Consider the following 139,211-nt stretch of genomic DNA (forward strand, 5'->3'; position numbering starts at 1 on the left):
CTTTACCTGGTTGAGTTCTGCCTTTACCTGGTCGAGTTCTGTCTTTACCTGGTTAAGTTCTGCCTTCATCTGGTTGGGTTCTACCTTTACCTGGTCGGGTTCTGCCTTTACCTGGCTGAGTTCTGCCTTTACCTGGTCCAGTTCTGCCTTTACCTGGTCCAGTTCTGCCTTTCCCTGGTTAAGTTTTACCTTTACCTGGCTAAGTTTTACCTTTACCTGACTGAGTTCTGCCTTTACCTGGCTGAGTTCTGCCTTTACCTGGTTAAGTTCTGCCTTCACCTGGTTAAGTTTTACCTTTACCTGGTTAAGTTCTGCCTTTACCTGGCTGAGTTTTGTCTTTACCTGGTTAAGTTTTACCTTTATCTGGTTAAGTTCTGCCTTTACCTGGCTGAGTTTTGTCTTTACCTGGTTGGTTTCTGCCTTTACCTGGTTAAATTCTCCCTTTACCTGGTCGAGTCCTGCCCCTCCCCTCACCTGTGCCTTCACCTGAGCAGGGATAACCACGCCCCCAATATGCAAATAAGGGCAAGCCACGCCCCCAATATGCAAATTTGGGCAGACCACACCTTCAATATGCAAATATGGACAAGCCACGGCCCTGAACAGTGTTAACCACCTCAATATGCAAATATGGGCAAGACACGCCCTCAATATGCAAATACGGGAAAGACACGCCCTCAATATGCAAATACAGACAACCCATATTTAACATTGATAACCCAATGTAAATATGTAAACAATATGCAAATATGGGCGAGCCACGCCCTCAATATGCAAATACGGACAACCCATATTTAACATTGATATCCCAATGTAAATATGTAAATATGTAACCAATATGCAAATATGGGCAAGCCACGCCCCTGAACATTGTTAACCACGTCCCCAATATGCAAATATGGGCAAGACACGCCCACAATATGCAAATACAGACAACCCATATTTAACATTGATAACCCAATGTAAATATGTAAATATGTAAATAACCAATATGCAAATATGGGCAAGCCACGCCCCTGAACATTGCTAACCACGTCCCCAATATGCAAATATCGGCAAGCCACGCCCTCAATATGCAAATATGGATAACCCATTGTTAACATGGATAACCACGCCCTGAATATTCAAATAAGGGCAAGCCACGCCCCTTGAAATTAAATTGGCAAAGCTAAACCACATAAAAATTTAAATAGTATCAAATCAGGCCCATTATGCTAATTAACTGTTACAATCACAGCCCAAGTGGGCAAAGCACACCCCCATAAGCTATTTATGCTAATTAACCATGGTCATTATGCTAATTACCCATTACAATCACACCTCAAGTTTGGAAACCATGCCCCATTTGCTATTTATGCTAATTAACCATGATCATTATGCTAATTAACCATTACAATCGCACCCCAATTGTGCAACCCACGCCCCGTTTACTATTTATGCTAATGAACCACGCCCATTATGCTAATTAACTATTACAATCACACCCCAACTGTGCAACCCATGCCCTATTTGCTATTTATGCTAATTAACCACGCCCATTATGCTAATTAACTATTACAATCACACCCCAATTGTTCAACCCATGCCCCGTTTACTATTTACGCTAATTACCCATGCCAATTATGCTAATTAACCATGACAATCACACCCCAACTGTGCAACCTATGCCCTAATTACTATTTATGCTAATTAACCATGCCCATTATGCTAATTAACATTACAATCACACCCCAACTGTGCAACCTATGCCCTAATTACTATTTTTGCTAATTAACCACGACAATTATGCGAATTAACATTACAATCACACCCCAAGTGTGCAACCCACGCTCCCATAAGCTATTTACGCTAATTAACCACGCCAATTATGCTAATTACTCATTACAATCACACCCCAAGTGTGCAACCCACGCTCCCAAAAGCTATTTGTTAATTAACCACGCCCATTATGCTAATTAACCATTACCATCCACACCCTTGGCAGTTCATTATGACAAGCCACACCCACCCTTAATTTATGCTAATACATGCACATTATGCAAATCAACCCTCCCACCCACGCCCCACCCTGCTCCTTTTAACCTCATTTACATCAGCGCTTAACGAGCTCATTAGGGCGTTAATTAGACATGCTAATGACCTTTAGGTGAAGCCACGCCCCCTCCCCGCCCCAGCCAATCAGAATCGTTCCCCAAAATCCCTTTATTGAAGGGGGCGGGGCTAAAAGCGGGGGGCGGGGCCAAGGGTGGGGGAGGGGCCGAAATACAAAAATTGGGGGAGGGGCCAAAGGGGGGGTGGGGGAAGGGCTCAATATGGCCGCTCGCGTCGGTCCTGCCGGTGGTCGCCCCTGCAACGGGATTGGACGGCGTCAGCGACCCTCATTTGCATGAATTAATTATTCATCAGCATTCATTAACACCCAGATGCCGAAAATCCGCCTTTAAAACCCCAAAATTCTCCCGGGTTTTGCCCCAAAATCTCAGGTTTTTCCCCCAAAATCGTCGTTTTTCTGTCCCAAATTCTCGTTTTTTCATCCAACCCCCTCCAAAATTTTCCAAAATCCTAATTTTTCAGCCCAAAATCCATGGGATTCTCCAAGTTTTCATTTTTCCCCCAGACTCCCCAAATTTTCCCAAAATCCCCGTTTTCCCCCCCAACCTCCCCAAATTTATAACCCCTTTTTCTTCCCAAAATCCCATTTTTCTGCTGAACCACTGTATTTCCCAAAATCCCATTTCCCCCTCAAATCCCCATTTTCCCTGAACCCATTTTCCAGAAATCCCCCCCAATTTTCCAAAATCCCCTTTCCCCCCAATTTTCCCAAAATCCCCATATTTCCCCCAAAATCCTCATTTTCTCTCCAAAAATCCCATTTCTAACACATTTCCAAAATCCCATTTTCCCCCAACCCCCCAATTTTCCCAAAATCCCCTTTTCACCCAAGATGCCTCAAATCCCTATTTCCCCAATTTCCAAAATCCTTTCTCCCAAAATCCCATTTATTCCCAAAATTTCCCCAAAATCCCCCTTTTTCCCCCAATGTTTCCAAATCCCCCTTTTTCTCCCAAAACCCCCATTTATTTCCCAATTTCCCCAAAATCCCCTTTTCCCCCCAATTTTCCCCAAATCCCCTTTTCTCCCCAAAAATCCCATTTATTTCCCACAATTTCCCCAAAATCCCCATTTCCCCCCATTTTCCCAAAATCCCCATTTCCCCCCCAATTTTCCCAAAATCCCCCTTTTTCCCCCAGATCCCCCTTTTTCCCCCCAATTTCCCCAAAATCCCCTTTTTCCCAATTTTCCCAAAATCCCCTTTTTCCCCCCAATTTCCCCAAAACCCCCATTTATTTCCCAATTTCCCCAAAATCCCCTTTTTCCCCCAATTTTCCCAAAATCCTCATTTTTCTCCCCAAAACCCCCATTTATTTCCCACAATTTCCCCAAAATCCCCTTTTTCCCCAATTTCCCCAAAATCCCCATTTTCCCCCCAAAAACCCCGTTTATTTCCCTCAATTTTCCCAAAATCCTCATTTTTCCCCCCAAAACCCCCTTTTTCCCAATTTTCCCAAAATCCCCATTCCCCCCCAATTTCCCCAAAATCCCCTTTTTCCCCCCAATTTCCCCAAAATCCCCATTTATTCCCCAATTTCCCCAAATCCCCTTTTCCCCAATTTTCCCAAAATCCCCATTTATTTCCCACAATTTCCCCAAATCCCCTTTTTCCCCCCAATTTTCCCAAAATCCCCCTTTTTCCCAAAATTTCCCCAAAATCCCCTTTTCCCCCAATTTCCCGAAATCCCCCTTTTTCCCAATTTTCCCAAAATCCCCATTTTCCCCCAAAACCCCCATTTATTTCCCCCAATTTTTGCCAAAATCCCCTTTTTCCCAATTTTCCCAAAACCCCCTTTTTCCCAATTTCCCCAAAACCCCCATTTATTCCCCAATTTTCCCAAAATCCCCTTTTTCCCAATTTCCCCAAAACCCCCATTTATTCCCCAATTTTCCCAAAATCCCCTTTTTCCCAATTTCCCCAAAACCCCCCTTTATTTCCCAATTTTCCCAAAATCCCCTTTTCCCCAATTTCCCCAAACCCCCATTTATTTCCCAATTTTCCCAAAATCCCCTTTTCCCAAAATCCCCCTTTTTCCCCCCAAAATCCCCTTTTTCCCCAATTTTCCCAAAATCCCCGTTTTTCCCCCCAAACGCCGCCGTTCCCCACCTGCTGTCCATCTTGCCGGGCCCGAAGCCGCCGCGCTCGCCGCCGCGCCCGCCGCGGAACCCGCCGCGCTCGCCGCGCCCGCCGCGGAACCCGCCGCGCTCGAAGCCGCCGCGCCCGCCCCGCCGCTCCTCGAACCCGCCTGGGAACACGCGTGAACACACGTGAACACGCGTGTCAGTGTGTAAATGTGTGTGAATGCGTCAACAGGTGTGTAAAGGTGTGGTACAGGTGTGTACAGGTGTGCCCAACCCGCCGCGCTCGAAGCCGCCGCGCCCGCCCCGCCGCTCCTCGAACCCGCCTGGGAACACGCGTGAACACGCGTGAACACGTGTGTCAGTGTGTGAATGTGTCAATAGGGGTGTAAAGGTGGGAACAGGTGTGTAAAGGTGTGATACAGGTGTGCCCAACCCGCCGCGCCCGCCCCGCCGCTCCTCGAACCCGCCTGTGCACACGCGTGAACACACGTGAACACGCGTGTCAGTGTGGGAATGTGTCAATAGGGGTGTAAAGGTGGGAACAGGTGTGTAAAGGTGTGGTACAGGTGTGTACAGGTGTGCCCAACCCGCCGCGCTCGAAGCCGCCGCGCCCGCCCCGCCGCTCCTCGAACCCACCTGCCAACACGCGTGAACACGTGTGCAAATGTGCGTGAATGTGTCAACAGGTGTGTAAATGTGTGGTACAGGTGTGTAAAGGTGTGGTACAGGTGTGTACAGGTGTGCCCAACCCGCCACGCTCGAAGCCGCCGCGCCCGCCCCGCCGCTCCTCGAACCCGCCTGCCGACACGCGTGTAACATGTATATAACGTGTGTGAATGTGTGATACAGGTGTGTACAGGTGTGATAGAGGTGTGTACAGGTGTGCCCAACCCGCCGCGCTCGAAGCCGCCGCGCCCGCCCCGCCGCTCCTCGAACCCGCCTGCCGACACGCGTGTAACATGTATGTAACGTGTGTCAGTGTGTAAATGTGTCAACAGGTGTGTAAAGGTGTGATACAGGTGTGTACAGGTGTGCCTAACCCACCGCGCTCGAAGCCGCCGCGCCCAGTCCGCCGCTCCTCGAACCCGCCTGCCGACACGCGTGAACACACGTGAACACGCGTGTCAGTGTGTGAATGTGTCAATAGGGGTGTAAAGGTGGGAACAGGTGTGTAAAGGTGTGGTACAGGTGTGTACAGGTGTGCCCAACCCGCCCTGGTCAGAGCTGCCACGGCCGCCCCGCCGCTCCTTGAACCCGCCTGCGGACACGCGTGTAACATGTATGTAATGTGTGTCAGTGTGTAAATGTGTGTGAATGTGTCAACAGGTGTGTAAAGGTGTGGTACAGGTGTGTACAGGTGTGCCCAACCCGCCGCGCTCGAAGCCGCTGCGCCCGCCCCGCCGCTCCTCGAACCCGCCTGTGAACACGCGTGAACACGCGTGTCAATGTGTGTGAATGTGTCAACAGGTGTGTAAATGTGTCAACAGGTGTGTAAAGGTGTGATACAGGTGTGTAAATGTGTCCCAGGTGTATTTTCGGTGTGCCCAGGTACCCTTAAAACCCCCAAAATCCCCGTTTTTCACCCCATTTCCACCGGATTTTTTTGCCCCGCCCCTCCCAGGTGCCCCCAGCTGTGCCCAGGTGTGTTTTACCCCTCCAAAATCCCCAAAATCCCCATTTTTCACCCCATTTCCACCGGGTTTTTTTTGCCCCGCCCCTCCCAGCTGTGCCCAGGTGCACTCAGGTGTGCCCAGGGCTGCCAGGTGAGTGTCCAGGTGTGTTTTACCCCCCAGGTGCCCCAAAATCCCCATTTTTCACCCCATTTCCCCCGGTTTTTTTTCGCCCCGCCCCTCCCAGGTGTGCCCAGCTGTGCCCAGGTGTGTTTTACCACCCAAAATCCCCATTTTTCACCCCATTTCCCCCGGGTTTTTTTTGCCCCTCCCCTCCCAGCTGTGCCCAACTGTACCCAGGTGTGTTTTTACCCCCCAAAATCCCCATTTTTCACCCAAATTCCACCGGGTTTTTTTTGTTTATCCCCTCCCAGCTGTGCCCAGCTGTGCCCAGGTGAGTGCCCAGGTGTGTTTTACCCCCCAAAATCCCCATTTTCCACCCCATTTCCACCGGGTTTTTTTTGTCTGTCCCCTCCCAGCTGTGCCCAGGTGAGTGCCCAGGTGAGTACCCAGGTGTGCCCAGGGGTGCCAGGTGAATGCCCAGGTGTGTTTTACCCCCCAAAATCCCCATTTTTCACCCAAATTCCACCGGGTTTTTTTTGTCCCTCCCCTCCCAGCTGTGCCCAGGTGAGTACCCAGGTGTTCCCAGGTGTGCCCAGGTGAGTGCCCAGCTGTGCCCAGGTGTGTTTTACCCCCCAAAATCCCCATTTTTCACCCCATTTCCACCGGGTTTTTTTTGCCCCTCCCCTCCCAGCTGTGCCCAGCTGTGCCCAGGTGAGTGCCCAGGTGCCCCCAGGTGTGTTTTTACCCCCCAGGTGCCCCAAAATCCCCATTTTTCACCCCATTTCCCCCGGGTTTTTTTTGTTTCTCCCCTCCCAGCTGTGCCCAGGTGAGTGCCCAGGTGTGCCCAGGTGTGCCCAGGTGTGTTTTACCCCCCAAAATCCCCATTTTTCACCCCATTTCCCCCGGGTTTTTTTTGTTTATCCCCTCCCAGCTGTGCCCAGGTGTGCCCAGCTGTGCCCAGGTGTGTTTTACCCCCCAAAATCCCCATTTTTCACCCAAATTCCACCGGGTTTTTTTTGTTTATCCCCTCCCAGCTGTGCCCAGGTGAGTGCCCAGCTGTGCCCAGGTGAGTGCCCAGGTGTGCCCAGCTGTGCCCCCTCTCACCCATGTGGTTGCCGCCGGATCCGCCGCGGTTGCCGCCGCCGCCTCCGGGGAATTTCCCGGCGCCGCCCCCGCCCAGGTGCGGCCCCCCGGGCCCCCCCTCGGGCTTGGGCGCCTTGCACTGGTTGCACTCGTTCCGCCACGAGAAGTTCATGTTCTCGCACGCCCTGTGACGTCAGCGGTGACGTCATCGTGACGTCATCGCGTCATTGATGACGTCACACACAGACATGAACGTTGTCCCATCCCAGTTTGTCCCAGTTCCTCCCAGTTTGCCCCAGTTTCCTGTCCCAGTTCCGCCACGAGAAGTTAATGTTCTCGCACGCCCTGTGACGTCATCCGTGATGTCATCATGACATCATCACATCAGTGATGACGTCACACACAGACACAAACGTTGTCCCATCCCAGTTCCCTGTCCCAGTTTGTCCCAGTTCCCCGTCCCAGTTTGTCCCAGTTCCGCCATGTGAAGTTCATGTTCTCGCACGCCCTGTGACATCATCCGTGATGTCATCGTGACGTCATCGTGTCAGGGATGACGTCACACACAGACATGAACGTTGTCCCATCCCAGTGTGTCCCATTTCCCTGTCCCAGTTTGTCCCAGTTCCCCGTCCCAGTTCATCCCAGTTTCCTGTCCCAGTTCCGCCACGAGAAGTTCATGTTCTCGCACGCCCTGTGAAGTCATCCGTGACGTCATCGTGACGTCATCGCGTCAGTGATGACGTCACACACAGACATGAACATTGTCCCATCCCAGTTTGTCCCAGTTCCTCCCAGTTTGTCCCAGTTTCCCGTCCCACTTTCCTGTCCCAGTTCCGCCACGAGAAGTTCATGTTCTCGCACGCCCTGTGACGTCATCAGTGATGTCATCGCGTCAGTGATGACGTCACACACAGACACAAACGTTGTCCCGTCCCAGTTCCTCCCAGTTTGTCCCACTTCCCTGTCCCAGTTTGTCCCAGTTCCGCCACAAGAAGTTCATGTTCTCGCACGCCCTGTGACGTCATTGGTGACGTCATCGGTGACGTCATCGCGTCAGTGGTGATGTCACACACAGAGACAAACAAGATCCCGTCCCAGTTCCCCCCAGTTTTATCCCAGTTCCCCATCCCAGTTCATCCCAAACCCTTTCCCCATGTTCTCGCACCCCCTGTGACGTCATCCGTGACGTCATCGTGACGTCATCGCGTCAGTGATGATGTCACACAGAGACACGAACAATGTCCCATCCCAGTTCCTCCCAGTTTGTCCCAGTTCCCCGTCCCAGTTCATCCCAGTTTCCTGTCCCAATTCCGCCACGAGAAGTTCATGTTCTCGCACGCCCTGTGACGTCATCATGATGTCATCCATGACATCATCGCGTCATTGATGACGTCACATACAGACACAAATGTTGTCCCATCCCAGTTTGTCCCAGTCCGTCCCAGTTTGTCTTAGTTTCCTGTCCCAGTTCCGCCACGAGAAGTTCATGTTCTCGCACGCCCTGTGACGTCATCCGTGATGTCATCATGACATCATCGTGTCAGTGATGACATCACACACACACATGAACATTGTCCCGTCCCAGTTCCTCCCAGTTTGTCCCAGTTCCCCGTCCCAGTTCATCCCAGTTTCCTGTCCCAGTTCCGCCACGAGAAGTTCATGTTCTCGCACGCCCTGTGACGTCATCCGTGACGTCATCGTGATGTCATCGCGTCAGCGGTGACGTCACACACAGACACGAACAAGATCCCATCCCAGTTCATCCCAGTTCCCCCTCCCAGTTCATCCCAAACCCTTTCCCCATGTTCTTGCACCCCCTGTGATGTCATCAGTGATGTCATCATGACATCATCGCATCAGTGATGACGTCACACACAGACACAAACGTTGTCCCGTCCCAGTTCCTCCCAGTTTGTCCCAGTTCCCTGTCCCAGTTTGTCCGAAACCCTTTCCCCATGTTCTCGCATGCCCCGTGACGTCATCAGTGATGTCATCGGTGATGTCATCACCTCAGTGATGATGTCACACAGAGACACGAACAAGATCCTGTCCCAGTCCATCCCAGTTTGTCACAGTCCCTCCCAGTTCCCCCTAGTTCCCTCCCAGTTTCCCCCAGTTCCCTCCCAGTATAAACCAGTATAACCCAGTCCAAACCAGTATAACCCAGTAAAACCAAGTACAACTAGATTCTCCCAGTATAACCCAGTCCAAACCAGTATAACCCAGTCCATTCCCAGTATAACCCAGTCCAAACCAGTCCCTTCCAGTCCGAACCAATATAAACCAGTATAAACCGGTTCCCTCCCAGTCCATTCCCAGTCCCTCCCAGTATATCCCAGTCCATTCCCAGTTCCCTCCCAGTCCCTCCCAGTCCCTCCCAGTTCCATCCCAGTCCATCCCAGTCCCTCCCAGTTCCATCCCAGTCCCTCCCAGTTCCCTCCCAGTCCATTCCCAGTCCCTCCCAGTATAACCCAGTTCCCTCCCAGTCCATTCCCAGTCCCTCCCAGTATATCCCAGTCCCTCCCAGTATATCCCAGTCCATTCCCAGTCCCTCCCAGTATATCCCAGTATAAACCAGTATATCCCAGTCGACTCCCAGTCCCTCCCAGTATATCCCAGTCCATTCCCAGTCCATTCTCAGTCCCTCCCAGTACAAACCAGTATAACTCAGTCCCTCCCAGTCCATTCCCAGTCCCTCCCAGTTTATCCCAGTTCTTCCCAGTCCCTCCCAGTCCATTCCCAGTCCCTCCCAGTGTATCCCAGTCCCTCCCAGTCCATTCCCAGTCCCCCCCAGTCGCTCCCAGTATAACCAGTATAACCAGTACGGCACTCACGGGTTGGGGCACTTCCAGTCCCCCGCTCTCTGCTGCGCCCCTCCCCCGCCCGTGAAGGCGCCGCGGCCGCCGGAGCCGGAGCCGAACCCGCCGCGGCCCAGCGGGCCTGGAAACGGGGCGAAAAGCGGCGGTTTTGGGAAAAACGGGGAAAAACGGGGAAACGGGGCGAAAAGCGGCGGTTTTGGGAAAAACGGGGGAAACGGGGAAACGGGGGGAAAAACGGGGATTTTAGGAAAAACGGGGAAAATGGGGAAACGGGGGAAACGGGGCGAGAAACGGGGGTTTTGGGAAAAACGGGGAAAACAGGGGAAATGGGGGGAAAAACAGGGAAAACGGGGAAAATGGGGGAAAAACGGGGGGAAAAATGGGGAAAACGGGGCGAGAAACGGCGGTTTTGGGAAAAACGGGGAAAATGGGGGAAAAACGGGGCGAAAAACGTGGATTTTGGGAAAAACGGGGAAATGGGAGAAAACGGGGCGAGAAACGGCCATTTTGGGAAAAACGGGGAAAATGGGGAAACGGGGGCGAAAAACGGGGATTTTGGGAAAAACGGGGAAAATGGGGAAACGGGGCGAGAAACGGGGCGAAAAACAGGGATTTTGGGAAAAACGGGGAAAACAGGGGAAACGGGGGGAAAAACGGGGGTTTTGGGAAAAACAGGGAAAATGGGGAAACGGGGAGAAAAACGGGGATTTTGGGAAAAACGGGGAAATGGGGGAAACGGGGCGAGAAACGGCCATTTTGGGAAAAACGGGGAAAATGGGGGGAAAAACGGGGAAAACGGGGCAAGAAACGGCGGTTTTGGGAAAAACGGGGAAATGGGGGAAAATGGGGGAAATGGGGGAAAAATGGGGGGAAACGGGGGGAAAAACGGGGATTTTGGGAAAAACGGGGAAAATGGGGGAAAATGGGGGAAATGGGGCGAAAAACGGCGATTTTGAGAAAAACGGGGAAAACGGGGAAACGGGGCGAGAAACGGGGGTTTTGGGAAAAATGGGGAAAACGGAGGGAAACGGGGCGAGAAACGGGGATTTTGGGAAAAACGGGGAAAAATGGGGAAATGGGGGGAAAACGGGGGAAAAACGGGGGAAAAACAAGGGAAAAACAGGGGGAGAAACGGGGATTTTGGGAAAAACAGGGAAAATGGGGGAAAAACGGGGGGAAATGGGGAAAAATGGGGGGAAACGGGGGAAAAAACGGGGATTTTGGGAAAAACGGGGAAATGGGGGAAAAACGGGGGAAAATGGGGGAAAAACGGGGGAAAAATGGGGATTTTGGGAAAAACGGGGAAAATGGGGGAAAAACGGGGAAAATGGGGAAAAATGGGGAAAAACGGGGGAAAAACGGGGGAAAACGGGGGGAAATGGGGGGAAAAACGGCGATTTTGGGAAAAACGGGGGAAAATGGGGAAAAACGGGGAAAACGGGGGGGAACGGGGCGAGAAACGAGGATTTTGGGAAAAATGGGAGAAAACAGCGATTTGGGGGAAAAATGGGGGAAAAAATGGGGAAAAACGGGGGAAACGGGGCGAGAAACAAGGATTTTGGGAAAAACGGGGGAAAATGGGGATTTGGGGGGAAAACAGGGCAAGAAACAGCGGTTTTGGGGAAAACGGGGGGGAAACAGGGAAAAATGGAGGAAAAATGGGGATTTTGGGGAAAATGGGGAAAAATGGGGGAAAATGGGGATTTTGGGATGGAAAATGGAAGTTTTGGGAAAAGATGAGATGGAAAAAGAGGACTCTGGGGTGAAAAAATGACAGTTTGGGACGGCAAACTTTCAGTGAGGAAAAAAAGGAATTTTGGGATGGGAAATGGGGGTTTTGGGATGGAAAATGGGATTTTGGGATGGAAAATGGGATTTTGGGATGGAAAATGGGGATTCTGGGATGGAAAATGGGATTTTGGGATGGAAAATGGGGGTTTTGGGATGGAAAATGAGGGTTTTTAGGATGGAAAATGGGATTTTGGGAAAGAGGAATTTTTGGGGTGAAAAAAGGAGATTTCGGAACGGCAAAATGGGGTTTTCAGTGGGGAAAAAAGAAATTTTGGGATGGAAAATGGGATTTTGGGATGAAAAATGGGATTTTGGGATGGAAAATGGGGATTTGGGATGGAAAATGGGATTTTGGGAAGAAAAATGGGGGTTTTGGGATGGAAAATGGGGGTTTTGGGATGGAAAAAGGGATTTTGGGATGGAAAATGGGATTTTGGGATGGAAAATGGGGATTTTGGGATGGAAAATGGGGATTTTGGGATGGAAATTTGGATTTTGGGATGGAAAATGAGGGTTTTGGGATGGAAAAATGGGGATTTTGGGAAAGAGGAATTTTTGGGGTGAAAAAGGGCGATTTTGGGGGCGCTCACCTCCCCGGCCGCGGCCCCGGCCGCCGCCTCGGCTGAAGTCGGCGCGGCGCGTGGCGAACGACACCTTGATGGGATTCCCCGAAAATTCCTTCCCTGGAAAAGTGGGAAAAGTGAGAATTTTGGGGGGAAAAACGGGAATTTTGGGAAAACAAAAAAAAGGGAAAAAAATTTGGGGAAAAAAGGAGGAAATTTGGGGAAAAAAAGGAGAAAATTTGGTGGGGAAAGGAGGAAAATTGGGGAATAAATTTGGAGTTTTGGGGAAAGGAGGGATTTTTTTTGGAATTTCAAGAATTTTGGGAATTTCAGGGATTTTGGGACCGGGAATTTCAAGAATTTGAGATTTTTAGGAATTTAGGTTTTTTGACATCAGGAATTTGGAGAATTTTGAGGTTTTTCGAATCAGGAATTTGGGGAATTTTGGGATCAGGAATTGCAGGAATTTGAGGATCAGGAAATTTGGGAAATTGGGATTTTTGGGATCAGGAATTTGGGAATTTCGGGAATGCTGAATTTGGGATTTTCAGGGAATTTCAGGATTTTGGGGTCGGGAATTTCCTGAATTTAGGATTTTTGGGATCAGGATTTTTGGGAATTTTAGGAATTTGGGGTTTTATGGGACCAAAAATTCTGCAACTTTGGGATTTTTGGGATCGGGAATTTCACGAATTTGAGGTTTTTGAGATCAAGAATTTGGAGAATTTTGGGGTTTTTGGGATCAGGAATTCGGGAATTTTAAGATTTTTGGGATCAGGAATTTCACGAATTTGAGGTTTTTGACATCAAGAACTCGGGAATTTTGGGATTGGAATTTTTGGGAATTTGGGATTTTCGGGATCAGGAATTTCGGGAATTTTGGGAATTCCGACCGTCGAACCAGTCGATGGCGGCCTTGGCCGAGTCATCAAAGCACACGGGGAGGGCTGGGAAATGGGGAATTTTGGGGGAATTTTGGGATTTTTGGGAATTTGGGATTTTGGGGATCAGGAATTTCGGGAATTTCGGGAATTTTGGGAATTCCGACCGTCGAACCAGTCGATGGCGGCCTTGGCCGAGGGCGGGTCGTCGAAGGACACGGGGAGGGCTGGGAAATGGGGAATTTTGGGGGAATTTTGGGATTTTTGGGAATTTGGGATTTTGGGGATCAGGAATTTTGGGAATTTCGGGAATTTTGGGAATTCCGACCGTCGAACCAGTCGATGGCGGCCTTGGCTGAGGGCGGGTCGTCGAAGGACACGGGGAGGGCTGGGAAATGGGGAATTTTGGGAATTTTGGGGTCGGGATTTTTGGGAATTTGGGATTTTCGGGATCAGGAATTTCGGGAATTTTGGGAATTCCGACCGTCGAACCAGTTGATGGCGGCCTTGGCCGAGTCATCAAAGGACACGGGGAGGGCTGGGAAATGGGGAATTTTGGGATTTTTGGGGTCGGGATTTTAGGGAATTTGGGATTTTTGGGATCAGGAATTTCGGGAATTTCGGGAATTTTGGGAATTCCGACCGTCGAACCAGTCGATGGCGGCCTTGGCCGAGGGCGGGTCGTCGAAGGACACGGGGAGGGCTGGGAAATGGGGAATTTTGGGGGAATTTCGGGATTTTTGGGAATTTGGGATTTTCGGGATCAGGAATTTCGGGAATTTTGGGAATTTTGGGAATTCCGACCGTCGAACCAGTCGATGGCGGCCTTGGCCGAGGGCGGGTCGTCGAAGGACACGGTGGCCTCGCCCTTGAGCTTCCCGGTCTCGCGGTCAGTGTAGAGATTGATCATGGGCTGGCCGGTCTTCTTGTTGGTCTGGGGATGGGAGTGACCATGAGTGACCACTGAGTGACCAATGAGTGACCACTGAGTGACCACGAGTGACCACTGAGTGACCACTGAGTGACCCTGAGTGACCCTGAGTGACCAATGAGTGACCACAGTGACCACTGAGTGACCACTGAGTGACCACTGAGTGACCCTGAGTGACCAATGAGTGACCAATGAGTGACCATGAGTGACCACTGAGTGACCACTGAGTGACCACTGAGTGACCACTGAGTGACCCTGAGTGACCAATGAGTGACCCTGAGTGACCAATGAGTGACCAATGAGTGACCATGAGTGACCATGAGTGACCAATGAGTGACCAATGAGTGACCACGAGTGACCACGAGTGACCACTGAGTGACCACTGAGTGACCCTGAGTGACCCTGAGTGACCAATGAGTGACCACAGTGACCACTGAGTGACCACTGAGTGACCACTGAGTGACCCTGAGTGACCAATGAGTGACCCTGAGTGACCCTGAGTGACCAATGAGTGACCACAGTGACCACTGAGTGACCACTGAGTGACCACTGAGTGACCCTGAGTGACCAATGAGTGACCCTGAGTGACCCTGAGTGACCAGAGTGATCAATGAGTGACCCTGAGTGACCAATGAGTGACCAATGAGTGATCAATGAGTGACCCTGAGTGACCCTGAGTGACCAATGAGTGACCAATGAGTGACCCTGAGTGACCAATGAGTGACCAATGAGTGACCAATGAGTGACCATGAGTGACCAATGAGTGACCAATGAGTGACCATGAGTGACCAATGAGTGACCAATGAGTGACCAATGAGTGACCATGAGTGACCAATGAGTGACCAATGAGTGACCATGAGTGACCAATGAGTGACCAATGACTGACCCTGAGTGACCAATGAGTGACCAATGAGTGACCAATGAGTGACCAATGAGTGACCAATGAGTGACCCTGAGTGACCAATGAGTGATCAATGAGTGACCCTGAGTGACCCTGAGTGACCAATGAGTGACCAATGAGTGACCCTGAGTGACCAATGAGTGATCAATGAGTGACCCTGAGTGACCAATGAGTGACCAATGAGTGATCAATGAGTGACCCTGAGTGACCAATGAGTGACCAATGAGTGATCAATGAGTGACCCTGAGTGACCCTGAGTGACCAATGAGTGATCAATGAGTGACCCTGAGTGACCAATGAGTGACCAATGAGTGACCAATGAGTGACCAATGAGTGACCCTGAGTGACCAATGAGTGACCATGAGTGACCAATGAGTGACCAATGAGTGACCCTGAGTGACCAATGAGTGACCAATGAGTGACCAATGAGTGACCAATGAGTGACCAATGAGTGACCCTGAGTGACCAATGAGTGATCAATGAGTGACCCTGAGTGACCAGAGTGATCAATGAGTGACCATGAGTGACCAACGAGTGACCCTGAGTGACCAATGAGTGACCCCTGGTATTTTGGGAATTTTTTGGGTAGATTTTGGGTATATTTGGGTTTATTTTGGCCATATTTTGGGTGTATTTTGAGTATATTTTGGGTATATTTTGGGCATATTTTGGGTGTAATTTGGGCATTTTTATGGCCATATTTTGGGTGTTTTTTGGGTGTATTTTGGGTATATTTTGGGTATATTTTGTGTATATTTTGTACATATTTTGTGTATATTTTGCGTATATTTTGGGTATATTTTGTACATATTTTGTGTATATTTTGGGTATATTTTGTACATATTTTGTACATATTTTGGGTATATTTTGTACATATTTTGGGTATATTTTGTGTATATTTTGTACATATTTTGTACATATTTTGTGTATATTTTGGGTATATTTTGTACATATTTTGTGTATATTTTGTACATATTTTGTGTATATTTTGGGTATATTTTGTACATATTTTGGGCATATTTTGGGTATATTTTGTACATATTTTGGGTATATTTTGGGTATATTTTGTACATATTTTGTGTATATTTTGTACATATTTTGGGCATATTTTGGGTATATTTTGTACATATTTTGGGTATATTTTGGGTATATTTTGTACATATTTTGGGTATATTTTGGGTATATTTTGTACATATTTTGTGTATATTTTGGGTATATTTTGTAAACATTTTGTACATATTTTGGGTATATTTTGTACATATTTTGTACATATTTTGTACATATTTTGGGTATATTTTGGGTATATTTTGTGTATATTTTGTACATATTTTGGGTATATTTTGGGTATATTATGTACATATTTTGGGTATATTTTGGGCATTTTTTGGGTGTGTTTTGTGTATATTTTGGGTATATTTTGTACATATTTTGGGCATATTTTGGGTATATTTTGTACATATTTTGGGTATATTTTGGGTATATTTTGTACACATTTCGTACATATTTTGTGTATATTTTGTACATATTTTGTGTATATTTTGTACATATTTTGGGCATATTTTGTGTATATTTTGGGTATATTTCGTACATATTTTGGGTGTATTTTGGGCATTTTTTTGGGTGTGTTTTGGGTATATTTTATACGTATTTTGTACATATTTTGTGTATATTTTGTACATATTTTGTACAAATTTTGGTATATTTTGTGTATATTATGTACATATTTTGGGCATTTTTTGGGTATATTTTGGGTATATTTTGTACATATTTTTGGTGTGTTTTGGGCATTTTTTGGGTGTGTTTTGGGTATATTTTATACATATTTTGTACATATTTTGGGTATATTTTGGGTATATTTTATACATATTTTGTACATATTTTGGGTATATTTTGGGCATTTTTTGGGTATATTTTGTACATATTTTATACATATTTTGTACATATTTTGGGTATATTTTGGGTGTATTTTGGGCATTTTTTGGGTGTGTTTTGGGTATATTTTATACATATTTTGTACATATTTTTGGTGTGTTTTGGGCATTTTTTGGGTGTGTTTTGGGCACATTTTGGGCATTTTTGGGGGTGCCCACCTTGATAATCCCGATCTGTTTGAAGTAATCGGCCACCGACTCGATGGTGACGTTCTCGCCCAGCCCCTGCACGAAGATGGTGTTGTTGTCCGAGTTGTCCTGCTCCCCTGGGGGCAATTAACGCTAATTAACACTAATTATCACTGATTAATATAAATTAGTATTCATTACTGACACTACATGCTAATTAGTGCTCATTAGCACAACCCCAGGGCTCAAAACTGGCCCCTCCCTCACTCTGTGTTGTTGTCCGAGTTGTCCTGCTCCCCTGGGGGCAATTAACGCTAATTAACACTAATTATCACTAATTAATATAAATTAGTATTCATTACTGACACTACATGCTAATTAGTGCTCATTAGCACAACCCCAGGGCTCAAAACCGGCCCCTCCCTCACTCTGTGTTGTTGTCCGAGTTGTCCTGCTCCCCTGGGGGCAATTAACGCTAATTAACACTAATTAATGTGAATTAGTATTCATTACTGACACTACATGCTAATTAGTGCTCATTAGCACAACCCCAGGGCTCAAAACCGGCCCCTCCCTCACTCAGTGTTGTTGTCCGAGTTGTCCTGCTCCCCTGGGGGCAATTAACGCTAATTAACACTAATTATCGCTAATTAATATAAATTAGTATTCATTACTGACACTACATGCTAATTAGTGCTCATTAGCACAACCCCAGGGCTCAAAACCGGCCCCTCCCTCACTCAGTGTTGTTGTCCGAGTTGTCCTGCTCCCCTGGGGGCAATTAACGCTAATTAACACTAATTATCACTGATTAATGTGAATTAGCATTCATAAGTGACACTAAATGCTAATTAGTGCTCATTAACCCCACCCCAAACATCAAATTACCCCTCCCCCTCACTCAGATGTTGTTGTCCGAGGTGTCCTGCTTCCCTGGGGGCAATTAACGCTAATTAACACTAATTAATATTAATTAACAACAGTTAGTATTCATTACTGACACTAAACATGCTAATTAACCCTCATTAACCCCACCCCAAGCCTCACAAATAGTCCCTCCCCCTCATTTACATAGTGTTGTTGTCCCCCTCCCCTGGGGGTAATTAACGCTAATTAACACTAATTATTGTCATTAAGTATTCATAACTCACACTAAATGCTAATTAAACCTCATTAGCCCCACCCCAGCAATCAGAAATGCCCCCTCCCCCTCACTAGGGTCATTAGTTGTCATGTTCACTGACAGATAATTAACTAATTAGCACTAATTAATGGCAAATACCATTCATTAGCGATAATTATTGCTAATTAACCACACCCCAGCACATGCAAATGGCCCCAAATCCCCTCCCCCACACCAAGGCCGCGCTGTTCGTGCTTTGAGCTAATTAATCAGTGTTAATTAGCACAATTTCATGGTAATTACTAATGAACGCTAATTAAAATCTGGCCCCAAAACCCCTGGCTCAAGCTAGGATCTGCTCACCTGGAATTAATTAATTGATCAGTGTTAATTTATGGTAATGAACATCACTATCCTCTTAGTAGTTTATTGCTGATAATTGCTAATTAAAGCTAATTAACATCACTTCATTCCTGATAAATATTGATTAATTAACCTCATCATGTTTTATCACTTGATTCCTAGTAATTACCAATTCATACTAATTAAGGCTAATCAAACTCATTATGCTCTATCACTTTATTCCTGATAACTACTAATTAACACTAATTAATGATAATTAACCTCATTATTGCTTTATCCCGGATAATTATTAATTACCCATTAACCCAATCATTAACCCCCAATTAACCCATTAATTACCCCCTAATTAACCAATTAATTGCCCTGCTAATTAGCCCCACCCCAATCACCCATTAATTAATCACCTAATTAACAAACCCATTAATTACCTGGGTCATGCCTCGGCCCCTGGTCCCGGGGTCCTTTTGGGGCCACACATGGAAGGAAAAAATTTGAATATGCAAATCAGGAGAGCGGTGATTGGCCATTCCAAGCCCCGCCCCCTCCCTCATTGGCTCCGCCCCCTTTCCCATCCCAGCCGCCATTTTAGGGGCAAAAATCCCAATTTTGGCACCAAAATTCTCTTTTTTTTTCCCGTTTTTTCAGGTTTTTTTTCCTTTTTTCCTCTTTTTCTTCATTTTTCTCCATTTTTCCACTTTTTTCCTCTTTTCCCCCTGATTTTTTTCCCGTTTTTCTCCATTTTTACCTCATTTTTCCTTAATTTTTGCTGATTTTTTCCTCCATTTTTTCAACCTTTTCCCTTTTTTTTCTTTATTTTTTGCTCCGATTTCCACTGGATTTTTCCTCATTTTTCTCTTTTATTTTTCTCCATTTTCCCTTTATTTTTTCCCTCATTTTTTTCTCCATTTTTCCTTATTATCCCTCATTTTTTTCCGTATTTTCCACTCCATTTTTTACCATTTCCCCCCCAATTTTACCTCATTTTTCTCCAAATTTTTCGCACCATTTTCCATATTTTTTCACTCATTTTCTACATTTTTTTCCTCCTCTTTAATTCATTTTCCCCTTATTTTTCACTCAATTTTCCCTTTTTTTCCCCCTAATTTTTCTGTATTTATCTGTAATATTTTTCCTTTTTTCTTCATTTTCCCCTATTTTTATTCAATTTTTTCATATTTTCCCTTAATTTTTTTCTCACTTTTCACTGTTTCAATTTTTTTTCCATTTTCCCCTGATTTTTTCCGTATTTTCCACCTCATTTCCAACTCAATTTTCCAAATTATTTTCTCATTTTTCGATATATTTTTCCCTTTTTTCCTATTTTTCTGTATTTTTCTCATCATTTTTTCTGTATTTCTCTCATTTTTTTTCTATTTTTTCTGCATTTTCCCCTCATTTTTCTTCCATTTTTCCTTCATTTCTTCTCCTTTTTTCCCTTATTTTTTCTATTTTTTTCCACATTATTTTCAATTTTTGTTATTTTTCCCCTCATTTTTTTTTTCACATTTTCCCCTCATTTTTTCCATTTTTTCCCATTTTCTCTTATTTTTTTCCATTTTTGTTTTCATATTTTTCCCTCATTTTTACCATTTTTTTTACATTTTCCACTCAATTTTTCCCATTTTTTTTTCTTATTTTTTCAATTATTTTTCATATTTTCCCCTTATTTTTTCCTTTTTTTTTCATATTTTCCCCTTCATTTTTTCCCATTTTTTCATATTTTCCCCTCATTTTTTCCTTTTTTCATATTTCCCCCTCATTTTTCCATTTTTTCCCATATTTTTTTTCTCATTTTTTCAATTATTTTTCATATTTTCCCCTCATTTTTTCATTATTTTTCATATTTTCCCCTCATTTTTTCCATATTTTCCCCCTCATTTTTCCTTTTTTTTTTTCATATTTTTTTCCATTTTATTCCTCATTTTCCACTCAATTTTTTCCATTTTCCCCCTCATTTTTTTTCCATTTTTCCACCCAAACCTCCCCAAAATTTCATTTTTTTTTCCATTTTTCCTTTCGGTTTTGGGTCCACTGCAGCTCCGACCTCACCCCAATTTTTGGGGCAAATTTTCCATTTTTCCACCAAAAAAAAAAAACCACCAAAACCCTCATGGTCACCGGCGCTTCCACCAAAATCCTCATTTTTGGGGTTTTTCCCCCAAAATACCAAAACTTGGAATTTTTCACCACACATGCAACCATTTCACCAAAAATCACCTTTTTTTCCCCCAATCCCCTCTTCAAAAATCACCATTTTTTTCCACCTGAATTTTGAACCAAAAAACACCTTTTTTATTCCATTTTTTTGCAGTTTTTTTCCACCTAAAATTTCATTTTTTTTTCTCTTTTTTGAGGGGATTTTTCCCCCAAATTTCTCCCGCCCGGGAAAAATGGGGGGAAAAAAAAAAATCAAAATTATACATTTTTTTTTTTTGTTTTTTTTTGGGGTGAAAACCTCGAATTTTGGGACTTACCACCAAATTTATTGAAGCCACCACGCTCACCACCGCTGAGGAGATAAATTAGAAGAAAATCAGGAATTTTGGCAGCCCTGCCGCAAAGCCGGGAACGAGGAAATCCAAAATTTGGGGCGGAAAATCCAATTTTTGGGGCTTTTTTTTTTTTTTTTTTTTGGATGATTTTTGGATGAATTTTTAAGGATTTTTTTGGGCAATTTTTTGCAATTTTTTGCAATTTTTTGGTATTTTTGTGATGATTTTTTTGGGATTTTTTATGAATTTTTGGGGCTTTTTTGGATGATTTTTCAGATTTTTTTTTTTGTCAATTTTTTGGGATTTTTGTGATAATTTTTTACTGCTTTTTCTGATTTTTGTGATGATTTTTCGGGATGTTTTTCTCAATTTTCTGGGATTTTTTGGACAAATTTTTGCTGTTTTCTTGGGATTTTTGTGATGATTTTTTTCGGGATGTTTTTGTCAATTTTTTGGGATTTTTGTGAAAAAATTTTACTTTTTGGGATTTTAGTGATGATTTTTTGGGATTTTTTTCTCAATTTTTTGGGATTTTTGTGATGATTTTTTACAAATTTTTTTGGGACTTTTTGGGAAATTTTTTTGGTCAATTTTTGGGGATTTTTGTGATGATTTTGCAGGATTTTTGCAATGATTTTTTGGGATTTCTTTGATGATTTTAAAGTATTTTTTGGGGCATTTCTGACCATTTTTAAAGATTTTTGGGACAATTTTTTGTGATTTTTTTACAATTTTTTGGACAATTTTTTTGAATTTCATTGAAGATTTTTGGGATTTTTTAGGATTTTTCTCAATTATTTTTGTTGAGTTTTTTTAAGAGTTTCTGGGATTTTTGTGATGATTTTTTGGTCATTTTTTGACGATTTCTTGAGATTTTAAAGCAATTTTTAGGACAATTTTTTGTGTTTTTTTTTAAAGGAATTTTGGGGATTTTTGGACAATTTTTTTACAATTTTTTGACGATATTTTGGGGTTTTTTTGGGTAATTTTTAAGATATTTTTTCGATATCTTAAGCATTTTTGGGGGGATTTTTTTGACAATTTTTTTGGACACGTTGTTTTATTTTTTGATGATTTTTTGGAGTTTTCTGAGAATTTTTTGGTGCTTTTTTTTTGTCGATTTTTTTTGGAGAATTTTTGGGGCTTTTTTGACAATTTTTTTGTGGTTTTTAAAATTTTTTTGTCAATATTTCAGGATTGTTTTAAAATCATTTTTTGATGATATTTTGGGATTTTTCTGGACACTTTTTTTTTAATTTTTGGGCTTTTTTGGCCGATTTTTTGTCAATTTTTTGGACATTTTATTTTTGACGACATTTTTAGAGATTTTTGAATTTTTTTTTTGTCTTCTTTTTTACAAATTTATGGGCTTTTTTCACAAATTTTTTGTGGTTTTTTGGACAACTTTTTGACACTTTATTTATTTTTTTTGTCAGTATTCCAGGATTATTTTTATCATTTTCTGCTGATATTTTGGGAGTTTTTTGGACACTTTTTTGGGCTTTTTTTGCCGATTTTTGGTCAATTTTTTGGGCTTTTTTGGGCCTTTTTCCCTCGCCGCCGTCGCTTTTTCCTCCCGGCTGCCGCAGCGTTGGGATCGAGCCCAAAATTGAATAAAAATCCCATTTTTTTCCCTTTTTTTCCCCTTTCCTGGATCTCCCCCTTTTCTCCCCGAGCGCCTCAAAAATCCAATTTTTTTTTCTTTTTTTTTCCTTTTTTTTTTTTTTGCCCTTTTCTGCCTTTTTTGAACCCAAAACAGCGGCGGATTTTGAATTTTCGCTGCTTTTTTTTCACACCTGCAGCACACAAAAGGCAGAGGTTGGTCAGACAGGAACAACAAAAATCCCCAAAATTCCCCCCAAAATACTCACCTGGAATGGCCCAAAATTCCCATTTTTCCACCCAAAATCCAGCGGCAGAAACGCCCCCGGGACAATTTTTATTTCAATTATTCAACCTTTTCTTTTTACCTTTTTTTTTTTTGTTTTTAAACCCATTTTTTCTCTTTTTAAATCTTATTTTTACCTCTTTTTTTTGCCCATTTTTGGCAATTTTTAACCTTTTTTTTTTTTTACTTTTTTTGAACCTTTCCCATTTTTCACCGTTTTCACGTTTGCCACGTTTTTCCTTTATAAACCAATTTTTCACCAATTTCTAAATTTTTCAATTCTTTTTCCCTTTTTTTACCATTTTTCCTCATTTTCTCCCTGAATTTTCCCTTTTTTCCACCATTTTTCTTTTCCTTTTTGACCAAACCTTAATTTTTTACATTTTTTACTATATTTAACCACTTAAAATCCTTTTTTTAAACCTTTTTCTCCTCTTTTTTTTCCACTTTTGTTATTTTTAACCACTCCAAACCAATTTTTTACCATTATTTCCTTTTTTCCTCATATTTTATATTTTTTGCTATTTTTAACCACTTCAACTTTTTACCATTTTCTCCTTTTTCCCCCAATTTTTTTTGCTATTTTTAACCACTCCAAACCAATTTTTTTACCATTTTCCACCATTTTCCTCCCATTTTTTACACTTTTCAATTATATTTGCTATTTTTTACCATTTCCCTAATTTTTTTTTACCATTTCTCCCTTTTTCTTTTGCTTTTTTAAATAATTTTTAAACCATTTTCCCATTTTTTCTATTTTTCCTTTTTTTTTCAATTTCCAACAGTTTTTTTATAAATTTCCAACCATTTTTTGCTCCTTTTTAACCATTTTTTGTATTTTCCCCCTTTTTCTTTCACTTTTTTATCATTTTTAAACCATTTTTTCCTTTTTTCTCAATTTCCAACCTTTGTTTTTCAATTTCCAACCATTTTTTTCTCCTTTTTAACCATTTTTTCTGCTTTTTGACTCTTTTTTAAAAAAATTTTCCACCTTTTTTCACCATTTCCAAGCACCGGGACACCAAAATTTCCTTTCCAGTGGATTTACCCTCAAAATCCACTTTTTTTTCACCATTTTTTACCATTTTTGACCCATTTTTCTCTGCAGTGACCTCAAAACGCACCTTTTTTACTTTTCCATTTTTTACCTTTTTTTCCCCCAATATTTTTTCCCTAAATTCCACCATTCTCCTCTAAATTTTTCCATATTTTTCCCCCCTAAATTCCACCTTTTTTATCACCTTTATCCCCTCAAAATTCCATTTTTTTTTCCATTGGAATTTTTTCCATCTTTTCCCCTTGAAAAATTTTTATTTTTCATTTTTCCATCATCTTAATCCCAAAATTCACCTTTTTTAATCATTTTTTCCTTCTCAATCCACCTTTTCCCCACAAAATTCCTCCCAAAATTCCTTTTTTTTTTTTTTAAACCATTTTTAAGTTGTTTTTCCTTAAAAATTCAATTTTTTCTCTCATTATTTTGCCCAAAATCCACTTTTTTTCTCCATATTTTCCCCCTGCCGGGACCAGAGGCTGCAGGTGACCTTGGGAACATTTTCCACCTTTTTTTAATAAACCCATTTTTTTTTCCATTTTTTTTACCTTTTTTTACCTCTTTTTCACCCAAAATTTCATTTTTTCCAACCAAACCCCATTTTTTCCCCATTTTCCTTTCCCAAAATCTCGTTTTTTGACCGTTCCCCCATTTTTCCCCCCAAACCTCCACTTTTCTCATTTTCCTACAATTTTCTCCTTTTTTCTCCCATTTTTTTCTCATTTTCCCCCATTTTCTCCCAAATTTTCCCCATTTCCCTTCTTTTTCCTACTATTTTCCCCAATTTAACCCAAATTTTTCCCCATTTCCCTACGATTTAACCCAAATTTTTCTTTCTTTTCTCCCCATTTTATTTTTTTCCCAATTCCTTCTCATTTTTTCTGATTTTTCCCAAGTTTTTCCCTATTTTCTTTCATTCTTTCCCCGTTTCTCCTCATTTTTCCCATTTTTCCCCATTTCCCCCTGCACTCAGCCCATGGCACTGCTGCGGTTGCCATTTCCCCATTTTTTCCCATTTTTTTCCCAATTTCTTTGATTTTTTTCCCATTTTTCCCCCCTTTTCTCTCATTTTTCCCACCTTTTCTCTCATTCTTTCCCCATTTTCTCTCATTTTCTCTCATTCTTTCCCCATTTTCTCCCATTTTTTCCCGTTTTCCCCGTTTCTCACCCCTATTTTCCCCCTCACTCACCCCATGGCGCCGCTGCGGGTGCCGAAGCCGCCATTTCCCCATTTTGTTCCCATTTTTCCCCCATTTTCTCTCATTCTTTCCCCATTTTCTCTCATTTTTCCCCCATTTTTCCCCCACTTTCTCTCATTTTCTCCCCATTTTCTCCCCATTTTCTCTCATTTTTCCCCATTTTCTCTCATTTTTCCCCATTTTTCCCCATTTTCTCTCATTTTTTCCCCATTTTCTCTCATTTTCTCCCCATTTTTCCCCATTTTCTCTCATTTCTCCCCATTTTTTCCCATTTTCCCCGTTTCTCACCCCGTTTTCCCCCTCACTCACTCCATGGCGCCGCCGCGGGTGCCGAAGGCGCCGGTTGCCATTTCCCCATTTTTCCCCATTTTTTCCCCATTTTCTCTCATTTTTCCCCCATTTTTTCCCCATTTTCTCCCCATTTTTTCCCCATTTTCTCTCATTCTTTCCCCATTTTGTTCCCATTTTTCCCCCACTTTTCCCCATTTTCTCCCCATTTTTTCCCAATTTCCCCATTTTTCACCCCATTTTCGCCCTCACTCACCCCATGGCGCCGCCGCGGGTGCCGAAGGCGCCGGTTGCCATTTCTCCATTTTTCCCCCATTTTGTTCCCATTTTTCCCCATTTTCTCTCATTCTTTCCCCATTTTCTCTCATTTTTTCCCCATTTTCTCCCCATTTTCTCTCATTTCTCCCATTTTTTCCCGTTTTCCCCATTTCTCACCCCGTTTTCCCCCTCACTCACCCCATGGCGCCGCCACGGGTGCCGAAGGCGCCATTTCCCCATTTTTCCCCCATTTTGTTCCCATTTTCTCTCATTCTTTCCCCATTTTCTCTCATTTTCTCCCCATTTTCTTTCATTTTCTCCCCATTTTTCCCCATTTTTTCCCCATTTTTTCCCAATTTTCCCATTTTTCACCCCATTTTCCCCCTCACTCACCCCATGGCACCGCCGCAGTTGCCGAAGGTGCCGGTTGCCATTTCTCCATTTTTCCCCCATTTTGTTCCCATTTTTCCCCCATTTTTCCCCATTTTCTCTCATTCTTTCCCCATTTTCCCCCATTTTCTCTCATTTTTCCCCCATTTTCTCTCATTCTTTCCCCATTTTCTCTCATTTTCTCTCATTTTTTCCCCATTTTCTCTCATTTTTCCCCATTTTTTCCCATTTTCCCAATTTTTCACCCCGTTTTCCCCCTCACTCACCCCATGGCGCCGCCGCAGTTGCTGAAGGCGCCGGTTGCTATTTCTCCATTTTTCCCCCATTTTGTTCCCATTTTTCCCCATTTTCTCTCATTCTTTCCCCATTTTCTCTCATTTTTCCCCATTTTGTTCCCATTTTCTCCCATTTTTCCCCCATTTCTCCCCATTTTTTCCCGTTTTCCCCGTTTCTCACCCCATTTTCCCCCTCACTCACCCCATGGCGCCGCCGCGGGCGCCGAAGGCGCCGGTTGCCATTTCCCCATTTTGTTCCCATTTTTCCGCCATTTTGTTCCCAATTTTCCCCCATTTTCTCTCATTCTTTCCCCATTTTCTCTCATTTTTCCCCATTTTGTTCCCATTTTTCCCCCATTTTTCCCCCATTTCTCCCCATTTTTTCCCATTTTCCCCATTTTTCACCCCGTTTTCCCCCTCACTCACCCCATGGCGCCGCCGCGGGTGCCGAAGGCGCCGGTTGCCATTTCCCCATTTTTCCGCCATTTTCTCTCATTTTCCCCCATTTTTCCCCATTTTCTCTCATTTTCTCCCCATTTTTTCCCATTTTCTCTCATTTTTCCCCATTTTGTTCCCATTTTTCCCCCATTTTTCCCCCATTTCTCCCCATTTTTTCCCAATTTCCCCGTTTCTCACCCCGTTTTCCCCCTCACTCACCCCATGGCGCCGCCGCGGGCACCGGTTGCCATTTCCCCATTTTGTTCCCATTTTTCCGCCATTTTCTCTCATTCTTTCCCCATTTTCCCCCATTTTCTCTCATTTTTCCCCATTTTTTCCCCATTTCTCCCCATTTTTTCCCGTTTTCCCCATTTTTCACCCCGTTTTCCCCCTCACTCACCCCATGGCGCCGCCGCGGGCGCCGAAGGCGCCGGTTGCCATTTCCCCATTTTCTCCCCATTTTTCCCCATTTTCTCCCCATTTTCCCCCATTTTCTCTCATTCTTTCCCCATTTTCTCTCATTTTCCCCCATTTTTTCCCGTTTTCCCCGTTTCTCACCCCGTTTTCCCCCTCACTCACCCCATGGCGCCGCCGCGGGTGCCGAAGGCGCCGGTTGCCATTTCCCCATTTTCTCTCATTCTTTCCCCATTTTCTCTCATTCTTTCCCCATTTTCCCCCATTTTCTCTCATTCTTTCCCCATTTTCTCTCATTTTTTCCCAATTTCCCCGTTTCTCACCCCATTTTCCCCCTCACTCACCCCATGGTGCCGCCGCGGGTGCCGCGGGTGCCGCGGGCGCCGCGCTCGAAGCCGCCGCGGGTGCCGAAGGCGCCGCGCCCGCGGCTGCGCTCGGTCGGCGCCGCGGCTCCGTAGCCGCCGCCGGGCTCCTGGTACCCGCCCGAGCTCAGCGAGCCGCCCTCCTGCCCGTAGCTGTTGGCTGGAAAAACGGGAAAAACATCGGGATTATGGGAATTCCGGGAAAAATCGGGGGAAATTTGGGGAAAATCCACAAAAAATTGGGTGAAAATATGGGAAAAATCAGCTGTTTCAGACCCAAATCTGAGGGATTTTGCCCCAGTTCTGCCCACAATCCACCCTCCTGCCCATAGCTGTTGCTGGAAAAACGGGAAAAAATATCGGGATCGCCGGAATTCCAGGAAAAATCGGGGGGAATTTGGGAAAAATCCGCAAAAAATTGGGGAAAATATGGGAAAAATCGGGGGTTTTAGACCCAAATCTGAGGGATTTTGCCCAAATTCTACCCCAAATCTGCCCTTCCTGCAGCTGTTGGCTGGAAAAACGGGAAAAAACATCGGGATTACCAAAATTCCCAAATTTTGGGAAATTTTGGGGAAAATCGCAAAAAATTGGGGAAAATATGGAAAAAATTGGGGGTTTTAGAGCCAAATATGAGGGATTTTGCCCCAATTTTGCCCCAAATCCCCCATCCTGCCCGTAGCTGTTGGCTGGAAAAACGGGAAAAAACATCTGGATTATTGGAATTCCGGGAAAAATCGGGGGAAATTTGGGAAAAATCCACAAAAAATTGGGGAAAATATGGGAAAAATCGGGGGTTTTAGACCCAAATCTGAGGGATTTTGCCCAAATTCTACCCCAAATCTGCCCTTCTTCCCGTAGCTGTTGGCTGGAAAAACAGGAAAAACATCGGGATCACCGAAATTCCCAAATTTTGGGGAAATTTGGGGAAAATCCGTAAAAAATTGGGGGAAAATATGGGAAAAATCGGGGGTTTTAGACCCAAGTCTGAGGGATTTTGCCCCAAATTCCAGGGAAATCTGTCTCAGTTACACCCCAAGTCCACCCTCCTGCCCGTAGCTGTTGGCTGGAAAAACGGGAAAAACATCGGGATCGCCGGAATTCCGGGATTTTGGGAAAAATCGCAAAAAAATTGGGGAAAATATGGGGAAAATCGGGGGTTTTAGACCCAAATCTGAGGGATTTTGCCCAAATTCTACCCCAAATCTGCCCTTCCTGCAGCTGTTGGCTGGAAAAAACGGGAAAAACATTGGGATCACCAGAATTTTGGGAAATTTTGGGAAAAATCCACAAAAAATTGGGTGAAAATACGGCAAAAATCGGGGGTTTCAGACCCAAATCTGAGGGATTTTGCCCCAGTTCTGCCCCAAATCTGCCCTTCTTCCTGTAGCTGGTGCCTTGAAAAACGGGAAAAACATCGGGATCACCAAAATTCCAGAATTTTGGGGAATTTTGGGAAAAATACGCAAAAAATTGGGGGAAAATACAGGAAAAATCAGGAGTTTCAGATCCAAATTTGAGGGATTTTGCCCCAAATTCCAGGGAAATCTGTCTCAATTCCACCCCAAATCCCCCATCCTGCCCATAGGTGTTGGCTGGAAAATCGGGAAAAACGTCGGGATCGCCAAAATTCTGTAATTCTGGGGAATTTTGGGAAAAATACGCAAAAAATTGGGGGAAAATATGGGAAAAATCGGGGGTTTCAGACCCAAATCTGAGGGATTTTGCCCCAGTTCCACCCCAAATCCTTTATAGCTGTTGGGTGGAAAAATGGGAAAAACATCGGGATCGCCGGAATTCCCAAATTTTGGGGAATTTTGGGAAAAATCACAGAAAAAATATGGAAAAATCCGGCGAAATTTGAGAGAAATCGGCACAAAATTGAGGAAAAATCGGGGGAAAATCCAGGAGTTTCAGACCCAAATCTTTGGGATCTTATCCCAAATTCCAGATTCTGACCCAAATTCCACGGATTTTGCCCCAAATTCCAGGGATTCAGCCCAAAAATTCCATGGATTCCACCCTAAATTCCAGGGATTTTTGCACCAAATACCACAAATTCTGTTCCAAATTCCAGAAGATTTTGTAAGAAATTCCACAAATTTTGCCCAAAACCCGCGTATTTTACCCCAAAATTCCCAAATTTTTGGGAATCTTTTTGGGAATGTGCCTCAGATCCCTGGGTATAATTTGGAACCAGTTGTAGGACGATTGTTCCCATCCAAAATCCCAAAATTCCACCCCAAATCCCTCCCATTTCAGCCGAAAATCAGCTGATTTTGCTCCGGTTTTTGCTGGTTTTGCTCCCGATTTTGCCCAAAATCCGCGTATTTCAACCCAAAATTCCTAAATTTTTTTGGGAATGTGTCTCAGATCCCCAGATATAATTTGGGAAAAATCAAGGAGCAGTTTTTTACTATCCCAAATCCCAAAAATTGACCCCAAATTCCCATATTTCAACTGATTTTTTCACCGTTTTCGCTCCGGATTTTGCCCAAAATCCTCATATTTCGCCCCAAAATTCCCGATTTTTTTGGGAATTCCACTAAAATCCCTGGATATAACTTAGTGTGGAATGCAGAAAACCTGATCCCACGTGAACCCTCAGAATTCCACCCCAAACGCCGAAAATCTCAGCCAAAAATCAGCCGATTTCGCTCCGGATTTCGCCGTTTCCGCTCCCGATTTTTCCCAAAATCCGCGTATTTCGCCCCAAAATTCCCGATTTTTTTGGGAATGCGACTCACAGGAGGCGGCTCCGTAGTGTCCCTGCTGGCCGTAGCCGCCGCTCGGGGGGTTTGGGAACCTGATCCCACCCCAAATCCTCCCAAATCCCCCCAAACTTCAGCCCATTTTGCCCAAAATCTGCGGATTTCACCCCAAAATTCCCGATTTTTTGGGGAATTTTTTGGGAATTTCATTAAAATCCGTAAATATAATTTGGAACCAGTTGGAGAAAAACCAATTCCCACCCCAAAATCCCTCCTATCTCAGCCCAAAATCAGCCGATTTCGCTCCGGATTTCACCGTTTTCGCTCCCGATTTTTCCCAAAATCCGCGTATTTCGCCCCAAAATTCGCAATTTTTTTGGGAATTCCACTAAAATCCCTGAATATAACTTAGTGTGGAATGCAGAAAAACTGATCCCATCTAAAATCTCAGAATTCCACCCAAAATCCCTCCTATCTCAGCCAAAAATCAGCCGATTTCGCTCCAGATTTCGCCGTTTCCGCTCCCGATTTTTCCCAAAATCCGCAGATTTCGCCCCAAAATTCCCGATTTTTTGGGGAATTTTTTTGGAATTTCACTAAAATTTGTGGATATAATTTGGAACCAGTTGGAGAAAAACTAATTCCCACCCCAAATCCCTCCCATTTCAGCCAAAAATCAGCCGATTTCGCTCCGGATTTCACCGTTTTCGCTCCTGATTTTTCCCAAATTCCTCATATTTCGCCCCAAAATTCCCGATTTTTTTGGGAATTCCACTAAAATCCCTGAACATAATTTAGTGTGGAATGCAGAAAAACTGATCCCATCTAAAATCTCAGAATTCCACCCCAAAATCCCTCCTATCTCAGCCAAAAATCATCCGATTTCGCTCCGGATTTCGCCGTTTTCGCTCCCGATTTTTCCCAAAATCCGCGTATTTCGCCCCAAAATTCCCGTTTTTTTTGGGAATGCGACTCACAGGAGGCGGCTCCGTAGTGTCCCTGCTGCCCGTAGCCGCCGCTCGGGGGCTTTGGGAACCTGATCCCACCCCAAATCCTCCCAAATCCCCCCAAACTTCAGCCCATTTTGCCCAAAATCCGCGGATTTCACCCCAAAATTCCCGATTTTTTTTGGGAACATGACTCAGATCCCTGGATATAATTTGGAACCAGTTGTAGGACCATTGTTTCTATCCCAAACCCTGGAATTCCCCAATTGTGCCGATTTCGCTCCGGATTTCGCCGTTTCCGCTCCCGATTTTTCCCAAATTCCTCATATTTCGCCCCAAAATTCCCAATTTTTTTGGAAATTTTTTGGGAATTCCACTAAAATCCCTAAATGTAACAGTGTGCAATACAGAAAACCTGATCCCACGTGAAGCCTCAGAATTCCACCCCAAATCGCTCCATTTTAACCCATTTTTTCACCGTTTTCGCTCCCGATTTTTCCCAAAATCCGCGTATTTCGCCCCAAAACTCCCGATTTTTTTGGGAGTGCGACTCACAGGAGGCGGCTCCGTAGTGTCCCTGCTGCCCGTAGCCGCCGCTCGGGGGGTTTGGGAACCTGATCCCACCCCAAATCCTCCCAAATCCCCCCAAACTTCAGCCCATTTTGCCCAAAATCCGCGGATTTCACCCCAAAATTCCCGATTTTTTTGGGAATTTCACTAAAATCCCTGAACATAATTTAGTGTGGAATGCAGAAAAACTGATCCCATCTAAAATCTCAGAATTCCACCCCAAATCCCTCCTATCTCAGCCAAAAATCAGCCGATTTCGCTCCGGATTTCGCCGTTTTCGCTCCCGATTTTTCCCAAAATCCGCATATTTCACCCCAAAATTCCCGTTTTTTTTGGGACTGCGACTCACAGGAGGCGGCTCCGTAGTGTCCCTGCTGGCCGTAGCCGCCGCTCGGGGGGTTTGGGAACCTGATCCCACCCCAAATCCCCCCAAACTTCAGCCCATTTTGCCCAAAATCTGCAGATTTCACCCCAAAATTCCCGATTTTTTGGGGAATTTTTTTTGGAATTTCATTAAAATCTATAAATATAATCTGGAACCAGTTGGAGAAAAACCAATTCCCACCCCAAAATCCCTCCTATCTCAGCCAAAAATCAGCCGATTTCGCTCCGGATTTCACCGTTTTCGCTCCCGATTTTTCCCAAATTCCTCATATTTCGCCCCAAAATTCCCAATTTTTTTGGAAATTTTTTGGGAATTCCGCTAAAATCCCTAAATGTAACAGTGTGCAATACAGAAAACCTGATCCTATGTGAAGCCTCAGAATTCCACCCCAAATCGCTCCATTTTAACCGATTTTTTCACCGTTTCCGCTCCCGATTTTTCCCAAAATCCTCATATTTCGCCCCAAAATTCCCGATTTTTTTTAGGAATTCCACTAAAATCCCTGAATATAACTTAGTGTGGAATGCAGAAAAACTGATCCCATCTAAAATCTCAGAATTCCACCCCAAAATCCCTCCTATTTCAGCCAAAAATCAGCCAATTTTGGTCCGGATTTCGCCGTTTTCACTCCCAATTTTTCCCAAAATCCGCATATTTCACCCCAAAATTCCCAATTCTTTTGGAAATTTTTTGGGAATTCCACTAAAATCTCTTGATATAACTTAGTGTGGAATGCAGAAAACCTGATCCCACGTGAAGCCTCAGAATTCCACCCCAAATCCCTCCTTATCTCAGCCAAAAATCAGCCGATTTCGCTCCGGATTTCGCCGTTTCCGCTCCCGATTTTTCCCAAAATCCGCGTATTTCGCCCCAAAATTCCCGTTTTTTTTGGGAGTGCGACTCACAGGAGGCGGCTCCGTAGTGTCCCTGCTGCCCGTAGCCGCCGCTCGGGGGGTTTGGGAACCTGATCCCACCCCAAATCCTCCCAAATCCCCCCAAACTTCAGCCCATTTTGCCCAAAATCTGCGGATTTCGCCCCAAAATTCCCGATTTTTTGGGGAATTTTTTGGGAATTTCATTAAAATCCGTAAATATAATTTGGAACCAGTTGGAGAAAAACCAATTCCCACCCCAAAATCCCTCCTATCTCAGCCCAAAATCAGCCGATTTCGCTCCGGATTTCGCCGTTTCCGCTCCCGATTTTTCCCAAAATCCGCATATTTCACCCCAAAATTCCCCATTTTTTTGGGAATTTCACTAAAATCCCTGAATATAACTTAGTGTGGAATGCAGAAAACCTGATCCTACGTGAAGCCTCAGAATTCCACCCCAAACGCCGAAAATCTCAGCCAAAAATCAGCCGATTTCGCTCCGGATTTCGCCGTTTTCGCTCCCGATTTTTCCCAAATTCCTCATATTTCGCCCCAAAATTCCCGATTTTTTTGGGAATGCGACTCACAGGAGGCGGCTCCGTAGTGTCCCTGCTGGCCGTAGCCGCCGCTCGGGGGGTTTGGGAACCTGATCCCACCCCAAATCCTCCCAAACTTCAGCCCATTTTGCCCAAAATCTGCGGATTTCGCCCCAAAATTCCCGATTTTTTTTGGGAACGTGACTCAGATCCCTGGATATAATTTGGAACCAGTTGTAGGACCATTGTTTCTATCCCAAACCCTGGAATTCCCCCATTTGTGCCGATTTCAGTTCCGATTTCGTACTTTTCGCTCCCGATTTTGCCCAAAATCCGCATATTTCGCCCCAAAATTCCCGATTTTTTTTGGGAATGTGACTCAGATCCCTAAATATTGTTTGGAACCAGTTGTAGGAAAACTGTTCCCACCCCAAATCCCAAAATTCCACCCCAAATCCCTCCTATCTCAGCCAAAAATCAGCCGATTTCGCTTTGGATTTCACCGTTTTCACTCCCGATTTTTCCCAAAATCCGTGTATTTCGCCCCAAAATTCCCGATTTTTTTGGGAATTCCACTAAAATCCCTGAATATAACTTAGTGTGGAATGCAGAAAACCTGACCCCACGTGAAGCCTCAGAATTCCACCCCAAATCCCTCCTATCTCAGCCAAAAATCAGCCGATTTCGCTCCGGATTTCGCCGTTTTCGCTCCCGATTTTTCCCAAAATCCTCATATTTCGCCCCAAAATTCCCGTTTTTTTTGGGAGTGCGACTCACAGGAGGCGGCTCCGTAGTGTCCCTGCTGGCCGTAGCCGCCGCTCGGGGGGTTTGGGAACCTGATCCCACCCCAAATCCTCCCAAATCCCCCCAAACTTCAGCCCATTTTGCCCAAAATCTGCGGATTTCACCCCAAAATTCCCGATTTTTTGGGGAATTTTTTGGGAATTTCATTAAAATCCGTAAATATAATTTGGAACCAGTTGGAGAAAAACCAATTCCCACCCCAAAATCCCTCCTATCTCAGCCAAAAATCAGCCGATTTCGCTCCGGATTTCGCCGTTTTTGCTCCCGATTTTTCCCAAATTCCTCATATTTCACCCCAAAATTCCTGATTTTTTTGGGAATTTCACTAAAATCCCTGGATATAACTTAGTGTGGAATGCAGAAAACCTGATCCCACGTGAACCCTCAGAATTCCACCCCAAATCGCTCCATTTTAACCCATTTTTTCGCCATTTTCGCTCCCGATTTTTCCCAAAATCCTCATATTTCACCCCAAAATTCCCGATTTTTTGGGGAATTTTTTGGGAATTTCATTAAAATCCGTAAATATAATTTGGAACCAGTTGGAGAAAAACCAATTCCCACCCCAAAATCCCTCCTATCTCAGCCAAAAATCAGCCGATTTCGCTCCGGATTTCGCCGTTTTCGCTCCCGATTTTTCCCAAATTCCGCGTATTTCACCCCAAAATTCCCGATTTTTTTTAGGAATTCCACTAAAATCCCTGAATATAACTTAGTGTGGAATGCAGAAAACCTGACCCCACGTGAAGCCTCAGAATTCCACCCCAAATCCCTCCCATTTCAGCCAAAAATCAGCCGATTTCGCTCTGGATTTCGCCGTTTCCGCTCCCGATTTTTCCCAAAATCCTCGTATTTCGCCCCAAAATTCCCGTTTTTTTTGGGAATGCGACTCACAGGAGGCGGCTCCGTAGTGTCCCTGCTGCCCGTAGCCCGGGGGCGGGTTGTAGGAGCCCTGCTGCCCGTAGCTCTGCTGCCCGTAGGCGCCGCTCGGGGGGTTTGGGAACCTGATCCCACCCCAAATCCTCCCAAACTTCAGCCCATTTTGCCCAAAATCTGCGGATTTCACCCCAAAATTCCCGATTTTTTTTGGGAACATGACTCAGATCCCTGGATATAATTTGGAACCAGTTGTAGGACCATTGTTTCTATCCCAAACCCTGGAATTCCCCAATTGTGCCGATTTCGCTCCGGATTTCGCCGTTTCCGCTCCCGATTTTTCCCAAATTCCTCATATTTCGCCCCAAAATTCCCAATTTTTTTGGAAATTTTTTGGGAATTCCACTAAAATCCCTAAATGTAACAGTGTGCAATACAGAAAACCTGATCCCACGTGAAGCCTCAGAATTCCACCCCAAATCGCTCCATTTTAACCCATTTTTTCACCGTTTCCGCTCCCGATTTTTCCCGAAATCCGCGTATTTCGCCCCAAAATTCCCGTTTTTTTTGGGACTGCGACTCACAGGAGGCGGCTCCGTAGTGTCCCTGCTGCCCGTAGCCCGGGGGCGGGTTGTAGGAGCCCTGCTGGCCGTAGCCCTGCTGGCCGTAGGCGCCGCTGGGCTGCGGCTGCGGCTGCGGCTGCGGCTGCTGCGCGTAGGCGCCGCCCGCCGCGCCCGGCCCGTAGCCGGAGCCGCCCGAGCCGCCGCCGTAGCTGCGGAGAAATGGGGTGAAAAATGGGGATTTTGGGAAAAAATGGGGGTTTGAGGGGGAATGTGGGGGGTTTGGGGGGGGGGGGATGGGGGTTTGGGGGGGGGATGGGGGTTTGAGGGGGGAATGGGGGTTTGAGGGAAGAGGCGGAAAAATGGGACTTTGGAAAGGGGAAAATGGGGATTTTGGGGTGAAAAAAGGGGATTTTGGGAAAAAATGGGGGTTTTGAGGGAAAAAATGGGGGGTTTGAGGGGGGAATGGGAGTTTCAGAGAGAAAAATGGGGGTTTGAGGGGGGGGAAATGGGAGGTTTGGGGGGGAAAAATGAGAGGTTTGAGGGAAGAGGCGGAAATTTGGGGTGTGAAAAATGGGAGTTTGGAAAGGGGAAAATGGGGATTTTGAGGTGAAAAAAATTGGAGTTTTGGGGTGAAAAAAGGGGATTTTGGGAAAAAACAGGGGGTTGAGGGGGAGAAATGGGGGCTGAGGGGGAAATAGGGGTTTTGAGGGGACATATGGGGAGTTTGGGGGGGGAAATGGGAGGTTTGAGGGGGGGAAATGGGAGGTTTGAGGGAAGATGTGAAAAAATGGGACTTTGGAAAGGGGAAAATGGGGATTTTGGGGTGAGAAACGGGGATTTTGGGAAAAAATGGGGGTTTTGAGAGAAAAAATGGGGGGTTTGAGGGGGGAAATGGGGGGTTTGAGGGGGGGAGATGGGAGGTTTGAGGGAAGAGGTGGAAATTTGGGGTGTGAAAAGTGGGAGCTTGGAAAGGGGAAATGGGGGTTTTGGGGTGAGAAACGGGGATTTTGGGAAAAAAATGGGGGTTGAGGGGGGAGAAATGGGGGTTTTGAGGGGGAAAATGGGGGTTGAGGGGAAAAATGGGGGGTTTGGGGGGGAAATGGGGGTTTTGAGGGGGGAAATGGGATTTTTGTGGGAAAAGGGGCTTTTAAAAGGGGAGTTTGGAAAGGGAAAATGGGGATTTTGGGGTGAAAAAAATTGGAGTTTTGGGGTGAAAAAAGGGGATTTTGGGAAAAAACAGGGGGTTGAGGGGGAGAAATGGGGGTTTCAGGGGGAAATAGGGGTTTTGAGGGGACATATGGGGAGTTTGGGGGGGGAAATGGGGGTTTTGAGGGAGGGAAATGGGAAGTTTGAGGGAAGAGGCAGGAAAATGGGACTTTGGAAAGGGGAAAATGGGGATTTTGGGGTGAAAAAAGGGGATTTTGGGGAAAAATGGGGGTTGAGGGGGGAGAAATGGGGGTTTTGAGGGGAAAAAATGGGGGGGTTGGGGGGGAAATGGGAGGTTTGAGGGGGAGAAATGGGAGGTTTGTGGGAAAAGGGGCTTTTAAAAGGGGAGTTTGGAAAGGGAAAATGGGGATTTTGGGGTGAAAAAGGGGATTTTGGGAAAAAATGGGGGTTTTGAGGGAAAAAATGGGGGGTTTGAAAGGGGGAAATGGGGGTTTGGGGGGGGAAAAATGGGAGGTTTGTGGGGGGGAAAATGGGAGGTTTGAGGGAAGAGGCGGAAATTTGGGGTGTGAAAAGTGGGAGCTTGGAAAGGGGAAATGGGGATTTTGGGGTGAGAAACGGGGGAATTTTGGTGTGGAAAAAGGGGATTTTCGGAAAAAATGGGGCTTTGAGGGAAAAAATGGAGATTTTGAGGGGGGAAAATGGGAGTTTCGGGGGGAAAAATGGGAGGCTTGAGGGGGGGAAATGGGGGTTTTGAGGGGAAATATGGGGGTTTTGAGGGGGGGGAATGGGGGTTTGAGGGGGGGAATGGGATTTTTGTGGGAAAAGGGGCTTTTAAAATGGGACTTTGGAAAGGGAAAATGGGGATTTTGGGGTGAAAAAGGGGATTTTGGGAAAAAATGGGGGTTTTGAGGGAAAAAATGGGGGGTTTGAGGGGGCGGAAATGGGGGTTTGAGGGGGGAAATGGGAGGTTTTGGGGGGGAAATGGGAGGTTTGAGGAGGGAAATGGGGGGTTTGAGGGAAGAGGCAGGAAAATGGGACTTTGGAAAGGGGAAAATGGGGATTTTGGGGTGAGAAACGGGGATTTTGGGAAAAAATGAGGGTTTTGAGGGAAAAAATGGGGGGTTTGAAAGGGGAAATGGGGGGTTTGAGGGGGGAATGGGGGTTTTGAGGGGGGAAATGGGGGGTTTGAGGGAAGATGAGGAAATTTGGGGTGTGAAAAGTGGGAGTTTGGAAAGGGGAAAATGGGGATTTTGAGGTGAAAAAAGGGGATTTTGGGAAAAAACGGGGGTTTGAGGGAAAAAATGGGAGTTTCGGGGGGGAAAAATGGGGGGTTTGAGGGGGGGAAATGGGATTTTTGTGGGAAAAGGGGCTTTTAAAAGGGGAGTTTGGAAATGGGAAAATGGGGATTTTGAGGTGAAAAAAATTGGAGTTTTGGGGTGAAAAAAGGGGATTTTGGGAAAAAACGGGGGGTTGAGGGGGAGAAATGGGGGTTGAGGGGGGAAATGGGGGTTGAGGGGGGAAATGGGGGTTTTGGGGGGAGAAATGGGATTTTTGAGGGATGACGCGGAAATCTGGGGTGTTAAAAATGGGAGTTTGGAAAGGGGAAAATATGGATTTTGGGGTGAAAAAAGGGGGAATTTTGGGGTGAAAAAAGGGGATTTGGGGAAAAACGGGGATTTTGAGGGGGAAAATGGGGGTTTTGAGGGGGAAAAATGGGAGGTTTGGGGGAAAACACAGGAATTTGGGGCGTGAAAAATGGGAGCTTGGAAAGGGAAAATGGGGATTTTGGGGTGAAAATATTGGAGTTTTGGAAGGGAAAATGGGAAATTTGGGGTGAAAAGGGGGAATTTTGAGAAAAATGGGGGTTTGCAAAGGGAAAAATGGGAGGTTTGCGGGGAGAAAATGGGGGTTTCTGGGGGAGAAATGGGATTTTTGAGGGAAAAGGGGCTCAAAAAAGGGGAGTTTGGAAAGGGAAAATGGGGATTTTGGGGTGAAAAGGGGGGATTTTGGGAAAAATGGGGATCTCCAGGAAGGGAAATCGGAATTTTGGGTTTAGAAGACATGAATTAGAGGGTAAAATGTGGGCACGTGGGGGAAAAATGTGGGAATTTGGAGGGGAAAAAACGGGAATTTCAGGGGTTGGGGTTTGTGTTAGTGCTTTGGGGTATTAACAATAACAATTAATTAGTGCTAATTAAGGATTAATTAGTGCATTAATCACCCTCCAGAGGCCGAGGCAGCCGCAGGGGGCTGGGAATACCCAGGGCAGGAGGAGCTTTGGAGTTACTGGTGTGGGGTTTGTGTTACTGGTTTGGGGTTTTAATTAACAATAACAATTAATTAGTGCTAATTAAGGATTAATTAGTTAATTAATCACCTTCCAGAGGCCGAGGCAGCTGAAGGGGGCTGGGAATAGCCGGGGTAGGAGGAGCTCTGGAGTTACTGGGAGTGACCGGGGTGGGGTTTGTGTTACTGGTTTGGGGTTTTAATTAACAATAACAATTAATTAGTGCTAATTAAGGATTAATTAGTTAATTAATCACCTTCCAGAGGCCGAGGCAGCTGAAGGGGGCTGGGAATAGCCGGGGTAGGAGGAGCTCTGGGGTTACTGGGAGTGACTGGGGTGGGGTTTGTGTTACTGGTTTGGGGTTTTAATTATCAATAACAATTAATTAGTGCTAATTAAGGATTAATTAGTTAATTAATCACCTTCCAGAGGCCGAGGCAGCTGAAGGGGGCTGGGAATAGCCGGGGTAGGAGGAGCTCTGGGGTTACTGGGAGTGACTGGGGTGGGGTTTGTGATACTGGTTCGGGGTTTTAATTAACAATAACATTTAAATAACGCTAATTAAGGATTAATTAGTTAATTAATCACCTTCCAGAGGCCGAGGCAGCCGCGGGGGGCTGGGAATAGCCGGGGTAGGAGGAGCTTTGGCCATAGCTGCCCTGGGAGCTCTGCCCGGAGCCGAAGCCGCCGGAGCCGTAGGAGGGAGGCGCCGCCGGCGCCGAATAACCTGAATTAATTAAAGTAATTAATTAATTAATTAGCGATTACAAATGTGGAGGTGGGAAGGGGAAGAAACGGGGGGAAATTGGGGAAAAAATGGGGGAAAAACAAGGGAAAAATAGAGAAAAAAGGGGAAAAAAAAAACAAGGAAATGGGGAAAATGGGAAAAATACCTAAGATTAATTAATTAATAATTAATAAATGAATTGTTTAATTTTTTGGGGAATTTTTGTGGGAATTTTTGGCTCACTAACCTCTCTGGCTTTTTTTGGGTCACTTTTGGCTCCATTTTGGGTCAATTTTGGTCCAGTTTTGGCTCTGAAAGCGCCGATTTCAGTTAAAATGCGACACAACAATGGGGATTTTTGGGAATCTCAGGAATTTTTTGGGGAATTTCGGGAATTTTTTGGGAATTTTGGGAATGTTGACCTCATTTACTATCCTGGCTCTGCCCAGACAGTTTTGGGTGGGTTTTGACGCAAATTTGGGTCAGTTTTGCCTCCGAAAGCGCCGATTTTGATTAAAACGGGGTAAAAGGACGGGGATTTTTGGGAATTTCGGGAATTTTTTTGGGAATTTTTTGGGAATTTTGGGAATGTTGACCTCATTTACTATCCTGGCTCTGCCCAGACAGTTTTGGGTGGGTTTTGACGCAAATTTGGGTCAGTTTTGAGCCAACTTTGGGTCAGTTTTGGCTCCAAAAGCGCCGATTTTGATTAAAACGGGGTAAAAGGACGGGGATTTTCGGGAATTTTTTTGGGAATTTCAGGAATTTTTTGGGAATTTTGGGAATGTTGACCTCACTCACCATCCTGGCTCTGCCCAGACAGTTTTGGGTGGGTTTTCACGCAAATTTGGGTCAGTTTTGCCTCCGAAAGCGCCGATTTTTATTAAAACGGGGTAAAAGGACGGGGATTTTTGGGAATTTCGGGAATTTTTTGGGAATGTTTTGGGAATTTTGGGAATGTTGACCTCACTCACCATTCTGGCTCTGCCCAGACAGTTTTGAGTGGGTTTTGACGCAAATTTGGGTCAGTTTTGAGCCAACTTTGGGTCAGTTTTGGCTCCGAAAGCGCCGATTTTTATTAAAACGGGGTAAAAGGACGGGGATTTTTGGGAATTTTGGGAATTTTTTGGCAATTATTTGGGAATTTTGGGAATGTTGACCTCACTCACCATCCTGGCTCTGCCCAGACAGTTTTGGGTGGGTTTGACACAAATTTGGGTCAGTTTTGAGCCAACTTTGGGTCAGTTTTGGCTCCGAAAGCGCCGATTTTGATTAAAACGGGGTAAAAAGACGGGGATTTTGGGGAATTTCGGGAATTTTTTTGGAATTTTTTTTGGAATTTTGGGAATGTTGACCTCATTTACTATCCTGGCTCTGCCCAGACAGTTTTGGGTGGGTTTTGACGCAAATTTGGGTCAGTTTTGAGCCAACTTTGGGTCAGTTTTGGCTCCGAAAGCGCCGATTTTGATGAAAACGGGGTAGAAGGACGGGGATTTTTGGGAATTTCGGGATTTTTTGGGAATGTTTTCCTGGCTCACCGCTCTGGCTCTGTCCGTAGGAGGATCCGTAGCCCCCCTGGCCGTAGCCCGTGTCCGAGCTCTGCCCGTAGCCGCCGTAGCTCTGCTGGGAGTAGCTCTGCCCCCCGCCCTGGGAGTAGCTCTGGCTGGGAGGGGCGGGGTAGGCGCCGTAGCTGAGGAGAAAAATCCCAATTTTGGGCAAAAATTCCTCACAAAAATAGGGATTTTTGGGGATGGGGGAAAGTTGGGAAATGGGGTTTTACCTTTGGGTGGCGGTCTGGCTGTAATCTGGGGAGGAAAGGGTTAAAAAATGGGATTAATCCAGCATTAATCAAATAAAATCAATTTATTTTCGCTCATTAAGTCTGGGGAGGAAAGGGTTAAAAATTGGGGTTAATCCAGCAGAAATCAAATAAAATCAATTTATTTTTGCTCATTAAGTCTGGGGAGGAAAGGGTTAAAAAATGGGGTTAATCCAGCAGAAATCAAATAAAAATTAATTTGTTTTCGCTCATTAAGTCTGGGGAGGAAGGGGTTAAACATTGGGGTTAATCCAGCATTAATCAAATAAAATAAATTTATTTTTGCTCATTAAGTCTGGGGAGGAAAGGGTTAAAAATTGGGGTTAATCCAGCAGAAATCAAATAAAAATCAGTTTATTTTCGCTCATTAAGTCTGGGGAGGAAGGGGTTAAAAATTGGGGTTAATCCAGCAGAAATCAAATAAAAATCAATTTATTTTCGCTCATTAAGTCTGGGGAGGAAAGGGTTAAAAATTGGGGTTAATCCAGCAGAAATCAAATAAAATAAATTTATTTTTGCTCATTAAGTCTGGGGAGGAAGGGGTTAAAAATTGGGGTTAATCCAGCAGAAATCAAATAAAAATCAATTTATTTTCACTCATTAAATCTGGGGAGGAAGGGGTTAAAAACTGAGTTAATCCGGTAGAAATTGGTTAAAAATAAATTTATTTTCCTTCATTTATTAAATCTGTGGAGGAATGGGTTAAAAATTTGGGGTTAATCCACCAGAAATAAAATCAAATAAATTTATTTTCCCTATATTATTTAATTTGGGGAGGAAACGGTTAAAAAATTCATGTTAATCAATATGAAATTAAAACAAATAAATTTATTTTCCCTCATTTATTAAATCTGGGGAGGAATGGGTTAAAAATTTGTGGTTAATCCACCAGAAATAAAATAAAATAAATTTATTTTCCCTATATTATTTAATTTGGGGAGGAAACGGTTAAAAAATTCATGCTAATCAATATGAAATAAACCCAAATAAATTGATTTTCCCTCATTCATTAAATCTGAGGAGGAAAAGGTTAAAGTTTTAAGTTAATTAATTAGAAATCAAATAAAATAAATTTATTTTCTCTAAATTATTAAACCTGGGGAGGAAATATTTTAAGAATTCAGATTAATCCATTAGAAATTGCTTAAAATTGATTAAAATTAAATAAGGTGTTAAAAATTGGAGTTATTCCAGCAGAAATCAAATAAATTAAATTTATTTTACCTCATCTATTAAGTCTGGAGAAAAATGGGTAAAAAATTTGGATTTATTAATTAGTAGTAAGATAAATTTCTTTTCTCTGATTTATTAAATCTGGAGAGGAAAGGATTAAAAATTTTGCCTTAATAAGAAATCAAATACATTTATTTTTCTTAAATTAAGAAACCCGGGGAAGAATGGGTTAAAAATTTGGGGTTAATCCATCAGAAATTAGTTAAAATAAATTTATTATATTTAATTTATTAAATTTTGGTAGGAAAAGGTTTAAAAATTTCAATTTATAAGAAAAAAAAAAAAAAAACAATTTTCCCTAATTTATTAAAAGTGGAGAGGAAAATTAGGGTTAATTGAGCAGAAATTGGTTAAAATATATTTATTAAATCTGGGGAGAAAAGCGTTAAAAAAATTGGGTTAATCCAGCAGAAATCAAATAAAATCCATTTATTTTCCCTAAATTATTAAACCTGGGGAGGAAAGATTTAAAAAATTCGGGGTTAATCCTTGAGAAATTGCTTAAAATAAATTTATTTTTCGTATTTTATAAAGAAATTGGATCATCAGGTGTTAATTAAGAGCTCTAATTAAGCCAGTTCCTGTTACACTAATTAGCAACGGCATGGTTTTAGATAGAAATATCACCTTCCCATTAATTTTTATTATTATCAATAAAGAAATTAATTTTAATTATTAATTCTTTTTTATTGTTGTTCTTAATTATTAACAGGATCCTTTTAATTACAGGCAATTTAGAACACTTTAAAGTAATTAAACATTCTAAAATATAATTACCTAATAATAAATAATATATTCACTAATTACATCATAACCAAATAACACATTGAAAATATAAAAATGCAACTAATAACTTTTAATTAGAAGACTTATTAATCACATAATATTTAATAATAATTTAACAATACATTAATAATTTATTAATTATCAATTTTCCCCTTTACATTACTGTTATTAAGGGGAGGTTTTAATTAAACAATAAAAACAAAACACTCAATTTATCGAAATGTATTCATTAATATCCCTAATTCATTAGTATTCATGAAGTATCACATCCTAATTAATATTATTACTCATTAATACAATGCTTTTAATTACTTAGCCAAAATTTAACATTAAATCCGTGTTTTAAAGGTGTTTTGCACTGATTTTTGTAATTAAAGTACTCCCTTAAAAATTAATTATACGATTAATTAATTTAAGGATATTTCCATAATTAAAATCCAATCAATACCCAAATTATTTATCAATAAATCCACTTTATTTCTGTAATTAATAGCACTTTTTAAACCAATAATAAGAAAAAAAATCACCTTATTATCATCTAAAATTTTTTATATGACCCATTAATTTTTGGTAAAGAATGTGCTACAAAAAATTTAATTAAAAAACTTCAAATAAATAAAAATTTTAACACTTGATAAGCCCATAAATACCTTTAAAATTTAAAAAATCAATTTATTAACTCCATTATTTATTAACAAGAACCTTTTAACTACAGAAACAAAATTGAATAAATGGATTTTAATATTTTAATTGGACAATTAAGAATAATTTTAGATTTTAGGGCAGAAAGAGCGAAATTTCCACATAAAATAAAAGGAAAAATCGGATTTTTTTATCCATCCAAAAGCACCAAATCCCTGCTGGAGAGCGGAATTTCCCGCCAAAAAAAACTCAGAATTAATTAATTTATCCCAAAAATCATCGTAAACTTTGATTTTTAATTGAAATAAATGAAATTAAAGAGAATTTTTGTTTATTATTTATATGTGACAATGAACGTGAAACTTTAAATCCCCCTCAGGCTCAGCAGAATAAAAAGGGTTTAAAAATTCGGTTTTAACAGCAAATATCCCCCTGCAAAAGGACTCAAGAGGTGGAAATTAATTATTTAGGTGTTATAAAAAATAACTTTAATTATTTAGATATAAAAATTAATTAGTTCGAGGGAAATTTAATGATTTCGACAGAAAAACTCAGTAAGAAAATGAAAATTTCCCTCAGGCACCACACGAGAAACGGGAAAAAAAAAAAAAAAAAGCCTCTAAAACCTCACAAAATTCAACGAATTTAAAATAAATTTAATTTAAAAGGGATTTAAAATTTAAAATTAAAAGGGATAAATTAAAATTTAAATATTTTGAGGTTTTAATTTAGGGGAAATTTAAAATTCCCCTCAGGCTCCGCCTAACAAAAGGCGTGCCCTGAGGGGGGAGGAATGTTCAAAAACCTGGATTTAAAGTGGAATTTCCGCCAAAAAAAGAGATTGAACAGCGCAATAAAACAGAAATTTAATAATAAATCTTTATATTTAATTGAAATAATTTGAATTTCGCTTTAAAACGAGGGGAGCTGAACCGAACACCCCCCCCCCCTCAGGAGGCGGCGGGAATTTCCCGCCTCGCATGGGAGAAACCGCGGGCGGGGAGGGATTTTTAACCTCGAAAGCGAAGTTTTAGGGCGGAAATTTGGGATTGATTTGTTTAATTTGGATTTATTTTGGATTTAATTGGGATTTAATTGGGATTTAAAGGACCCGGATGCGTCGCTGCGGCAGCGGCGCCGCGCATGCGCCGCGCGCACAAAATGGCGGCGGTGGCGCAGAGGCCAAACCACAAAATGGCGGGCGGGGAAATAATAAAAATGAAATAAAATAAACCGGGTCCCGAATTCCCCTAAAACACCCCGGAATTACCCCAAAAATCCAAACAATGCCAGCTAAAATTTAAGTTTTTGTGGTAAAATTGGCGGGTTTGGGGTTAATTCGCTTCCGTAGCATCCGGGCGCGGCGCGCTTTGTTCGGCACCCGCCCCATCATCCGCGATGTTATCAGGAAATATCACTCGGGAAAACCCCCGAAATTTGCGGTTTGGGATTAAAATGTGTTAAAATGGGGATGTATTAAATGGAAAAGGGGAAACAGATTGAAAATAAAATATAGAGAAGCGTGGGGGAAACGGGGCGGCATCAAACCCCACACAGAGCAGCGCTGAGGGTGAAAAACCCCCAATGAAACAACGCCTCGACTACACCAAATAAACGAGGAAGCGACAGCTTTAAACAACACAGATTAAAAGCAAATTACGAACAACACAATTGTTACGTGTAACAGATATAGTTCGCGCCATTTCTAGTAGGATATAGGGGGTATTAAGCGCTGCAATCCCCTCAGAATTCCCCCACTCGGCGCTCCCACACCGCGCTGGGCTCTGCAATCCCCGCCCGCCCTCAGGGTTCCCGGGGGGGCAAGGGAGGGGAATTTCAGGGGTCCCTCCCTGAGCTTCGGGGGAGTCCCCGTGAGGGTTTCAAAGGGAGGCGCCGGAGGATTCCCCACGCTTTGCCCGGTACCGTTGGAGGCCATGGCGGTGCCGCGCGTCCCGCGTCCCGCTCCACGTGGCGCCCGCACTGCGCGCCCCGCGCGTTCCGCCGCCTCTTTTATAGCCTCGGTCGGCGCGTTCCATTCGGGCGGGGAAAAGAGGGGGGGAACGAGGAGATGGTACGGTCCCGCTATGGAAAAGGGGGCGTGGCGGTGGGCGGGGCCATGGATAGCGGGTTTAGCTATAGGGGACGGGGCCCTATAGGGGACAGCAGGTATGGGGGGGTTCTATAGGGCGCAGGGGGGTTCTATAGGGGGCAGGGGGGGTTTTATAGGGGGCAGACCCCATAAAGGGGGTGGGGGAGGGGGTCTAGGGGGGAGGAACCTATAGAGGGGGTGGGGGAGGGGTTCTATAGGGGATAAGGGGGGTTCTATAGGGGGCAAGGGGGGTTCTATAGGGCGCAGAGGGGTTCTATAGGGGGCAGGGGGGTTCTATAGGGGGCAGGGGGGTTCTATAGGGGGCAGGGGGGGTTTTATAGGGGGCAGGGGGTTCTATAGGGGGGTGGGGGAGGGGTTCTATAGGGGGAGGAACCTATAGAGGGGGTGGGGGAGGGGATCTATAGGGGGCAGGACCCCAATCCCAGTGTCCATTCCCAGTGTCCATCCCCAGTGTCCATTCCCAGTGTCCATTCCCAGTGTCCACCCCCAGTGTCCACCCCCAGTGTCCATCCCCAGTGTCCACCCCCAGTGTCCAGTCCCAGTGTCCACTCCCAGTGTCCATTCCCAGTGTCCACTCCCAGTGTCCATCCCCAGTGTCCACTCCCAGTGTCCACCCCCAGTGTCCAGTCCAGTGTCCATCCCCAGTGTCCACTCCAGTGTCCATTCCCAGTGTCCACTCCCAGTGTCCACCCCCAGTGTCCACTCCAGTGTCCACTCCCAGTGTCCATTCCCAGTGTCCATTCCCAGTGTCCACCCCCAGTGTCCATTCCCAGTGTCCACCCCCAGTGTCCATCCCCAGTGTCCACTCCAGTGTCCATCCCCAGTGTCCACTCCCAGTGTCCACTCCCAGTGTCCATCCCCAGTGTCCACTCCCAGTGTCCACCCCCAGTGTCCACTCCCAGTGTCCATCCCCAGTGTCCATCCCCAGTGTCCATCCCCAGTGTCCACCCCCAGTGTCCATCCCCAGTGTCCATCCCCAGTGTCCATTCCCAGTGTCCATTCCCAGTGTCCACCTTCACTGTCCACTCCCCAATCCCAGTGTCCAGTGTCCACTCCGTGTCCACTCCGTGTCCAGTACCCACTCCCCAATCCCAGTGTCCAGTGTCCACTCCCAGTGTCCACTCCCCAATCCCAGTGTCCACTCCCAGTGTCCACTGCAATGTCCACTCTGTGTCCAGTGCCCACTCCCCAATCCCACTGTCCAGTGTCCACTCCCAGTGTCCACTCCCAGTGTCCACTTCGTGTCCAGTGTCCACTCCCCAATCCCAGTGTCCACTCCCAGTGTCCACTCCCAATGTCCACTTCATGTCCAGTGCCCACTCCCCAATCCCAGTGTCCAATCCCAGTGTCCACTCCCAATGTCCACTCCGTGTCCAGTGTCCACTCCCCAATCCCAGTGTCCACTCCCAGTGTCCACTCCGTGTCCAGTGTCCACTCCCAGTGTCCACTCCGTGTCCACTCCGTGTCCAGTGTCCACTCCCCAATCCCAGTGACCAGTGTCCACTCCAATGTCCACTCCCACTGTCCACTCCCAGTGTCCACTCCCACTGTCCAGTGTCCACTCCCCAATCCCAGTGTCCACTCCCAGTGTCCACTCTCACTGTCCAGTGTCCACTCCCCAATCCCAGTGTCCACTCCCAGTGTCCACTCCCACTGTCCAGTGTCCACTCCCCAATCCCAGTGTCCACTCCCAGTGTCCACTCCGTGTCCAGTGTCCACTCCCAGTGTCCACTCTCACTGTCCAGTGTCCACTCCCAGTGTCCACCCCCAGTGTCCACCCCCACTGACCACTCCATCGTCCACCCCTCCGTCCCCATGTCCGCCCTGGAGCGTGTCCGAGCGGGCGGCCGGAGCCTGGATCGCCGCCTGGACGCCGTCTCCGGCCAGGCCCTGCTGGCCGGACTGCGGGCGGCCGGAGCCGTGTCCGAGCCCGAGGTGGCCGCGCTCGGACCGCCGGACAGCTCGGGCTGGACGCGGCGACTCCGCGCTCTGGCCGCGGCCAAAGGCGACCGGACGTGCCGCGTCCTGCTGACCGTCCTGGAGGGGCTGGAGGGGCCACCCCGGCCGGGGCCCTTCGGTGAGTGACCGCTCCGACGTCCGGCCGCGGGGCAGTGGTCACTCCAGTGGTCACTCCAGTGGTCACTCCAGTGGTCACTCCAGTGGTCATTTTGGGTTTTTCCCCCCATTTTCCCCAGTTTTTACACCCCAAAGTTCAGTGAGTGACCGCTCCGACGTCCGGCCGCGGGGCAGTGGTCACTCCAGTGGTCACTCCATTTGTCACTTCATTGGTCACTCCAGTGGTCATTCCATTGGTCACTCCATTGGCCACTCCGTTGGTCACTGCATTGGCCACTCCATGGGTCACTCAGTGGTCACTCCAGTGGTCACTCCATGGGTCACTCAGTGGTCACTCCAGTGGTCATTCCATTGGTCACTCCATTGGCCACTCCGTTGGTCACTCCATTGGCCACTCCATTGGTCACTCCAGTGGTCACTTCATGGGTCACTCCAGTGGTCACTTCATAGGTCACTCCATTGGTCACTCAGTGGTCACTCAGTGGTCACTCAGAGATCACTCAGTGGTCACTCGGGTCACTCATTGGTCACTCAGGGTCACTCATTGGTCACTCATTAATCACTCATTGGTCACTCAGTGGTCACTCCAGTGGTCACTCCAGCGGTCACTCCATTTGTCACTTCATTGGTCACTCCAGTGGTCATTCCATTGGTCACTCCATTGGCCACTCCGTTGGTCACTCCATTGGCCACTCCATTGGTCACTGCATTGGTCACTGCATGGGTCACTCAGTGGTCACTCCAGTGGTCACTCCAGTGGTCACTCAGTGGTCATTTTTGGTGGTTTTCCCCATTTTTACAACCCAAAGTTCAGTGAGTGACCCCTCTGACGTCCGGCCGCAGGGGCAGTGGTCACTCCAGTGGTCACTCCATGGGTCACTTCATTGGTCACTCCAGTGGTCATTCCATTGGTCACTCCATTGGCCACTCCAGTGGTCACTCATTGGCCACTCCATTGACCACTCATTGGTCACTCAGGGGTCACTCAGTGGTCACTCATTGGTCACTCACTGGTCACTCAGGGTCACTCATTGGTCACTCAGTGCTCACTCCATTGGTCAGTCATTGGTCAGTCATTGGTCACTCCAGTGGTCACTCATTGGCCACTCATTGGTCACTCAGTGGTCAGTGGTCACTCAGTGGTCACTCAGGGTCACTCATTGGTCACTCAGTGGTCACTCATTGGTCACTCATTGATCACTCATTGGTCACTCAGGGTCACTCATTGGTCACTCATTGGTCACTCATTGGCCACTCATTGGTCACTCAGTGGTCACTCAGTGGTCACTCAGGGTCACTCATTGGTCACTCAGTGGTCACTCATTGGTCACTCATTGATCACTCAGTGGTCACTCCAGTGGTCACTCAGTGGTCAATTTGGGAGATTTTCCCATTTTTACCAATTCTTACGACCCAAACTTCACTGAGTGACCGCTCCGATGTCCAACCATGGGGTGAATGACCAGTGGTCACTCATTGGTCACTCATTGGTCACTCATTGGTCACTCAGTGGTCACTTTGTCCATTTTCCGCAGATTTTTACAACCCCGAGCGCGACGCGGTGGCCGGACACCGCTCGGACTGTCCGTGCTGCCGGCCGGAGCCCGAGTGGACGCGCGAGGAAGAAGAGGAACCCAAAATTGGTGATGAAGAACCCAAAAATGGGGATGAAGAACCCAAAATTGGTGATGAAGAACCCAAAATTGGTGATGAAGAACCCAAAATTGAGGATGAAGAACCCAAAATTGGTGATGAAGGCCACGAGGATGATGAAGAACCCAAAATTGGTGATGAAGGCCACGAGGATGATGATGAGGAACCCAAAAATGAAGATGAAGGCCACGAGGATGATGATGAAGAACCCAAAATTGGTGATGAAGGCCACGAGGATGATGATGAAGAACCCAAAAATGAAGATGAAGGCCACGAGGATGAGGAGGATGGAGGGGATGAAGATTAAGGGGTGGGGCTGAGGAGGAGGAGGGTGGGGAGGAAGGGGATGAAGGTGATGAAGATGAGGAGGAATTTTGGGTCAAAAAAAGCCCAAAATGGAGCTTTGGGTCCTCCATGATGATGATGAAGATGATGAAGATGAATTTTGGGTCAAAAAAAGACCAAATTGGGCCCTTGGGTCCTCCATGATGAAGATGAAGATGGAGGAAGAATTTTGGGTCAAAAAGGCCCAAAATGGACACTTGGGTCTCCATGATGATGATGAAGATGATGAAGATGATGAAGAATTTTGGGTTAAAAAAGGCCCAAAATGGAGCTTTGGGTCCTCCATGATGATGATGAAGATGATGAAGAATTTTGGGTCCAAAAAAGCCCAAATTGGACCCTTGGGTCCACCATGATGAAGATGAAGATGGAGGAAGAATTTTGGGTCAAAAAAAGCCCAAAATGGACACTTGGTCCTCCATGATGATGATGAAGATGATGAAGAAGAATTTTGGGTCAAAAAAAGCCCAAAATGGACACTTGGTCCTCCATGATGAAGATGAAGATGATGAAGAAGAATTTTGGGTCAAAAAGGCCCAAAATGGACACTTGGTCCTCCATGATGAAGATGAAGATGATGAAGAAGAATTTTGGGTCAAAAAGGCCCAAAATGGACACTTGGTCCTCCATGATGATGATGAAGAATTTTGGGTTAAAAAAGGCCCAAAATGGAGCTTTGGGTCCACCATGATGAAGATGAAGATGAAGATGAAGATGAAGATGAAGATGAAGATGAAGATGAGAAAGAATTTTGGGTCAAAAAGGCCCAAAATGGACACTTGGTCCTCCATGATGAAGATGAAGATGATGAAGAAGAATTTTGGGTGGAAAAAAGCCCAAATTGGGCCCAAGTCCCACCCCACCCCCACCCGGAGCCTTCCTCCCTGCCCTCCTCCTCCTCACCCCTCCCCCAATAAAGCCCACAATGACCAAACCCCAACTTTGGAAGGTTCTCCATGACCTTGATGACCAAACCCCAACTTTGGAAGGTTCTCCATGGTTCCCATGACCAAACCCCAACTTTGGAAGGTTCTCCATGACCTTGATGACCAAACCCCAACTTTGGAAGGTTCTCCATGATTTTAATGACCCAAACCCCAACTTTGGAAGGTTCTCCTTGACCAAAACCCAACTTTGGAAGGTTCTCCATGGTTCCCATGACCAAATCCCAACTTTTAAGGTTTCCACGACCCGTAAGTCCAACTTTGGAAGGTTCTCCATGTTTTCCATGACCAAACCCCAACTTTGGAAGGTTCTCCACAATTTTAATGACCCAAACCCAACTTTTAAGGGTTCCACGACCCGTAAGTCCAACTTTGGAAGGTTCTCCATGTTTTCCATGACCAAACCCCAACTTTGGAAGGTTCTCCATGACCAAACCCCAACTTTGGAAGGTTCTCCACGATTTTAATGACCCAAACCCAACTTTTAAGGGTTCCATGACCCGTAAGTCCAACTTTGGAAGGTTCTCCATGTTTTCCATGACCAAACCCCAACTTTGGAAGGTTCTCCATGACTTTAATGACCCAAACCCCAACTTTTAAGGGTTCCACGACCCGTAAGTCCAACTTTGGAAGGTTCTCCTTGACCTTGATGACCCAAACCCAACTTTGGAAGGTTCTCCACGATTTTAATGACCCAAACCCAACTTTTAAGGGTTCCACGACCCATGAGTCCAACTTTGGAAGGTTCTCCATGTTTTCCATGACCAAACCCCAACTTTGGAAGGTTCTCCATGACTTTAATGACCCAAACCCAACTTTGGAAGGTTCTCCATGACTTTAATGACCCAAACCCCAACTTTTAAGGGTTCCATGACCCGTAAGTCCAACTTTGGAAGGTTCTCCACGATTTTAATGACCCAAACCCAACTTTTAAGGGTTCCATGACCCGTAAGTCCAACTTTGGAAGGTTCTCCATGGTTCCCATGACCAAACCCCAACTTTGGAAGGTTCTCCACGATTTTAATGACCCAAACCCAACTTTTAAGGGTTCCATGACCCGTAAGTCCAACTTTGGAAGGTTCTCCTTGACCTTGATGACCCAAACCCAACTTTGGAAGGTTCTCCACGATTTTAATGACCCAAACCCAACTTTTAAGGGTTCCACGACCCATGAGTCCAACTTTGGAAGGTTCTCCATGACTTTAATGACCCAAACCCCAACTTTGGAAGGTTCTCCTTGACCAAAACCCAACTTTGGAAGGTTCTCCACGATTTTAATGACCAAAACCCAACTTTTAAGGGTTCCACGACCCAAAAGTCCAACTTTGGAAGGTTCTCCATGGTTCCCATGACCAAAACCCAACTTTAGAAGGTTCTCCACAATTTTAATGACCCAAACCCAACTTTTAAGGGTTCCACGACCCATAAGTCCAACTTTAGAAGGTTCTCCTTGACCTTGATGACCAAACCCCAACTTTGGGTGGGTTCCCCTTGAACTCCATGACCTGAAAGTCCAACTTTGGAGAGTTTTGATGACCAAAACCCAACTTTGGAAGGTTCTCCTTGACCTTGATGACCAAATCCCAACTTTGCAAGGTTCTCCATGTTTTCCATGACCCAAACCCAACTTTTAAGGGTTCCATGACCCAAAAGTCCAACTTTGGAAGGTTCTCCACGATTTTAATGACCCAAACCCAACTTTTAAGGGTTCCACGACCCGTAAGTCCAACTTTGGAAGGTTCTCCATGTTTTCCATGACCAAACCCCAACTTTGGAAGGTTCTCCATGACTTTAATGACCCAAACCCCAACTTTTAAGGGTTCCACGACCCGTAAGTCCAACTTTGGAAGGTTCTCCATGTTTTCCATGACCAAACCCCAACTTTGGAAGGTTCTCCATGACTTTAATGACCCAAACCCAACTTTTAAGGGTTCCATGACCCGTAAGTCCAACTTTGGAAGGTTCTCCTTGACCTTGATGACCCAAACCCAACTTTGGAAGGTTCTCCATGATTTTAATGACCCAAACCCAACTTTTAAGGGTTCCATGACCCGTAAGTCCAACTTTGGAAGGTTCTCCATGTTTTCCATGACCAAACCCCAACTTTGGAAGGTTCTCCAAGATTTTAATGACCCAAACCCAACTTTGGAAGGTTCTCCAAGATTTTAATGACCCAAACCCAACTTTTAAGGGTTCCATGACCCGTAAGTCCAACTTTGGAAGGTTCTCCATGTTTTCCATGACCAAACCCCAACTTTGGAAGGTTCTCCATGACTTTAATGACCCAAACCCCAACTTTTAAGGGTTCCACGACCCGTAAGTCCAACTTTGGAAGGTTCTCCTTGACCTTGATGACCCAAACCCAACTTTGGAAGGTTCTCCACGATTTTAATGACCCAAACCCAACTTTTAAGGGTTCCACGACCCATAAGTCCAACTTTGGAAGGTTCTCCACGGTTCTCACCACCCAAACCCAACTTTGGGGGCCGGTGGCCGCCCCCATGACCAAGGTCCACCTCGGGGTGGGCTCTCCGAAGCCCCCCTAGATGCGGAAGCTCTCGGCTTTGCCGTCGATGTGCCGCAGCCTCAGGTAGACGTCGGTGCCGACGCCCTGCAGCGACTGCAGCACCAGGGAACCCCCCAGGTACTCGGCGTAGGCGCGCGACGTCGGCAGCCCGAAGCCGAACCTGGGGGGACACCGAAAAGTCCCGAAATTGGCCCAAAATGATCCCAAAAATAAAAAAAATCTCATTAAATAGCCCAAAATACCATTAAATATCAAAAAAATCCCTTTAAATATCCCAAAAATCCCATTAAGTGCCTCAAATCCCACTCCAAAATCCACCCTGAAGCCAAACCTGGGGGGAAACCTAAAAGTCCCAAAATTGGCCCAAAATGATCCCAAAAATCAAAAAAGATCTCATTAAATATCCCATTAAATATCCCAAAATCCCATTAAATGCCCCAAAAATTCCATTAAATGCCTCAAATCCCACTCCAAAATCCACCCTGAAGCCAAACCTGGGGGGACACCGAAAAGTCCCAAAATTGGCCCAAAATTATCCCAAAAATCAAAAAAAATCTCATTAAAAATCCCATGAAATATCCCAAAATCCCATTAAATGCCCCAAAAATCCCATTAAATGCCTCAAATCCCACTCCAAAATCCACCCTGAAGCCGAACCTGGGGGGAAACCGAAAAGTCCCAAAATTGGCCCAAAATTATCCCAAAAATCAAAAAAAATCTCATTAAAAATCCCATGAAATATCCCAAAATCCCATTAAATGCCCCAAAAATCCCATTAAATACCAAAAAAAATCCCATTAAATATCCCAAAATTCCCATTAAATATCCCAAAAATCCCCTTAAAAACCCCAAAAATCCCATTAAAAACCCCAAAAAAATCCCATTAAATACCCCAAAAATCCCATTAAATGCCACGAAATTCAATTAAATCCCCCAAAAATCCCATTAAATACCCAAAAATCCCATTAAATGCCCCAAAAATCCCATTAAATACCAAAAAAAATCCCATTAAATATCCCAAAATTCCCATTAAATATCCCAAAAATCCCCTTAAAAACCCCAAAAATACCATTAAATACCCCAAAAAAATCTCATTATATATCCCCAAAAAATCCCATTAAATACCACAAAATTCAATTAAATCCCCCAAAAATCCCATTAAATACCCAAAAATCCCATTAAATCCCCCAAAAATCCCATTAAATCCCCCCAAAACCCAACCCTGGCCGCTCTCCGCCATTTTGACGCCACGCCCCCAATTCCCCATAAACGTCCCCAAACTTTTCGGGGCTGTCCCCAAATTTTTGGGGGCTGTCCCCAATTTTTTGGGGAGGGGTCCCCAATTTAAAATCCCCTAAAACCACCCCCAAATCTACCCCAAATCTACCCCAAATCCCCCCAAAACCCAACCCTGGCCGCTCTCCGCCATTTTGACGCCACGCCCCCAATTCCCCATAAATGTCCCCAAATTTTTCAGGGATGTCCCCAATTTTTGGGGGATTCTCCCAAATTTTGGGAGGGGGTCCTCGATGTGGGGAGGGGTCCCTGGGGTCCCCTCAACCCCCAAACCCCCCCCCAAATCCCCCCAAAACCCAACCCTGGCCGCTCTCCGCCATTTTGACGCCACGCCCCCAATTCCCCATAAACGTCCCCAAACTTTTCGGGGCTGTCCCCAAATTTTTGGGGGCTGTCCCCAATTTTTTGGGGAGGGGTCCCCAATTTAAAACCCCCCCAAACCCCCCCCAAATTTAAAACCCCCAAAATCCCCCCAAAACCCAACCCTGGCCGCTCTCCGCCATTTTGACGCCACGCCCCCAATTCCTCATAAACGTCCCCAAACTTTTCGGGGATGTCCCAAATTTTTCGGGGCTGTCCCCAATTTTTTGGGGGCTGTCCCCAATTTTTTGGGCATTGTCCCCAATTTTTTGGGGAGGGGTCCCCAATTTAAAATCCCCTAAAACCACCCCCAAATCTACCCCAAATCCCCCCAAAACCCAACCCTGGCTGCTCTCCGCCATTTTGACGCCACGCCCCCAATTCCCCATAAACGTCCCCAAATTTTTCAGGGCTGTCCCCAATTTTTTGGGCAATGTCCCCAATTTTTTGGGGAGGGGTCCCCAATTTAAAATCCCCTAAAACCACCCCCAAATCTACCCCAAATCCCCCCAAAACCCAACCCTGGCCGCTCTCCGCCATTTTGACGCCACGCCCCCAATTCCCCATAAACGTCCCCAAACTTTTCGGGGCTGTCCCCAATTTTTTGGGGGCTGTCCCCAATTTTTTGGGGAGGGGTCCCTGACCCGTGCATGGGCCCGGGCTGGCCGCTGGCGTCCATCAGGCCCCGGAAGGGCCCCCCCAGGCGCGGGTCCTGGGCGCTGGCCTCGGCCGTGCTGAAGTGGTACTCGGTCACCTTGTCCAGCAGCTCGTGAGGGATGCCACCGCCCCGATCCGAGATCCTGGGGACATTTGGGGACATTTGGGGACATTGAGGAGATTTGGGACATTTGGAATATTGGGGATGTTGGGGACGTTGGGGACATTTGGGGACGTTGGGGACATTGGGGACGTTGGGTTTGTCCAGCACCTCGTGAGGGATGCCACCGCCCCGGTCCAAGATCCTGGGGACATTTGGGGACATTTGGGGACGTTGGGAACATTTGGGACACTGGGGACATTTGGGGACATTTGGAATATTGGGGATGTTGGGGACATTTGGGGACACTGGGGACATTGGGGATATTTGGGACATTTAGGAGATTGGGGACATTTGGGACATTGAGGAGATTTGGGACATTGAGAAGATTTGGGGACATTGGGGACATTTGGGACATTGAGGAGATTTGGGACATTGAGAAGATTTGGGGACATTGGGGACATTTGGGACATTGAGGAGATTTGGGAGATTTGGGACATTTGGGACATTTTGGGACGTTGGGGACATTTTGGGAGATTTGAGATGTTTTGGACATTGGGGACATCGGAGACGTTCGGGAGATTTGGGACATTTGGGGACGTTGGGGACATTGGGGAGATTTGGGGACATTTTGGGACATTTGAGAGATTTGAGATGTTTTGGACATTGGGGACATTGGAGACGTTCGGGAGATTTGGGACATTTGGGGACATTGGGGAGATTTGGGGACATTTTGGGACATTTTGGGACATTTGAGAGATTTTAGATGTTTTGGACATTGGGGACATTTGGGAGATTTGGGACATTTGGGGACGTTGGGGACATTTGGGGTAATTTGGGGACACTTTGGGACATTTTAGGACATTTTGGGACATTTAAGGACATTTGAGGACATTTAAGGACATTTTGAGAACACTTGAGAACATTTTGGGGACATTTGAGGAAATTTTGGGACATTTGAGGACATTTTGAAACGTTTGAGGACACCTGAGGACATTTTGGGACATTTAGGGACATTTGAGGACACTTGAGGACACTTTGAGGACATTTTGGGACATTTGAGGAAATTTTGGGACATTTGAGGACACCTGAGAACATTTTGAGGACATCTGGGGACGTTTTGAGGACATTTGAGGACATTTGGGGACATTTTAGGACACTTGAGGACATTTTGGGACGTCTGAGGACATTTGGGGACACTTTAAGGACATTTAGGGACATTTGAGGACATTTGAGGACACTTTGAGGACATTTGAGGACACTTTGAGGACATTTAGAGACATTTTGGGACATTTGAGGACACCTGAGGACATTTTGAGGACACTTGGGAGCATTTGAGGACTTTTGGGGACATTTGTGTGACATTTTGGGGACATTTGGGAACATTTTGAGGACACTTGGGAGCATTTGAGGACATTTGGGGACATTTGTGTGACATTTTGGGGACATTTGGGAACATTTTGAGGACATTAAAGGACACTTTGAGGACATTTAGAGACATTTTGGGACATTTGAGGACACCTGAGGACATTTTGAGGACATTTGAGGACATTCGAGGACATTTGGAGACATTTTGAGGACATTTGAGGACACTTAGGGACATTTGGAGACATTTTGAGGACATTTCAGGACACCTGAGGACATTTGGGGACATTTTGGGGACATTTGGGGACGTTTTGGGGACATTTGGGAACATTTTGAGGACATTAAAGGACACCTTGAGGACATTTAGAGACATTTGGGGACATTTGGGTGACATTTTTGGACATTTTGAGGACATTTGAGGACACTTAGGGACATTTGGGGACACTTTGAGGACATTTGAGGACACCTGAGGACATTTGGGGACGTTTTGGGGACATTTGGGGACGTTTTGGGGACATTTGGGGACGTTTCGGGGCCGTACCGGATGACGAGGTCGATGTCGTTGTTGGCGATGGTCACCACGATGTCGGGGACGTTGTAGGGCGTGTCCAGGTGGGACTCCATGGTGGCCCTGGGGACCCCAAAAATTCACCAAAGTCACCCCAAAAATTCACCAAAATCACCCCAAAAATTCACCAAAGTCACCCCAAAAATTCACCAAAGTCACCCAAAAAATGGCACCAAGGTGACCCCAAAAATGTCACCGAGGTCACCCCAAAATTCACCAAAGTCACCCAAAAATGTCCCCGAGGTCACCCCAAAAATGGCACCAAGGTCACCCCAAAAATTCACCAAAGTCACCCCAAAAATGGCTCCAAAATCACCCCAAAAATTCACCAAAGTCACCCAAAAAATGGCACCAAGGTGACCCCAAAATGTCACCAAAGTCACCCCAAAAATTCACCAAAGTCACCCCAAAAATGGCTCCAAAATCACCCAAAAAATGGCACCAAGGTGACCCCAAAAATTCACCAAAGTCACCCCAAAAATGGCACCGAGGTGACCCCAAAAATGGCACCAAAGTCACCCCAAAAATTCACCAAAGTCACCCAAAATGTCACCGAGGTGACCCCAAAAATTCACCAAAGTCACCCAAAATGTCACCGAGGTCACCCCAAAAATGTCACCGAGGTGACCCCAAAAAATGTCACCAAAATCACCCCAAAAATTCACCAAAGTCACCCCAAAAATGGCACCAAGGTCACCCCAAAAATGTCACCGAGGTGACCCCAAAAATGTTACCAAAGTCATCCCAAAAATTCACCAAAGTCACCCCAAAAATGTCACCGAGGTGACCCCAAAAATTCACCAAAGTCACCCCAAAAATGTCACTGTGGTCACCCCAAAAATTCACCAAAGTCACCCCAAAATTGTCACCAAAATCACCCAAAAAATGGCACCAAGGTGACCCCAAAAATTCACCAAAGTCACCCCAAAAATGTCACGAAGGTGACCCCAAAAATTCACCAAAGTCACCCAAAAAATGGCACCAAAGTCACCCCAAAAAATGGCACCAAGGTGACCCCAAAAATTCACCAAAGTCACCCCAAAAATGGCTCCAAAATCACCCCAAAAATTCACCAAAGTCACCCAAAAAATGGCACCAAGGTGACCCCAAAATGTCACCAAAGTCACCCAAAAATGTCACCGAGGTGACCACAAAAATTCACCAAAATCACCCCAAAAATTCACCAAAGTCACCCCAAAAATGGCACCGAGGTGACCCCAAAAAATGTCCCCGAGGTCACCCCAAAATTCACCAAAGTCACCCAAAAATGTCCCCGAGGTCACCCCAAAAATGCCCCAAAAACCCAAAAAAATCCCCAAAATTGCCCAAAATCCCCGAAATTCGCCCCAAAATTTCATGTCGTGCTCCTCATGGAGTTCTTCAGCAGCAAAATCCCCCGAAAATTACCCCAAATCCCCCTAAAATCACCAAAAAATCTCCCCAAAACCACCAAAAATCCCCCCAAAATCACCAAAAATCCCCAAATTGCCCAAAATCCCCGGAATTCGCCCCAAAATCCCTTCGGGTACCTCATGGCGTTCTCGAGCCACCAAAACCCCCCAAAAAATCCACTTTAAACCCCCCAAAAATCCCCCTAAAATCCCCAAAAAATCCCAAAAAACCCCCCAAAAAAACCCCCAAAAATCCCGAATTTGCCCAAAATCCCTGAAATTCACCCCAAAACCCCTTCGGGTACCTCATGGCGTTCTTGAGCCACCAAAACCCCCCGAAAAATCCACTTTAAACCCCCCAAAAATCCCAAAAAAATCCCAAAAAAATCCCCAAAAAAACCCCCAAAAACCCCCCCAAATCCAGAATTTGCCCAAAATCCCCGGAATTCGCCCCAAAATCCCTTCGGGTACCTCATGGCGTTCTTGAGCCACCAAAACCCCCCAAAAAATCCACTTTAAACCCCCCAAAAATCCCCAAAAAATCCCAAAAAAATCCCCAAAAATCCCCAAAAAACCCCCCAAAAAAAACCCCAAAAATCCCAAATTTGCCCAAAATCCCCGGAATTCGCCCCAAAAGCCCTTCGGGTACCTCATGGCGTTCTCGAGCCACCGAAACCCCCAAAAAATCCACTTTAAACCCCCCAAAAATCCCCAAAAAAATCCCTAAAAAAATCTCCTAAAAATCCCTAAAAATCCCAAATTTGCCCAAAATCCCCGGAATTCGCCCCAAAACCCCTTCGGGTACCTCATGGCGTTCTCGAGCCACCAAACCCCCCAAAAAATCCACTTTAAACCCCCCAAAACCCCCCAAAAATCCCCAAAAAATCCCAAAACAACCCCCAAAAAAACCCCCAAAAATCCCAAAACAACCCCCAAAAAAACCCCCAAAAATCCCAAATTTGCCCAAAATCCCCGGAATTCGCCCCAAAATCCCTTCGGGTACCTCATGGCGTTCTTGAGCCACCAAAACCCCCCAAAAAATCCACTTTAAACCCCCCAAAACCCCCCAAAAATCCCCCTAAAATCCCCAAAAAACCCCCCAAAATCCCAAATTTGCCCAAAATCCCCGGAATTCGCCCCAAAATCCCTTCGGGTACCTCATGACGTTCTCGAGCCACCAAAACCCCCCAAAAAATCCACTTTAAACCCCCCAAAAATCCCCAAAAAATCCCTAAAAAAATCTCCTAAAAATCCCTAAAAATCCCAAATTTGCCCAAAATCCCCGAAATTTGCCCCAAAACCCCTTTGGGTACCTCATGGCGTTCTTGAGCCACCAAAACCCCCCAAAAAATCCACTTTAAACCCCCCAAAAATCCACTTTAAACCCCCCAAAAATCCCAAAAAAATCCCCAAAAACTCCCAAAAAACCCCCCAAAAAACCCCCAAAATCCGAAATTTGCCCAAAATCCCCGGAATTCGCCCCAAAACCCCTTCGGGTACCTCATGGGTTCTTGAACCACCAAAACCCCCCAAAAAATCCACTTTAAACCCCCCAAAAATCCCAAAAAAATCCCAAAAAATCCCCAAAAAAACCCAAAAAAAACCCCCCAAATCCGGAATTTGCCCAAAATCCCCGGAATTCGCCCCAAAATCCCTTCGGGTACCTCATGGGTTCTTGAACCACCAAAACCCCCCAAAAAATCCACTTTAAACCCCCCAAAACCCCCCAAAAATCCCAAAAAAATCCCAAAAAAACCCCCAAAAAAACCCCCAAAAAAACCCCAAAATGCGGAATTTGCCCAAAATCCCCGGAATTTGCCCCAAAATCCCTTGGGGTACCTCATGGCGTTCTTGAGCAGCTCGGGCAGGACGTAGTCCAGGGGCAGGGGGATGAAGGGGAAGCGCGCCGCCACGTGGCCGTTGATGCGCACGCGCGGCGCGTTCCCGTACTGGTGCTCGCACAGGCGCCTGCGACACGCGGGTGACATGTGTGACACATGTGATGTCTGACGTGTGACATGTGTGTGACACGTGTGTGACACGTGTGTGACATGTGACATGCGTGACACGTGTGTCCAGTGTCATTGTCACCCCTGTCCCCCATTGGCCCCGGGCTCGCAGAGGCGCCTGGAACACGTATGACACATGTGACATGTGTATGACACACGTGTGACATGTGTGTGACATGTGTGTGACACTTGTGTGACACGTGTGTCCTGTGTCATTGTCACCCCCATCCCCCATTGGCCCCCGGGCTCGCAGAGACGCCTGGAACACGCATGTGACATGTGTGACACGTGTGTGTGTGACATGTGACAGGTGTGACACGTGTGTCCCATGTCATTGTCACCCCCGTCCCCCATTGGCCCCCGGGCTCACAGAGGTGCCTGGAACATGCGTGTGACACGTATGACACGTGTGACATGTGTGTGATACGTGTGTCCCGTGTCATTGTCACCCCTGTCCCTCATTGGCCCCCGGGCTCGCAGAGGCACCTGGAACACGCGTGTGACACGTATGACACATGTGACATGTGTGTGACATGTGTGTGACACGTGTCCCGTGTCATTGTCACCCCCGTCCCCCATTGGCCCCCGGGCTCGCAGAGACACCTGGAACACGCGTGTGACATGTGACACGTGTGTGACATGTGTGTGACATGTGTGTGACACGTGTGTCCCATGTCATTGTCACCCCCATCCCTCATTGGCCCCCGGGCTCGCACAGGCACCTGCAACACACGTGTGACACGTGACATGCGCGTGACATGTGACACGTGTGACACGTGTCCCGTGTCATTGTCACCCCCGTCCCTCATTGGCCCCGGGCTCGCAGAGACACCTGGAACACGCTTGTGACACATGACACGTGTGACGTGTGTGACACGCGTGTGACACGTGTGACTCCACCTGCGTCACGTGTCACACGTGTACTTTGGGTGCCCCCAGGTGCCCCAAAATCCCCGTTTTTCACCCCAAATTCCAGCGGCTGTGCCCAGCTGAGTTTTGGGTGAATTTTGGTGAATTTTGGTGAATTTTGGGTGAGTTTTCGGTGAATTATTTTGGGTGAATTTTGGGTGATTTTGGGTGGATTTTGGGTGAATTTGGGTGAATTTTGGGTGAATTTTGGCTGAATTTTTGGGTGAATTTTGGCTGAATTTCGGTCAATTTTGGGTGAATTATTTTGGTGAATTATTTTGGGTGAATTTTCGGTGAATTTTGGGTTAATTGTTTTGGTGAATTATTTTGGGTGATTTTTGGGTGAATTTTGGCTGAATTTTGGGTAAATTTTTGGTGACTTTCGGTGAATTTTGTGTGAATTATTTTGGTGAATTGTTTTGTGTGAATTTTGGGTGAATTTTGGGTGAATTTCAGTGAATTTTGGGTGAATTTCAGTGAATTTTGGGTGAATTATTTTGGCGAATTATTTTGGGTGAATTTTGTGTGAATTTTGGCTGAATTTTGGGTGAATTTCAGTGAATTTTGGGTTAATTTTGGGTGAATGATTTTGGTGAATTGTTTTGGGTGAATTTGGGTGAATTTTGGGTGAATTTTGGCTGAATTTTTGGTGAATTTCGGTGAATTTTGGGTGAATGATTTTGGTGAATTGTTTTGGGTGGATTTTGGGTGGTTTTGGTGAATTGTTTTGTGTGTATTTTGTGTGAATTTTGGGTGTATTTTGGCTGAATTTTGGCTGAATTTCGGTGAATTTTGTGTGAATGATTTTGGTGAATTGTTTTGGGTGGATTTTGGGTGGTTTGGGTGAATTTTGTGTGAATTTTGGCTGAATTTTGGCTGAATTTCAGTGAATTTTGGGTGAATTTTGTGTGAATGATTTTGGTGAATTGTTTTGGGTGGATTTTGGGTGGTTTTGGTGAATTTTGTGTGAATTTTGGCTGAATTTCGGGTGAATTTCGGTGAATTTTGGGTGAGTGATTTTGGTGAATTGTTTTGGGTGGATTTTGGGTGAATTTTGGCTGAATTTTTGGTGAATTTTGGTGAATTTTGGGTGAATTATTTTGGTGAATTATTTTGGGTGGGTTTTGGCTGAATTTTGTGTGATTTTTGGCTGAATTTCGGTGAATTTTGTGTGAATGATTTTGGTGAATTGTTTTGGGTGGATTTTGGGTGGTTTTGGTGAATTTTGGGCGCCCACCTGGCGAAGTCGGCCCACTTCTCCACGAGCCTCTTGGGGGACAGGCGGGTGCAGATGATGCCGACGAAATCCGGCTGCGGATTGGGGCAAAAAAACGGGAAAACGGGAAAAGTGAGGAAAAACGCGAAAATTGGGGGGAAAATTGGGGGAAATGGGGAAATTTTGAGAAGAAATTGGGGGGAAATTGGGGAAAATTTGGGGAAAAATTGGGGAAAAATTGGGGGGAAATTGGGGAAAAATTGGGGGGAAATTGGGGGAAATTGGGGAAAAATTGGGGAAAAATTGGGGGAAATTGGGGAAAAATTGGGGAAAAATTGGGGGAAATTGGGGAAAAATTGGGGGGAAATTGGGGAAAAATTGGGGGGAAATTGGGGGGAAATTGGGGAAAAATTGGGGAAAAATTGGGTGGAAATTGGGGAAAAATTGGGGGGAAATTGGGGAAAAATTGGGGAAAAATTGGGGAAAAATTGGGGGGAAATTGAGGGGAAATGGGGGAAAAAATTTGGGGAAAAATTGGGAAAATTGGGGGGAAATTGGGGAAAAATAGGGGAAAAATTGGGGAAAAATTGGGGGGAAATTGGGGAAAAATAGGGGAAAAATTGGGGGGAAATTGGGGAAAAAATGGGGAAAAATTGGGGGGAAATTGGGGAAAAATTGGGGAAAATTGGGGGAAATTTTGGTAAAAATTGGGAAAATTTTGGGGAAATAGTGGGAATGTAAGGAAAAATTGGGGGTCAATTGGGGAAAAATTGGGGAAAATTTGGGGGAAATTGGGAAGAAAATGGGGAAATTTTGGGAAAAATTGCAGAAAATATTTGGGGGAAAAATTGGGGAAAATAGGGAAAAAATTGGAAAATTTTGGAAAAATTAGGGGAAAATTGGGAAAATTTTGGGAAAAATGAGGGAAAAATTTGGGGAAATGGGGGAAAATTGGGGGAAAATGGGGGAAAATTGGGGGAAAATGTGGGAATTTTGGAAAAAAAGGGGAAAAATTGGGGAAAATTTGGGAATTTGGGGAAAAATGGGAAAAATTGGGGGAAAATTGGGAAAAACTGGGAATTTTTGAAAAAAGGGGGAAAAAATTGGGGAAAATTTGGAAAAAATGAGGGAAAATTGGGAATTTTGGAAAAATGGGGGGAAATTAGGGAAAATTTGGGAAAAATGGGGGAAAAATTGGGGAAAAAATGGTAAAAATTAGGGAAAAAATTGGGGAAAATTTGGGAAAAATGGGGGAAAATTGGGAATTTTGGATAAAATGAAGGAAAAATTGGGGAAAAAATGGGAATTTTGGGAAAAATGAGGGAATAATTTGGGAAAATTGGGAATTTTGGGAAAATTTGGGGAAAAATGGGGGAAAATGGGGAAAAATTGGGGGAAAATCTACCTGGTAGACCTGAACAGGGGAGCTCTGGGATCCATAGGATGTATAGGATCCATAGGATGTATAGGATACATGGGATCCATAGGATGTATAGGATCCATGGGATCCATGGGATCCATGGGATGTATGGAATCCATGGGATGTATGGAATCCATGGGATCCATGGGATCCATGGGATCCATAGGTGAGCTCAGGGGTCTATAGGATGTACGGGATGTATGGAATCCATAGGTCTCACCCTCTCCTCGTGCAGCCCCAGGTGGTGCACAGGGGATCCATAGGATGTATGGAATCCATGGGATCCATAGGATGTATGGAATCCATGGGATCCATGGGATCCATAGGTGAGCTCAGGGGTCTATAGGATGTACGGGACGTATGGAATCCATAGGTCTCACCCTCTCCTCGTGCAGCCCCAGGTGATGCGCCGCCAGCATCCGCATCCCCAGGCGCGACGTCAGCGTCTGGTCCAGGAACGGCCGCAGCAGCCGCGGGTCCTGACACGCCAACGACACGCCAACGACACGGCAACGACATGGAAAGGACACGTGAGACACGTGAGACACGTGAGAGACGGGAATGACACGGAAATGACATGGAAAGGACACGTGAGACACACGTGAGAGACGGGAACGACACGGGAACGACATGGGAAGGACACGTGAGGCACGTGAGACATGTGAGAGACGGGAATGACACAGGAACGACACGGGAAGGACATGGGAAAAACACGGGAAGGACACGGGAACGACACAGGAGGGACATGGGAACAACACGGGAGGGACACATGAGGAACACGTGAGGGACACGTGAGACACATGAGTCGGTGTGGCTCCAATGAAACGTCCCCAGGCGTGTCACATGTGTCACATGTGTGTCACACGTGTGTTACCTGTCCCAGGTGTCTCACACACGTCTCACACGTGTCACACACGTGTCACACACGTGTCACACACGTGTCACACACGTGTCACGTGTCTCACACATGCACACGCGTGTCACACGTGTGTCACCTGTATGTGTCTCTGGCACTCCCGCAGCCCCTCGGCCAGCAGCGTGTGTGACCCCAGTGTGTCACATACGTGTGTTACCTGTCCCAGGTGTCTCACACATGTCTCACACGTGTCACACACGTGTCTCTCACACGTGTCACACACGCGTGTCCCACGCGTGTCACCTGTATGTGTCTCTGGCACTCTCTCAGCCCCTCGGCCAGCAGCGTGTGTGACCCTACTGGGTCACACGTGTGTCACCTGTCCCAGGTGTCACACACGTGTCACACACGCGTGTCCCACGCGTGTCACCTGTATGTGTCTCTGGCACTCCCGCAGCCCCTCGGCCAGCAGCGTGTGTGACCCCAGTGTGTCCCACACGTGTGTCACCTGTCCCAGGTGTCTCACACATGTCACGCACACATCTCACACGTCTCTCACACGCGTGTCCCACGCGTGTCACCTGTATGTGTCTCTGGCACTCCCTCAGCCCCTCGGCCAGCAGCGTCACCACGTCCCGGTGATCCTCCAGGAGCTGCCGGAGCAGCGCGCAGAACCGGGACTCGTCCGTGTGCACGTGGATCTGACACGGCAGTTACACGGGAATTACATGGGAGTTACGTGGGAGTTACACACAGGCGTGGCAATGGCAGCAGCTGTGCCCAGGGAACCCCAAAACCCCAAAATCCCCGTTTTTCACCCCATTTCCACCGGGTTTTTTTGCCCCGCCCCTCCCAGGTGTGCCCAGGTGTGCCCAGGTGTGTTTTCGGTGCCCCAGGTGCCCCAGGTGTGCCCAGGTACCCCAAAATGTGCCCCAGGTGAGTGCCCAGGTGTGCCCAGGTGTGTTTTGGGTACCCCCAGGTGAATTTTGGGTGCCCCAGGTGTGTTTTGAGTGTGCCCAGGTAACCCCAAAACCCCCAAAATCCCCGTTTTTCACCCCACTGCTCCTCCCACCTGTGCCCAGGTGTGCCCAGGTGTGTTTTGAGTGTGCCCAGGTGTGCCCAGGTGTGTTTTTACTCCCCGAGATGTGCCCAGGTGCCCCCAAAATCCCCGTTTTTCACCCCATTTCCACCAGGTTTTTATTGTCCTTCCCCTCCCAGGTGCCCCCAGGTGAGTTTTGGGTGCCCCAGGTGAGTTTTGGGTGCCCAGGTGTGTTTTGGGTGCCCCAGGTGTGCCCAGGTACCCCAAAATGTGCCCCAGGTGAGTGCCCAGGTACCCCCAGGTGTGCCCAGGTGAATTTTGGGCGCCCCCAGGTGTGTTTTGGGTGTGCCCAGGTGTGCCCAGGTAACCCCAAACCCCCCAAAATCCCCATTTTTCGCCCCATTTCCTCCGGGTTTTTTTTGCCCCACCCCTCCCAGCCGTGCCCAGGTGTGCCCAGGTGTGCCCAGGTGAGTGCCCAGGTGTGTTTTACCCCCCCAAAACCCCCCAAAATCCCCATTTTTCACCCCATTTCCCCCGGGTTTTTTTTGCTCTGCCCCTCCCAGGTGTGCCCCAGGTGTGCCCAGGTGTGTTTTCGGTGCCCCAAGTGTGCCCAGGTACCCCAAAATGTGCCCCAGGTGAGTGCCCAGGTGTGCCCAGGTGTGCCCAGGTGTGTTTTGGGTGTGCCCAGGTGCCCCAAACCCCCCAAAATCCCATTTTTCACCCCATTTCCACCGGGTTTTTTTTGCCCCGCCCCTCCCAGCCGTGCCCAGGTGCTCTCAGGTGTGCCCAGGTGTGTTTTGGGTGCCCCCAGGTGTGCCCAGGTGTGCCCAGGTGTGCCCAGGTGCCCCAAACCCCCAAAATCCCCATTTTTCACCCCATTTCCACCGGGTTTTTTTGTCCCGCCCCTCCCAGGTGTGCCCAGGTGTGCCCAGGTGTGCCCAGGTGTGCCAGGTGAGTGCCCAGGTGTGTTTTGGGTGTGCCCAGGTACCCCCAGGTGTGCCCAGGTGCCCCAAACCCCCCAAAATTCCCATTTTTCACCCCATTTCCACTGTGTTTTTTTTGCTCTGCCCCTCCCAGGTGTGCCCAGGTGTGCCCAGGTGTGCTCAGGTGTGCCAGCTGTGCCCAGGTGAGTTTTTACCCCCCCAAACCTCCCCAAAATCCCCATTTTTCACCCCATTTCCACCGGGTTTTTATTGTCCTTCCCCTCCCAGCTGTGCCCAGGTGTGTTTTGGGTGCCCCAGGTGAATTTTCGGTGCCCCAGGTGTGTTTTGGGTGCCCCAGGTGTGCCCAGGTACCCCAAAATGTGCCCCAGGTGAGTGCCCAGGTGCCCCCAGGTGTGCCCAGGTGTGTTTTGGGTGTGCCCAGGTACCCCCAGGTGTGCCCAGGTGTGTTTTGGGTGTGCCCAGGTACCCCCAGGTGTGCCCAGGTGTGTTTTGGGTGCCCCCAGGCATGCCCAGGTGTGTTTTTACTCCCCGAAACGTGCCCAGGTAACCCCAAAATCCCCATTTTTCACCCCATTTCCCCCGGGTTTTTTTTGCCCCGCCCCTCCCAGCTGTGCCCAGCTGTGCCCAGGTGTGCCCAGGTGTGCCCAGGTGTGCCCAGGTGTGCCAGCTGTGCCAGCTGTGCCCGCTCGCTCACCGGGGGGAAGTCGCTGAGCTTCTGGAAGGCGCGGATGTAGAGCTCGTGCTGGGAGAGGGGAGAGGTCAGAGCAGCCCCAAAATTCCCCGAATTTTGGGGATTTTTGGGGATTTTTGGGGATTTTTGGGGAATTTTTGGAAATTTTTAGGGATTTTTGGGGATTTTTTGGGGATTTTTTGGAAATTTTTAGGGATTTTTGGGGATTTTTTGGGGATTTTTTAGGGATTTTTTGGGGAAATCTTGGGGATTCCTTGAGGATTTTTGGGGATTTTTTTGGGATTTTAAAGAATTTTTGGGGAATTTTGGGAAAGTTTGGGGGAATGCAGGGAATTTTGGGGGATTTTTTGGGAGATTTTTAGGGAAGCTTTGGGGGTTTTTAGGGATTTTTTGGGAATTTTGGGGATTTTTTTGGGAATTTTTTGAGAATTTTGGGGATTTTTTGGGGAATTTTGGGGATGTTTTTGAGAATTTTGGGGGATTTTAAAGAATTTTAATGGATTTTTCGGGAATTTTGGGGGATTTTAAGGGAGGGTTTGGGGGATTTTTGGGGATTTGGGGATTTTTGGGGAATTTTTTGGGGATTTTTGGGGGATTTTTGGGGAAGTTTTGGGGAATTTGGGGGATTTTAAAGAATTTTTTGGGATTTTTGGGGAATTTTGGTGAAGTTTTGGGGATTTTTGGGGATTTTTTGGGGATTTTTGGTGATTTTTTAGGAATTTTGGGGATTTTTTGAGATCTTTGGGGATTTTGGAGGATTTTCGGGGAATTTTTGGGGATTTTGGGAGATTTTTGGGGATTTTTGGGGGATTTTTGGGGAAGTTTTGGGGAATGTCGGAAACTTTTTTGGAGATTTTTGGGGAGATTTTTGGGGGAACTTTCAGGATTTTTTGGGCATTTTTGGGGAATTTTTGGGAATTTTAAATAACTTTTAGGGATTTTTGGGGAATTTTGGGGGCTTTTTTGGGGGCTTTTGGGTGATTTAGGTTGGTTTTTTTTTGGGGAATTTTTGTAGATTTGGGGGATTTCAAAAAATTTTTGGAGATTTTTTTAGGATTTTTTGGGGGGAATTTTGGCAATTTTTGTGATTTTCTTTTATTTTTCAAATACTTTTAATTTTTTTTTTAATTTTTCTGTAATTAATTCCCAATTATTTTTGGTACATCAGGGAATTTTGAGCTCCTATTTAAATTTTTGGATATTTGGGATTTTTTAAAAAAAATTCTTATTTAACTTTCAGAATTCTTCATTTTAATTTCAATTTTTGGCCGTTTTTTCGCCATTTTTTCACCGATTTTTTCCCGATTTTTTCCCGATTTTTCCCCGATTTTTTGCGGAATTTCCGGGAATTTCGCCCCCCTTTAAATTTTGGGTCTAATTCGGGAATTTTTGGGACTTTTGGGCGCTCACCACGTGCAGGATGGTCGGGTTGCAGCCGATGATGAAGGGAAGGTTCCGGAATCCCTGGATCCGGTGGGCGATGCGCACGGGCAGCTCCTGCTGCAGGTACCGGGCACTTTTCTGACCAAAAAAAACCCAATTTTGGGAAAAATCCTCATTTTTTACCACCCTCAGGCCCTCCTGGCAATCCGGGAATTTTCACACCCAAATTTCGGGGGGTTCTGCCCAACCAAAAGCAAAAAATTCCCTCAAAAATTTCAATTTTTACACAAAAATATTTCAATTTTTTAGTCTGAAATTTTCAATTTTTACACGAAAATATTTCAAATTTTTACATGAAAAAATTTCAATTTTTACATGAAAAAATTTCAATTTTTTACTCCGAAATTTTCAATTTTTACGTGAAAAAAATTCAATTTTTTTTAGTCCAACATATTCAATTTCTACCCCCAAATTTTCCACTTTCACACTAAAATTTTAGGTTTTCCAAAACATTTTAAGTTCTACCCCCAAATTTTCAACTTTCTCTCCAAAATTTTTAATTTTCCCCAAAATTTTCCATTTTACCCCAGAATTTTCCATTTTTACACCAAAAATTTCCCCATTTTTACCCAAAAATTGCAATTTTCCTCAATAATTTTTGTTTTACCCCAAAATTTCAATTTTCCCCTATAATTTTCATTTTACCCCAAAAGTTTCCATTTTTACTCCAAAACTGAAATTTTCACCTGAAAAGTTTCCATTTTTACCCCAAAATTTTGAATTCTTATCCCAAATTTTCAATTTTCACCCCAAAATTTTTATTTTTTACACCAAAATTTTAAATTTTCCTCAAAAATTTTAAATTTTATCCCAAAATTCTCAATTTTTACCCCAAAACTTCCAATTTTAACCCCAAATGTTTATTTTTTTCCCATTTTCCTCAAGAATCTTAAATTTCACCCCCAAAAATTTTCAATTTTCACCTCAAAATTTTAATTTTATGCACTAAAATTTTCCTCAAAAATTTTCAATTTTACCTCCAAAGTTTTCAAATTTCACCCCAAAAATTTTTAATTTTCCCCCAAATTTTAAATTTTACCCCAAAATTTTCAATTTTCACCCCAAATTTTTCCATTTTTACCCCAGAATTTTCAATTTCACCCCAAAAATTTTTAATTTTCCCCAAATTTTATATTTTACCCCAGAATTCTCAATTTTCAGCCCCAAAATTTTAATTTTTCCCCAAATTTTAACTTTTACCCCAGAATTCTCAAATTTCACCCCAAAATTTTTAATTTCCCCCCAAATTTTAAATTTTACCTCACAATTTTCAATTTTCACCCCAAAAATTTTTAATTTTACCCCAAAATTTTAAATTTTCACCCCAAATTTTTCCATTTTTACCCCAGACTTTTCAATTTCACCCCAAAAATTTTAATTTTCCCCAAATTTTATATTTTACCCCAGAATTCTCAATTTTCAGCCCAAAAATTTTAATTTTCCCCCAAATTTTAACTTTTACCCCAGAATTCTCAAATTTCAACCCAAAATTTTTAATTTCCCCCAAATTTTAAATTTTACCTCAGAATTTTCAATTTCACCCCAAAAATTTTTAATTTTCCCCCAAATTTTAAATTTTACCCCAAAATTTTCAAATTTCACCCCAAAATTTTCAATTTTCACCCCAAATTTTTCCATTTTTACCCCAGACTTTTCAATTTCACCCCAAAAATTTTTAATTTTTCCCCAAATTTTAACTTTTACCCCAGAATTCTCAATTTTTATCCCAAAAATTTTAATTTTCCCCCAAATTTTAAATTTTACCTCAGAATTTTCAATTTCACCCCAAAATTTTCAAATTTCACCCCAAAAATTTTTAATTTTCCCCCAAATTTTAAATTTTACCCCAAAATTTTCAATTTTCACCCCAAACTTTTCAATTTTCACCCCAAATTTTTCCATTTTTACCCCAGACTTTTCAATTTCACCCCAAAAATTTTTAATTTTCCCCAAATTTTATATTTTACCCCAGAATTCTCAATTTTCAGCCCAAAAATTTTAATTTTTCCCCAAATTTTAACTTTTACCCCAGAATTCTCAAATTTCACCCCAAAAATTTTTAATTTTCCCCCAAATTTTAAATTTTACCCCAAAATTTTCAATTTTCACCCCAAATTTTTCCATTTTTACCCCGTAATTTTCAAATTTCACCCCATAATTTTCAAATTTCACTGCAAAATTTTCAATTTTCACCCCAAATTGTTCCATTTTTACCCCAGAATTTTCAAATTTCACCCCAAATTTTTCCATTTTTACCCCGGAATTTTCAAATTTCTCCCCAAAATTTTCAATTTTCACCCCAAATTTTTCCATTTTTACCCCGGAATTTTCAAATTTCTCCCCAAAATTTTCAATTTTCACCCCAAATTTTTCCATTTTTACCCCGGAATTTTCGAATTTCACCCCCAAATTTTCAATTTTAGCAAACCTCCCCCCCCACAAAATTCAGGAAAAACCCCAAATTTTAGGAAACCCTCCCAAAATTTTGGGGACCCCCCGAATTTGGGGTCCCCCCTCACCAGGATGTGGCTGCCGTCCTGCGAGCGCCCCGAGTAGAGCATGGTGGTGGGGGTCAGGCGCACCGAGGGCTGAATTTGGGGGAAAAAAAGGAGATTTTGGGATTTCTCCCCAATTTGGGGAACGGGAGACCCCAAATTTGGGCTAAAATCCGTCCCAAAACGGAGCTAAAATCAAGGAAAAATGAGCAAAAATGGCTCAAAAATCTGTCCCAAAATCCCCCTAAAATCCCCTAAAAATGATTCCAAAATAAGCCAAAAATGGCTCAAAAATCTGTCCCAAAATCCCCCTAAAATCCCCTAAAAATGATTCCAAAATAAGCCAAAAATGGCTTAAAAATCTGTCCCAAAAATCCCCCAAAAATGGCCCCAAAATCTGTCCCAAAAATTGCTCCAAAATTGGCCAAAAATGGCCCAAAAATCCTTCCAAGAATGGTTCCAAAATCTGCCAAAAATGGCCCAAAAATCCCTCTCAAAATGGCCCCAAAATCCCCTAAAAATGGCTGCAAAATCAGCCAAAAATGGCCCAAAAATCCCTCCCAAAATGGCCCCAAAATCTCAAAAAAATGGCTGCAAAATCGGCCAAAAATTGGCTCAAAAATTCGTCCTGAAGTGGTCCCAAATGCCCCAAAAATGGCTCAAAAATCCCCTAAAAGTGGCCCCAAAAAAGCCCCAAAATCCCCCAAAAATGGCCCCAAAATCCCTCCCAAAATGGCTCCAAAAATTGCCCCAAAATCCCCCAAAAATGGCTCCAAAAAAGCCCCAAAATCCACCTAAAATGGCCCCAAAATCTCCCCCAAACAACCCCAAATCCCAGATAAATTTGGGGAGGGGTCTCCCCGAATTTGGGGAGGGGTCTCACCCTCATGAAAACATCAAAGACCCCAAATCCCCCCAAAATCCCTCCCAAAACCCCCCAAAAACACTCAAAACGACCCCAAATCCCACCCAAACGCCCCGAAATCCCGGTTAAAATTGGGGAGGGGGTCCCCCCGAATTTGGGGAGGGGTCTCCCCGGATTTGGGGAGGGGTCTCACCCTCATGAAAACATCAAAGACCCCAAATCCCCCCAAAATGGCTCCACAACGACCCCAAATCCCCCCAAAATGGCCCCAAATCCCCCCCAAACGCCCCCAAATCCCGGTTAAAATTGGGAAGGGGTCCCGCAATTTGGGGAGGGGTCTCCCCGGAATTCGGGGAGGGGTCTCACCCTCTCTGTGACCACACCAAGAACCCCAAATCCCCCCAAAATTGCCCCAAATCCCCCCCAAACGGCCCCAAATCCCACCCAAACAACCCCAAATCCTGGTTAAAATTGGGGAGGGGGTCCCCCCGAATTTGGGGAGGGGTCTCCCCGGAATTTGGGGAGGGGTCTCACCCTCTCTGTGACCACACCAAGAACCCCAATTCCCCCAAAATCCCTCCCAAAACCCCCCAAAAGCACTCAAAATGACCCCAAATCCCACCCAAATGCCCCCAAATCCTGGTTAAAATTGGGGAGGGGGTCCCCCAAATTTGGGGAGGGGTCTCCCCGGAATTCGGGGAGGGGTCTCACCCTCATGAAAACATCAAAGACCCCAAATCCCCTCAAAATCCCCCTCAAATGTCCTGAAATGGACCCCAAACGACCCCAAATCCCCCCCAAACGCCCCCAAATCCCGGTTAAAATTGGGGAGGGGGTCCCCCAAATTTGGGGAGGGGTCTCCCGGAATTTGGGGAGGGGTCTCACCCTCATGAAAACATCAAAGACCCCAAATCCCCCCGAAATGGCTCCAAAATGGCCCCAAATCCCCCCAAAATGGCCCCAAATCCCCCCCAAACGCCCCCAAATCCCGGTTAAAATTGGGGAGGGGGTCCCCCCAATTTGGGGAGGGGTCTCCCGGAATTTGGGGAGGGGTCTCACCCTCATGAAAACATCAAAGACCCCAAATCCCCCCAAAATGGCTCCACAACGACCCCAAATCCCCCCAAAACGGCCCCAAATCCCACCCAAACAACCCCAAATCCCGGTTAAAATTGGGGAGGGGGTCCCCCCGAATTTGGGGAGGGGTCTCCCCGGAATTTGGGGAGGGGTCTCACCCTCATGAAAACATCAAAGACCCCAAATCCCCCCAAAATCCCCCTCAAATGTCCTGAAATGGACCCCAAATGACCCCAAATCCCTCCCAAATGATCCCAAATCCTGGATAAATTTGGGGAGGGGTCTCCCTGCAATTCGGGGAGGGGGTTCCCCCAATTTGGGGAGGGGTCTCCCCGGAATTTGGGGAGGGGTCTCACCCTCATGAAAACATCAGAGACCCCAAATCCCCCCAAAATGGCTCCACAACGACCCCAAATCTCCCCAAAACGGCCCCAAATCCCCCCCAAACGGCCCCAAATCCCCCCCAAACGCCCCCAAATCCCGGTTAAAATTGGGGAGGGGGTCCCCCAAATTTGGGGAGGGGTCTCCCCGAATTCGGGGAGGGGTCTCACCCTCTCGGCGGCGGCATCGATGGCGGGCTGGTGGTAGAAGGAGGTGACGGCCTTGCAGCGCTCCCGCGCCAGGTCCGGCGGCGTTTGGTCGCCGGCGCCGCGGGCGGGGGGATTTTGGGGGACCCCTCCCCCCCTGAGGGGGTTTTGGGGGACCCCTCCCCACCCCAGGGGGGCATTTTTGGGGGTCCCACCCCCCCCCCAGGGGGGAGTTTGGGGGGTCGCTGCCCCACCTCGAAGACCCCCCCCCAAAAGGCGCCGCAGCATCTCCTGTGGGGGGGAGGGGAGAGGGGAGGAAGGGGTTAATGGGGGGAGGGGAACCCCCAAAAAATTAAATTTTGGGGGGGGGTTCAAGGAGAGACCCCAAAATCCACCCAAAGGACCCGAAAATTCGCTAAAATTACCCCAAAATCCACACAAAAAACCCCAAAAAGCTCAGCAAGAAAAGACCCCAAAATCCACCCAAATAACCCCAAAAATCCCCTAAAATTATCCCAAAATCCACCCAAATAACCCCAAAAATCCCTTCCAGAAAAGATCCCAAAATGCCCTAAAATGACCCCAAAATCCAACCAAAAAAACCCAAAAAGCTCAGCAAGAAAAGAACCCAAAATCTGCCCAAAGGACCCCGAAAATTGCCTAAAATGACCCCAAAATCCACCCAAGTAACCCCAAAAATCCCTTCCATAAAAGATCCCAAAATGCCTTAAAATGACCCCAAAATCCACCCAAAAAAACTCCAAAAATCTCATCAAGGAAAGATCCCAAAAGTCCCCCAAAGGACCCCAAAAATCTCCTGAAATTACCCCAAAATCCACCCGAAGGACCCCGAAAATTGCCTAAAATAACCCCAAAAATCCCTTCCAGAAAAGATCCCAAAATGCCTTAAAATGATCCCAAAATCCACCCAAAGGACCCCAAAAATTTGCTAAAATTACCCCAAAATCCACCCAAAAAAACCCAAAAAGCTCAGCAAGAAAAGACCCCAAAAATTGCCTAAAATTACCCCAAAATCCACCCAAAAAAACCCAAAAAGCTCAGCAAGAAAAGAACCCAAAATCCGCCCAAATAACCCCAAAAATCCCCTAAAATTACCCCAAAATCCACCCAAATAACCCCAAAAAGCTCATCAAGAAAAGAACCCAAAATCCGCCCAAAGGACCCCGAAAATTGCCTAAAATTACCCCAAAATCCACCCAAAAAAACTCCAAAAATCTCATCAAGGAAAGATCCCAAAAGTCCCCCAAAGGACCCCAAAAATCCCCTAAAATTATCCCAAAATCCACCCGAAGGACCCCGAAAATTGCCTAAAATAACCCCAAAAATCCCTTCCAGAAAAGATCCCAAAATGCCTTAAAATGACCCCAAAATCCACCCAAAGGACCCCAAAAATTCGCTAAAATTACCCCAAAATCCACCCAAAAAAACTCAGCAAGAAAAGAACCCAAAATCTGCCCAAATAACCCCAAAAATCCCCTAAAATTACCCCAAAATCCACCTAAATAACCCCAAAAATCCCTTCCAGAAAAGATCCCAAAATGCCCTAAAATGACCCCAAAATCCACCCAAAGAATCCCAAAAATTGGCTAAAATTGCCCCAAAATGCACCCAAAAAAACTCAGCAAGAAAAGAACCCAAAATCCACCCAAAGGACCCCAAAAATCCCTTCCAGAAAAGATCCCAAAATGCCCTAAAATGACCCCAAAATCCACCCAGAGGACCCCGAAAATTGCCTAAAATGACCCCAAAAATCCCTTCCAGAAAAGATCCCAAAATGCCTTAAAATGACCCCAAAATCCACCCAAAGAACCCCAAAAATTCGCTAAAATTACCCCAAAATCCACCCAAAAAACCCCAAAAAGCTCAGCAAGAAAAGAACCCAAAATCCGCCCAAAGGACCCCGAAAATTGCCTAAAATTACCCCAAAATCCACCCAAAAAAAACTCCAAAAAACTCATCAAGGAAAGATCCCAAAAGTCCCCCAAAGGACCCCAAAAATCTCCTGAAATTACCCCAAAATCCACCCGAAGGACCCCGAAAATTGCCTAAAATAACCCCAAAAATCCCTTCCAGAAAAGATCCCAAAATGCCTTAAAATGACCCCAAAATCCACCCAAATAACCCCAAAAATCCCTTCCAGAAAAGATCCCAAAATGCCTTAAAATGACCCCAAAATCCAACCAAAGAACCCCAAAAATCTCCTGAAATTACCCCAAAATCCACCCAAAAAACCCCAAAAAGCTCAGCAAGAAAAGAACCCAAAATCCGCCCAAAGGACCCCGAAAATTGCCTAAAATTACCCCAAAATCCACCCAAATAACCCCAAAAATCCCTTCCAGAAAAGATCCCAAAATGCCCTAAAATGACCCTAAAATCCACCCAAAAAAACTCCAAAAATCTCATCAAGGAAAGATCCCAAAATCCCCCAAAATTGCCCCAAAATTCACCCAAAGTACCCCAAAATCCACCCAAAAAACCTCCAAAAATCTCATCAAGAAAAGATCCCAAAAATCCCCTAAAATGACCCCAAAATCTGCCCAAATAACCCCAAAATCCCCTAAAATGACCCCAAAATCTGCCCAAAAACCCCCAAAAATCCCTTCAAGAAAAGCCCCTCAGAATTCCCCAAAACTCAAAATTTAAGAGGTCCAAAACCCCTTTTTATCCCCAAAAATCCCCTTAAAATTCCTCAAAAAATCAGATTTAAATATCCAGGACCATTTTTCCCCTCTGAGTTCCCCCAAAATTCAAATTTAAAAGGTTCAAAACCCCAAAAATTCGGATTTAAGTGTCTGGAACCACTTTTCCACTCAGAATTCCACCAAAAAAAAAATCTGATTTAAATATCCAGGACCCTTTTCCCCCCTCAGAATTCCTCAAAAATCAAAATTTAAAAGGTCCAAAACACTTTTTCCCCTCAAAATCCCCCCAAAACCCCCTTAAAATTCCTCAAAAAATAAGATTTAAATATCCAGGACCGTTTTTCCCTCAGAATTCCTCCCAAAAAACCCAAAAACTCCTCAGGGCCCCTTTTCCCCTCAGAATTCCTAAAAAAAAAAATCAGATTTAAATATCCAGGACCGTTTTTCCCCTCAGAATTCCTCAAAAAAAAATCAGATTTAAATATCCAGGAGCCCTTTTCCCCCTCCGAATTCCTCAAAAAAAAATCAGATTTAAATATCCAGGACCCTTTTTCCCCTCAGAATTCCTCAAAAAAAATCAGATTTAAATATCCAGGACACTTTTGCCCTCAGAATTCCCCCAAAAAACCACTCCGGGACCCTTTTTCCCCTCAGAATTCCTCAAAAAAAATCAGATTTAAATATCCAGGACACTTTTTCCCCTCAGAATTCCTCAAAAAAAAATCAGATTTAAATACCCAGGACACTTTTTCCCCTCAGAATTCCTCAAAAAAAAAATCAGATTTAAATACCCAGGACACTTTTCCCCTCAGAATTCCTCAAAAAAAATCATATTTAAATACCCAGGACACTTTTCCCCTCAGAATTCCCCCAAAAACTACTCAGGGCCCCTTTTCCCCCTCAGAATTCCTCAAAAAAAAAATCAGATTTAAATATCCAGGACCCCTTTTCCCCCTCAGAATTCCTCAAAAAAAATCATATTTAAATATCCAGGACCCTTTTCCCCCTCAGAATTCCTCAAAAAAAATCAGATTTAAATACCCAGGACACTTTTACCCCTCAGAATTCCTCAAAAAAAAATCAGATTTAAATACCCAGGACACTTTTACCCCTCAGAATTCCTCAAAAAAAATCATATTTAAATATCCAGGACCGTTTTCCCCTCAGAATTCCTCCCTAAAAAAACACTCCGGGACCCTTTTCCCCTCAGAATTCCACCAAAATAAAAACTCAGAAGGTCCAGAACCCCAAAAATTCGGATTTAAGTATCCGGAACTCCTTTCCCCCTCATAATCCCCCTAAAAAAACACTCCGGGACCCTTTTTTCACCAAAACCACCTAAATATTCCTCAAAAATAAAGGATTTAAATATCCAGGACCGTTTGCCCCTCAGAATTTCCCTAAAAATTCCTCAGGGCCCCTTTTTCCCCTCGGAATTCCTCAAAAAAAATCAGATTTAAATACCCAGGACACTTTTTCCCCTCAGAATTCCTCAAAAAAAAAATCAGATTTAAATATCCAGGACCCTTTTCCCTCAGAATTCCTCCCAAAAAACCACTCCGGGACCCTTTTTCCCCTCAGAATTCCTAAAAAAAAAATCAGATTTAAATACCCAGGACCCTTTTCCCCCTCAGAATTCCTCAAAAAAAAATCAAATTTAAATATCCAGGACCCTTTTCCCCCTCAGAATTCCTCAAAAAAAAATCAAATTTAAATATCCAGGACCCTTTTCCCCCTCAGAATTCCACCAAAATAAAAAACTCAGAAGGTGCAGAACCCCAAAAATTCGGATTTAAGTATCCGGAACTCCTTTTCCCCTCATAATCCTCCTAAAAAAACACTCCGGGACCTTTTTTCACCAAAACCACCTAAATATTCCTCAAAAATAAAGGATTTAAATATCCAGGACCGTTTGCCCCTCAGAATTTCCCTAAAAATTCCTCACGGCCCCTTTTTCCCCTCAGAATTCCTCAAAAAAAAAAAAAAAAAATCAGATTTAAATATCCAGGAGCCCTTTTCCCCCTCAGAATTCCTCAAAAAAAATCATATTTAAATACCCAGGACATTTTTCCCCTCAGAATTCCTCAAAAAAAAAAATCAGATTTAAATATCCAGGACCCTTTTCCCCCTCAGAATTCCTCAAGAAAAAATCATATTTAAATATCCAGGACCCTTTGCCCTCAGAATTCCCCCAAAAAACCACTCCGGGACCCTTTTTCCCCTCAGAATTCCTCAAAAAAAAATCAGATTTAAATACCCAGGACCCTTTTTCCCCTCAGAATTCCCCCAAAAAAACACTCCGGGACCCTTTTTCCCCTCAGAATTCCTCAAAAAAAAATCAGATTTAAATACCCAGGACCCTTTTTCCCCTCAGAATTCCCCCAAAATAAAAACTCAGAAGGTGCAGAACCCCAAAAATTCGGATTTAAGTATCCAGAACTCCTTTTCCCCCTCATAATCCTCCTAAAAAAACACTCCAGGACCCTTTTTTCACCAAAACCACCTAAATAGTCCTCAAAAATAAAGGATTTAAATATCCAGGACCGTTTTTCCCCTCAGAATTCCTCAAAAAAAAGCAGATTTAAATATCCAGGACCCTTTTCCCTCAGAATTCCTCCCAAAAAACCACTCCGGGACCCTTTTCCCCCTCAGAATTCCTCAAAAAAAAAATCATATTTAAATTTCTAGGACCGTTTTTCCCTCAGAATTCCTCCCTAAAAAAACACTCCGGGACTCCTTTTACCCCTCAGAATTCCCCCAAAATAAAAACTCAGAAGGTGCAGAACCCCAAAAATTCGGATTTAAGTATCCGGAACTCCTTTCCCCCTCATAATCCCCCTAAAAAAACACTCTGGGACCCTTTTTTCACCAAAACCACCTAAATATTCCTCAAAAATAAAGGATTTAAATATCCAGGACCGTTTTCCCCTCAGAATTCCCCCAAAAACTCCTCAGGACTCCTTTTACCCCTCAGAATTCCTCAAAAAAAATCAAATTTAAATATCCAGGACCCTTTTCCCCCTCAGAATTCCTCAAAAAAAAAATCAGATTTAAATATCCAGGACCCCTTTTCCCCCTCAGAATTCCTCAAAAAAAATCAGATTTAAATATCCAGGACCCCTTTTCCCCCTCAGAATTCCTCAAAAAAAATCATATTTAAATATCTAGGACCCTTTTTCCCCTCAGAATTCCTCAAAAAAAATCAGATTTAAATACCCAGGACACTTTTTCCCCTCAGAATTCCTCAAAAAAAAAATCAAATTTAAATATCTAGGACCGTTTTTCCCTCAGAATTCCTCCCTAAAAAACCACTCCGGGACTCCTTTTACCCCTCAGAATTCCCCCAAAAGAAAAACTCAGAAGGTCCAGAACCCCAAAAATTCGGATTTAATTATCCGGAACTCCTTTTCCCCTCATAATCCCCCTAAAAAAACACTCCGGGACCCTTTTTTCACCAAAACCACCTAAATATTCCTCAAAAATAAAGGATTTAAATATCCAGGACCGTTTTTCCCCTCAGAATTCCTCAAAAAAAATCATATTTAAATACCCAGGACACTTTTCCCCTCAGAATTCCCCCAAAAATTCCTCAGGACCCCTTTTTCCCCTCAGAATTCCTCAAAAAAAATCAGATTTAAATACCCAGGACACTTTTCCCCTCAGAATTCCCCCGAAAACTCCTCAGGACTCCTTTTTCCCCTCAGAATTCCACCAAAATAAAAACTCAGAAGGTCCAGAACCCCAAAAATTCGGATTTAAGTATCCAGAACTCCTTTTCCCCCTCATAATCCCCCTAAAAAAACACTCCGGGATCCTTTTTTCACCAAAACCACCTAAATATTCCTCAAAAATAAAGGATTTAAATATCCAGGACCCTTTTCCCTCAGAATTCCTCAAAAAAAATCAGATTTAAATACCCAGGACACTTTTTCCCCTCAGAATTCCTCAAAAAAAATCAGATTTAAATACCCAGGACACTTTTCCCCTCAGAATTCCCCCAAAAATTCCTCAGGACTCCTTTTTCCCCTCAGAATTCCTCAAAAAAAAATCAGATTTAAATACCCAGGACATTTTTCCCCCTCAGAATTCCCCCAAAAACTCCTCAGGACTCCTTTTACCCCTCAGAATTCCACCAAAATAAAAACTCAGAAGGTCCAGAACCCCAAAAATTCGGATTTAAGTATCCGGAACTCCTTTTCCCCCTCATAATCCCCCTAAAAAAACCACTCCGGGACCTTTTATTCCCTTTTAAAACCCCCTCAGGAAGCATTTTTTCCCTTTAATCCTCCTCCATTCCCACCCCTCCGCCCTCCCCTCCTCCCCAAGCCCACGTCCCAAACACAACCCCGCTGTTCGTGCGCTTTTCCCTTTTCAATTCCCCCACTAAAACCTTTTAATTTTACCCCCAAAATCTTGGAAATTTACCCCCCAAAAAAATAATAATCTCCAAATTTTTCCCCCCTTACCAACCAGCGGCGCGGGGGCCTCCACACCTCCCCCGGTGTTCGGCTCGCAATGGATTCGTCCGTTCCCTCTCCTTTGGTTCTCCCTTCCTCCCCGCCCCCCCCCCCACGCTGGTTCATTGGTACGGTCCGGCCGCACTGCGCGCGCGCGGGAACGTGAGGGGCGGGGAGGAAATGGCGGGAAAATGGCGCCCCCTAGCGGACGAGGTATGAGGGCGGGGGGGGGGGGGATCGGGGTTTTGGGGCGAAAAAACCAAATTTTGGAGGTTTTATGAGGGGAAAAAAAGAAAAATAAAAGGATCATCGAGATTTAAATTAATTTTTTTTTTTGAGGGAATTTGAAGGGGGGAAAAGGAGTGAGGGAATTTTTTTTGGGGGGGGAAAGGTGGGGGGAAATGAGGGGGGAAAGGGAAAATCAAATTGGGAATTTAATTTTTTTTTTTTTTTAAAGGGGGAATTGAGGAAAAAAGGGGAATTTTGGAGGTTTTTGGGGGGGAAATTGAGTGAAAAGTGGGAATTTTGGAGCTTTTTTGAGGGAAAATTGAGGAAAAAAGGGGAATTTTAAAGCATTTTTTAGGGAAAATTGAGGGGGAAATGGAAATCCCAATTTTGAATTTCCTTTTGGGGGGAAAATTGGGGGAAAATTGAGGGAAAATGGAAAATTTGGAGCTTTTTTGAGGAAAAACTGAGGAAAAAAGGGGAATTTTAAAGCATTTTTTAGGGAAAATTGAGGGGGAAATGGAAATCCCAATTTTGAATTTCCTTTTTGGGGGGAAATTGAGGAAAAAAGGAAAATTTGGAGCTTTTGGAGGGAAAATTAAAGAAAAAAAAAAAATAATTTTAGAGCATTTTTGAGGGAAAATTGAGGGGAAAATGGAAATTCCAAAATCTGAATTTCCTTTTTGGGGGAAAATTGAGGAAAAAAAGGAAAATTTGGAGCTTTTTTGAGGGAAAATTGAGGAAAATGGGAATTTTGGAGGTTTTTCAGGGAAAATGACGAAAAAGGGGAATTTTGGAGCATTTTTGAGGGAAAAATGAGGGAAAAATGGAAATTCCAAATCCTGAATTTTCTTTTCGAGGGAAAATTGAGGGGAAAAGGGAAATTTGGAGCTTTTTTGGGGGAAAATTGAAGAAAAAAGTGGAGTTTTGGAGCATTTTGAGGGAAAAATGAGGGGAAAAAGGGGGATTTTGGAGCTTTTTGGGGAAAATTGAGGAAAAAAGGGGAATTTTGAAGCTTTTTGAGGGAAAAATGGAAATCCCAAATTTCTTTTTTGGGGGAAATTTGAGGGAAAAATGGAAATCCCAAATTTTGAATTTCCTTTTTGGGGGAAAATTTGGTGGAAAAGGGGGTCCCACCAAGGGGTTTTGGGGGATTTCGGACAATTTTTGGTAATTTTTGATCATTTTAATGCCATTTTTTGGTCATTTAAGGCACTTTAATGTCAGTTTTAATAATTTTAAACCCATTTTTTACCCCTTTAAGGCACTTCAATGTCACTTTTGGTCACTTTAATGCCATTTTTGGTCACTTTAATGCCATTTTTGACTCATATAAAACACTTTAATTTCATTTTTGCTCCCTTTAATGCCATTTTTTACCCATTTTAGGGACTTCAATGTCACTTTTGGTCACTTTAATGCCATTTTTGACTCATTTAAAACACTTTAATTTCACTTTTGCTCCCTTTAATGCCATTTTTTACCCATTTTAGGCACTTCAATGTCACTTTTGGTCACTTTAATGCCATTTTTGCTCCCTTTAATACGACTTTTGATCACTTTAATGCAATTTTTTTCTCCTTTTAAGACACTTTAATGTAACTTTTCCTCCATTTCCTGGAACTTTGCCTCCCCCTACCCAAATTTTGGGTTAATTTCAGTCGATTTTGGGTCGTTTTCAGTTGGTTTTGGGTGGATTTCAGTCAGATTTGGGTGGTTTCAGGCCAGTGTCTCAATTTTGGGTGGTTTCGCTCAATTTTCGGCGTTTTCACCCAATTTTGGGTGCATTTTGCTAATTTTTTGTCATTTTCACTCAATTTTGGGCCAGTTTTTCTCAGTTTTGGTCCAATTTGGGCCATTTTCACCCCATTCTGGGCCATTTTCACTGGGTTTTGGGTCATTTTCACTCCATTTTAGATCATTTTCACTCCATTTTGGGTCATTTTCACTCCATTTTGGGCCATTTTCACTGGGTTTTGGGTCATTTTCACCCCATTTTGATCCAGTTTTTCTCCATTTTGGGCCGTTTTGGGTCATTTTCACCCCATTTTGATCCAGTTTTTCTCCATTTTGGGCCATTTTGGGTCATTTTCACCCCATTTTGATCCAGTTTTTCTCCATTTTGGGCCATTTTGGGTCATTTTCACCCCATTTTGATCCAGTTTTTCTCCATTTTGGGCCATTTTGGGTCATTTTCACCCCATTTTGATCCAGTTTTTCTCCATTTTGGGCCGTTTTGGGTCATTTTCACTGGGTTTTGGGTCATTTTCACCCCATTTTGATCCAGTTTTTCTCCATTTTGGGCCGTTTTGGGTCATTTTCACTCCATTTTGAGCCAGTTTTTCTCCATTTTGGGCCATTTTGGGTCATTTTCAATCCATTTTGATCCAGTTTTTCTCCATTTTGGGCCATTTTGGGTCATTTTCACCCCATTTTGATCCAGTTTTTCTCCATTTTGGGCCAGTTTGGGTCATTTTCACCCCATTTTGATCCAGTTTTTCTCCATTTTGGGCCAGTTTGGGTCATTTTCACTGGGTTTTGGGTCATTTTCAGTCCGTTTTGAGCCATTTTGGGTCATCTTCACCCCATTTGGAGCCGTTTTGGGTCATTTTCACCCAGTTTTGGGCCGTTTTGGGTCGTTTTCACTCCATTTTGATCCAGTTTTTCTCCATTTTGGGCCCTTTTGGGTCATTTTCACTCCATTTTGATCCAGTTTTTCTCCATTTTGGGCCATTTTGGGTCATTTTCACCCCATTTTGATCCAGTTTTTCTCCATTTTGGGCCAGTTTGGGTCATTTTCACTGGGTTTTGGGTCGTTTTCACTCCATTTTGATCCAGTTTTTCTCCATTTTGGGCCATTTTGGGTCATTTCCACTCCATTTTGGGTCCTTTTCACCCCATTTGGAGCCGTTTTGGGTCATTTTCACCCCGTTTTGGGCCGTTTTGGGTCGTTTTCACTCCATTTTGAGCCAGTTTTTCTCCATTTTGGGCCGTTTTGGGTCATTTTCACCTCATTTTGACCCAGTTTTTCTCCATTTTGGGCCATTTTGGGTCATTTTCACTGGGTTTTGGGTCATTTTCACTCCATTTTGATCCAGTTTTTCTCCATTTTGGGCCATTTTGGGTCATTTTCACTCCATTTTGGGTCATTTTCAATCCATTTTGAGCCGTTTTGGGTCATTTTCACTCCATTTTGGGTCATTTTCACTCCATTTTGGGTCATTTTCACCCCATTTTGAGCCAGTTTTTCTCCATTTTGGGCCGTTTTGGGTCATTTTCACTGGGTTTTGGGTCATTTTCACTCCATTTTGGGCCATTTTGGGTCATTTTCACCTCATTTTGATCCAGTTTTTCTCCATTTTGGGCCCTTTTGGGTCATTTTCACTGGGTTTTGGGTCATTTTCACCCCATTTTGATCCAGTTTTTCTCCATTTTGGGCCGTTTTGGGTCATTTTCACCTCATTTTGATCCAGTTTTTCTCCATTTTGGGCCATTTCCACTCCATTTTGGGTCCTTTTCACCCCATTTTGGGCCATTTTCACTCCCTTTTCCCCTTCTCCCCCCTCCACCTGCCGACGTTGAGCCCCAGCAGCGCCAGGTTAACCCCGTAGGTGCCGAGGCAGACCAGGCACAGGTCCCGGAGGCCGAAGAGCAGCACCCCCGCCAGCCACAGCGAGGCCAGCGCCGAGGCCACCGACGAGGCCACCAGGGCCACCGAGGCCACCCGGCCCCGCCGGACACCTGGGGAGAGAGGTCACACCAGTTCGGCCCAGTTGGGCCCAGTTTGGGCCCAGTTTGTCCTTAACGTTCCCAGTTTTTGCCCAGGTTTTCCCCGGTTTGGCCTCAGTTTCCCCAGTTTGTCTCAGTGTCCTCCCCAGTGTCCCCAAAGTGTCCCCAAGGCATTCCCAGTGTTCCCAGTTTGTCCCCAGTTTGTATTCCCAGTTTGTCCCCACCTCATTCCCAGTGTCCTCAATGTCCCCAGTTTGTCCCAGTTTGTATTCCCAGTTTGTCCCAGTTTGTATTCCCAGTTTGTCCCAGTTTGTCCCCACCTCATTCCCAGTGTCCTCAATGTCCCCAGTTTGTCCCAGTTTGTATTCCCAGTTTGTCCCAGTTTGTCCCCACCTCATTCCCAGTGTCCTCAATGTCCCCAGTTTGTCCCCAGTTTGTACTCCCAGTTTGTCCCCAGTTTGTCCCAGTTTGTCCCCACCTCATTCCCAGTGTCCTCAATGTCCCCAGTTTGTCTCAGTTTGTCCCCAGTTTGTATTCCCAGTTTGTTCCCAGTTTGGCCTTAACGTTCCCAGTTTGGCCCCAGTTTTTGCCCAGGTTTTCCCCAGTTTGGCCTCAGTGTCCCCAGTTTGTATTCCCAGTTTGGCCCAGTTTGGCCCAGCCACAGCGAGGCCAGCGCCGAGGCCACCGACGAGGCCACCAGGGCCACCGAGGCCACCCGGCCCCGCCGGACACCTGGGGAGAGAGGTCACACCAGTTCGGCCCAGTTTGGCCCAGTTTGGGCCCAGTTTGGCCTTAACGTTCCCAGTTTGTCCCCGGTTTTTACCCAGATTTTCCCCAGTTTGGTCTCAGTTTCCCCAGTTTGTCCCAGTGTCCTCCTCAGCTTCCTACCCAGTTTGTCCCCAGTTTGTATTCCCAGTTTGGCCCCAGTTTGTCCCCAGTTTGTATTCCCAGTTTGTCCCCAGTTTGTATTCCCAGTTTGTCCCAGTTTGTCCCAGTTTGTCCCCAGTTTGTATTCCCAGTTTGTCCCAGTTTGTATTCCCAGTTTGTATTCCCAGTTTGTCCCAGTTTGTATTCCCAGTTTGTCCCAGTTTGTCCCCACCTCATGCCCAGTGTCCTCAATGTCCCCAGTTTGTCCCAGTTTGTCTCAGTTTGTCCCCAGTTTGTATTCCCAGTTTGTTCCCAGTTTGGCCTTAACGTTCCCAGTTTGGCCCCAGTTTTTGCCCAGGTTTTCCCCAGTTTGGCCTCAGTGTCCCCAGTTTGTATTCCCAGTTTGGCCCAGTTTGTCCCAGTTTGGCCCAGCCACAGCGAGGCCAGCGCCGAGGCCACCGACGAGGCCACCAGGGCCACCGAGGCCACCCGGCCCCGCCGGACACCTGGGGAGAGAGGTCACACCAGTTTGGCCCAGTTTGGCCCAGTTTGGGCCCAGTTTGGCCTTAACGTTCCCAGTTTGTCCCCGGTTTGGCCTCAGTTTCCCCAGTTTGTCCCAGTGTCCTCCCCAGTGTCCCCAAGGCGTTCCCAGTGTTCCCAGTTTGTCCCAGTTTGTCCCCAGTTTGTATTCCCAGTTTGTCCCAGTTTGTCTCCACCTCATTCCCAGTGTCCTCAATGTCCCCAGTTTGTCCCAGTTTGTATTCCCAGTTTGTCCCAGTTTGTATTCCCAGTTTGTCCCAGTTTGTCCCCACCTCATTCCCAGTGTCCTCAATGTCCCCAGTTTGTCTCAGTTTGTCCCCAGTTTGTATTCCCAGTTTGTATTCCCAGTTTGGCCTTAACGTTCCCAGTTTGTCCCAGTTTGTCCCCAGTCCCTCCCAGTCCCTCCCAGTCCATCCCAGTGCCCCCAAACTCCCTCCCAGTCCATCCCAGTTCCCTTTAACCCCATCCCAGTCCCTCCCAGTCCATCCCAGTATAACCCAGTCCCCCCCAAACCCCCTCCCAGTTCCCTCCCAGTCCCTCCCAGTCCCCCCAAACCCCCTCCCAGTCCCTCCCAGTTCCCTCCCAGTCCCTCCCAGTCCCTCCCAGTTCCCTCCCAGTTCCCTCCCAGTCCCTCCCAGTCCCTCCCAGTCCCCCCAAACCCCCTCCCAGTCCCTCCCAGTCCCTCCCAGTTCCCTCCCAGTTTTTCCCAGTCCCTCCCAGTTCCCTCCCAGTCCCTCCCAGTTCCTCCCAGTTCCCTTTACTCCCCTCCCAGTCCCTCCCAGTTCCCTCCCAGTCCCTCCCAGTCCCTCCCAGTCCCCCCAAACCCCCTCCCAGTCCCTCCCAGTCCCTCCCAGTCCCCCCAAACCCCCTCCCAGTCCCTCCCAGTCCATCCCAGTCCCCCCAAACCCCCTCCCAGTCCCTCCCAGTCCATCCCAGTATAACCCAGTCCCCCCCAAACCCCCTCCCAGTCCCTCCCAGTGCCTCCCAGTCCCCCCAAACCCCCTCCCAGTCCCTCCCAGTCCATCCCAGTCCCCCCAAACCCCCTCCCAGTCCCTCCCAGTCCATCCCAGTATAACCCAGTCCCCCCCAAACCCCCTCCCAGTCCCTCCCAGTGCCTCCCAGTATAACCCAGTGCCCCGGGGTTACCCAGCAGCCCCTGCAGCAGGTAGAAGAGCAGCCCGATGGCGCCGTTGGGCACGTTCAGGGCGCTGGCCCCGCCCAGCACCGGCTCCACCAGCCCCAGGCCACGCCCCCACCTGGAAAAAGGGGCGTGGCAACGCCGGGACACGCCCACGAGCCGGTTAGACACGCCCCCGTGCCCATGTATGCAAATAAACCACGCCCCCGTGCCCATATATGCAAATAAACCACGCCTTCATGGCTATATATGCAAATAAACCACACATGCATGGCCATATATGCAAATAAACCTTGCCTTCATGGCCATATATGCAAATAAACCACGCCTTCATGGCTATATATGCAAATAAACCACGCCTTCATGGCCATATATGCAAATAAACCACACCTTCATGGCCATATATGCAAATAAACCAAGTGTTCATGGCCATATATGCAAATAAACCACGCCTTCATGGCCATATATGCAAATAAACCACGCCTTCATGCCCATATATGCAAATAAGCCACACATGCATGCCCATATCTGCAAACAAACCTCGCCTATATATGCAAATAAACCACGCCTTCATGGCCATATATGCAAATAAACCACACATGCATGGCCATATATGCAAATAAACCACACCTTCATGGCCATATATGCAAATAAACCACAACTTCATGGCCATATATGCAAATAAACCACGCCCCCGTGCCCATATATGCAAATAAACCTCGCCTTCATGGCCATATATGCAAATAAACCACACCTTCATGGCCATATATGCAAATAAACCACAACTTCATGGCCATATATGCAAATAAACCACGCCTTCATGGCCATATATGCAAATAAAGCTCGCCTTCATGGCCATGTATGCAAATAAACCACGTGTTCATGGCCATATATGCAAATAAACCATGCCTTCATGGCTATATATGCAAATAAACCACGCCTTCATGGCCATATATGCAAATAAACCACAACTTCATGGCCATATATGCAAATAAACCACGCCTTCATGGCTATATATGCAAATAAACCACGCCTTCATGGCCATATATGCAAATAAACCATGCCTTCATGGCTATATATGCAAATAAACCACGCCTTCATGGCCATATATGCAAATAAACCATGCCTTCATGGCTATATATGCAAATAAACCACGCCTTCATGGCCATATATGCAAATAAACCATGCCTTCATGGCCATATATGCAAATAAACCTCGCCTTCATGCCCATATATGCAAATAAACCACACATGCATGGCCATATATGCAAATAAACCACGCCTTCATGGCTATATATGCAAATAAACCACGCCTTCATGGCCATATATGCAAATAAACCATGCCTTCATGGCTATATATGCAAATAAACCACGCCTTCATGGCCATATATGCAAATAAACCATGCCTTCATGGCCATATATGCAAATAAAGCTCGCCTTCATGGCCATATATGCAAATAAACCACACATGCATGGCCATATATGCAAATAAACCATGCCTTCACGGCTATATATGCAAATAAACCTCGCCTTCATGCCCATATATGCAAATAAACCACACATGCATGCCCATATATACAAATAAACCACGTGTTCATGGCCATATATGCAAATAAACCACACATGCATGGCCATATATGCAAATAAGCCTCGCCTTCATGGCTATATATGCAAATAAACCAAGCCCCCATGCCCAGATATGCAAATAACCTACACAAACCATGCATTCATGCCCATGTATGCAAATAAACCACGCCTTCACAGCCATATATGCAAATAAACCAAGCCCCATGCCCATATATGCAAATAAACCATGCATTCATGCCCAAGTATGCAAATATACCATTCCCCCATGCCCATATATGCAAATAACCCATGCCTTCATGTCCATATATGCAAATAACCTACACAAACCACATCCCCATGCCCATATATGGAAATAAAATATGCAAATAATACATTCATGACTATATATGCAAATGACCCATACAAACCACGCCTCCAGTCCATATATGCAAATAAACTGCACAAGCCACGCCTCCGTGCCCAAATATGCAAATAACCCATGGAAACGTGCCCTATATGCAAATAACCCGTGCAAACCACGCCTCAATGCCCAAATATGCAAATAAACCGCACAAACCACGCCTCCGTGCCCAAATATGCAAATAACCTAAGGAAACGTGCCCATATATGCAAATAACCCATGCAAACCACGCCCCCGTGCCCAAATATGCAAATAACCCATGGAAACATGCCCATATATGCAAATAACCCATGCAAACCACGCCTTCATGCCCATATATGCAAATAAACCGCACAAACCACGCCCCCGTGCCCAAATATGCAAATAACCTAAGGAAATGTGCCCATATATGCAAATAACCCATGCAAACCACGCCTCCGTGCCCAAATATGCAAATAATCTATGCAAACGCGCTCATATATGCAAATAACCCGTGCAAACCACGCCTCCGTGCCCAAATATGCAAATAAACCGCACAAACCACGCCTCCATGCCCATATATGCAAATAAACCGCACAAACCACGCCTCCATGCCCAAATATGCAAATAACCTAAGGAAACGTGCCCATATATGCAAATAACCCATGCAAACCACGCCTCAATGCCCATATATGGATCTAATTAACATAAACCACGCCTCTTCCCGCAATCCATTCAATCCCCGCCCCTTTCTCCTCACTGGCCCCGCCCCTCCACCGCCATTGGCCGCCGCCTCACACAAGCCACGCCCACTCCCCTTCCCCTCACTCCCATTGGCCGCCGCCTCACGCAAGCCACGCCCACTACGGTTTCCCGCCAACACCGCCCCCTAGCGGCCCGCCCTTCCCCTCACTCCCATTGGCCGCCGCCTCACGCAAACCCCGCCCACTCCCCTTCCCCTCACTCCCATTGGCCGCCGCCTCACGCAAACCCCGCCCCCTCCCGTTCCCGCCCGCCCCCTCCCGTTGTTCCCGGGCCTTTCCCGGGGCTTTTACCGGGAGGAAAACACCCGAGTGCAGGACACCGAGGGCCCCAGGTCGCAGGCGGCTCGGTAGGACGGGTCCTTGGCCACCTCATGCTCCACATGCAGCGCGTACACCGACAGCGCCGCGCCCGCCACGCACAGCGCCGCCCGCAGCGCCGCCGCCATCATCCAACGCGATTGGGCGTCGCCGCTGCCACTCCCACCACCCCTCTTCGCTGATTGGCCGGCGGCGATGAAATCCCGCCCTACTTCCGCTTGGGGCGCGGGGGTTGATGGGAGGTGTAGTCCCGCGGGAAAGGAAGAGCGCGGCGCGAAAAGGGCGGGAGCGCGGCCAAGATGGCGGCGGGGAGCTGAGTGAGGGCTCGGGCTCGGCCCCGCCGCTCCGGAGCCCTCCCGGAGGCCTTCGGGGAAGGTCGGGGCTCGGTGAGCGAGGCCCGGAGGGGTCCCGGGGGCCGCGGGGGTCCCGGGGGCGGCGGGGACGGAAGGGAATTGGTGGGGAGGGGGCGGTGACGTCACGGGGCAAGATGGCGGCGTGAGGGGGGGGGGGGGGGAATGGCGGGTGAGGCCCTGAGGGAAAGAAATAAAGAAATAAAGCGCTGGGATTGAACTGGGATCAAACTGGGATGGAGCTGGGATTGAACTGGGATCAAACTGGGATTGAACTGGGATGGAACTGGGATTAAACTGGGATGGAGCTGGGATCAAACTGGGATCAAACTGGGATGGAACTGGGATTGAACTGGGATTGAACTGGGATTAAACTGGGATTGAACTGGGATCAAACTGGGATCAAACTGGGATTGAAGTGGGATTGAACTGGGATCAAACTGGGATGGAGCTGGGATCAAACTGGGATGGAGCTGGGATTGAACTGGGATCAAACTGGGATCGAACTGGGATGGAACTGGGATTGAACTGGGATCAAACTGGGATGGAGCTGGGATCAAACTGGGATGGAACTGGGATTAAACTGGGATGGAACTGGGATTAAACTGGGATCAAACTGGGATGGAGCTGGGATCAAACTGGGATGGATCTGGGATTAAACTGGGATGGAACTGGGATCGAACTGGGATTAAACTGGGATGGAGCTGGGATTAAACTGGGATCAAACTGGGATGGAACTGGGATTGAACTGGGATGGAGCTGGGATTAAACTGGGATGGAACTGGGATTGAACTGGGATGGAGCTGGGATTGAACTGGGATCAAACTGGGATTGAAGTGGGATTGAGCTGGGATCGAACTGGGATCAAACTGGGATGGAGCTGGGATCAAACTGGGATTGAACTGGGATCAAACTGGGATGGAACTGGGATTAAACTGGGATCGAACTGGGATTAAACTGGGATGGAGCTGGGATTAAACTGGGATGGAACTGGGATCGAACTGGGATTAAACTGGGATCAAACTGGGATGGAGCTGGGATCGAACTGGGATTAAACTGGGATGGAGCTGGGATGGAACTGGGATGGAGCTGGGATGGAACTGGGATGGAGCTGGGATTAAACTGGGATGGAACTGGGATTGAACTGGGATGGAGCTGGGATTGAACTGGGATCAAACTGGGATTGAAGTGGGATTGAGCTGGGATCGAACTGGGATCAAACTGGGATGGAGCTGGGATCAAACTGGGATTGAACTGGGATCAAACTGGGATGGAACTGGGATTAAACTGGGATCGAACTGGGATTAAACTGGGATGGAGCTGGGATTAAACTGGGATGGAACTGGGATCGAACTGGGATTAAACTGGGATCAAACTGGGATGGAGCTGGGATCAAACTGGGATGGAGCTGGGATTAAACTGGGATGGAACTGGGATTAAACTGGGATGGAGCTGGGATTAAACTGGGATGGAGCTGGGATCAAACTTGGATGGAACTGGGATTAAACTGGGATCAAACTGGGATGGAACTGGGATCAAACTGGGATGGAGCTGGGATCAAACTGGGATGGAGCTGGGATTAAACTGGGATCAAACTGGGATCAAACTGGGATGGAACTGGGATGGAGCTGGGATTAAACTGGGATCAAACTGGGATGGAAATGGGATGGAGCTGGGATTGAACTGGGATGGAGCTGGGATCGAACTGGGATGGAGCTGGGATCAAACTGGGATGGAGCTGGGATTGAACTGGGATGGAGCTGGGATGGAGCTGGGATTAAACTGGGATGGAGCTGGGATCAAACTGGGATGGAGCTGGGATCAAACTTGGATGGAACTGGGATTAAACTGGGATCAAACTGGGATGGAACTGGGATCAAACTGGGATGGAGCTGGGATCAAACTGGGATGGAGCTGGGATTAAACTGGGATCAAACTGGGATCAAACTGGGATGGAACTGGGATGGAGCTGGGATTAAACTGGGTTCAAACTGGGATTAAACTGGGATCAAACTGGGATGGAGCTGGGATCAAACTGGGATGGAGCTGGGATCAAACTGGGATTCTCCCATGCCAATCCTTCCCTCACATTCTAAAATTTATCATTTTTTTCCCTTTTATTTCCTCTTTTCCTCTCTTTTGCCGCCCAATATTTCCAAAATTTCCCCAATTTTTCCTCATTTCTCCCAAATTCCCACAATTTTTTTCACAATTTCCCCCAATTTTTCCTTGTTTTTCCCAAATTCCCCATATTTTCCAATTTTCTCCCCAAAACACCGATTTTTCCCGATTTTTCTCTTTCCCCAAAAATTTTCCCCATTTTTCTCAATTTCCTCCCAATTTTTCCCCATATTTTCCCATTTTCCCCCGCAATTCCCCCCAATTTTCCCCATTTTCTCCAATTTTCCCGCTTTTTTCCGCAATTTCCCCCATGTTCCCCAATTTTCCCATTTATTCTCCCAATTTTTCCCATTTTTTCCTCATATATTCCCATTTTCCCACATTTTTTCCTCATTTTTTCCCCATATTTTTCCTATTTTCCCCATTTCCCCCATTTTTCCCCATTTTCCCCCATTTTTCTCCAATTTCTCCCATTTTTCTCAATTTTTTCCAATTTTTTCCCCATTTTCTCCAATTTCTCCCATTTTTCTCAATTTTTTCCAATTTTTTCCCCATTTTTTGCCAATTTCTCCCATTTTTCTCTATTTTTTCCAATTTTCCCCATTTTCCTCCAATTTCTCCCATTTTCCCAATTTTTCCCCATTTTTCCCCCCATTTCCCCCCAATTTTCCCCATTTCCCCAGTTTTCCCCATTTCCCCCCACTTTTCCCCAATTTCTCCCATTTTCTCAATTTTTTCCCAATTTTTCCCCATTTTTCTCCAATCTCTCCCATTTTCCCAATTTTTCCCCATTTTTCCCCCCATTTCCCCCCAATTTTCCCCATTTCCCCCAGTTTTCCCCATTTCCCCCCACTTTTCCCATTTTCCCCATTTTTCTCAATTTTTTCCCAATTTTTCCCCATTTTTCTCCAATTTCTCCCATTTTCCCAATTTTCCCCATTTCCCCCCATTTTTCTCAATTTTTCCAATTTCTCCCATTTTCCTCAATTTTTTCCCCATTTTCCTGATTTTTCTCCATTTTTCCCATTTCCCCCCCATTTCCACCCAAATTTCCCCCAATTTTTGCCATCTCTCCCATTTTCCCAATTTTTCTCCAATTTTCCCCATTTTTCCCCCCATTTCCCCCCATTTTTCCCAAATCCCCCTCGTTTCCCCATTTTCCCCCCATTCCCCAATTTTCCCCATTTCCCCCATTTTCCCCCATTTTTCTCCAATTTCTCCGATTTTTCTCAATTTTTTCCCAATTTTTCCCCATTTTTCTCCAATTTCTCCCATTTTTCCCCATTTTCCCCCATTTTTCTCAATTTTTTCCCAATTTTTCCCCATTTTTCTCCATTTTCCCAATTTTTCTCAATTTTTTCCCAATTTTTCCCCATTTTTCTCCATTTTTCCCCATTTTTCTCCATTTTTCTCCATTTCCCCCATTTTCCTCCAATTTTTCCCATTTTTCTCAATTTTTCCCCATTTTCCCCCATTTTTCTCAATTTTTTCCAATTTTTCCCCCATTTTCCTCCAATTTTTCCCATTTTTCTCAATTTTTTCCCCATTTTTCTCCCATTTTTCCCCATTTTCCCCTATTTTTCTCAATTTTTTCCCAATTTCTCCCATTTTTCTCAATTTTTTCCCGATTTTTCTCCCATTTTTCTCCCATTTTTCTCCATTTTCCCAATTTTCCCCCATTTCCCCCCATTTTCCCCAATTTTCCCAAATCCCCCTCCTTTCCCCCCAAACCCCCCAGCCCCCATGTCCTCCCCCCCCTCCCCCCTCCCCCCTGCCCCTCCCCCCTCCCCCCCCACAGAAACCCCAAACCCGCCAGAATTCGCCCCAAAACCGCCGGAATTCGCCCCAAAACCGCCGGAATTCGCCCCAAAACCGCCGGAATTCGCCCCAAACCCTGCAGAGGAGGAGTGGGGGGTGCCCTGGAGCGAGGAGGAGGAGGAGGGAGCGGAGCCCCCCGGGGGCTGGACCCCGAATCCCCCCGAAATCCGGCGCCTCTTCGAGGAGATCGCCCGCGCCGGGACCCTCCCCCTGCGCCGCCCGCCCCTCCCCCGCCGCCCGCCCACCCCCCCCGAGCCCCCCAGCGACCCCGAGGACGGCGGGGACCCCGCGGGGAGCCCCCCGCAGCACCCCCCGGAGCAAAAGTGAATTCTGGGGGGAAAAACGGGGATTTTGGGAAAAAAAACGGGATTTTTTGGGGGTTTTATGGCGATTTTAGGGGGATTTTTGGGATTTTATGGCGATTTTTGGAGCGATTTTAGGGGGAAAGTTGAGGATTTTGGGAGGTTTGGCATGGATTTAGGAAGGTTTAGGATGGATTTTTGGAAATTTGGGATGGATTTTTGGGAGATTTAGGGTGGATTTTGGAAGGTTTGGGATGGATTTTGGGAGGTTTGGGATGGATTTTGGAAGGTTTGGGATGGATTTTGGGAGGTTTGGGATGGATTTTGGGAGGTTTGGGATGGATTTTGGGAGGTTTGGGATGGATTTTGGAAGGTTTGGGATGGATTTTGGGAGGTTTGGGATGGATTTCAGATGGATTTTGGGAGGTTTGGGATGGATTTCGGATGGATTTTGGGAGATTTAGGATGGATTTTAGGAGTTTTCAGAAGGTTTGGAATGAGATTTAGGAAGGTTTAGGATGGATTTTGGAAGGATTTTGGGGCATTTAGGATAGATTTAGGACAGATTTTGGAAGGTTTAGGATGGATTTTGGGGGATTTAGGATGGATTTTTGGAGACTTGGGATGGATTTAGGATGGATTTTGGAGGATTTGGGATGGATTTAGGATGGATTTTGGGGAATTTCGGGTGGATTTTGGGGATTTTGGGTGGATTTTGGGGGATTTTGGGTGGATTTTGGGGGATTTCGGGACCCTCCCCCTGTGCCGCCCGCCCCTCCCCCGCCGGCTGCCCACCCCCCCCGAGCCCCCCAGCGACCCCGAGGACGGCGGGGACCCCGCGGGGAGCCCCCCGCAGCACCCCCCGGAGGAAAAGTGAATTCTGGGGCGAAAAACGGGGATTTGGGCAAAAAAACGGGATTTTTGGGAAAAAAAACGGGGTTTTTGGGGGGTTTTTTGGGGATTTTATGGCGATTTTTGGGGGAATTTTGGAGTGATTTTAGGGGGATTTTTGGAGCAATTTTAGGGGGAAAGTTGAGGATTTTGGGAGGTTTAGGATGGATTTAGGAAGGTTTAGGATGGATTTTGGAAGGTTTAGGATGGATTTTGGATGGATTTTGGAAGGTTTAGGATGGATTTTGGGAGGTTTGGGATGGATTTGGGGAGATTTAGGATGGAATTTGGAAGGATTTTGGGGCATTTAGGATAGATTTAGGATGGATTTTGGGAGGTTTCGGATGGATTTTGGGAGGTTTAGAATGGATTTTGGGCGGATTTAGGATGGATTTTGGCAAGAATAGGATGGATTTTTTGGAGATTTTGGATGGATTTAGGATGGATTTTGGGAGATTTTGGATGGATTTTGGGGGATTTCGGGTGGATTTTGGGGGATTTCGGGACCCTCCCCCTGCGCCGCCCGCCCCTCCCCCGCCGGCTGCCCACCCCCGAGCCCCCAGCGACCCCGAGGACGGCGGGGACCCCGCGGGGAGCCCCCCGCAGCACCCCCCGGAGGAAAAGTGAATTTGGGGGGAAAAACGGCCTTTTTGGGAAAAAAAACGGGGGTTTTGGGGCGATTTTAGGGGGATTTTTGGGGATTTTATGGCAATTTTTGGGGGATTTTTGGAGCGATTTTAGGGGGAAAGTTGAGGATTTTGGGAGGTTTGGGATGGATTTTGGGAGGTTTAGGATGGTTTTAGGATGGATTTTGGGAGGTTTAGGATGGTTTTAGGATGGATTTTTGGGAGATTTAGGATGGATTTTGGAAGGTTTGGGATGGATTTTGGGAGGTTTGGGATGGATTTTGGGAGGTTTAGGATGGATTTTTGGAAATTTGGGATGGATTTTTGGGAGATTTAGGATGGATTTTGGAAGGCTTAGAATCGATTTAGGAAGGTTTAGGATGGATTTTGGGGCGTTTCGGGTGGATTTTGGAAGGTTTAGGATGGATTTTGGAAGGTTTAGGATGGATTTTGGAAGGTTCAGAAAGGTTTGGGATGGATTTTGGGAGATTTAGGATGGATTTTGGGAGTTTTGAGAAGGTTTGGAATGAGATTTAGGAAGGTTTGGGATGGATTTCGGGAGGTTTGGGATGGATTTTGGGAGGTTTGGGATGGATTTTGGGAGGTTTGGGATGGATTTAGGATGGATTTTGGGAGATTTTGGATGGATTTTGGGGGATTTTGGGTGGATTTTGGGGGATTTCGGGTGGATTTTGGGGGATTTCGGGTGGATTTTGGGTGGATTTCGGGTGGATTTTGAGGGATTTTGGGGGATTTCGGGACCCTCCCCCTGCGCCGCCCGCCCCTCCCCCGCCGCCTGCCCACCCCCCCCGAGCCCCCCAGCGACCCCGAGGACGGCGGGGACCCCGCGGGGAGCCCCCCGCAGCACCCCCCGGAGCAAAAGTGAATTCTGGGGGAAAAACGGGGGTTTTGGGAAAAAAAAACAGGGGTTTTAGGGAAAAAAAATGGGATTTTTTGGGGGTTTTTTGGGGATTTTATGGCGATTTTTGGGGGATTTTTGGAGTGATTTTAGGGGGAAAGTTGAGGATTTTGGGAGGTTTGGGATGGATTTTGGGAGGTTTAGGATGGTTTTAGGATGGATTTTGGGAGGTTTGGGATGGATTTTTGGGAGATTTAGGATGGATTTTGGAAGGTTTGGGATGGATTTTTGGGAGATTTAGGATGGATTTTGGAAGGCTTAGAATCGATTTAGGAAGGTTTAGGATGGATTTTGGGGCGTTTCGGGTGGATTTTGGAAGGTTTGGGATGGATTTTGGGAGGTTTGGGATGGATTTTTGGGAGATTTAGGATGGATTTTGGAAGGTTTGGGATGGATTTTGGAAGGTTTAGGATGGATTTTGGAAGGTTCAGGAAGGTTTGGGATGGATTTTGGGAGATTTAGGATGGATTTTGGGAGGTTTGGGATGGATTTTGGATGGATTTTGGGAGTTTTGAGAAGGTTTGGAATGAGATTTAGGAAGGTTTAGGATGGATTTTGGAAGGATTTTGGGGGATTTAGGATGGATTTTTGGGGCATTTAGGATGGATTTTGGAAGGTTTGGGATGGATTTTGGAAGGATTTTGGGGCATTTAGGATGGATTTTGGGAGGTTTAGGATGGATTTTGGGAGGTTTAGAATGGATTTTGGTGGATTTAGGATGGATTTTGGCAAGAATAGGATGGATTTTTGGAGACTTGGGATGGATTTAGGACGGATTTTGGAGGATTTGGGATGGATTTAGGATGGATTTTGGGAGGTTTTAGATGGATTTTGGGCCATTTCGGGTGGATTTTGGGAGATTTCGGGTGGATTTTGGGGGATTTACAATAGATTTTTGAGGATTTTTGGTGGATTTAGGATGGATTTTGGAAGGTTTAGGATGGATTTTGGAAGGTTTAGGATGAATTTTGGAAGGTTTGGGATGGATTTCGGATGGATTTTGGGTGGATTTTGGGGGATTTCGGATGGATTTTGGGAGGTTTAGAATTGATTTAGAATGGATTTTTGGAGATTTGGGATGGATTTTGGATGGATTTTGGGAGGTTTCGGATGGATTTTGAAGGATTTTAGGATGGATTTATAATAGATTTTGGGGGATTTATGGAGGATTTTGGGGGATTTCGGGTGGATTTTGGGAGATTTCGGGTGGATTTTGCGGGATTTAGGATGGTTTTTGGGGCATTTAGGATGGATTTTGGAAGGATTTTGGGAAATTTAGGCTGGATTTAGGAAGTTTTAGGATGGATTTTGGGGATTTAGGAAGTTTTAGGATGGATTTTGGGGGATTTAGGATGGATTTGGGATGAACTTTTTGGGATTTGGAGGAATTTTGGGATGAAATTTGAGCGAATTTGGGGCCATTTCTGACCGAAAATTGAGGATTTTGGATGAGTTTTTGGGATTTCCGAAAAATTTGGGAGAAATTTTGGGGGAATTTTTCAACATTTTGGTGCAACGGAGGAAAATTTTGATTTTTATTCGAAATTTGCGTTCAAATCCAGGAAAAATCCTGGAATTTTCAGCCAAAAACCCCGGGAATTCGACCCAAAATTCCCAAATTTTTGCTTTTTAGGATCCCAAAATTTCTCCCAAAATTCCCCAAAGGAATTTTTTGCCCGATTTTGCGGGATTTGACCCCAAAATTTTGGGATTTTTCCAGGCCCCCCCCGCCCACGGAATTTGATTTTGACGACGAGCCCCTCCCCCCCAACCCCGCCCTCATCGACCGGCGCCGCGGCCCAGGTACAAAAAAAACCCAAATTTGGGAAATTTTGGGGGGTTTTGGGGGGTTTTGGGGAATTTGGGGGAATTTTGGGGGATTTTTGGGGATTTTTGGGGGGGTTTTTGGGGGTTTTTAGGGGATTTTTGGGGGATTTTGGGGCAATTTTTGGGGTTTCTTGAGATGATTTTTGGGGATTTTGGGAAGTTTTGGGGAGATTCTGGGATTTTGGGGGGATTTTTTGGGGAATTTTGGTGGGAAGTTTTGGGGGAATTTTGGGGTGATTTTCAGGGTTTTTTTGGGCATTTTTTGGGGAATTTTGGGGGGATTTTGGGGGGGAATTTGGGGATTTTTGGTGGCAATTTTTGGGGTGATTTTTGGGGATTTATTGGGGTGGTTTTTGGGAAATTTTGGGGTTTTTTGGGGATAATTTCAGGGTTTTTGGGGGGATTTTTGGGCTGATCTTGGGGCATTTCACAGCGATTTTTGGGCTAATTTTGGAGATTTTCACCGCGATTTTTTGAGTGAATTTTGGACTTTTTCACCGCGATTTTTGGGTGAATTTCGGGCGATTTTTGGGCTAATTTTGGTGATTTTCACTGGATTTTTGGGTGAATTTTAGGCGATTTTCACTGTGATTTTTGGGTGATTTTTTGCCGATTTTCACCTCGATTTTCGGGCTAATTTTGGGTCAATTTTTGCCGATTTTCACCTCGATTTTTGGGTGAATTTCGGTCGATTTTCACCGCGATTTTTGGGTTAATTTTTGCTGATTTTCACCTCGATTTTCGGGCTAATTTCAGGTGAATTTCTGCCGATTTTCACTATGATTTTTGGGGTAATTTCGGTCCATTTTCACCTCGATTTTCGGGCTAATTTTGCCGATTTTCACTGCGATTTTTGTTTGATTTTTTGCTGATTTTCACCTCGATTTTTGGGCTAATTTCGGTCGATTTTGGGGCTAATTTCGGTCCATTTTGGGGCTAATTTTGGGCTAATTTCGGTCGATTTTGGGGCTAATTTCGGTCGATTTTCGGCCTAATTTTGGGCTAATTTTGCCAATTTTCACCACGATTTTTGGGTGATTTTTTGCCGATTTTCACCTCAATTTTCGGGCTAATTTCACCTCGATTTTCGGGCTAATTTCGGTCGATTTTCACCGCGATTTTTGGGTCAATTTTTGCCGATTTTCACCTCGATTTTCGGGCTAATTTCGGGTGAATTTTTGCCGATTTTCACCTCGATTTTTAGGTGAATTTCGGTCCATTTTCACCTCGATTTTCGGGCTAATTTTGCCAATTTTCACCTCGATTTTTGGGTGAATTTTTGCTGATTTTGGGGCTAATTTTGGTCGATTTTGGGGCTAATTTCGGGCTAATTTCTGTCCATTTTCACCTCGATTTTCGGGCTAATTTCGGGCTAATTTTGCTGATTTTCACCATGATTTTTGGGTGATTTTCGGTCGATTTTCACCTCGATTTTCGGGCTAATTTTGGTCCATTTTCACCGCGATTTTGGGCTAATTTCGGGTGATTTTCACCTCGATTTTTGGGTGATTTTTGCCGATTTTCAGGCTAATTTCGGTCGATTTTCACCTCGATTTTGGGGCTAATTTTGCCGATTTTCACCTCGATTTTCGGGCTAATTTTTGCCGATTTTCGGGCTAATTTCGGTTGATTTTCGGGCTAATTTCGGGCTAATTTTTGCCGATTTTCACCTTGATTTTCGGGCAAATTTTGCCGATTTTCACCTCGATTTTTGGGTGATTTTTTGCCGATTTTCGGGCTAATTTCGGTCCATTTTCACCTCGATTTTCGGGCTAATTTTGGGCTAATTTCGGTCCATTTTCACCTCGATTTTTGGGCTAATTTCCGTCCATTTTCACCTCGATTTTCGGGCTAATTTCGGGCTAATTTTGCTGATTTTCACCACGATTTTTGGGTGATTTTCGGTCGATTTTCACCTCGATTTTCGGGCTAATTTTGGTCCATTTTCACCTCGATTTTTGGGCTAATTTTGGTCCATTTTCACCTCGATTTTTGGGCTAATTTTGGTCCATTTTCACCTCGATTTTTGGGCTAATTTCGGGTGATTTTTTGCCGATTTTCACCTCGATTTTGGGGCTAATTTTGCCGATTTTCACCTCGATTTTCGGGCTAATTTTTGCCGATTTTCGGGCTAATTTCGGTCAATTTTGGGGCTAATTTCGGGTGATTTTTTGCCGATTTTCCCCTCGATTTTGGGGCTAATTTCGGTCCATTTTCACCTCGATTTTTGGGTGATTTTTTGCCGATTTTCCCCTCGATTTTGGGGCTAATTTCGGTCGATTTTGGGGCTAATTTCGGTCGATTTTGGGGCTGATTTTTGGGCTAATTTCGGTCGATTTTGGGCTAATTTCGGTCGATTTTGGGGCTAATTTCGGTCGATTTTGGGGCTAATTTCGGGCTAATTTCGGTCGATTTTTGGGCTAATTTCGGTCGATTTTGGGCTAATTTCTCTTTTTCCCGTCCCCAGCGCCGCCGGCGCGCGGCCAGAAGCGCGAGGCGCGGCTCGACAAGGTCCTGTCCGACATGAAGCGCCACAAGCGGCTGGAGGAGCAAATCCTGAGAACCGGCCGCGACCTGTTCCCGCCCCCAAAACCTGACCAGAAACTCCCAAAATTCATCAAAAACTCAATCAAATAAAGGTTCGAACAGTCCCTGTCGGTTTGGGTCATTTTGGGCGATTTTACGGTGATTTTTGGGACTTGTACATTGAATTTTCGGTGATTTTTGGGACCTGTACATTGATTTTTGGGGGATTTTTGGGACCTGTACATTGATTTTTTGGTGATTTTTGGGACCTGTACATTGATTTTTGGGGGATTTTTGGGACCTGTACATTGATTTTTTGGTGATTTTTGGGACCTGTACATTGATTTTTTGGTGATTTTTGGGACCTGTACATTGAATTTTCGGTGATTTTTGGGACTTGTACATTGAATTTTCGGTGATTTTTGGGACCTGTACATTGATTTTTGGGGGATTTTTGGGACCTGTACATTGATTTTTTGGTGATTTTTGGGACCTGTACATTGATTTTTGGGACCTGTACATTGATTTTTTGGTGATTTTTGGGACCTGTACATTGATTTTTGGGGGATTTTTGGGACCTGTACGTTGAATTTTCGGTGATTTTTGGGGCTTATACATTGATTTTTGGGGGATTTTTGGGACCTGTACATTGATTTTTGGGACCTGTACATTGATCTTTGGGGGATTTTTGGGGCTTATACGTTGATTTTTTGGGTGATTTTTGGGTGATTTTCGGGATTTTTACATGGATTTTTGGGCGATTTTGGGGATTTTTTGGCTGATTTTTAGGTGGATTTTTCAGTGATTTTTTGGGTGATTTTTCAGTGATTTTTGGGGTGATTTTGGGGATTTTTTGGGTGATTTTTAGGTGGATTTTTGGGTGATTTTTGGGATTTCTATGTTGATTTTTGGGTGATTTTTAGGTGGATTTTTCAGGGATTTTTTGGGTGATTTTGGGTGATTTTTTGGGTGATTTTTTGGGTGATTTTTTGGGGGATTTTTGGCCGGGACCTGTTCCCGCCCCAGGGCCGCCGCCTCTTCCCCACCCCCAAAACCTGACCAGAAACTCCCAAAATTCATAAAAAATTCAATAAAATAAAGGTTCGAACAGCCCGTGTCGTTTTGGGTCATTTTGGGCCATTTTGGGCCATTTTACGGTGATTTTTGGGACTTGTACATTGAATTTTCGGTGATTTTTGGGACCTGTACATTGATTTTTGGGGGATTTTTGGGACCTGTACATTGATTTTTGGGGGATTTTTGGGAGTTGTACGTTGAATTTTTGGTGATTTTTGGGAGTTGTACGTTGAATTTTTGGTGATTTTTGGGAGTTGTACGTTGAATTTTTGGTGATTTTTGGGAGTTTTACGTTGATTTTTTAGTGATTTTTGGGTGATTTTAGGGATTTTTAGGTTGATTTTTGGGTGATTTTAGGGACCTTTATGTTGATTTTTCGGGGATTTTTGGGGGATTTTTGGGAGTTTTATGTTGATTTTTGGGGGATTTTTTCAGTGATTTTTAGGTGATTTTAGGGTTTTTTAGGTTGATTTTTGGGTGGTTTTTTAGTGATTTTTACACTGATTTTTGGGTGATTTTAAGGATTTTTTGGTGATTTTTAGGTGGGTTTTTGGGTGATTTGGGGGATTTTTACATTGATTTTTTGGTTGATTTTTGGGTGATTTTGGGGATTTTTTGGGTGATTTTTAGGTGGATATTTGGGGATTTTTTGGGTGATTTTGGGGATTTTTTGGGTGATTTTTAGGTGGATTTTTCAGGGATTTTTTGGGTGATTTTTGGGTGATTTTAGGGATTTTTACATGGATTTTTGGGCAATTGTTATGTGGATTTTTGGGTGATTTTGGGGATTTTTGGGTGATTTTTAGGTGGATTTTTGGGCGAGTTTTGGGCGATTTGGGGGATTTTTTGGGTGATTTTTGGTGATTTTTAGGGAATTTTTTGGATGATTTTTGGTGATTTTTACGTTGAATTTTTTGGGTGATTTTTGGGTGATTTTAGGGATTTTTACATGGATTTTTGGGCAATTTTTATGTTGATTTTTGGGTGATTTTGGGGATTTTTTGGGTGATTTTTAGGTGGATTTTTGGGTGAGTTTTGGGCGATTTGGGGGATTTTTTGGGTGATTTTTAGGGAATTTTTTGGGTGATTTTTACATTGATTTTTTGGGGAATTTTGGGTGATTTTTGAGTGTTGTACGTTGATTTTTGGGTGATTTATGGGTTCATTTTTGGGTGATTTTGGGGCTTTTTTGGGTGATTTTTATGTGGATTTTTGGGGGATTTTTTTTCAGTGATTTTTTGGTGATTTAAGGGATTTTAAGGTTGATTTTTGGGACTTGTACGTTGATTTTTTGGTGATTTTTTTTTTGGTGATTTTTGGGCAATTTTGGGGATTTCTATGTTGATTTTTGGATGATTTTTTATTGGATTTTTGGATGATTTTTAGTTTTAGGTTGATTTTTTGGGTGATTTTTGGGATTTTTGGGTGATTTTTGGGATTTGTACATTGATTTTTTTAGTGATTTTTGGGAGTTTTATGGTGATTTGGTGATTTTTGGGACTTTTACGTTGATTTTTGGGTGATTTTTGAGGGATTTTGGTGATTTTTACATTGATTTTTTTGGGGAATTTGGGGTGATTTTTGGGCATTTTACATTGATTTTTTTGGGTGATTTTTTTGTTGGATTTTTTGGTGATTTTGGGGATTTTTCGGTGATTTTTCGGTTGATTTTTTCGGTGATTTCTGGGATTTTTACATTGATTTTTTTGGGGAATTTTTGGTGATTTTTGGGACTTGTACATTGATTTTCTGGTGATTTTTGGGATTTCTATGTTGATTTTTCAGTGATTTTTTGGGGGATTTTGGGTGATTTTGGGGATTTTTGGGTGATTTTTACGTTGATTTTAGGGTGATTTTAGGGTGATTTTTAAGTGATTTTTACATCAATTTTTGGGTGATTTTAAGATTTTTTGGGTGATTTTTACATGGATTTTTGGGTGATTTTGGGGATATTTGGGTGATTTTGACGTTGATTTTTGGAAGTCGTACATTGATTTTTTAGGTGATTTTGGGCTGATTTTTTGGTGATTTTTTTGGGTGAATTTGGGGATTTTTAAAGTGATTTTTTGGGTGATTTTGGGACAATTTTTGGGTAATTTTGGGGCACTTTTTGGGTTGATTTTGGGCAATTTTAGGGTGGATCTTGGGGATTTTTTGAGTGATTTTGCAGCAAATTTTGGGGTGATTTGGGGCATTTTTAGTGATTTTTGGGGTAATTTTTTTGGGTAATTTTGTGGTAAATTTGGCTATTTTTGGGGTAATTTTGGGGTTTTTTTTGAGTGATTTTGAGCTGATTTTTTGGGTGAATTTGGGGATTTTTAAAGTGATTTTTGGGGTGATTTTAGGGATTTTTGGGGGTGATTTTGGGCTGATTTTTGGTGATTTTTTTGAGTGATTTTGGGCTGATTTTTTGGGTGAATTTGGGGATTTTTAAAGCGAATTTTTGGGTGACTTTGGGGATTTTTTGGGGTGATTTTTGGGCTGATTTTTGGGGGAATTTGGGGATTTTTAAAGTGATTTTTGGGGTGACTTTGGGGATTTTTGGGTGATTTTTAAGTTGATTTTTTGGGTGATTTTTTGAGTGACTTTGGGGATTTTTAAAGCGATTTTTTGGGTGACTTTGGGGATTTTTTTGGGTGATTTTTGGGTGAATTTGGGTGTTTTTAGAGCTATTTTTTGGGGGCAATTTTAGGGATTTTTGGAGCGATTTTGGGCTGATTTTTTGGTTGAATTTGAGGATTTTTACATCGATTTTTGGGGCGATTTTTTGGTTGATTTCGTGACAATTCTGCGCATTTTTTTGGGTTGATTTTGGCCATTTTTACCCCAATTTTCAGGGCTGTTTTTGGGCAATTTTTCATCCATTTTAAGCATTTTTATTGCAATTTTTGACCATTTTTAACTTTTTTTTTCGTTTTTTTTTCCTAAATTGAACCATCACAAACCCCCGAGTCCCAAAAAAACCCCAAAAGTCCGAGAATTTCCCCCAAAAAACAAATTTTGGGAATTCTTCACTCGCTGTCGGAGCTGACGACGCCGCGGAGCCGCGACCAATCCGGGGGGGGGAGGGGCGGCGATTTTGGGGCATTTTCGGCGTTTCTGCGGCGGGATCGAGCTGGGAAAAAAAAAATTAAATTAAAGGGGAAAATTTGGGGAAATTTGGGAAAATTTGGGGTTTTTACAGCGATTTTTGGGGGTTTTACAGTGATTTTTTGGGGATTTTTACATTGATTTTTTGGGCAATTTTTGGGTAATTTTGTGGTGATTTTTTAGGTCGTTTTTGGTGAATTTGGGGTTTTTACAGTGATTTTTTGGGGTTTTTTCATTCATTTTTAGGCAATTTTTGGGCAATTCTTTGGTGATTTTATGGTGATTTTTTTTGGTGATTTTGGGAGTTTTCGCGGCGATTTTGGGGCATTTTTGGGGTTTCTGCGACGGGATCGAGCTGGGAAAAAAAAATGAAATTAAAAAAGGGAAAATTTGGGGAAATTTGGGAAAATTTGGGGTTTTTACAGCGATTTTTGGGGGTTTTACAGCGATTTTTTGGGGATTTTTACATTGATTTTTTGGGCAATTTTTGGGTAATTTTGTGGTGATTTTTTAGGTGATTTTGGGTTGATTTTTGGGTGATTTTTCAGCTAATTTGGGGTTTTTACAGCAATTTTTTGGTGTTTTTTTGGCGGTTTTGGGGTTTTTATGGTAATTTTGGGGGATTTTTAGGTCGATTTTTGGGTAATTTTTTGGTAATTTTTTGGATGATTTTGGAGCAATTTTTTTGGGTAATTTTGGAGATTTTTGGGTTGTTTTTGTGGCGATTTTCAGAGTTTTCACAGCAATTTTGGGGCAATTTTTGGGTACTTTTCTGGTGATTTTTGGGATTTTCACATCAATTTTGGGACAATTTTTTGACATAATTTTGGAAGTTTTTTGGGTGATTTTGATGTGATTTTTTGGGGGATTTTTACGTCGATTTTTGGGCAATTTTTGACAATTTTTGGGTAATTTTGTGGTTATTTTTGGGGTGATTTTTGGCTGATTTTGGGGACTTTCACAGCGATTTTGGGGCAATTTTCTGGGGTAATTTTAGAGATTTTTGGGTGATTTTTTGGTGATTTTGGGGCGATTTTTGCGGCAATTCTGGGACAATTTTTTGGGGTAATTTTGGAGGTTTTTGGGTGATTTTGATGTGATTTTTTGGTGGGTTTTTTGGGAATTTTTACATTAATTTTTGGGCAATTTTTGGGTAATTTTATGGTGATTTTGGCTATATTTTTTTTAATAATTTTGGGGGTTTCCACAAAGAAGGGAAGGGTTAAAAAGGAGAAATTTTGGGGTATTTTGGGTGTTTTTTGGGGTGATTTTGGGCATTTTCCTAATAACCTTTGGGGCAATTTTTGGGTCATTTTCTGGAGATTTTTTTGGGTGATTTTGGGGATTTTTGCAGTGATTTTGGGACAATTTTTGGGTATTTTTCTGGTGATTTTTGGGGATTTTCACAGCAATTTTGGGACAATTTTTTGCCGTAATTTTTGACGTTTTTTGGGTGATTTTGATGTGATTTTTTGGTGTTTTTTTTGGGGATTTTTACGTTGATTTTCGGGCAATTTTTGGGTAATTTTATGGCGATTTTTTTGGGTGATTTTGGGGATTTTTAGGTTGATTTCTGGGTGATTTTGGGCATTTTCCCAATGATCTTTGGGGCAATTTTTGGGTCATTTTCTGGTGATTTTTTGGTAGTTTTTTACATTGATTTTTGGGCAGTTTTTGTACAATTTTACGTCGATTTTTGGGGTGATTTTGGCCATTTTTTTTTAAATAAATTCCGGGATTCCCACAGGTCAAAAAGGGTTAAAAAGGGTAAATTTTGGGTCATTTTGGGTGGTTTTTGGGGGTTTTTTTACTGGGTAAAATGTTGGAGGCGTCGAGGGCGGCGAGTTCGGCTTTTTCCTCGCGGCGCCGGCCGAGGCGGCGGCACCGGGCCAGGGAGGGGGTGCCTAAAAAACCAAAAAACGACCCAAAATTCAGCCAAAAACCCCCAAAATCCACCCGAGTCCCTCTGGGAATCCCAGTCCCCAAAATTCCATTGAAGATTCCACTGAAAATTCCAAAGTTCTGCCAAATTTGGCCAAAAATCCCAATATTTTACCTGAAATTTCAGCCGAATTCCCCAAGTTTCACCCGAATTCCCCCAAAATGTCATCCAAAATCCCAAACAAAAATCCCAAAATTGCGCCCAAAATCCCCGAAAATTCCCAAAAACCCCCAAAAAACCCTAAACCCCCAAAATCCAGGAAATAACCCCAAATCCTGACCCCAAAATCCCAAATCCTGACCCCAAAATTCCCCCCAAAAAATCCCTAAATCCCCCCCAATTCCCCCAAAATTCCCCCCCCAAAACCCCTCCCAAAATTCCCCCCAAAACCTCTCAAAACCCTTCCCAAAAACACCCCAAAAAATTCCCAAAAAATCCCAAATCCCCCCTGAACCCCCCCAACCCCCCCCAAAAAATCCCAAAACCCCCGAAACCCCCCCAAAAAAATCCCCAAAAATTCCCAAAAAATCCCCAAAAATTCCCAAACCCCCCCGAACCCCCCAGACCCCCCCAAACCCCCCAAATTTCCCCCAAGTCCCCCCCAAATCCCCCCAAAAATCCCCAAAACCCCCCAAATTCCCCCCAAAAACCCCCCCAAAAAATTCCCAAAAAATCCCCAAATTCCCCCCAAAAACCCCCCCAAAAAATCCCCAAAAATTCCCAAACCCCCCCAGACCCCCCAAAACCCCCCCAAAACCCCCCCCAAAAATTCCCAAAAAATCCCCAAAAAATCCCCAAAAATCCCCAAACCCCCCAAGACCCCCCGAACCCCCCCAGACCCCCAAAACCCCCCCAAAACCCCCAAATTCCCCCCAAAACCCACCCCAAAAATTCCCAAAAAATCCCCAAAAATTCCCGATCCCCCCCAGACCCCCCAAACCCCCCAAATTCCCCCCAAAAAATCCCCAAAACCCCCCGCAAAAATCCCCAAATCCCCCCCAAAAATCCCCAAAAAATCCCAAACCCTCCCAAAACCCCCCTGAACTCCCCAAACCGCCCCCAAAAAATTCCCAAAAATTCCCAAACCCCCCAAACTCCCCCGGACTCCCCAAAAAATCCAAAATCCCCCCAAAACCCCCAAAAAAATCCCCAAAAAATCCCAAACCACCCCAAAACCCCCCCAAATTCCCCCCAAAAACCCCCCCAAAAATCCCCAAAAAATCCCCAAAAAATCCCCCAAAATTCCCAAACCCCCCAGACCCCCCAAAACCCCTCAAATTCCCCCCAAAACACGCCCCAAAAAAACCCCAAAAAATCCCCAAAAATCCCCAAAACCCCCCAAATTCCCCCCAATTCCCCCCAAAAAAATCCCCAAAAATCCCCAAACTCCCCCAAACCCCCCAAACCCCCCCAAATTTCCCCAAATCCCCCCAAATCCGCCTCACCCCTCAGGCCGAGCTGGCGCAGCGCGCCCCGCAGCGCCTCGCGCGCCTCGCGCCGGCTGCGGCACTTCCGCAACAGCCGCCGGAAGTTCGGGCGCCCCCCGGCGGCGCGCAGGAAGCGCTTCAGACGCGTCACTTCCGGCGGCTCCTGGGGGCGGGGCTTGTCTCAGGGGCGGGGCTGAGAGCAAGCCACGCCCCCCCGAGGGGTTAGGCGGGAATTGGTGGGGGGTTTTTGGCGGGAATTTGGGGGTTTTTGGCGGGATTGGAGTTTTTTTGGCGGGATTTGGGGTTTTTTGGTGGAATTTGGGTTTTTTTGGGTGGGATTTGGGTTTTTTTGGCGGGATTTGGGGTTTTTTGGAGGAATTTGAGGTTTTTTGGAAGAATTTGAGGTTTTTTTGGTGGAATTTGGGTTTTTTTGGCGGGATTTGGGGTTTTTTGGTGGAATTTGAGGGTTTTTTTGGAGGAATTTGAGGGTTTTTTGGTGGAATTTGGGGGTTTTTGGGTGGGATTTGGGTTTTTTGGTGGAATTTCAGGTTTTTTTGGGTGGGATTGGGGTTTTTTGGCGGAATTTGGGTTTTTTTGGCGGGATTGGGGTTTTTTGGAGGAATTTGAGGGTTTTTTTGGGTGGGATTTGGGTTTTTCTGAGGAATTTGAGGTTTTTTTGGGTGGGATTTGGGTTTTTCTGAGGAATTTGGGTTTTTTTGGGTGGGATTTGGGTTTTTGGGTAGAATTTGAGGTTTTTTTGGAGGAATTTGAGGGTTTTTTGGTGGAATTTGAAGGTTTTTTTGGGTGGGATTGGGGTTTTTGGCGGAATTTGAGATTTTTTTGGGCGGGATTTGGGTTTCTTTTGGGCGGGATTTGGGTTTTTTGGTGGAATTTGTGGTTTTTTGACGGAATTTGTGTTTTTTTGGTGGGATTGGGGTTTTTTGGCGGAATTTGAGGGTTTTTTTGACGGAATTTGAGGTTTTTTGGCAGAATTTGGGGTATTTTGGCGGAATTTGAGGGTTTTTTTGGGCGGGATTCGGGTTTTTTGGCGGGATTTGGGTTTTTGGGCGGGATTTGGGGTTTTTTTGGCAGGATTTGGCTTTTTTTGGAGGAATTTGGGTTTTTTGGCAGAATTTGGGGTTTTTTTTGCGGGAATTTGGGTTTTTTGGCAGGATTTGAGTTTTTTGTTTTTTTTTTCGTGGGAATTCCAGATTTTTTGGGGGGCGGGAATTCAGGGTTTTTTTGGCAGGAATTTGGGTATTTTTTTGGCAGAATTCGGGGTATTTTGGCGGAAATTCGGGTTGGTTTTTTGCCAGGAATTGGGGGGGGTTTTTTTACGGGATTCAAGGTTTTTTTGGTCGGAATTCAGGTTTTTTGGCAGCAATTCCAGGTCTTTTTGGCGGGAATTTGGGGTTTTTTTGGCAGGAAAATTCCCCCCAACATCTCAAAAATCCCCCCCACAAAATTAACCCCAAAGTCCTTCAAAATCCCCCCAAAAATTACCCAAAATCCCCCCAAAACTCCCCCCAAAATTCTCCCCCAAATCTCCCGAAACCTCCCCAAAATTCCCCAAAAAAACCCAAATTTTTTCCCTAAAAATCCCACATTTCCCCCCTCAAAAAATCCCAGATTTTCCCCAAAATCCACCAAAAATCCCAATTTCCCCACATTTTTTCCCAAAAACTCAAAATTTTCCCCCAAAACCCCAAATTTTTCCAAAAACCCAAAAATTTCCCCCCAAAAATCACCAATTTTTTCCCAAAACTCCCCAAAAATCACAAATATCCCCCAAATCGACCCAAAATCCCAATTTCCCCCAATTTTTTAAAAAAAAAAACCAATTTTCCCCCAATTTTTTTCCAATTTCCCCCCAAAAAAAACCCAAATTTTACCAAAAACCCAAAAATTCTCCCCAAAATTTCCCAAAAACCCCAATTTTTTTCAATTTTTCCCAAAACCTCCAAATTCTCCCCCAAAACCTCCAAAATTTCCCTGGAAAATCCCCATTTTTTCCCAAAAATCCTCCCAACCCCCCCAAATTTCCCCAAAATCCCAATTTTCCCCAAAATTTTCCCCATTTTTTCCCCAAAAAACTAATTTTTCCCCCAAAATCCCAATTTTCCCACTGTCCTCCCCAAAAAACTAAATTTTTTCCCCAAAAATCCCAATTTCATCACATTTTTCCCAAAAATCTCCATCTTTTCCCCAAAAAATCCCAATTTGCCAAAATTTACGCAAAAAAATCCAGATTTCTTCCCAAAAATCCCAATTTCCCCACATTTTTACCCAAAAAATCTAAATTTTTCCCAAAATCCCCCCAAAATTTTCCTAAATTCCCCCCAAAACCCCCATTTTTTTCCCAATTTTTCCCAATTTCCCCCAGAAAAAAACCCAAATTTCCCAAAAACCCCCGATTTTTTTCTTTTTTCCCAACCCCCCCCAAATCTTCCCAAAAAACCCCAAATTCCATCCGATTTTCCCCCCAAAATCCACAATTTCCCCACATTTTTTCCCCAAAAAATCCAATTTTTTTTCCCAAAATCCCCAAATTTTCCCCTCAAAAACCCCAATTTTTTCCCAAAAATCCCAATTTCCCCCCAAATTGACCCAAAAATCCCTATTTTCCCCTAGTTTTCCCAAAGAAACCCAAATTCCCTCCAATTATCCCCAAAAATCCCAATTTCCCCATTTCTCCCCCCAAAAAATCCCGATTTTCCATAGTTTTACCCAAAAAACCCCAAATTTACCCTGAAAAATCCTAATTTCCCTACATTTTTACCCAAAAAACCCCAAATTTCCCCCCAAAAATCCCAATTTCCCCACATTTTTCCCCAAAAACCCCAAATTTCCCCCCAAAAATCCCAATTTCCCCACATTTTTCCCCAAAAAACCCCAAATTTCCCCCCAAAAATCCCAATTTCCCCACATTCCCCCCCAAAAAAATCCAAATTTTTCCCAAAATCCCCCCAAAATTTTCCCAAACTCCCCCCAAAACCCCCATTTTTTCCCCTCAATTTTCCCCCAAAAAATCCAATTTTTTCCCAATTTTTTCCCAATTTTCCCCTAAAAAAACCCAAATTTTCCCCAAATCCCCCAAATTTCCCCCAAATTTTCACCTTCCAGGGCTTCCACCAGGTCTCCTCCTCCTCCTCCTTCCTCTTCCTCTTCCTCCCTCCCCGCTCTTCCTCCCGCTCCCGTTTTCGCCGTTTTTCCGCCCATTTCGCCAGCGGCAAATCCTCGGAATCCTCCGAACCCGACGCCGACGATTTTTGGGGCAATTTCGGGGCTTTTTGGGCCATTTTGGGGTTTTTTTCTTCCTCCTCCTCTTCCTCGCTCTCAAATTTCGATTTTTTGCCCGATTTTTGGGTCATTTTTGGGGTTTTTTTCTCGATTTTTCCCATTTTTTTCCCATTTTTCTTCCATGGATCTTCCTCTTCTTCCTCCTCTTCTTCCTCCTCCTCTTCCTCACTCTCAAATTTTGATTTTTTGCCCAATTTTTGGGTCAATTTTTGGGATTTTTCCTCAATTTTTCCTGTTTTTTTCCCATTTTTTTTCCGTAGATCTTCCTCTTCTTCCTCCTCTTCTTCCTCACTCTCAAATTTGGATTTTTTGCCCAATTTTTGGGTCATTTTTGGGGTTTTTTTCTTGATTTTTCCCATTTTTTTCCCATTTTTCTTGCCTTGATCTTCCTCTTCTTCCTCCTCATCTTCCTCCTCCTCTTCCTCACTCTCAAATTTGGATTTTTTGCCCAATTTTTGGGTCATTTTTGGGGTTTTTTTCTCGATTTTTCCCTTTTTTTTCCCATTTTTCTTGCCTTGATCTTCCTCTTCTTCCTCCTCATCTTCCTCCTCCTCTTCCTCACTCTCAAATTTGGATTTTTGGGTCAATTTTTGGGATTTTTTCTCAATTTTTCCTGTTTTTTTCCCATTTTTCTTCCGTGGATCTTCCTCTTCTTCCTCCTCATCTTCCTCCTCCTCTTCCTCACTCTCAAATTTTGATTTTTTGCCCAATTTTTGGGTCATTTTTGGGGTTTTTTTCTCGATTTTTCCCATTTTTTTCCCATTTTTCTTCCGTGGATCTTCCTCTTCTTCCTCCTCATCTTCCTCCTCCTCTTCCTCACTCTCAAATTTGGATTTTTTGGTCAATTTTTGGGATTTTTCCTCAATTTTTCCTGTTTTTTTCCCATTTTTCTTCCGTAGATCTTCCTCTTCTTCCTCCTCTTCTTCCTCACTCTCAAATTTGGATTTTTTGGTCGATTTTTGGGTCATTTTTGGCCTTTTTTCCTCAATTTTTCCTGTTTTTTTCCCATTTTTCCTGACTGGATCTTCCTCTTCCTCCTCTTCTTCCTCCTCTTCTTCCTCACTCTCAAATTTTGATTTTTTGTTCAATTTTCGGGTCATTTTTTGGGATTTTTCCTCAATTTTTCCCGTTTTTTTCCCATTTTTTTTGCGTGGATCTTCCTCTTCCTCCTCTTCTTCATCTTCCTCTTCCTCACTCTCAAATTTCGATTTTTTGCCCAATTTTTGGGTCATTTTTTGCCTTTTTTCCTCATTTTTCCCCGTTTTTTTCCGGTTTTTTCGGTCTGGCTCTTCCTCCTCCTCTTCCTCCTCCTCACTCTCAATTTTCCTCCTTTTCCCCCCCAATTTTTCCCATTTTCCCCCTTTTTCCTCCTCATTTTTCCCAAATTTCCCAGATTTTTCCCCAATTTTCCCTTTTCTCACCCCAATTTTCCCCCTCTCCCCTTCCTCTTCCTCCTCATCTTCCTCACTCTCAATTTTCCTCCTTTTTTCCCCATTTTTCCCCATTTTTTCCTCATTTTTCCCCCCGAATTTCTTCATCTCCTCCTCTTCCTCCTCCTCCTCTTCCTCACTTTCAATTTTCCTCCTTTTTGCCCCATTTTTTCCCATTTTTTCCTCATTTTTTCCCATTTTTGCCCCATTTTCCCTTCCTTCCTCCTCCTCCTCCTCACTTTCAATTTTCTTCATTTTTTTCCTATTTTCCCCCATTTTTTCACCATTTTTCCCCGTTTTTGCCCCATTTTTCCTTTCTTCTTCCTCCTCCTCTTCCTCACTTCCAATTTTCCCCTTTTTCTCCCCATTTTCCCCAGAATTTTTGGATTTTTCCCCATTTTTTTCATTTTTCACCCCATTTTTCTTCCTCAACTCTTCCTCTTCCTCCTCCTCTTCCTCACTTCCAATTTTCCCCATTTTTGCCCCATTTTCCACAGAATTTTTGGATTTTTCCCCATTTTTTCCATTTTTCACCCCATTTTTCTTCCTCAACTCTTCCTCCTCTTCCTCACTTTCAATTTTCCCCATTTTTTCCCCATTTTTTCCCATTTTTTCCTCATTTTTCCCCTTTTTTGCCCCATTTTTCCTTTCCTCTTCCTCCTCCTCTTCCTCACTTCCAATTTCCCCCATTTTTGCCCCATTTTTTCCCATTTTTTCCTCATTTTTTCCTACTTTTGCCCCATTTTTCCTTTCCTCTTCCTCCTCCTCTTCCTCACTTCCAATTTTCCCCATTTTTGCCCCATTTTTTCCCATTTTTCCCTCATTTCCCCCCTCCTCTTCCTCCTCCACTTCCTCGCTCTCAAATTTCGATTTTTCCCCCCATTTTTTTCCCATTTTTTCCCCTTTTTCCCCCATTTTTCCCCCATTTTTCCTCCCTTCCTCCTCCCCTCCCTCCTCTTCCTCCTCCCCCTCCATTTTCCTCACTTTTGTCCCATTTTCCCCCATTTTTTCCTCATTTTCCTCCTCCTTTCTCTTCCTCTCCTCCTCCTCTTCCTCCCTCCCGCTTTTCCCGCCATATCCCCCATTTTTCCCGCCATTTCCCCCCTTTTCCCCGCCATTCTCCCTTTTCCCGCCGTTCTCCATTTCCCCGCCTTTTCCCTCACCTTCCCCGCCTTTTCCCTCATTTTTCCCGCCATTTCCCCCCTTTTCCCCGCCATCCTCCCTTTTCCCGCCATCCCCCTGCCTTTTCCCGCCATTTCCCCCCTTCCCCCGCCCTTCCCGCCCTCCGCCAGGGGGCGCCACCCCCGAGCCTCGCCCCGCCTCGGCCACGCCCCCTTCCAGCTCCGCGCATGCGCGCTCGGCCTCGCCCGCCGCCCTGCGGAGAAGAAAAGGGCGGGGTCAACCGGGGCGGGGCCAATCGGGGCGGGGCAGCCTCGCGAGGGGCGTGGCCAGCGCAGGGCGTGCCCCCCCTCCCCGGGGGGGGGTCTCCGGTGCTTCCCCTCCCCCCTCCCGGTACCGTTCGCCGCCGCCCGGCGCCGCCGCCGCCGCCATTTCTGCGCCCTCAAAGCGGCGACCAATGAGGAGCGCGATCAACGACAGCGGGGCGGGGCTGGCGGCGCGGCAACCAATGAGGGGACGGCGCTGTGAAGCGGGAAGGGGCGACAGCCACTGAAGGGCGGGGTGGGGTTGAGCGGCAGCGGTTTCAGCCTCGAGGGAGTGACCGGCAGCCAGTTCAACCAATCAGAAGCCGGCTAGGAGCGGCAGCAACCAATCAGAAGCGGTAAGGGGTGGGGCTAACGCGCAGCGCGGGGGAGCTTGATTGACAGCAGCGCCGCCCAATCACATCGCCGCCTTGTGACGCTCGAACCAATCGCAGGAAGGAGGAGGCGGGGTGGAAGAACCCGGAAAAGGAACGCGCGGCGGGTTGAGGCAGAGGGGGGACCAATCAGGAGGCGGCGCGGGAAAGGGGAGAGCCAATGAGGGGCGAGGGGAAGGGCGGGGCTTGTCCGCCATGAACGGGGCGAGCGAGGGCGATGGCGGCGGCTACAAACGGCGCTGCCGGGCCCTGAAGCGGCGCCTGAAGCTGCTGCTCTACGTGAGGGGCGGGGCCAAGGGAAGGGGCGGGGCTTAACGGGCGGGAAGGGGAAAGGGGCGGGGCTTGAGCGTGAGGGGAGTGGGGGGGATTGAAGTATTGGGGGGAAAATCGGAATTTTGGGGGGAAAATGGGAATTTTGGGGGGGAAAAAGGGGAATTTTGGGAGGAAAAATGGGAATTTGGGGGGGTTTGGGGGGATTTTGGGGTGTGGGAGGAATTTTGGGGGAAATTTGGGGGTTTTTGGGAGGAAAATTGGGGTTTTTAGGGGAAAAAATGGGATTTTTAGGGGAAAATACTGGGATTTTTAGGGGGGAAAATTGGGATTTTTAAGGGGAAAAATTGGGATCTTTAAGGGGAAAAAATTGGCATTCTTACGGGGAAAATTTGGATTTTTAGGGGAAAAAATTGGGATTTTTAGGGGGGAAAATTGCGATTTTTTAGGGGGAAAAAATGGGATTTTTAGGGAGAAAAAGGTGGGGTTTTAGGGGGAAATTTGGGATTTTTAAGGGGTAAATATTGGGATTTTTAGGGGGGAAAATTGGGGTTTTTAGGGGGAAAAATTGGGATTTTTAGGGGAAAAAAATGGGATTTTTTAGGGGGGAAAATTGGGATTTTTAGGGGAAAAAATGGGATTTTTAAGGGGAAAAAATTGGCATTCTTAGGGGAAAAAAATGGGATTTTTAAGGGGAAAATTTGGGATGTTTTAGGGGAAAAAAGGCGGATTTTTAGGGGAAAAAATTGGGATTTTTAGGGGGAAGAAGGTGGATTTTGGAGAGGGAAAAAGCCAAATTTTTGGAGAGAAAAGGGTAAATTTATTGAGGAAAATAAGTGAAATTTATGGGGGAAAATGATTGAAATTTGGGGGGTAAAAGGGGACTTTGGAGGGGAAAAAAGGATAAATTTTTGGGGGGAAAAGTGGATTTTTGAGGGAAAAATGGTAAATTTTATCATGAAAAAAGGAAAATTCTAGCGGGAAAATTTTGAGGGGGGGAACGTTGGATTTAGGAGGGGAAAAAAAGCCAAATTTGGAGGGGAAAAAGTTGAATTTTGGAGGGATAAAGTGAAATTATAGGGGGGAAAAGGTGAATTTTGGAGAGGAAAAAAAGAAAATTTTGGTGTAAAATAGGTAGATTTTGGAGGCAAGAATGAAATTTTGGAGAGGAAAAAAGCCAAAATTTTTTGGGAAAAAAAAGGTGGATTTCAGGGGGGAAAAGCTAAATTTTGGAGGGGAAAAAAAAGCTAAATTTTGGGGGAAAAAAAATGTGAATTTTAGGGGAAAAAAGCCACATTTTGGGTCAAAAATTAAATTTCCCCCAGGAGCAAGAATGTTTCCAGGAGGAGCTGAGGAGGGCCCAGCGCAAACTCCTGAAAGTCTCCAGGGACAAAAGGTACCAAAATCATCCAAATTCACCCCAAAAATTCCTTTTTTCTTCGACTTCTAAACATTCCTTAAAAAGCTCCCCAAAATTCCCAATTTAAACTTAAAAAAAAAAAAAAATTTAAAAATTTAGAATTTCGTTTTATTTCCGGAATTCTAAATTTATCAGGTTTTTATTTGGAATTCCCAAATTTTTAAGATTATTTTATACCTCAAAATTCCCTCTTTTTAAAGTTTTAAATTATTGTCTTTCTAAATTCCCCGTTTTAATTTTTTATCTTTATTTATCTGTTCCATTTTAGTTTTTAGAATTTATTCATAATTTTTGTCTTTTTAATTTCAATTTTTAATCTTTATTTTTATTTTTTATGTTTTGTCTTTGTTTATATTTTTTATTTTAATTTTTAATTTTTTAATTTATTTATTTTGTATTTTCAATTTTAACTTTTGTCTTTCAATTTCAACTTTTTATCCTTATTTCTCTTTTTTATTTTGAATTTTTAATCTCGGTTTATATTTTTTACTTTTAATTTTCTGCTTGTCTTTTATTTTTATACTCTGATTTTTGCGTTTTCCTTATTTCAATTTTTTCCTAATTTTTATTTTTGTATTCTTATTTTTATTTCTATTTTTCATTTTCATTCTTTTTATTCCTTACACTTTTTTAATCCTAAAACCCCATTTTATTCAATTTTTTTTTCTTTTCTTCCCCCAAAATCCCAAATTTTTTCCGTTTTATTGGAAATTTTTTCCCCCCTTCTTTCCCCCCACCAAAACCCCCAAATTTTTACTCTTTTTTGCCTCAGTTTCCTTTTGGACCGGCTCCTCCAGTACGAAAACGTCGACGATGATTCCTCAGGTACCTCCGGGGGGGGTCAAAGGTCAACCCCGAGGGGTCAAAGGTCAACCCCGGGGCTGGCCCCGCCCCTCCCCCACCCCCTGATTGGCCCCTCCCCCTCCCCAGACTCGGAGGCGACGGCGTCGTCCGACAACAGCGACGGCGACGGCGCCAAGGGGGCGGAGCCGGCGCCCGCCAAGAGGTCAGGAAGGGGTTAAAGGAATCCAAGATGGCGGTCGGGGTGGGCGTGGCTTTAAAATGGTGGGGTTTCAAAATGGCGGCTCTTGAGGTGGGTGTGGCTTCAAGATGGCTGCCACCATGGCGGTAAAAAATCCAAGATGGCCGCCGCCATGGTGGCCAAATTCCAAGATGGGTTCCATTATGGTGGCCAAATTTTAAGATGGCTGCCACCAGGTGGGTGAAAATCTAAGATGGCTGCCATTATGGCAGTCAAATTTCAAGATGGCTGCCATCATGTGGGTGTAAATCCAAGATGGACACCACCGTGAATGTCAAATTTCAAGATGGCCACCATTATGGCAGTCGAATTTCAAGATGGCTGCCATCATGGCAGTCCAATTTCAAGATGGCTGCCACCATGGTGGTGAAAGTCCAAGATGGCTGCCATCATGGTAGTCAAATTCCAAGATGGCCGCCATCAGGGTAATCAAATTTCAAGATGGCCGCCATCATGGATGTCAAATTCCAAGATGGCCACCACCATGGTGGTAAAAATCCAAGATGGCTGCCATTATGGTAGTCAAGTTTCAAGATGGCTGCCCTCATGGTGCTCAAAACCCAAGATGGCTGCCACCGTGTGGGTAAAACCCAAGATGGCGGCCCAATTTCAAGATGGCCGCCACGACGCCTGACAAAATCCAAGATGGCCGCCCTGTTGGTGGGCGTGGCCAACACTTTTCCCTCCCCCCCGCAGGCGCCGCTCTCCGACCCCGCCCCCCTCCAGCTTTGGCCCCTCCCCCTACTTGGTGAGTGCCCCTCCCCCTTTTGTAAGCCCCGCCTCCTTTTCCCGGAAGTGGGCGGGGCCTGACCTGGCCCCTCCCCCTTTCCAAGATGGCGTCTCCGCCCTACGGCTCCTTCCCCCTCCCCCCGCAGGGCGGGGCCCGGCCACGCCCCTGCCCCGCCCGCCGCAGCAAAGGCGCACGGAGAGGGCAGGTGAGGGGCGGGGCTAAGGGGAAAAGGGGCGGGGCTTCGGAAAAGGGGCGGGGTTAAGGGGGAAGGGGCGGGGCTACTGGAAAAGGGGCGGGGCTAAAGGGAAAGGGGCGGGGCTTAGGGGGAATGGGGTGGGGCTAAGGGAAAATGGGGCGGAGCTAAGGGAAAAGGGGCGGGGTTAAAGGGGAAATGGGGCGAGGCTAATGGGAAATGGGGCGGGGTTAAATGGGAAAGGGGCGGGGCTAAGGGAACGGGGCGGGGCTTCGGAAAGGGGGCGTGGCTAAGGGAAAAAGGTGGGGTTAAGAGGAAATGGGGCGGGGCTAAGGGAAAAGGGGCGGGGTTAAGGAGAAATGGGTGGGGCTAAGGGAAAAGGGGCGGGGCTAAGGGAAAATAGGCGGGGTCAAGGGGAAAAGGGGCGGGATTAAATGGAAAGGTGTGGTGTTAATGGGAAAATGGGCGGGGCTAATGGGGAAATGGGCGGGGTTAAATGGAAAGGGGCGGGGTTAAAGGGAAAAGGGGTGGGGTTAATGGTAAAGGGGCGGGGCTAAGGGAAAATGGGTGGGGTTAAGGGGAAAAGGCGTGGAGTTAATGGTAAAGGGGCAGGGTTAAAGGTATAATGGGCGGGGTTAAAGGGAAAGGGGGAAAGGCTAAGGGTACAAGGGGCGGGACTAAGGCAAAAAGGGCAGTGTTAATTGTAAAATGGGCGGAGTTAAGGGTAAAAGGGGCGTGGTTAAAGGGAAAAGGGGCGGGGCTAATGTTGTAAGGGCGGGGTTAAGGGTAAAAGGGGCGGGGCAAAGGAAAACGGGCGGGGTTAATGGTTAAATGGGCGTGGTTAAAGTAAAAAGGGGAGGGGCTAAGTGTAAAAGGGGTGGGGTTAATGGGAAAGGGGTGGGGCCAAAGAGAAAAGGGGCGGGGCTAACATGGAAATCGGCGGGGCTAACAGGAAAAGATGTGGGACACAGAAAAGGGGCGGGGCTAAAGCAGAAAGGGGCGGGGCTAAAGGAAATGGGGTGGTTTTATTGGACAGGGGCGGGGCTAAATGGAAACGGGCGTGGCTAAAGGGAAAGGGGCGGGGTTAAGGATAAATGGGCGGGGCTAAAGGGAATAGGGGTGTGGTTAAAGGGAAAGGGGCGGGGATAAAGGAAAAGGGGCGGGGTTAAGCAGAAAGGGGCGGGGCTAGATGGAAAGGGGTGGGGTTTAGGAAAAGTGGGCAGGGTTAAAGGAAAAAGGGGCGGGGCTAAAGGGAAATGGGGCGGGGCTAAAGGTGGAGGGGTGATGGGCTGGGGAGGGGTCAAGCTGGGGTCACTCAGTGGTCACTCAGTGGTCACTCAATGACCCCTCCCCTCCCCCCCAGCCCCCTCCCGCCCCTCCCCCTCTGCCGCTGCCGGGGGGCGGGGCGGGGGCGGGGCTGGGCGGGGGGCGTGGCCCCGCGTCGCCCCTCCCCCCGGCGCTGGCCCCGCCCCCCGCCCCGCCCCCCGTGCCGCCCACGCTGCCCCGGCGGCTCCTGAGCGGCCCCGGGGGCGGCGAGGGCGAGGGCGAGGGCAGCGACGACCCCCTGGACGGCGACGACGAGCTGGTCATCGACCTGCCCGAGTGACCCCGAGTGACCCCGAGTGACCACTGAGTGACCATCGGCCTCCCTGAGTGACCATCAACCTTCCCTGAGTGACCATTGAGTGACCATCGGCCTCCCTGAGTGACCATCAACCTTCCCTGAGTAACCATTGAGTGAGTGACCATTGAGTGACCATCGGCCTCCCTGAGTGACCACTGAGTTACCATCAACCTGCCCTGAGTGATCCCTGAGTGATCCCTGAGTAACCATTGAGTGACCATCGGTTTCCCCTGAGTGACCATTGAGTGACCATCGGCCTCCCTGAGTGACCATCGGCCTCCCTGAGTGACCATCGACCTTCCCTGTGTGATCCCTGAGTGACCATCGGCCTCCCTGAATGACCATCGGCCTCTTCTGAGTGAACCCTGAGTGACCATCGGCCTCCCTGAGTGACCACTGAGTGACCATCGGCCTCCCTGAGTGACCATCGGCCTCCCTGAGTGACCATCAACCTTCCCTGTGTGATCCCTGAGTGACCATTGAGTGACCATCGGCCTCCCTGAGTGACCATTGAGTGACCATTGGCTTCCCTGAGTGACCATTGAGTGACCATTGGCTTCCCTGAGTGACCACCGACCTGCCCTGGACGGCGACGACGAGCTGGTCATCGACCTGCCCGAGTGACCCTGAGTGACCCCGAGTGACCCCTGAGTGACCATTGGCTTCCCTGAGTGACCACCGACCTGCCCTGGACGGCGACGACGAGCTGGTCATCGACCTGCCTGAGTGACCCCGAGTGACCACTGACCGCTGAGTGACCATCGACCTCCCTGAGTGACCATCGACCTCCCTGAGTGACCATTGAGTGACCATCGGCCTCCCTGAGTGACCACTGAGTTACCATCAACCTGCCCTGAGTGATCCCTGAGTGATCCCTGAGTGACCATTGAGTGACCATTGGTTTCCCCTGAGTGACCATTGAATGACCATCGACCTCCCTGAGTGACCATCAACCTGCCCTGGACGGCGACGACGAGCTGGTCATCGACCTGCCTGAGTGACCACTGAGTGACCACTGAGTGACCACTGACCCCTGAGTGACCATCGGCCTCCCTGAGTGACCAATGAGTGACCTGAGTGACCACTGACCGCTGAGCAACCATCGACCTGCCCTGAGTGACCACTGAGTGACCATCAGCCTCCCTGAGTGACCATTGAGTGACCATTGACCTCCCAGAGTGACCGTCGACCTTCCTGAGTGACCATGGGAAAAATTGGAATTTTAGGATGTAAAAATGTCAATTTTGGGGTTGAAAATGTGAATTTTGGGGTTAAACGGGGATTTTTGGGTGTAAAAATGTCAATTTTGGGGTTGAAAATGTGAATTTTGGGGTTAAACGGGGATTTTTGGGTGTAAAAATGTCCATTTTGGGGTTAAATTGGGGTTTTGAGTTAAATGGGAAATTTTGGGGTTAAAATTGGAAGTTTTGTGTTAAATGGGAATTTTTGGATGTAACAATGTCAATTTTGGGGTTAAAATTGGGATTTTTGGGTTGAATGGAAATTTTTGGACGTAAAAAGGTCAATTTTAGGGTTAATTTTGGGTTTTGAGTTGAATGTGAATTTTTGGATGTAAAATTGTAAATTTTGGGGTCGAAAATGTCAATTTTTGGGTTAAACGGGAATTTTTGGATGTAAAAATGTCAATTTTGGGGTTAAAATTGGGGTATTCTGGGTCAAATGGAATTTTTGGATGTAAAATTGTAAATTTTGGGATCGAAAATGTCAATTTTCGGGTAAAATGGGAATTTTTGGAAGTAAAAATATCAACTTTGGGGTTAAAATTAGGGGTTTTGAGTCAAATGGGGATTTTTGAATGTAAAAATGTCAATTTTGGGGTTAAACTTGAGATTTTTTTTAGGTCAAATGGAATTTTTGGGTGTAAAAATGTCAACTTTGGGGTTAAAAATGGCAATTTTGGGGTTAAATGGGAATCTTTGGATGTAAAAATGTCAATTTTGGGGTTAAAATTGTGATTTTTGGGTTGAATGGGAATTTTAGGAAGTAAAATGTCAATTTTGGGGTTAAAACTCTCAAATGCTGAAGGAAAAGCCTTCGACCCTGAGGTAAAAAAGTCAATTTTTATTAAAAACGTTCAATTCTCACCCAAAACCGCAAATTTTGTAGGTAAAATATGAGATTTTCAGTTAAAAATAGCCGATATTAGGAAAAAAAAATAAACAATAATTCTGAGGGAAAAATTTCTGAATTCTGAGGGAAAATCACCAAATTTGAGGTAAAAAAATTCGATTTTTATTAAAAAATTTCGATTCCCACCCAAACCCGTGAATTTTGGGGGTAAAATCTGAGATTTTTGGGTTAAAATCAGCCAAATTTAGGAAAAAAAACCCCAATAATTCTGATGGAAAAAATTGCGGATTCTGAGAGAAAATCTCAGAAATTCTGAAGGAAAAATCTTAGAATTTAAGGTAAAAAATTCGATTTTTATTAAAAATTTTTGATTCCCACCCGAAACCACGAATTTTGGGGGTAAAATCCGAGATTTTTTTGGGTTAAAAGCAGCCGATTTTAGGAAAAAAAAACCCAGCAATTCTGAGGGGAAATTTTGTGAATTCTGAAGGAAAAAATCACCAAAATTGAGGTAAAAAATTCGATTTTTATTAAAAATCTTTGATTCCCACCCAAACTCATGAATTTTGGGGGTAAAATTTGAGATTTTTGGGTTAAAATCAGCCGATTTTAGGAAAAAAAAAAAAAAAATTCTTGGGGAGATATCACCAAATTTGAAGTTAAAAATTCAATTTTTATTAAAAATTTTCGATTCCCACACAAACCTGTGAATTTTGGGGGTAAAATCTGAGATTTTTGGGTTAAAATCATTCGATTTTAGAGCAAAAAAACAAACCAATAATTCTGAGGGGAAATTTTGTGAATTCTGAGGGGAAAATCACCAAATTTAGGCTTAAAAATTCGAAATTTATTAAAAACGTTCGATTCCCACCCAAAAAATGTGAATTTTGGGGCCAAAAACGCCGGTTTTGCCGCTTGGCCACTTCCGGACTCGCTTTCCCAGCGTCCTTTGCGCGCGTTACCCGGAAAAGGAGGTGGTGAGGCGGAAGTGACGTGACGTCACTTCCGTTTTCCGGCGCTTCCCGACCGGCGGCTCCGCGTGCGCTCGGTGGGCGGGGGGGGCGAAATTTGGGGTGAAATTTGGGGATTTTGGGGCAAAAAGCGCGGGAAAATCGGCGGGGGGGGGGGGGAGGGGAGAAGGAGGAGACGGGTTTGGGGCGAAATTTGGGGGTTTTGGGCTGAAATTTGGGGGTTTGGGGGCTGAAATTTGGGTTAAATTCGTCCCGTTTTGTGTTAAATTTCTTCGGTTTTGGGTCAGTTTTTATTCGGTTTTGGGTTAAATTTCTCCGGTTTGGGGTCAAATTCGTCAAATTTTGGGTTAAATTCCACCGGTTTGGGGTGGAAACGCAAGAATTTGGGGTGAAAACGTCCAAATTTAGGGTGAAAACGCGGGAATTTGGGGGTAAAAACGGGGGAATTTCGAGGTGATAACGCCCAAATTTGGGGTGAAACCGCGGGAATTTTGGGGTAAAAACTTCCAAATTTGGGGTCGAAATGTGGGAATTTGGGGTTGAACTTCCCAAATTTGGGGTGAAAATGGGAAAATTTGGGGTGGCGATTCCCAAATTTGGGGTGAAAATGAGTAAATTTGGTTTGGTGACACCCAAATTCGGGGTGGCGATTCCCAAATTCGGGGTGGTGATTCCCAAATTCAGGGTGGTGACACCCAAATTTGGGGTGGCGATTCCCAAATTTGGGGTGGTGACACCCAAATTCGGGGTGGCGATTCCCAAATTTAGGGTGGCAATTCCCAAATTCGGGGTGGCGATTCCGAAATTTGGGGTGGTGATTCCCAAATTCAGGGTGGCGATTCCCAAATTTGAGGTGAAGAATCCCAAATTTGGGGTAGTGATTCCCAAATTCGGGGTGGTGATTCCCAAATTCGGGGTGAAGAATCCCAAATTTGGGGTGGTGGTACCCCAATTTGAGGTTTTGATTCCCAAATTTGGGGTGAAGAAGCGCAAATTTGGGGTGCTGATTCCCAAATTCAGGGTGGCAATTCCCAAATTCGGGGTGGTGACACCCAAATTTGGGGTGGTGATTCCCAAATTCGGGGTGGTGACACCCAAATTTGGGGTGGTGATTCCCAAATTTGGGGTGGCGATTCCCAAATTCGGGGTGGTGATACCCAAATTTGGGGTGGTGATTCCCAAATTTGGGGTGAAGAAGCCCAAATTTGGGGTGGTGATTCCCAAATTCGGGGTGGTGATTCCCAAATTCAGGGTGGTGATTCCCAAATTTGGGGTGAAGAATCCCAAATTTGGGGTGGTGGTACCCCAATTTGAGGTTTTGATTCCCAAATTTGGGGTGAAGAAGCCCAAATTCGGGGTGGCGATTCCCAAATTTGGGGTGGCGATTCCCAAATTCGGGGTGGCGATTCCCAAATTTGGGGTGGCGATTCCCAAATTCGGGGTGAAGAAGCCCAAATTTGGGGTGAAGAAGTCCAAATTTGGGGTGGTGATACCCAAATTCAGGGTGGCGATTCCCAAATTTGGGGTGAAGAAGCCCAAATTCGGGGTGATTCACCCCAAATTTGGGGTGGAATCGCCGAAATCCGCCCGTGTCCCCCAGGCCGTCCCCGCTGCCGCCGCCATGTCGCGATTCTTCACCACCGGCTCCGACTCCGAGTCGGAATCGTCGGCGTCCGGAGACGAAACCGCGCCCAAAGCGCCCGGGGGGCCCTACAGCAAGTGGGCGGGGCCAGGGAAAGGGGCGGGGCCAAGGGAAAAGGGGCGGAGCTAAGGGGTAAAAAGGGTGGGGTTAACGGGAAAGGGGCGGGGCTAAGGGAAAAGGGGCGGGGTAATGGGAAAGGGGCGGGGCCAATGGGAAATGGGGCGTGGCTAAGGGGAAGGGGCGGGGTTAAAGGGAAAGGGGCGTGGCTAAAGGGTAAAAGGGGTGGGGTTAGTGGGAAAGGAGGCGTGGCTAAGGGGAAAGGGGCGGGGCTAAGGGAAGGGGCGGGGTTGAATGGAAAGAAGCGTGTCTAAGGGGAAAGGGGCGGGGCTAAAGGGAAAGGGGCGGGGCCAACGGAAAATGTGTATGGATAGAGGGAAAAGGGGCGGGGCTAAAGGGAAAGGGGCGTGACCAATGGGAAATAGGCGGGGCTAAGGGAAAGGGGCGGGGCTAATGGGAGAAGGGCATGAATAGAGGAAAGGGGCGGGGCTAAAGGGAAAGGGGCGGGGCTAAGGGAAAAGGGCGGGGCTAAGGGAAAGGGGCGGGGCTAAAGGAAAGGGGTGGGACTAAAGGGTAAGGGGCAGGGCCAAAGGGAAATAGGCGGGGCTAAATGGAAAGGGGTGGGGCTAAAGGGAAATGGGTGGGACTAAGGGAATACAGTTGGGGTTAGAGGGAAAAGGGGCGGGGCTAAAAGAAAAGGGGCGGGGTTCAAGAAAAAAGTGAGTTTAAAGGGGAAAGGGGCGGGGCTAAATTAAAATAGGCGGGGTTAAAGGGAAAGGGGTGTGGCTAAATGGAAAAGGGGCGGGGTTAAAGGTAATGGGGCGTGGTTTAAGGCTAAAGGGGCAAGGCTTAAGGGAAAAGGGGTGGAGCTAAAGGGAAAGAAGCATGGTTCAAAGGGTAAGGGGCGGGGTTAAAGGGCAAATAGGCATTGTTTAAAAGGAAAGGGAGGGGTTAAAGGAAAAGGGGCGGGGCTAATTGAAAAGGGGCGGGGCTAAAGGGAAACGGGGCGTGGTTTGAGGGAAAAGGTGCAGGTTTAGGGCAAAATGGGCGGGGTTTAAGGGAACGGAGGGGTTAAAAAGGGGTGGGGTTAAGTGGAAAGGGGGCGGGGTTTAAGGAAAAGGGGCGGGGTTTAAGGAGAAAAGGTTTGGGGTTAGGGGAAAGGGGTGTGGCTAATAAAAGGGGGCGTGGTTTAGGGAAATTTTACTGTTTAACTAAAAGAAGTGTGGTTTTGGGAAAAGGGGGCGTGGTTAAGGAAAAGGGGCGGGGTTGAGCAGAAAGGGGCGTGGCTAAGGGAAGTGGGCGTGGTTAAGGGAAAGGGGTGGTGTTTAAAGGAAAGGGGCGTGGTTAAAGGAAAAAGGGGGCGTGGTTAAGGGAAAGGGGCAGAGTTAAAGGGAAAGGGGCGGGGCTAAATGGAAAGGGGCGGTGCTAGGGGAAGGGACGGAGTTTAAAGGGAAGGGGCGTGGCCAAGGAAAAGGGGGCGTGGTTAATGGAAAGGGGCGGGGCTAAAGGGAAAGGGGCGTGGTTAAGGTGAAAGGGGCGGGGCTAAACGAAATGGGTGTGGTTAGGGGAAAGGGGCGGGGCTAAAAAGAAAGGGGCGGAGCTAAAGTGAAAAGGGGCGTGGTTAAGGGAAAGGGGCGGGGCTAAAGTGAAAGGGGGCGGGGTTAAGGGGAAAGGGGCGGGGCTAAAGGAAATGGGTGTGGTTAGGGGAAAGGGGTGGGGCTAAAAGGAAAGGAGCGGAGCTAAAGTGAAAGGGGGCGTGGTTAAGGGAAAGGGGCGGGGCTAAAGGGAAAGGGGCGTGGTTAAGGGAAAGGGGCGGGGCTAAAGGAAAGGGGCGTTGTTAAGGAGAAAGGGGCGGGGCTAAAAGGAAATGGGCGGGGTTACGGTAAAGGGGCGTGGTTAAGGGAAAGGGGCGTGGTTAAGGTAAAGGGGCGTGGCCAAGGCAAAGGGGCGTGGTTAAGGGAAAGGGGCGGGACTAAAGGGAAAAGGGGCGGGGTTTAAGGGGAAGGGGGCGTGGCCAAGGCAAAGGGGCGTGTCCTAGGCCTGGCCCCGCCCCCAGGCCGCTGCTGCTGAGCGAGGACGAGGAGGACACGAAACGCGTGGTGAGGAGCGCCCGCGACAAGAGGTGGGGTTATTGATCCGTATTGATTGGGTATTGATCCCGTATTGACTGCTGTTGAGCCGGTGTTGATCCGCTATTGATCCCATATTGATCCCGGTATTGATCAGCTATTGATTGGGTATTGATTTGGGTATCGGTTCCTTATTGAACCCATATCAATCCTTTATTGACCCATTATTGATCCGGTATTGATCCTGTATTGATCCCGTATTGATTCCATATTGATTGGGTATTGATTGGGTATTGATCGGTTATTGATCAGTTATTGACCCAATACTCATCAATTATTGGTTCCTTATTGAGTCATTATTGATCTGGTGTTGACTAGTTAATGGTCCGATATTGATCGGTTATCAGTTTCTTATTGAGCAAATATTGCGCCATTATTGATCCCATATTGAGTAGTTATTGATGGGCTACTGATCGGTTATTGATCTGATGTTGATCAGTTATTGATTTGATATTGATCAGTTATCAGTTCTTTATTGAGCTCTTATTGAGCCATTATTGATCTGCTATTGTTCAGTTATTGATGTGATATTGATTGGGTTTTTAGCAGTTATTGATGCCATATTGATCAGTTCTTGATCCTGTATTGATTGGTTATTGATCAGTTATTGATCCAATATTCATCGGTTATCAGTTTCTCTTTGAGCTATTATTGATCAGTTATTGATTGGTTATTGGGCAGTTATTGGTTCCTTATTGACTGCTTATTGATTGGCTATTGATCCGTTATTGACCATTTATTGGTCCCAATGACCTCAAATTGATCCTTATTGGTCCCAATGGGTCCCTATTGATCCCTATTGGTCCCAATGGGTCCCTATTGATCCCTATTGGTCCCAATGGGTCCCTATTGATCCCTATTGGCCCTAATGGGTCCCTATTGATCCCGATCGGTGCCGGTCGGTGCCGATCGCCCCCGATTGATCCCGATCGATGCCAGGTACGAGGAGCTCACCAACCTGATCCGCTCCATCCGCAACGCCATGAAGATCCGCGACGTCAGCCGCTGCCTCGAGGTGCCCGGAGCCCCGAAACCCCCCAATTTCACCCCAAAATTCCCCAATTTCACCCCAAAAATCCCCAATTTCCACTCCCAAAAAATCCCCCAATTTCACCCCAAAAATCCCCCAATTTCACCCCAAAAATCCCCAATTTCCACTCCCAAAAAATCCCCCAATTTCACCCCAAAAATCCCCCAATTCCACCCCAAAAAATCTCAGATTTCTACTCCCAAAAGCTCCCAATTTTCACCCCAAAATTCCCCTGAAATATCCCCCAATTTCACCCCAAAAATCCCCGATTTTCACCCCAAAAATCTCAGATTTCTACTCCCAAAAATCTCTGATTTCTACTCCCAAAAATCCCCAATTTCCACCCCCAAAAATCCCGCAATTTCACCCCAAAAATCCCCAATTTCACCCCAAAAATCCCCAATTTTCATCCCAAAAATCTCAGATTTCTGTTCCCAAAAATCTCTGATTTCTACTCCCAAAAATCCCCAATTTTCACCCCAAAAATCTCAGATTTCTACTCCCAAAAGCTCCCAAATTTCACCCCAAAATTCCGCTGAAATATCCCTTAATTTCGCCCCAAAAATCCCCATTTTTCACCCCAAAAATCTCAGATTTCTACTACCAAAAATCCCCAATTGTCACCCTAAAAATCCACCCTAAATGTTCCCCAATTTCACCCCAAAAATCCCCAATTTTCATCTCATTTTTAACCCAAATTTCCCCCTTCCCCCCCATTTTTTCCCATTTTCCCCGTTTTCCCCATTTTTCCTCATTATTCACCCAAAATTCCCATTTTTCCCCATTTCCCCCATTTTTCCCATTTTTAACCCAAATTTTCCCCATTTCTTACTCATTTTTAACCCAAATTTTCCCATTTCCCCCCCTTTTTCCCTCCCATTTTACCTCATTTTTTCCCAATTTTTCTCCAATTTTTCCCCCATTTTTTTGCCATTTTTTCCCCATTTCCCCCCATTTTTTCCCAATTTCCCCCATTTTTTCCCCATTTTTACCCCAAAATTCCCATTTTCCCGGCATTTTTCCCCGTTTTTTCCCCATTTCTCCCCCAAAATTCCCATTTTTCTCCCCATTTTCCCCCCATTTTCCCCCCATTTTTTCCCCATTTTCCCCCATTTTTTCCCCATTTTCCCCCCAAAATTCCCATTTTTTCCCCCCAAAATCCCCATTTTCCCCATTTTTCCCCCAAATTTTCCCAAATCCCAGGAGTTTGAGCTGCTGGGCCGGGCGTGGACCAAGGCCAAGGGCGTGGTGGACCGGGAGGGCGTTCCCCGCTTCTACCTGCGCATCCTGGCCGACCTCGAGGACTACCTCAACGAGGTGAAAAATACAAATTTTGGGGCTAAAAACACACATTTTGGGTCCTTTTACACGTTTAGCATCTTGGGCAATTTTTAGAAATTTTTTGGGATTTTTTTCCGATTTTTTTCCGCTTTTTTTTCTGAATTTTTATGATTTTTTTTTCTTTTTTTTTTGTGTTGTTGTCACTTTTTTTTTCCAATTTTTTGGTTTTTTTTTTTTTTTTTTCCAAAATTTTTCAGATTTTTAAAAATTTTTTTAGGTTTCTATTTTTTTACGGTTTTTACTTTTTTTATAACTTTTCCCTGAATTTTTTCTGATTTTTTGAAAAGTTTTTTTTTTTGCGGGTTTCTACCTGGCCGACCTCGAGGACTACCTCAACGAGGTGAAAAAATACAAATTTTGGGGCTAAAAACACACATTTTGGGTCCTTTTACACGTTGAGCATCTTGGGGAATTTTTAGAAATTTTTTGGGATTTTTTTCCGATTTTTTTCCGCTTCTTTTTCTGAATTTTTATGATTTTTTTTTCTTTTTTTTTTGTGTTGTTGTCACTTTTTTTTTTTCCAATTTTTTGGGGTTTTTTTCAGAATTCTTCAGATTTTTAAAAAATTTTTTTGTTGGGTTTTTTTTGTTTTGTTTTTTTTTTTTTTTTTACTTTTTTTTACATTTTTTTCCTGAATTTTTTTCTGATTTTTTAAAATTTTTTTAGGTTTCGATTTTTTTTTTTTTACTTTTTTTATATTTTTTCCCCGAATTTTTTCTGATTTTTAATTTTTTTTTTTGCGGGTTTTTTTCGGGTTTTTTTACAATTTTCTAAAAATTTGATAGGGATTTTTTTGTTGGTTTTTAAATTGATTTTTTAAACGCTTCTTTATGTATTTCTTGCGCCTTTTTACGAAACTTTTTTACCATTTTTGAAATTTTCTTCCAAATTTTTTGCAATTATTTTGAATTATTTTGTGATAATTTTGGATTTTTTGTGGGTTTTTTTAAATTTTTGGAGTTTTTGAGCAATTTTTTTGTTGCTTTTTTAAATAATTTTTCGGAATTTTTTGTATTTTTTTAAATTTTTTTTTTTTAATTCATTTTTTCAGCTTTTCTTTTTTGGGGGATTTTCTTCAGAATTTTGGAGGTTTTGGGGACTTTGGGGGTTGGTTTCTACCTGCGCATCCTGGCCGACCTCGAGGACTAACTCAACGAGGTAAAAAAATACACATTTTGGGGCTAAAAACACAATTTTTGGGTCCTTTTACACATTTAGCATCTTGGGGAATTTTTACAATTTTTTTTGTATTTTTCTGATTTTTTTCTGCTTTTTTTTCTGAGTTTTTCTTTTTTTTTTCCTGGAATTTTTTGTGCCTTTTCACCCTTTTTTGTGTGTGTTTTTTTCACCCTTTTTTTGTGGTTTTTTACCCTTTTTTTTGTGTTTTTTCACCGTTTTTTTGTGTTTTTTCACCGTTTTTTCGTGTTTTTTCACCGTTTTTTTTTGTTTTTTCACCGTTTTTGGACATTTTCCCCCCGTTTTTTTGGCAGCTGTGGGAGGACAAGGAGGGGAAGAAGAAAATGAACAAAAACAACGCCAAAGCTCTGAGCTCTTTGAGGCAAAAACTGCGGAAATACAACCGGGACTACGAGGGGCAGATCGCGGCCTACCGGCAGGTCAGGAAGGGGTTAAAAATGGGGCGAAAACGGGGGAAAACGGGCAAAAAAATGGGGAAAAATGGGAGAAAATTGGGGGAAAAATGGGAGAAAATTGGGGAAAAAATAGGATAAAATTGGGGAAAAAATGGGGGAGAAATGGCAAAAAAATTGAGAAAAAATTGACAAAAAAAAGGGGGAAATTGGGGAAAAAATGGGAAAAAAATGGGAGAAAATTGAGGGAAAAAATGGGAGAAAATTGGGGAAAAAATGGGGGAAAATTGGGGAAAAAATAGGATAAAATTAGGGAAAAAATGGGGGAGAAATGGCAAAAAATTGAGAAAAAAATGACAAAAAAAAGGGGGAAATTGGGGAAAAAATGGGGGAGAAATGGCAAAAAAAAAAGAGAAAAAAATGACAAAAAAAAGGGGGAAATTGGGGAAAAAATGGGAAAAAAATGGGAGAAAATTGAGGGAAAAAATGGGAGAAAATTGGGGAAAAAATGGGGGAAAATTGGGGAAAAAATAGGATAAAATTAGGGAAAAAATGGGGGAGAAATGGCAAAAAATTGAGAAAAAAATGACAAAAAAAAGGGGGAAATTGGGGAAAAAATGGGGGAGAAATGGCAAAAAAAAAGAGAAAAAAATGACAAAAAAAAGGGGGAAATTGGGGAAAAAATGGGAAAAAATTGGGGGAAAAATGGGAGAAAATTGAGGGAAAAAATGGGAGAAAATTGGAGAAAAAATGGGGGAAAATTAAGGGAAAATTGGGGAAAAAATGGGGGGAAAATGGAGAAAAAATGAACAAAAAAGGGGAAAAAATTGGCAGAAAATGGGAAAAAAATTGGGGGGAAAATGGACAAAAAATGGGGAAAAAAATAAATTTAAACGGGGGGAAATTGGGAAAAGAGTGGGGGGGAAAACGGGCAAAAAAAATGGGTTAAAAATGGGGCGAAAACGGGGGAAAATGGGCAAAAAAATTGGAGGAAATTGGGTAAAAAAATGGGGGAAAATTGACAAAAAATGAGGGAAAAATGGGGGAAATTTGGGGAAAAATTGGAGAAAAAATGGGGGTGAAATGGGCAAAAAATGAAGGGAAAATGGACAAAAAATTAGGAGAAAACGGGGAAAAAACTGGCAAAAAATGGGCAAAAAATGGGGAATTTTGGGGAAAAATTGGGGGGGAATATGGGGAAAAAATGGGGAAAATTTTGGGGAAAAATGAGGGGAATATGGCCAAAAAGTAGGGAAAAAATTGACAAAAATGGGCAGAAAATGGTGAAAATTTGAGTAAAAAATTGGGGAAATTTGGGAAAAAAGTGGGTGGGGAAAATAGGCAAAAAATGGGGAAAAATTTGACAAAAAATGGGAAAAGGAAGGAAAATTGGGGGGAAAATGAGAAAAAAATGGGCGGAAATTGGGGGAAAATCTTTTAAAAAATTGGTTTAAAATGGGTAAAAAAAGGGTAAAAAATAGATTGAAAAAACGGGGAAAAAAATATTTTTTCATGGTGAAAAATGGGTAAAAAAACGGTGAAAACTAATTAAAAAAATGAATGAAAAATTGAATTTAAAGTGAATGAAAAATGACCAAAAATTGGATTTTTTTCCCCCAGAACCCCGAGCAGTCGGACGAGGACGAGGAGAAAAGCCGCAGGGACTCCGAAGGTCGGGAAATTTGGGATTTTTGGGACAAATTTGGGCAATTTTGGGCAAATTCGGGGATTTTTGGGATCATTTTGACATTTTTTTTGGCAATTTTTTTTTGATTTTCCGGGACCAATTTGGGGATTTTTTGGGGCAAATTTGGGATTTTTTTTAGGCTCATTTTTGGGAAATTTTGGGGTAAAATTTGGGGATTTTTGGGGCAAAATTTGGTATTTTTGGGAGGTTTCGGGGATTTTTGTGGAGGGGGAATTTTGGGCTCATATTTGGAATTTTTGGGCCATTTTGGAGATAATTTTTGGGACAATTTTTTTTGATTTTGGGGAAAATTTGGGGCCATTTTGGGCAATTTTTGGGGAACTTTTGGGATTTTTTGGGCAATTTTTGGGGACATTTTTTGGGATTTTTGGGGAATTTTAAGAAAATTTTTTGGGCTTTTTCACTTCATTTTTTGCGGCAAATTTGGGGATTTTTGGGGCAATTTTCAGGATAATTTTGGGGGGATTTTTGGGGATTTTGGTGAATTTTTGGGGTAAATTCTGGCATTTTGGGCTGTTTTGGGATATTTTGCATTTTGGGGCAATAAATTGAATTTTGGGTTTTTTTGGAGTGATTTTTGAGGTAATTTTTGGGATTTTGGGGTCATTTTTGGGAAAATTTCTGGAATTTTGAAATAATTTTGGGATATTTTGGGTTTTGGGGCAATAAATTGAATTTTGGGGTAAATTTTGGCTTTTTTGGGGGTAATTTCTGGCATTTTATGCTCTTTTTGGGGATTTTTGGTCTTTTTGGGGTAATTTCTGGAATTTTGGGTTTTGGGATATTTTGGGTTTTGGGGCATTAAATGAAATTTTGGGGTTTTTTGGGGTGATTTTTGGGGTAATTTCTGGGATTTCGGGGTTTTTTTGGGATAATTTCTGGAAAATTTTGAATTTTGGGACATTTTGAATTTTGGGGCAATAAATTGATTTTGGGGCAAATTTGGGGAATTTTGGTGGATTTTTGGCATAATTTCTGGGATTTTTATGCAGTTTTTGGGCATAATTTTTGGAATTTTGAAATAATTTGGGGATATTTTGGATTTTGGGGCAATAAATTGAATTTTGGGTTTTTTTGGAGCGATTTTGGGGGTAATTTCTGGGATTTTGGGGTTTAAGGGATAATTTCTGGAATTTTTAAGTAATTTTGGGACATTTTGGGTTTTGGGACAATAAATTGAATTTTGGGGGATTTTGGGTCATTTTTGTGGATTTTGGGGCTTTTTTGGTGTCATTTTTTGGGATAATTTCTGGAATGTTGAAATAATTTTGGGATGTTTTGGGTTTTGGAACAGTAAACGGAATTTTGGGTTTTTTGGGGTAATTTCTGGCATTTTTGGGGATTTTTGGGATGTGTTTTGGGGGTAATTTCTGGATTTTTTTTTAAATGTTGGGATATTTTGGGTTTTGGGGCAATAAATTGAATTTTGAGGGTAATTTCTGGTATTTTGGGGCCATTTTTGGGGATTTTTGGGCTGTTTTTTGGGGGTAGTTTCTGGATTTTTTTTTTTAAATTTTGGGATATTTTGGGGTTTGGGAGAATAAATGGAATTTTGGGTGAATTTTGGGTGAATTTTGGGTTTTTTCAGGCTCCGGTTCCTCCTCGGGGGCCGAGGACGAGGCCGGGAATTTCCTGAAGCGCCGCGAGCGCGACGAGCCCCGGAGCCGCTACAAAGTACCAAAATTGGGGCAAAAAATGGGGATTTTGGGCAAATTCGGGGGGGAAATTTGGGGGAAAATTTGGGGAAAATTGGGAAAAAATTGGGGAAAAAATGGGGGAGAAATTGGGCAGAAAACGACAAAAATTTGAATTAAAATTGGAGAAAATGAGGGGGGAAAATGGGATTAAAATGGGGGGAAATTCGGATTAAAATGGGGGAAAATTTGCATTAAAATGGGGGAAATTTGCATTAAAATGAGAGTAAATTTAATTAAAATTGGGGGGAAGTATGGGAGAAATTATGAGGAAAATGAGAAAAAATTGAATTAAAAAGGGAGAAAAATGGGGGGGAAATTGGGATTAAAATGAGGGAAAATTGAATTAAATTTGGGGAAAATTGGGAAAAAAAATTAAATTTGGGGAAAATTGGAAAAAAAATTGGGGGAAAATGAGAAAAAATCGAATTAAAATGGGGGGAAATAGGGATTAAGATTGGGAAAATTTGGGAAAAAAATTGGGGAGAAATTGGGCAGAAAATGAGAAAAAAATTGAATTAAAATGGGAGAAAATGAGGGGGGAAAATGGGATTAAAATGGGGGAAATTCGGATTAAAATGGGGGAAAATTTGCATTAAAATGAGAGAAAAATTTATTAAAATTGGGGGGAAATAGGGGAGAAATTATGAGGAAAATGAGAAAAATTTGAATTAAAATGGGGAAAAGTTGTGAAAAAAATTGGGGGGAAATGGGGGAGAAATTGGGTGGAAAATGAAAAACAAAATTGAATTAAAATGGGGAAAAAATGGGGGAGAATTTGGATTAAAAGGGTGGAAAATTTGGAATAAGGCAGGATTTAATTTGGATTAAAATGGGATTTAATTTGTATTATAATGAGATTTAATTTTCGTTAAAATGGGGGGAAATTTGCATTAAAATGTCATTTAATTTAGATTAAAATGGGGGAAAATTGGGATTGAATTGGGATTGAGTTGGGATTTTTTAATTGGGATTAAATTAAGATTTAATTGGGATTGAATTGGGGTTTTTTAAATTGGGGTTTAATTAAGCTTTAATTGATATTGAATTGAGATTTAATCGGTATTTAAATGGGATTTAATTAAGCTTTAATTGGAATTTAATTAAGCTTGAATTGATATTTAATCGGTATTTAATTGGGATTTAATTAAGCTTTAATTGATAATTAATTGGGGCTTAATTGGGCTTTAATGGAGCTTTAATTGAGATTCAAATGGAATTGAATTGGAATTGGATTGGGGGTTTAATTAAGCTTTAATTAAGCTTTAATTGGTATTGAGTTGGGATTTTTTAATTGGGATTTAATTGAGCTTTAATTGATATTGAATTGGGACGGATTTGGGATTTAAATGGGATTTAAATTGAGATTTAAATGGGATTGAATTGGAATTGGATTGGGGGCTTAATTAAGCTTTAATTAAGCTTGAATTGGTAATTAATGGGGGTTTAATTAAGCTTTAATTGGGATTTAATTAAGCTTGAATTGATATTTAATCGGTATTTAATTGGGATTTAATTAAACTTTAATTGACAGTTAATTGGGGTTTAATTGGGATTTAATGGAGCTTTAATTGAGATTTAACTGGAATTGAATTGGAATTGGATTGGGGGTTTAATTAAGCTTTAATTGATATTGAGTTGGGATTTTTTAATTGGGATTTAATTGAGCTTTAATTGATTGAATTGGGACGGATTTGGGATTTAAATGGGATTTAATTGAGATTTAAATGGAATTGACTTGGAATTGGATTGGGGGTTTAATTAAGCTTTAATTAAGCTTGAATTGGTATTGAGTTGGGATTTTTTAATTGATATTGAGTTGGGATTTTTTAATTGGGATTTAATTGAGCTTTAATTGATATTGAATTGGGACGGATTTGGGATTTAAATGGGATTTAATTGAGATTTAAATGGGATTGACTTGGAATTGGATTGGGGGTTTAATTAAGCTTTAATTAAGCTTGAATTGGTATTGAGTTGGGATTTTTTAATTGATATTGAGTTGGGATTTTTTAATTGGGATTTAATTGAGCTTTAATTGATATTGAATTGGGACGGATTTGGGATTTAAATGGGATTTAATTGAGATTTAAATGGAATTGACTTGGAATTGGATTGGGGGTTTAATTAAGCTTTAATTAAGCTTTAATTGGTATTGAGTTGGGATTTTTTAATTGGGATTTAATTGAGCTTTAATTGATATTGAATTGGGACGGATTTGGGATTTAAATGGGATTTAATTGAGATTTAAATGGAATTGAC

General features: G+C 44.7%; 8 protein-coding genes and 1 long non-coding RNA gene across 11 annotated transcripts in view; 4 read left to right on the forward strand and 5 right to left on the reverse strand.

Moving 5' to 3' along the window:
• Window positions 1-2,111: 2,111 nt before the first annotated feature.
• Window positions 2,112-35,424, reverse strand: LOC110481840 (RNA-binding protein FUS-like). The gene is made up of 11 exons (XM_077789543.1): window positions 35,223-35,424; window positions 27,486-27,663; window positions 20,920-20,954; window positions 18,874-18,906; window positions 16,990-17,096; window positions 13,872-14,001; window positions 12,214-12,306; window positions 9,848-9,953; window positions 7,032-7,195; window positions 4,220-4,358; window positions 2,112-2,347 (listed from the first exon to the last, which is right to left on the reverse strand). Exons 1-11 carry the CDS (start codon window positions 35,422-35,424, stop codon window positions 2,308-2,310), a joined length of 1,227 nt encoding a protein of 408 aa, XP_077645669.1. The 3' UTR covers window positions 2,112-2,307.
• A 192-nt stretch (window positions 35,425-35,616) lies between these two features.
• LOC144247894 (uncharacterized) lies at window positions 35,617-46,411 on the reverse strand. The gene is made up of 5 exons (XM_077789577.1): window positions 46,352-46,411; window positions 41,729-41,753; window positions 41,487-41,638; window positions 39,810-39,948; window positions 35,617-35,976 (listed from the first exon to the last, which is right to left on the reverse strand). Exons 1-5 carry the CDS (start codon window positions 46,362-46,364, stop codon window positions 35,667-35,669), a joined length of 639 nt encoding a protein of 212 aa, XP_077645703.1. The 5' UTR covers window positions 46,365-46,411; the 3' UTR covers window positions 35,617-35,666.
• Window positions 46,412-48,353: 1,942 nt separating this feature from the next.
• LOC110483484 (uncharacterized) lies at window positions 48,354-51,552 on the forward strand. Its single transcript, XM_021553430.3, has 2 exons — window positions 48,354-48,615; window positions 50,150-51,552. Exons 1-2 carry the CDS (start codon window positions 48,354-48,356, stop codon window positions 50,572-50,574), a joined length of 687 nt encoding a protein of 228 aa, XP_021409105.2. The 3' UTR covers window positions 50,575-51,552.
• A 331-nt stretch (window positions 51,553-51,883) lies between these two features.
• On the forward strand, window positions 51,884-52,104 carry LOC144247895 (uncharacterized). Its single transcript, XR_013341361.1, has 2 exons — window positions 51,884-51,975; window positions 52,007-52,104. It is a non-coding gene; the product is annotated as an uncharacterized LOC144247895 (long non-coding RNA).
• Window positions 52,105-53,923: 1,819 nt separating this feature from the next.
• BCKDK (branched chain keto acid dehydrogenase kinase) lies at window positions 53,924-82,499 on the reverse strand. Its single transcript, XM_077789576.1, has 12 exons — window positions 82,441-82,499; window positions 75,336-75,602; window positions 72,867-72,935; window positions 70,315-70,425; window positions 68,908-68,955; window positions 66,812-66,931; window positions 65,755-65,853; window positions 63,976-64,049; window positions 61,660-61,788; window positions 58,403-58,492; window positions 56,384-56,539; window positions 53,924-54,243 (listed from the first exon to the last, which is right to left on the reverse strand). The coding sequence occupies exons 2-12, from the start codon at window positions 75,597-75,599 to the stop codon at window positions 54,099-54,101; spliced, it is 1,305 nt and encodes a 434-aa protein (XP_077645702.1). The 5' UTR covers window positions 75,600-75,602; window positions 82,441-82,499; the 3' UTR covers window positions 53,924-54,098.
• Window positions 82,500-83,931: 1,432 nt separating this feature from the next.
• Window positions 83,932-92,106, reverse strand: VKORC1 (vitamin K epoxide reductase complex subunit 1). Of its 2 annotated transcripts, none has more exons than XM_077789573.1 (3): window positions 91,930-92,106; window positions 88,939-89,048; window positions 83,932-86,397 (listed from the first exon to the last, which is right to left on the reverse strand). In XM_077789573.1, the coding sequence occupies exons 1-3, from the start codon at window positions 92,085-92,087 to the stop codon at window positions 86,195-86,197; spliced, it is 471 nt and encodes a 156-aa protein (XP_077645699.1). In that variant the 5' UTR covers window positions 92,088-92,106; the 3' UTR covers window positions 83,932-86,194. The 2 variants fall into 2 exon arrangements, with proteins under 2 accessions (XP_077645699.1, XP_077645698.1); XM_077789572.1 differs by having other exon boundaries at window positions 86,203-87,758.
• On the forward strand, window positions 92,081-103,461 carry PAGR1 (PAXIP1 associated glutamate rich protein 1). Its single transcript, XM_077789544.1, has 5 exons — window positions 92,081-92,342; window positions 95,261-96,164; window positions 96,197-96,568; window positions 100,704-100,786; window positions 103,278-103,461. Exons 1-5 carry the CDS (start codon window positions 92,192-92,194, stop codon window positions 103,445-103,447), a joined length of 1,680 nt encoding a protein of 559 aa, XP_077645670.1. The 5' UTR covers window positions 92,081-92,191; the 3' UTR covers window positions 103,448-103,461.
• A 3,469-nt stretch (window positions 103,462-106,930) lies between these two features.
• On the reverse strand, window positions 106,931-116,767 carry HIRIP3 (HIRA interacting protein 3). Its single transcript, XM_077789574.1, has 4 exons — window positions 113,989-116,767; window positions 110,891-111,035; window positions 109,315-109,407; window positions 106,931-107,528 (listed from the first exon to the last, which is right to left on the reverse strand). The coding sequence occupies exons 1-4, from the start codon at window positions 116,743-116,745 to the stop codon at window positions 107,425-107,427; spliced, it is 3,099 nt and encodes a 1,032-aa protein (XP_077645700.1). The 5' UTR covers window positions 116,746-116,767; the 3' UTR covers window positions 106,931-107,424.
• Window positions 116,768-125,772: 9,005 nt separating this feature from the next.
• EIF3CL (eukaryotic translation initiation factor 3 subunit C like) overlaps window positions 125,773-139,211 on the forward strand; it is a 46,674-nt gene continuing 33,235 nt past the window's right edge. For both annotated transcript variants that reach the window (XM_077789578.1, XM_077789579.1), the window contains exons 1-8: window positions 125,773-125,836; window positions 127,360-127,478; window positions 129,515-129,580; window positions 130,527-130,602; window positions 131,821-131,934; window positions 133,449-133,574; window positions 135,168-135,219; window positions 136,844-136,929. In XM_077789578.1, the coding sequence (XP_077645704.1) occupies window positions 127,381-127,478; window positions 129,515-129,580; window positions 130,527-130,602; window positions 131,821-131,934; window positions 133,449-133,574; window positions 135,168-135,219; window positions 136,844-136,929 (618 nt within the window). In that variant the 5' untranslated portion in view covers window positions 125,773-125,836; window positions 127,360-127,380. The remainder of the gene's footprint in view (window positions 125,837-127,359; window positions 127,479-129,514; window positions 129,581-130,526; window positions 130,603-131,820; window positions 131,935-133,448; window positions 133,575-135,167; window positions 135,220-136,843; window positions 136,930-139,211) is intronic.

Source organism: Lonchura striata, chromosome 35 (assembly GCF_046129695.1).
Source record: "Lonchura striata isolate bLonStr1 chromosome 35, bLonStr1.mat, whole genome shotgun sequence".
Classification (NCBI taxonomy): domain Eukaryota; kingdom Metazoa; phylum Chordata; class Aves; order Passeriformes; family Estrildidae; genus Lonchura; species Lonchura striata.

Excerpts from the sequence above, each read along its gene's own strand:
- LOC110481840 (XM_077789543.1), bottom strand. The coding sequence starts at position 35,424 with ATGTTCCCAAAAAAAATCGGGAATTTTGGGGTGAAATCCGCAGATTTT. Across the intron at positions 12,307-13,871 it reads CGCCATCGACTGGTTCGACG|GGAAGGAATTTTCGGGGAAT; the intron begins GTCGGAATTCCC and ends CCACTTTTCCAG. Across the intron at positions 2,348-4,219 it reads CCCGGCAAGATGGACAGCAG|GGGCGACCACCGGCAGGACC; the intron begins GTGGGGAACGGC and ends ATCCCGTTGCAG.
- LOC144247894 (XM_077789577.1), bottom strand. Across the intron at positions 39,949-41,486 it reads CTACGGACAGAGCCAGAGCG|GTTATTCGGCGCCGGCGGCG; the intron begins GTGAGCCAGGAA and ends TAATTAATTCAG. Across the intron at positions 35,977-39,809 it reads GCTGCCTCGGCCTCTGGAAG|CTACGGCGGCGGCTCGGGCG; the intron begins GTGATTAATTAA and ends ATTTCTCCGCAG.
- LOC110483484 (XM_021553430.3), top strand. The coding sequence starts at position 48,354 with ATGTCCGCCCTGGAGCGTGTCCGAGCGGGCGGCCGGAGCCTGGATCGC. Across the intron at positions 48,616-50,149 it reads ACCCCGGCCGGGGCCCTTCG|ATTTTTACAACCCCGAGCGC; the intron begins GTGAGTGACCGC and ends CATTTTCCGCAG.
- BCKDK (XM_077789576.1), bottom strand. The coding sequence starts at position 75,599 with ATGCTGCGGCGCCTTTTGGGGGGGGGTCTTCGAGGTGGGGCAGCGACC. Across the intron at positions 64,050-65,754 it reads TGGGGCTGCACGAGGAGAGG|CCGGATTTCGTCGGCATCAT; the intron begins GTGAGACCTATG and ends CCCAATCCGCAG. Across the intron at positions 56,540-58,402 it reads GACATCGACCTCGTCATCCG|GATCTCGGATCGGGGCGGTG; the intron begins GTACGGCCCCGA and ends AAATGTCCCCAG.
- VKORC1 (XM_077789572.1), bottom strand. The coding sequence starts at position 92,087 with ATGATGGCGGCGGCGCTGCGGGCGGCGCTGTGCGTGGCGGGCGCGGCG. Across the intron at positions 89,049-91,929 it reads ACTCGGGTGTTTTCCTCCCG|GTGGGGGCGTGGCCTGGGGC; the intron begins GTAAAAGCCCCG and ends CCCTTTTTCCAG. Across the intron at positions 87,759-88,938 it reads CCTGCTGCAGGGGCTGCTGG|GTGTCCGGCGGGGCCGGGTG; the intron begins GTAACCCCGGGG and ends CTCTCTCCCCAG.
- PAGR1 (XM_077789544.1), top strand. The coding sequence starts at position 92,192 with ATGGGAGGTGTAGTCCCGCGGGAAAGGAAGAGCGCGGCGCGAAAAGGG. Across the intron at positions 96,165-96,196 it reads CTTTCCCCCCAAACCCCCCA|CCCTGCCCCTCCCCCCTCCC; the intron begins GCCCCCATGTCC and ends CTCCCCCCTCCC. Across the intron at positions 96,569-100,703 it reads CAGCACCCCCCGGAGCAAAA|GCCCCCCCCGCCCACGGAAT; the intron begins GTGAATTCTGGG and ends GGATTTTTCCAG.
- HIRIP3 (XM_077789574.1), bottom strand. The coding sequence starts at position 116,745 with ATGGAGAACGGCGGGAAAAGGGAGAATGGCGGGGAAAAGGGGGGAAAT. Across the intron at positions 109,408-110,890 it reads GCGCCAGCTCGGCCTGAGGG|GCACCCCCTCCCTGGCCCGG; the intron begins GTGAGGCGGATT and ends TTGGTTTTTTAG. Across the intron at positions 107,529-109,314 it reads CGCCTCCAACATTTTACCCA|CTCGATCCCGCCGCAGAAAC; the intron begins GTAAAAAAACCC and ends TTTTTTTCCCAG.